The sequence below is a fragment of the Labeo rohita genome, chromosome 13, assembly GCF_022985175.1.
Source record: "Labeo rohita strain BAU-BD-2019 chromosome 13, IGBB_LRoh.1.0, whole genome shotgun sequence".
NCBI lineage: Eukaryota > Metazoa > Chordata > Actinopteri > Cypriniformes > Cyprinidae > Labeo > Labeo rohita.
Genome location: NC_066881.1, coordinates 4,451,673 through 4,574,453, shown reverse-complemented (window position 1 = coordinate 4,574,453; position 122,781 = coordinate 4,451,673). Strand labels below are relative to the sequence as shown.

At 35.3% G+C, this 122,781-nt stretch overlaps 1 protein-coding gene and 1 long non-coding RNA gene across 6 annotated transcripts; one reads left to right on the top strand and one right to left on the bottom strand.

The window, feature by feature from the left end:
• Nucleotides 1-1,522: 1,522 nt before the first annotated feature.
• pde10a (phosphodiesterase 10A) lies at nt 1,523-116,391 on the bottom strand. 5 transcript variants are annotated; one of them, XR_007828896.1, is made up of 23 exons: nt 115,278-116,391; nt 49,964-50,095; nt 35,484-35,512; nt 30,809-30,932; nt 28,828-28,877; nt 27,846-27,986; nt 25,800-25,955; nt 24,429-24,479; nt 22,527-22,585; nt 22,064-22,115; nt 20,997-21,139; nt 19,531-19,623; nt 18,669-18,855; nt 17,225-17,367; nt 16,624-16,707; nt 16,123-16,273; nt 14,283-14,438; nt 12,630-12,802; nt 11,430-11,541; nt 11,198-11,278; nt 10,913-11,001; nt 4,477-4,893; nt 1,523-2,264 (listed from the first exon to the last, which is right to left on the bottom strand). XR_007828896.1 is itself a non-coding variant. In XM_051125223.1 (22 exons), exons 1-22 carry the CDS (start codon nt 115,513-115,515, stop codon nt 4,773-4,775), a joined length of 2,565 nt encoding a protein of 854 aa, XP_050981180.1. In that variant the 5' UTR covers nt 115,516-116,391; the 3' UTR covers nt 3,292-4,772. The 5 variants fall into 5 exon arrangements, 4 of the variants coding, with proteins under 4 accessions (XP_050981180.1, XP_050981182.1, XP_050981183.1 ...); XM_051125223.1 differs by lacking the exon at nt 1,523-2,264 and having other exon boundaries at nt 3,292-4,893; XM_051125225.1 differs by lacking the exon at nt 1,523-2,264 and having other exon boundaries at nt 3,292-4,893; nt 30,809-30,929; nt 115,278-116,389.
• On the top strand, nt 37,567-38,688 carry LOC127174706 (uncharacterized). The gene is made up of 2 exons (XR_007828897.1): nt 37,567-37,651; nt 37,911-38,688. It is a non-coding gene; the product is annotated as an uncharacterized LOC127174706 (long non-coding RNA).
• Nucleotides 116,392-122,781: the final 6,390 nt, after the last annotated feature.

Below are 122,781 nucleotides of genomic sequence, written 5' to 3'. Positions count from 1 at the left end.
GAGATCCTTTCAAGGCCTACAAAATCAGGAGAGCCTCCATTTACAATTTACTAAGTTTTCGCACTCTGATGTGTTGTAGAATGTGTGAATTATGAGGTGTGTGAAAAAATGAAAGGCAGATGCACAGAACCAAAAAATATTGTTTTGATGTTTTGTTCTGTCAGTTTCTAAATTTCCCTCTTAGGGTTTCTGCATGTGCATTTATGCATTTGACAGATGCCTTTATTTGCAGAAGTTGATTGCATGCAGTTTTTGATGCACAATTTGAATGGGAATCTAAGCCATGATCATGGTTTTGCAAGCGCCATAGTCTTACTGTTTGAGCTATGAGAAAGCACACAGAATAAATGCTTCTTCAAACTACTTCTGTTTAAAATGCTAAAAAATTTCTACTGTTTTTTTTTTTAATTATATATTTTACTGTTTTGTTACTATTAATGTTAAAGGTTTACTGTTTACTGGTACTGTTTATGTTATTTTTTGTTTTGTTTTTTTAACGGAAGGCCTATTTCGGAATAAAGAATTGCAAATTTTTAATCTTACAGTTCCACTTTTTCTTCATTTTCTGCAATTCTTAAAAAAAAACCATTAGATCAGAATTCTAACATTTTTTTCTGTCAAAGGTTTCCATATCAAAATTTTGCTTTTTTGATCTGTCAAAGGGGAAAAAAAGTGACTTCTCACAATTTTTTTTTTAATCTTAACTGACCTTTTTTTCCCCAACTGCAAGTTCAAAACTGGCAATTCCCACTTTTCTTCTCAAAGTTTCCTATTTGTATCTCGCAATTCTGAGTTAAAATTTAAATATAGAGCTATAGTTTCTTCCCTCAATAGATGGCGCTAGAGGCAAAGGATTCAGAATGAACTTGTCCCACAACTTCAACACTCCAGCAATGATTAATGGTTTATCTTACAGCTGGATTCCACAGTTTGTTTACGCAAGCAGTTCAAACCCTCCCCTTTTAGGAAAATCTGATTCACTCTTGTGTCCCATAGCAAAATACCAGTCACAAAACTGTTGCATAACCGTCACATTTTTTTTTTTTAGTCATTTTACATGGCTTTGTCATTTAACTTACCATGTTTCCCAATCTCACCCTTGCTGTTCTATTGTGGTATGACACACACCTTGGTGTAAAGAAACCCTTTTGTTTCACCTTGAATATAGTTAATGTTGATTACAATAAAGACAATTAAGCTGAAATGTCTCACTTTACTTGTATTCATTCCAGATATATGTTCAAAATTAAGATGAGCTATTTGGACACTTATGGAATATGTTCAGGTAAAAGCTTTATTTGTGTTACTGTTAGGATACTGCCACCTGTTGCTTAAAAGGCATTGCAGCAATAACTTTGCAACTATATATTTTTGTGTACTACTACATACATTGGCTATTATAATTGCACAGTATTGTATCCATTTCATGTCAAATATGAATAAACAAGGCAAATAGATTGACTCTTGTAAATCTTTCCATGTACATAAATAAACAAACATTCACAGAATAAACATCACACAATTTGAATTTGTCAGAAATATTTAATAAAAGTAATTACTGCTCATACATTTAGAGTTGAGACATTTATCTCGGGCAACAGTATGCAGTTTCTCTAAATGACCATTCGCATTATTCCATAATGTACAATTTGTTCTGTACAAAACAAAAATGCTAAACTTTGTATAAAAAATATAAGTTAATTTAAAATTTAACTCTAATTAACAAAATAACAATGGTAATAATCAATAATTGTGGCAATAATATAATAGGAGCAATAATATTAATAACAATAATAATAGTCTCTAAACATAGTGCATATGAGGGGAAAGACAACTGGTTGTGGATGATCTTGGTGACTGAGGTGAGCGGTGCTAGATCCTCTCAACTCTGACTCCGTAGTAGATGGGGTTGGTAGCATTACTCCAGAGCAAACACACACACACACGCACACACCCACACACACACACTTGCACACGCACGGGATCAGAAAGTGCATGACTGCCTAAGATAGCACCATTAGAATGTAGCTTACATCTCCAAACTCAATCTCTCTACACACAGTGCGCATGTCGCATGCCGACACAACCGTTGGAAGCCATGTTTAACATTCCCATATCCGATTAAGTGTACACCTTTGGTACACTTAAAAACTAACAGGCATCTTGAAGCAGTTTGTGACAGTATTGATTACATTCACTCATCAGTCCTGCAGTATTTACAGAAGGCCATCAGTCAGTCAGAGCTCCATCACTGTCTGCAGGGACTGCAGGTGCCTCATACAGATAAAAAAAGAAAAAAAGAAACAAAAAATTTCAGCCATTTGAAACAAAGGCATTACATTGAGTATGGGAAACAGTTTTGTTGGTTCGCATCTAGAAATTCACCGTAGCCTGCATCTGACAACTTCTAATGTAGATGAAATAGATCTCACTCTCCAGAAAGTGCAATTGTCATTGTCAGCTGCATTTTCAATTGCCCTTGCACTAAGCTCCGTCCCGTCGGCTAATGTGGCTTTCTCAGACAAGCTTTACAGAATATCCTGTAGAAACTGAAGATTTCTGTGAACCGCATGATTTTCAGCAGAATAGTTAAAGCGGTAAAGAAGTGTGACATTGCAAAGCATTATTCACATGCTGAAATTACAAACGCTGTTCAAACGCTGAAATTACACAGGAGCAATAATCTTTGAAGACTGTGAATTATATTAATTTGGGAATGAGTTATAGGTTCAAAAGTAATGTTTTGAATGTTTTGAGTTTATCTTTTTGTTGTCATTATTGGATATTTTTAAGTGCTGTGGAAATATTTTTGGAAGATTTCTATCCAATTCCTTTTAAAGAATCCAAACATGCAGGATTCTCATAGATTTACATTAGTAAAGAGGAATCGTTTGTCTGGTTTTATGGTGGATGCACCAGTTGCTAAAGTAGGATTGTTTTTATTCATTTTGAAGGGGGTTTATCCACATGGTTAAAGGGATAGATCACCCACAAATAAAAATTCAGTTAAATGAATAAACCTAATGGCCAAAGTCAGAAAGCTGACTAAAATTATGATTTAGATTTTGTTTATTTTTCACCAATTACTATTGTGTGCCCTAAGAACACCTCACATCTTTCTCTTCAGTGCTTGAAGCTGGTTGCTATTCACTGCCATTATATAGATATGTGAAGGCAGGACTTTTTGTGTGTGTGTGTGTGGTCTGAAAATAAAGTTCATCATACAGCATTAGAACAACAGAATTTTCATTTTTGGTGAACTATCCTTTTAAGCAACTTTTAGTTTAAGGGTTTTTTTTGAATATGTTTATATATGTCTCTAATGCATGTATTGTGTCTTTTGATTTACCTATATGTTAAGTCACTTATCTTTTATTTATTTATTATTTTGTATCAGTTTACAGATTAGGTAAGGTTGTAATACCTAAAATATAAAAAAAGACTGAGGAAAATAATTAAAATAGAATCAGAAATAGTTCCATATTAAATATTTGCATAATCAAGCAACCAATCCAGTTGTATACATTTTCTCTTTAAACCGATTCTGGGTACTTTGGGTACCTAACTCGAACAAAAAATAATGACAAAATATCTGCTGTCTGTTTAGTCATCATTTCTGTCTTTCAGTCTTCAGTAATTACTTTGTACACACACAAATATACTTTTATAGTGAAGATGTAATAAGAGTTCAGAAGTCATAATTTAGTATTTCATGACCGTTTGTCCACCCAATTCAAATCATATAATTAAAAGGGTTGTTTTTGGTTTGTTTCTTCTGTTTTTGAACATAAAGAGGTGTGCTGAAGTTGATGTCTAAGTGCAAGCAGTCTGACTTCAGAAAGTTGTACTGAATGAGGCATTTTTGAAGTTTAGCTTCAATAAACTCTAGGAAGATGGTATGTTTTCATGGTACAACAGAAACTGTAACATTTGATTCCTTACTTGACCACTTTAAATGTCAATAACGCTATGAGGGTTAAACTTCATATCAAGTTGGAAGATGCTGCAGATCTCAGTGAGGAACACCGTGACTTGTGTGTGACTTCAGTAAGGTTCAGAGTGAAACTTATGCCAGCACAAAGGCGCTTTGGAAGGACGCGCTGCAGGGGATTTTTTTTTTCAGCTCCTCTCAGAATAGGCTATATTTCTTCATTCAAGTACTGCAAAACATTTTTGCTCAGAATATTATATAAAACATCCATCAGACCACCAGAGCGATGGGTTTATCGTGCCTCATGCACCTTAACTGCAACTAAACATTCTTTCTGTCTATCTTAAAAAATAAATCCGCTCAAGTAGCTTTGCGTACAACACTTGACCACAGCAGGATTAAAAAAAAGTACCATTTCAAACTAGACAATCCATTTTCTAGTTATGAGTCACCCAACCAGATCGTAACTCGGGTTCGTTTTTAAGGCCTCTTCAAATGTAAGACCACGAAAGAAACTGACAAAAAAAGAAAAGAACAATAATCACCTAAACGAAAAGATGCAGAAGCAACCTCCTAAGGAAAAGCACTTCCATTCTGCTGAAGTGATCCCACACAGAGTGGACTTGAGTCCCAGCCATCAACGAGGGAGCCCTGATGTCATTAGAGTGTACGCCTCCGTCACCCACTGAGGTAACATTATGTTTTGTTTATTTTTCTGAATGTATCCTTCCCCGCCTGCCCTCTGCGCTTCCTCCTGTCTCTGCAGGAAGTGGGACTGTCCACAGGAAGTCCAGTGTCTCTGGCAGGGTGTAGGTGGTGCTGTGGGACAGGTGCCACAGATTCAGTTGTCCACTTTTACTGGTCCACTGTCTGATGTCTCGCTCAGTTCAGCCTCTTCAGTGGAAGGCCACGCAGAGGTGTCCTCTCCTCGCACGATCTGTTCCCAGTGGGCCAGGTTTTCCCTGCAAACACAGATAGCTCTTCATATTATTACAGCAAAAACACAACAGTTGGTCCGTAGTTAAAGGCAACCTACAGCATTATGCAAAAATCACTTTTATAAGGTGTGTTAAAACAACCAGTCTATAATGTAACATTACAATGGTAAAAACTCATTTGTGACCCTGGACCACCTGGTCTTAAGTCGCTGGGGTATATTTGTAGCAACAGCCAAAAATACACTGTATGGGTCAAAATTATTGATTTTTCTTTTATATCAAAAATCATTAGAAAATTAAGTAAAGATCATGTTCCATGAAGATATTTTGTAAAATTCCTACTGTAAATATATGAAAACGTAATTTTTGATTAGTAATATACATTGTTAAGAACTTTATTTGGAAAGTTTAAAGGAAATTTTCTCAATATTTTGATTTTTTTGCACCCTCAGATTCCAGGTTTTCAAATATTACCCTATCATAACAAACCATACATCAATGGAAAGCTTATTTATTCAGCTTTCAGACGTATAAATCTCAATGTTGAAAAATTGACCCTTATGACTGGTTTTGTGGTCCATGGTCACATTTTACCATTATAATCATCTCAACAACTCATCTCAATAAAGCATAAACAGTTTCTGAGAACAAGCCATTCCAGATTCTCCCTAGGTACACGTTATTGTAGGGAAAAAGTCCCACCCATTTGTGACCCTATTAGCCCTATTAGCATAGACACAGCCCTGAGTGAGAAGCAGCAGTCTGCCATTGTTTTTTTGCTGTAGCTGTTGAAGATGTACAAAGTTAGCACCAAAGAGGCATTACAAGTGTTGTGTGTTGGGATGCCCCAACGAACATAGGAGTCTCCATAGACTCCCTCCATCTGAGCCACTGAGGACACGTTGGTTAAATTTCATTTTCGAAGAAATGTCCCAGAATAAAATTGGTAAAGTCCCCTATATGTTTAGGGATTACTACAAATGCTGCAAATAATACAAAACGTCAGCTCCAGACAAAGTAAGTATCACGCGTTTGTTTTCCAAATTGTCTTTCTGAAAGTGCTTCTTGGCACTCTGTAAGGCTAATGTTGCTAAAGCTACCATTGTCTCTGCCTGTTTTCACTGATGCTGCCAGAATGATCGTAAATCCGCTTGTTAAGTGATGTAATGCGTCCAACGAACGCACCAACGAATGCTTTTTCCGGGTCCAAGCCTCAATTTATTTCGCTTGAGAATACAATCTCAACAGCCGTTTATGGGCACTGTTTATTCATATTAAACATTCAAGCTAAAGAATAGCCATGTTTACATGTACACTTTTTTCCATTCCGATTGAAAGATTCAGTGGTCTAATCCGATATGGTGTTCATATGTGCTGGCACATTAAATTTTGGGATAATGACAACAAATACAAATCACCAGAGGAAAAAAACGTCAGTATTTCCATTAAGATTTTTTAATAGCTGCTTGCACTTGCTTAGAATAAACAGACTAACATTTGAATCCCTTGCATTCATTTGAGCGCTCAGTCATGTGGCCAGAACAGACACATACTCACTCACTGAAATCATATTGCCGTCTTCTACCGTACCACACACAGAGCCAAATTGATTTCTAAACAAAACATATCATTTTAGTCGCCCTAATTTCTTAATGTAAAGCAGTAAGGGATAAAATAACAGTATGACCCTCTTTAAAACAGCTCTGAAATTATTTGCAATACACAATTTCTTACCAAGAGAAACAATGAATCAAAGCGTGCAATCTGTGATCCCATGCACTTGTTGACGTTCGCGAAAACGTGCAGTCGCTTTCTTATGTGCGCTATTTTACCAGTTTTACTTTCGCTTTCAAAATCTATAACGTGTAGCAAGGGGGGAGAGGATGGGCAGGAGGGCACGGCCCGCAGAAATGCCCCCCACCTTGGCCTGACACCAGTCTTGCTTGAAATAGACGCAAAGTAATCGGTTTAACTCGTTTAAATGACACAATTTTAATTTTGTTCGGTTTAAAGAAAGGTTTATCCCACCCCTCTCAAACCAATTACAATTTCATTCGGTTTGAGCATTTTTATTCTGATTGAGGTGTTTATATGAAGCATTTTCATTCGGATCGGACTTTTAAACCGATTACAATATTCCATGTAAACACATATGATATACACTACAGTCTCCGTGCTCACAGCATCCCAAACACAAATAAGTTTTATTTATATATATATATATATATATATATATATATATATATATTCATTATCTGGCTATCTGGGATTTCGGTATGGAGATAATCACATTGTGAGTGTATATTAGCACCATTTGTTATTTTTTCGCGGGATCTGATAGAGCGTTTAGACATGAAAGCATTGATGTGTGATGTCTCACTTAACAAGCGAATAAGAATGTGGTAGTTAAAATCAGGTAGCGATTTCAACGAGAGGGGGTAATAATTTGGTGGGGGTTGGAAATGGGCACAACACCAGCACTGGTATGGTGGGCCATAAGCTCTTGAAGCTCCGCCCAGTTCTGAAAAGCGGCCGGGAGCACCAGCTCATTTGCATTTAAAGGGACAAGCACACAAAAAAACGTGTTTTGGCTCATACCCTAAAAGTGGAAAATTTTAACACGCTGTAAAGAATTCTCTGTCAGGGATTTTTAGCTAAAACTTCACATACACACTCTGGGGAGATCAAAGTTTTATTTTACATCTTGTAAAACAGGGGTTCTCAACTTTGGTCAGCGAGATCCATTTTCCTGCAGAGTTTAGCTCCGCCCTTTATCAAACTGACCTGCCTGTAACTTTCTAGTGATCCTAAAGACCTTGATTACCTTGTTTAGGTGTGTTTGATTAGGGGTGGAGGTGAACCCAGAGTTGAGAACCCCTGTTGTAAAAAGAGGCATAACAGATCACCTTTAATATGTGGCAAAAACAAACGAACACAAATTAAGTGTTAACCAAACACAAATTGAGTGTTAAGTAGCATGCTTTGCTGTCACATTTCTGCCTCTCAACACAAAAACTGTTCCTGTTTTTTTTTTTTTTTCAACATAGCACAGCATTTTAATCAGAAATGTTTCTTGAGCAGCAAATCACCATATTAGAATGATTTCTGAAGGATCATGTGAAACTGAAGACTAGAGGAATGATGAAAATTTAGCTTTGCATCAGAGGAATAAATAGCATTTTAAAATATATCAAAATGGAAAACAGTCATTTTAAATTGTTGGAATATTTTACAGTATTATTTATTTATTTGTTTGTTTTGTTCATTTATTTAGTCAGAATTACTGTTTCATTTCTCAGTTGTGCTCTGTTCGGTTATAAAGTATATGGTTAATGTTGATTTGATAAATGGTAACAGTTCCTGTTTTGAAACACTCCGTTTATAACAATTTATAATGCAACCTTTCGAAGTTTTAACAAAATGTACAATATTAAATAAAAAAAATTGTCCTAAATCTTAAAATCTTAAAAATGCATTTATGCTTAGATACTTCCAATTAAATATCAGACAAAATATAAATTGCATGTTATTTTATAATCAATCCAAGTAACTAATAATTACTATTTTCATTATAGATTTTTACATTTTATTGATTTGTTGTTACAACCCTAGAAATGCTACTTGAAGGCTGTCACTTGAATAACAGAAGCAATACTGTCAGGGCGATCTGACCCAGACAGGAAGAAAGAAAGTGGTCAAACTCAATTTGGCCATTTTAGGTCTGCCCTTTTTGTTCCATTTATGTAGCACGCAGGCCAAAACCGGAGGGTGAAAATTGTTGCCTATTAGACTCTCTCTTTCAATTAGTGAGGTTGATGTCATTTATTGGTCCCTCTCTGATCTCACAATGACCAGGGCTCCGGAGCGTCTGGGCCGGCTGCCCACACATTCCAGTTGGAAACCTGGTGCTGACGCAGTGGCATGGCTTTTCAAATTGCGCCGTCAACTGTGTTTGCATTCCCTACAGATCAAGGTCACAGCGGCTCACAAGCTTTCGACCAGTTTAGGGGCACAGGGGAAGGAGTTTAGACACATGGACCATCCTCACATCAGAACTAACACAATGGCTACATAATGAAAGTTAGTTAATGTGACCTGTGCAAAGCAATGCAATTAACTCCAGTTACAGAGCAGGAAAGAAAATGATGTATTGCATAAGGATTATGAGTATGTGCTAAACTTATTGAACCTACGGTAACAAAAAGGAATTATCCTGCTGCTTATTATTCTGGAACTCTTTGAACTGTGTTTGAAATGTAGCTTTTATACCACAGCATTACTTTAGCTTTAACCATATATACGCCATATATATTAAAACTATTAATAATCTATCTATCTATCTATCTATCTATCTATTTGCTAGCAACATGCTAACAATGTCTAAATTGCACACAAAAATGTGGCAGTGTGCACAGTGTATCACTCTATTATAAATAAAGTGCAAAAGAAACAAGCATGCAATTTCATAGTTATGTTATCAATTAGTAAGTCATGAAATTAGCAAAAAGCACCAATAAATTACATAACTGGAAGTTTGTGTGTTAGCTGGGAAGGATTGCATGCAGTTATAAATGTTTAATACTACTCATCAGGAGTAGTTTCCATATGCTAACAGTGATAACAGTTCATATTTGTATTGTGTATTTACTGTCCAATAGTAACTGTTGTTTCCATAACCCCAAAATGCCACTTTATTTTCACTTTGTGTTATTTTCGTTAATTTTTAAATGACTTAACTACCTTTACTGTATTAAGAAAAAGCTAGTTTGGCCCTGCTATTTAATAGCTATACTTTGTACTGTTTATTCATCAGCGTTAGTCATATTCTTACAATTTATGTGTATGTTAAGGAAACTGGAATGGTACTTATGTTTATTAAATAAATTTGCTTGCTTTTTAAAAACAGAATTAAGCTTAAAAACAGAATTAAGCTTATACAGCTTAAAGGAGAAGTCCACTTCCAAAACAAAGATTCACATAGAATGTACTCACCCCCTTGTCATCCAAGATGTTCATGTCTTTCTTTCTTTAGTTGTAAAGAAATTATGTTTTTTGAGGAGAACATTTCAGGATTTTTCTCCATATAATGGACTGATATGGTGCCCCGATTTTGAACTTCCAAAATGCAGTTTAAATGTGGCTTCAAACAATCCCAAATACGGTTGTAAACGATCCCAGCCAAGGAAGAAGGTTCTTATCTTGCGAAACGTTTTTTTTTTTTTTTCATTAAATTCATTAAATACTTTTTAATCTCAAACGCTCGTCTTGCTTTTCTCTCCATGAACTCTATGTATTCTGACTCAAGACATTTAGGGTATGTTGAAAAACTCAGATCGTATTTTCTCCCTCAACTTCAAAAATCATTTCAAAATCATCCTACATCACTGCAGAAGTACCAGCCCAGTCTTTGCAAAGTGAATATGCAAAGAAGATCAAACACCCTTAACAAAAAACTGTCATGAACCGGAACAAAAACAGTCCAGGCAGAGTAAGACAAGACATTAAAACATGTATAAATTGTATACATTTTATTAAAATCGTTTCGCTAGATAAGACCCTTCTTTCTCAGCTGGGATTGTTTACAGCCACATTTGGGATTGTTTGAAGCTGCATTTAAACTGCATTTTGGAAGTTCAAAATCGGGGCACCATATCAGTCCATTATATGGAGAAAAATGCTGAAATATTTTCCTCAAAAAACAAAATTTCTTTACGACTGAAGAAAGAAAGACCTGAACATCTTGGATGACAAGGGGGTGAGTACATTATTTGTAAATTGTTGTTCTGAAGTGGACTTCTCCTTTAATGACCATGGGAAAGTTTGATTCCCATGAGGAAACCAGTTGAGAACCACTGCACTAAGTAATGTAGCTCATTAGTCCATAAAGCAACAGTTGATGTCCGGTCACTGGTCTGCATATAGTGATTATAACGGTTTTGCCAAACAAATTTCAAAGTATTATTTTACTGTTTTAATTTGCTTAATAAAAGTATTTACGAAGACAGATGGTTATACCACACATTGTGTTGAGTGCGTGACTGACCTGCAGGCTGTAAGTAGAGGACCGGAAGGAGGAAACAGCTCTGACAGTGTGGTGTAACAGGGAATAGCCACAGCATTGTAAAACCCCACCTGAGAACGTAGGAAAAACTGGACTTAGATACTACTGAACATGGAAAGGGCTTTTCAACTCAAATGTAACATTTACCCTACATATAAACATAACAGCTGTAACATTTTAGGCACACTCCCGACATGTTCTAAAGCATGGGAAAGGAAAAGTGACGTTCTTCTAGAAGTTTGATAATGACAGAAAGTTCTGATTTACCTGTCCCTGGGGAACTTCATCCTTTTTATCCCTGTCCATCATAGGGATGGGCTGCATTCCAATCTTCTTCATTTCATCCCCCTATCATTACAAACAAGATGTACAATTTTACAGACTGTCCTTCAGATGACTGGCCTGCAACAATACAGGGATCTGCACAATGATTTACTTTTTTACACCATATTGTTACAGCAGAAAGATTCATGCTTGGTTAATAATGATTAAAGCTTACCTCAGCCCAGAACTCAGCATAGATGTCGTTGGCCGTGAGTCGTGTGACGGGCCACAGTTTGGTCACAGAGCAGAGATCACAGGCTGTCATCATCAGACCGATCACACGGTCCCTGCGGTGGATAAATAATCAACCAGTGATTCATCAGCAGGAGCAATTCATCAGATCAGGGTGAGAGTTACACATACTAGGAACTCTCTACAGTAAGGTATCTACAAATGTATTGCTTTGGTTGAATTAATTTTCAAAACTTTTAAAATAGGGCATATAGTATAGACAAAGCCTGAGCGAACACCAACACAATAAATGCTGGGACAAAACATTAGGTACAGTAAGTCTCTTTTTCATTGACTGTTTGGTCCAACTTATCCAAAAAATGCTTAAAAACACCTAAAATTTCAGTTTTGAAGAAATTTATATATACACGTTACATGTATTTATTTAACTATAGTAATAACAGAAAATTATGCATACAAGTGCCAATATCTAGGGTTTTGCCCTCCTATGTCCTTATTTGGTCTTTCCTGTTCTGTTTCTAGTTATGATGTCATTGGTTAATTGCTTACACCTGTCTTTGTCTCATCAGTGTTGCTATATAAGTTTGATTCAGTTCCTTGTTCATGGTCCGTTCTTGATGTTGGTTAATGTTACTTTATGTTGCTTAATGTTAGTATCGTCGTGTTTGCGTGTGATTTTCCCTCCTGTTCCTGTGCCCGTTTTGGATTATACTATTAAAAGTACGTTTATTATATCTCCTCGTCTCTGCGACTCCTTCCCGCACACAACCCGTGACACTTATTAGCCTATTACTAACATATCAGCTGCTTATTAGTCCTCATAAAGGATCTATTCTGCATGACCATACAACTTAACAACTACCTTACTAACTATTAATAAGCAACAAATTAGGAGTTTATTGAGGCAAAAGCCATAGTTAATAGGTTGTTAATAGTGAGAACGGGACCTTAAAATAAAGTGTGACCATTAATTAATATTACTTGTGCAATTACAGTAAGACAATCTCAACTTAAAAAAAAGTGTACCAGTTTTTGTGAGATTCACTCAAGCAGTATGTAGTTTCAGTATTTCAGCTGAAGTACAACAGTGACTTTTTCAGTGGCTCCCTGAAAATATCTCTGAAGCTGAGGTAAGATTTATAAGCGATATCTGTGATAATGTAGGTGAACTATGACCTCTGACCTGTGAGCACGGTTGTTCAGATCCAGCGCCCCTGTGGCCAGCAGTTCAGCCAATTGCTTGCGGTTGCCGAAGTACAAAGCGAGGTCTGTGGCAATGATGGCCTTCCTGATGATCTCCAGCACCTGCTCATACTCACTGGAAGTCAGGTTGGAGAAAATATTGTGCCCTTCCAGCTATGGGAAAAAAAGAGATCAATAAAAAAGCAAAAGCTCCACTTATGGGGCATCTGGCTCTGCTGGAGAGTTGCAGCAAAGCCGAAAGAGCATCCAAGAGATGGCTAGAAACCAACTGACTCTGTGGTTAAGATGGGAAATTTCTTAAATATGGGAATTAGAAAAAAAACTAACATAAAGAGTCTTTTTGGTGGATGACCTCATGCAAATACAGATTATGGGGCAAATTGTGCTCTATTCAGAAAAGTCAACACTACATATCTAGTGCAATTAACGCTGAGCTATTACCACCCATGGAAAGCAGGCAGTAAACAGGATTTCATTTAAAAGACATGTTTGCATACATTTTGTAGTGATAATTGCAGCAGTCAAAATTGGGAATATATACATGCACGCAGTGCATTTAAGTGCACTTGTGGCATTAAAAAAATTCAGGTGGCTGAGGTGGCTTGGAGTGACGATCTACAATCCTCTACAACTAGCCTATGACATGATGATCTGAAATGTTTTGCACAAATACCTAATTTGTAAATAAACAACAATACCACATGAATAAGTCCTTTTATCTCAGATTCTGTCAATATGGCATTTAAGGACACTTTGATGGTTTCTGTATGCAAAAATGCCCTGGTCAGTTTTAAGATTTTGGGCAGTTTGGCTTTTGTTTCAGACTAGTGGAAAAACATCAAAAGTACAGTTTTTTATTTTATCCATGTTATCCATTTGCGTCTGTAGATTTTAACTACAATACTTATCTTTAAAGAACATTTCCTTAAAATTCACTTTACAGCATTACAGCGTTTGGTATATGTACAGTATTTACTATCTATTCCTATCTATATCTTTATTCTTATCTATATTTTAATATTCTGAATAGTCTTAAAGGTTTGGTCATACATCATTCTCCTGATTTTATTCCAAAAAACACTGTGATTTTTTTTTTCCTGGCTGTTGATAATATATCCGTATTTAGGGACTGATACAAATTTTAAGATTGTTTTTGTTAATTTTGAATCTGTCTTTATCCAGTGTTCCGATTTCTGTTCTTGTATGCAAATTAGTTCACATATGCCTCATTTATATTTAAACAACATTTTAGAAATCCTGCAATTCTTAACATAATCAATCAGCTGGAGAAGTATAGTAACATCTATTAGTGTTTTTTTTCTTTCTTTTAATTCATATGGGGTGTCTTGTCTTAAAAACAATTTTTTTGTTCCTGCAAGTTCTGCTCTGATACATCAATATTTAGTAAGGACTGTAGCTTTAGACCACGGGCTCTGAAATCATATACAAGGCGAGTGTCCACAAGCCAATTTTATACCGTAAGTTTAACTGATAAAGTCATTGGAGAGTCTAAGGGAGTCTGTGCACGTCCGTGCCCCCGTAACGGATGGGTGTAACCACCCGGTGGCCCCCGGCCACATTTAGCGTGTTTGAAACTATCATACTGAGCTGGCACAGTGTGTAGGAGCTTTACCTGCAGGATGGACACTGTCTGTGAAAAATGATGCTGCTCCATGGTAGATGTGGAATACAATGCAGCCAGCGGATGGTCAAACTTCTGCAGATAACTGTTACTGTATCCACGGTGGTCCAGGTCATGGCATAAGCAGGCAATCAGCAAGCCTTTTCTCTGTGTGAGAAGACATAAGCGGGGCAAGGGAGTAAGTCACACTATGCAGCTACTAATTTTTGCTAACTACATTTTTCAGTTACGTAAAGGACCAAGAATGAGAACTACAAAGATAACTACGATGTTAACTACATCGTAGTTAACATCGTGGGGGGAAGGGGGAAGGAAAAAAAACATTCTGAAAGTAATTTTAACAATTCTGTTTCTCCGTTGTGTCATCGCTGCTGTGGTGTGGACTTCACTATTCTCACAAAATTAATACGATTATAAAAACTTTAGAGTGGAAACACTTTAGATTAGGGAACATATATTCACTATTAACTAAGAGTTTTCCCTCAATAAACTCATAATTTGCTGCTTTTTAATAGTTAGTAAGGTAGTTGTTAAGTTTAGGTATTGGGTCGGGATAAGGGATCAAAAACACTATTAAAAGCCTTTTAATAGTGAGAAATTGTCCTTAAAATAAAGTGGGTAACACTTTACAAGCAGATATCGAGTTGTATATGTCCAATACAAATTTCTTTCTGGACTATAAAGTTTATCTTATCTTATCTTATCTTATCTTTAACATGAACTAATTTATTATATATTTTTCCTAGTAAATATATTCATATTCATGTTTAATGCCCTTTAATGTATAGCCCTTGTGTTTCCCTTGTTGCTTTATCAGTTGTTGAATGTACTGGTTGTCTGTTTGCCTGTGTTTCTGTTTCTTTGCTCCTTGTGGTTCTGGTTATTTCTTTATTATGTTACTTTGATTTTAAACTCCTGCAGTAAGATTTTCGTCTGTGTCTGTCTTCTCTTGGAGATACACTTATATGAGATACCATGCATGCTTAAAAAATATAATTTCCATAAACCTTGGGGTCATACATTGCTGCTACTGAGATGGAATACAGGTATTGTTAGGACAGTGGACTGACGGATATGATTTGATGAACCTTTTATAAAATCTCGCTCATAATTACAGATGAATTGCATTCAATTATGAGCATGATTTTGCGTAGCTTGTCAGTGATTTACGGCTCTGTGTATTAATTGCCGCTCCAACTGAACACACGTGATGGAGATTTACTACTAAGCAAAGTAACCGGCTTTACTGACTAAACGCGCCTGACAATTTCTGTGATTTATCGTGCAGCCCTAATATAAATACATATAAATACAAGTAGACCACTTAACTTAGTGATTGCTATCAGGGTGTGAAATGACTTTCAACCAGCATAACAAAAATGTTTTTGAACCAAATCACCCACCCTGCCTTTAAATGGTTAATTTATATGTTAGTACATAGTAGTTAAAGAAATGTAATATAAAGTGGGACCAACATAAGTCACAATTGCATTATTGTCATAAAAAGAATAATTTTGTTGGTTTTTTTCTTTGTTGGTTCATGAATATAAAATACATCACATGATGTTTGCCATACTGTTTCTTTTACCACTACACATGGTCAGCCAAAAAAAAAGAAAAAAAACCTCTCTTAAATGTAGTGACTACCCCTCAAAAATAGAACAATCAATTTAGCAATACAGAATTAATTTAGTAAGTGTATAATAGTTGCTGCACCCCTTCAGTTACTGTAGTTAACTACATACTTTATCATTTCAAAACAGCTTTCTCAACTTTCTCAGCTTTTTCTCAACGCTGCATCTTTTGTAAGTTCACTGAGAATGATACTGACCTCGAGCTCAGTAAAGATCCCTGTGGTTTTTTGCAGGATGGCATACATGCAGTGTGCCACCGTCACAGCATGTTTCCAGTTGTGGTATGGAACTCGTCTGTAATTTTTCCTCACTGACATAGTGAAGCGACACAGTTTCTCCAGCTCAAAGCTTTAATTACACAAGAAAGTGTGATTATTTCATCTACAGGCACTTTTATGTCCAAAGGACTGAATTTTAAGACAAAAGATACACAAACAGTTACACAAATTAGTTAAATATATTTTGTATGCTAACAATTTTGTCCCGATAAAGATTTTAGTTAGTTTAAAAGGTAGCTTACCAACAAATTATGCAAAATCTAATTTAACTTATCTCGATTTACACTGTCTATGAAGTTAGCCTTAGCCAGATATTTTATTACAAACAAATATCAAGTAATTCACTGCTATTTCTACTGCATATGCATTCATTTCTCTTCCTGGTTTTAGGATGCGTTGTGATAAAAAACACGTTCTTACCTGCTTTTTCCACATGAATTGTGAACCATGTATACAAATATTGCAGGCCACAGTTCCTCAAAAGGAGCAATGTCAAAGTGAAACCTTAGACAGAAATATGACAGTCTGTTTGCAATTCAAATTTGCATGGGGGAAATATGAGCCAAAAAAGTGTTCAATACATCCTGACCGTAAATGCACTCGTTAGTCCACTTGTCTACACATGAAAATAACACCAAACCAATATGCACACTTAGTTTTTGTGGATCGTGAAAAAAATGCAATGAAAATACATATACATTTCTACATGTACAAAATACATATATATTTCTAATAATATAATAAAAAAGTCATGCTAGTTAATAGTGAGAACTGTTCATTAAAATAAAGTGTTACTGAAAAAGTAATTAGTTAATTAATAGTGACAATCATCTAAACAAGTATTGCATTCAACTAATTGTAATAAAGAGGACAAATGATGTACAGTCACATGCTTTTTAGAACCTATTTTAATGATTTTTATCAGATTTTAGAGTTACAAAACTAAATAACTACTAAGTAACAGTATTACTGAAAGCCATAATGTACCAGCGATCTTTGATGTATTAGAGTGTAAACTCACAGTTCGATCTCTTTATATATGGCTGAAGGGAGGGAGAGTTGTGTGAGGGTCTTCCATTCTTCAGATGTGCAGATACTGTGGTACGAAAGCTTCTCCATCGTCACCCGGTAAATGCACTCTGAATGTCTTATCCGGTGATACATCTATACAAAAAAACATACATACACCCCATGTGTCTACGCAGATGCAAAATACACATGCAAATAGCCTAACACTTTGAAAATGTTGTGGTTGTACTTATCTAAGTGGATATCTCTACAACTATATAATAGCTATGGTTATTTAATGTTTTTAACCATTCATATGAGCAGATCATTTCAGGTACCATAAAATGGTAGCATCATAATTTAGGTTTATTCTTGCTTCACTCTACCTTATATAAATCAGTAAAAAAGTAAATAAATCACTGGGAAAATGTGAGGTTTAAATTCTGTCTAAATATAAATCCCATCAGTGGATGGCAGCAGAGCACTCAGGGTCTTTTAAATATTAACATTCTTCAATCATTTTAAAAGCTGCTATATGAAGACACTCGTGTGTGATCAGTGTTGCCAGATTGGATTGACATCTTCACGCCCAAAAACGCCAAATCTGCCCACTCCAACAAAAACACACCCAAAACATTTAGTGCCAAAAGAATGCGAAACAATTCTATTTCCATGTCAACCAAGATTGATAAGGAGTGTCAATGCATTCTTAAAACTAAAGGTCCACAAAATAAAATGCTAAAAAAAAAATCAATTTCTCAGACCAGAGAACAATAAAACAGGAAAATGGATCAAATGGCAAACACAGTAACAGAAATTCTACAAATATGACAAAAAAAATAATTAAATATTGCAATAAATACAACTTTAAAAAGTATCACACTCACATACACACCATACCAGCCAAAAAATTGTCATTTGTGTTCAAAAAATGAACGTTGGGTCAATCTCCCACTCTTTATTATAGCTATAACTTATATTTATGCAATTTTGGCATAGCAATAACATCAAATAAAATTTGATCCCTTATCACACTAAATGCCCTGTCACTTATGAACACACATGCTTGTTATCACTCTTGATTGGCTACAATTGTAGACTTGTCAGCATCAACACCAACATAAGATGACTGTGCAGTAGGCATGTGTGTTTAATCATGATGACTGATTGAATGATTGAATTTTGTTTGTTAAGCAATTAGGGGGAAAAGGCTTAACTGATCCCAAACCAGCCTCAATTTTGTCCACCCTCCCAAACTAATTTTGACCCACAAAATCAAATTTAAAACCGCCCGATTAGGCAGAAATCCTCCCAATCTGGCAACACTGCATGCAATCTCTTGTAGATACTCTTTAGCATGTTTCTTTCAAACACTGCCATTCTCTTGAAGGTGTGTTATTATGACTGACAGATGTTTTTTTTAAACCTTAGGTGGTGATACACGTCTGCACACTTACATTTGCACAGTGTAAGGCCAAAGCACAGAAGACGGCGAACATCTTAAAGTTGTTCTCATCAGTTTTAGTGAAGGCACTTCCTCCCAGCTTGTTCACCATTTGTACAACACCAATCACAGTCCCGCGGCTGACTATAGGCATGCACAGGATATTCCGCGTCGTGTAGCCAGTGTAGAGATCTACTTCTCTGTGAAAAGCGGAACAGATGACAGAGAAATGCACACAGACACACACACACACACACAGCTGAACACCCATAGTGTTTGTATATGACTGAGTAAGGGACTGAGTTAAACACACAACGGTTTCTAGCGCTGGCTCATCTGGGCTTAACATAATCACCTTGTTGCAGATTTACACAAATCCAGACGCTCCTTTCATCTGACATGTCCACTTAAACATCTACAACCACAGACCACTGTGTGTCCATATGTCCAACTCAACAATACACGTATATCATGCTGCTGCTGAGTCAATCTCAGCAAAAAATTAAAAATCCTTTCTTAATTTTCCTCAATTAAAAAAAAAAAAAGAAATCAACCAATAATATCATGATTTTAAATAATATTTTATTACTGTAACATTAGTGTAATGAGAGATTTTTTAATTATGCTAATAAAAATGTATACTTCATGTGTTTCTTTGTTTTTTTTTCTGTCTTTTAATGTTGGATTGAAATATGACAGGGTTTGTGCCATGGCATTTACACTTCTAAAAGTTGTCTAATAGCTCCACGTCACAGTGCAAAATTTTGTATTACTGGATGTTACTTCAATCAGTCATCCAGCCTTGACTGCTTAATGTGTTGGTTCTTAACGAAGTTGCTTAAACAAGTCTCATTAGTTTTTTTTAACTTTCTTACCTGTTGAAACGGGGGTCTGCATAGGCATCCGGAATATTCAAAACTTCTCCTGTTCTCGCCACCTGACCTGCGATTCCTTTCTCTATAGAAAACCTGGGGGTGAGTGTTTAAGATCAGTTACTGATATGAAGTATGCTTAGATTAAGATATTTAGGGATGAAAACATGTCAGGTCACACTTTACCTCAAAATAAAAGAATATTAAAAACAAACTGTTTGTTTTTCATAATTACAGTAAATACAATTCTTTATAACAAATTGTTTATAACATATAATCTGCATAAAATAATACGACCATGAAGTATAAATACTTTTTTTTTTTAAATAAAAAGATTAAAGATCAAATAAATCGATTTTTTCTTGCATTACAGGTACAGTTGAAGTCAAAAGTTTACATTGCACCTTGCAGAACTTGCAAAATGTTAATTATTTTACCAAAATAATAAGAGGGATCATACAAAATGCATGTTATTTTTTATTTAGCACTGACCTGAATAAAATATTTCACATAAAAGATGTTTACATATAGTCCACAAGAGAAAATAATAGCTGAGTTTATAAAAATTACCCCGTTCAAAAGTTTACATACACTTGATTTTTAATACTGTGCTGTTGCAGTGATACAGTTAAACTGCCTGCTGTTCTTCAGAAAAATCCTTCAGGTCCCACAAATTCTATGTTTTTTCAGCATTTATGTCTATTTGAACCCTTTTCAGCAGTGACTGTATGATTTTGAGATCCATCTTTTCACACTGAGGACAACTGAGGGACTCATGTGCAACTATTGCAGAAGGTTCAAACACTCACTGATGCTCCAGAAGGAAACACGATGCAGATGTGAAAACGTTTTGAATTTGAAGATCAGGGTAAACTTATTTTGTCTTCTGGGAAACATGTAACTTCTGTAGCTTCTGAAGGGAAGTACTAAATGACAAAAATATGACATACACATCTTCATTCTCTTCAGAAGTTTACATCCCTGGCTCTTAATGCATTATTTTTCCTTCTGGAACATCAGTGAGCATTTGTAGCTTCTGTAATAGTTGCATATGAGTCCCTTAGTTGACTTCAGTGTGAAAAGAAGGATTTCAAAACCATACAGTCATTACTGTGGAACACAGTAATAAGAATGTAAACACAGAGTGTCTGTAAATGTCTGCGTCTGTTTTGAACAGGGTCGTTTTTATAAATTCACCTATCATTTTCTCTTGTGGACTATATGTATATATTGACAGCTTTTACAATGTCTCCATATGGATTTGATGTAACAATAAACTATCTCTAATAAACACAGCACTGTACTACATTTGCTCTAGTCAGAGATTCAATTCTAAATTTTGTGACTGTGTAAATTATTATTTTTTTTATATGTAAGAATCTAAAAAATATAAATAAATAAACAAAAACAAATGCATTCAGCTGGTAGTTCATGAGGATGTAAAGACTTCTGGATTTCTGGGTGCTCACCTAATTTCTTTGGTTTTCCTAAAGACAGGCTTCCCTTCATTCTCCTCCCCGATATCAAACAGGTCAGAGTACAGCTCTTTGTTATTGTGATCTACCTGGAAGAGCGCACATCTGTCCGCGTTAACCAGGTTTTTTGCATATATCTGAAACACAAATAACAAACAAGCATTTCCTTAATGACATTTCCCCATGACAGAATGCAACACATATACATGTGTTTAAGAATTCATTTTAACAACTTCACTCATAATGCATTACATAATGCAGTTTGTCTGCATTGATAACCAGAAGTATTGATGTACAGTATATTAATTAAGCCTTGTTAATAGATAATAGTTTTTAAATTTATAGCACATTTTGAGTAAATACTCTGCGAAATCTCAAGTGTACAGTACATTGCATTTATATATATAGTCACTGAAAAAGCCCTAATGGTTGACCTCTATGTGTCTATGTGAGACTAGCAACTGAGGAACTTCTCCTTCCCTCTGGATTTCACAACTTGGTGGCACATTGTGTCTTCTCCCCTCCAAGATAAACTTCTGCTTTCTGAAACTGCTGACGAGCAAGAAATCTCTTCAAACTAAGAAAGACATTTTATACATTTAACTTCTTAATTACTACCTCCGTTTTGAAGATATGTGTTTGGAAAAATCTGAATGAATCCCTGAGAGGGACATCAAGTACTCAGAGAGATTCTGGAGCAGTGTCAGACTGACTTTCTGTCCTCTCCCTGAACTACTTGCATCACTTCCTGTGGTGCTTTGCTCAACAGGAAGGAGGGGACAGAGACATGAGGGGGCCAGAGATCTGATACTTGAGAGTGTATGAATATTTGTGTTTGTGTGAGTGACATCTAGAGAACACAAACATGTGCCTAAATGAGAATAGGAATATTTAACAACAAGCCCAAGGCTGGGTGAGCAGAGAACATAGCAAACAAATGAGAGAAGGTCTTTCATAGCACAAATTTTGTTGATGGTGACACAGATGAGCGACAGAAGAACAGCATGTTTGTCCTCATGACTGAGCATGTGACATTCATGAGAGAAGAAGAACCTACTCACCATGATATGTTCAAGTAGAGAATCTATTGCCACTATGTTGTCAAAGTACGTTCTGTTTGAAATCGAAAAAGAGGCAAAGACCTGTCATAACCATATGATACAAAGACACAGCATAACACAAATTCATATATATTCTTCATACATAACACTGGCTACTTATTCTAATATTATTTGCAAATAAACAATGAAAAATTTCAGTATTATGGAGAAGGTCTTGTTTATACAGATGAATCTCAATACAACATATCTAGTGCATAATTTACCCAAAAATCAAAAGGAACAATGTAGATATTTTTGCACTGTGACATTCTTTTCTTAATGATTAAGCATATTTCCTACTGTAATTATTGTAATGTGAAAAAAAGTGCTTAACTTTCATGAAATTAATGTTAGGCTTAACATGCTTACTTTTCTTTACATTTCATGAGATTCATGAGACTTTTTCATGCATAGACTCGCTTACTTTGACACGTCTAGGAGAAAGTCATTGAGTTCCGTCTGTTTGGCAAGACCTCTGCAGACCTGTGAGTGAAAAATGAACAGGAAGTTTCAAGATGGCAATCACCACAAATCATTTTTTTTGGTCTTTTTTCTAGGAAATGTGTGAATTCTATGTGCGTAAATTATCACAAGCCATCAACTGCCATCATGTTTTATGGAAAAAAAAATTAGTTTGGATATTTCACTAGATAACATCTTTGGTGCTATGCAGAAATACAATTTCTTAAGTAATTCAAACAGCAAGAGGGTTAAGAAAATGAATTGCCATTTTTGGATAAAATATTCCTAAATTATTCAACTAAAATGAAACTTCTGTTAGTATTTACAAAATAAGGTTGATTAAATATAATTTTTGATTGATCCATTCCATAAAGGAAAGACAGAGGTGAACAGAGTAAAAAATAAATAAATAAATAAATAAGTAAATAAATAAATGCATACATAAATAGACAGATATCACTATATTCCCCAGTTAATAGATTACATTAAGAACTGCAAATATTTTTGTATTACAAGTTTTAAAATGTTATGTTTAAAAATGCAAACAATCTCATTAAATATGCACTAATTTGCATACTTTTCGAGAACAAAAATCTGACCATTGGATGAAGCTAGGTTGATTTTGTTGACATATGTGACCCTGAACCACAAAACCAGTCATAAGTAGCACAGATATATTTGTAGCAATAGCTACAAAACATTGTATGGGTCAAAATGATCGATTTTTCTTTTATGCCAAAAATTATTAGGATATTAAGTAAAGATTATGTTCCATGAAGATATTTTGTAAATTTCCTATCATAAATATATCAACTTAATTTTTGATTAGTAATATGCATTGCTAAGAACTCCATTTGGACAACTTTAAAGGCGAATTTCTCAATATTTGGAATTTTTTTGCACCCTTAGATGTATTAGTTGTATCTTGGCTAAATATTGTTCTATCCTAACAAACCATACTTCAGTGGAAAGCTTTCAGGTGACGTATTAATATCAGTTTTAAAAGAAACTGACCCTTATGACTGGATTTGTGGTGCAGGGCCACATATTAGATTTTACAGAGGGAATTTTAGATATCTCTAGACTAAGACTATCAACAGCCAGAATAAATAAATAAATAAATAAAATGCACCATTTTTTTAGGAATAAAAAGTTCTATAAAATCAGGCAAAATATATATACATGAACAAACCCCTCTGTAAAAACCTTCAGAATACAGAAAGGAATAAAACTGTTGGTGTAAGAGTTTGGTGTAAGTAATTGTGGCTAAAGTGGAGATTTATGCTCAGTGCAGAAGAAAAATCACATTTTGAGAAAGGTTTAACAGATATGTATTGTAACTGAACTCTGTAGACACAAATAGATAAAGTGCTATAAAAGAAACACTTAAAATGTGTTTTGAATGAAATCCCAAAATTTCAAAATTGACAGATGCATGACAAAACAGTGCTTTTGCCTCTAGTGTCTTGCTTTAGAGCCCTAAAATGTGTTACATATAGTCCACCTTGTCTGCTCATCACAGCCATGTTCTGATGGCTCCCTAACTTCTGAGAATGTTCGTGTCCCAGAGAGAGTTACTTCCAAAGAGCCCCGTGATGCACAGGGACATTAAAACCCAGAGTGGTGTCATTCACAGTGAACAACCATTTACGCACAAACATTAATTGCACCTCCTGAGACAAGGGTGTGTTTAACATGTGGTCTGGTTGCTTACACTGGGCCCACCAGCAGCCTGGTCCATGTACACAGTGGATTACAGAAATCAAAACACATGTACAGCCGAATCAAACAGCTTATGCAACAGGAATCCTAACTGTCAAGTTGCAACAACAAGCAATGCATTGTTTTTCTTAAATGTACTTACCTGGACTTGGTGTATGGCTACAGATGCCCAGGCCAAATTTGCTGTTGCAACCTAAAAAACATAATACGTGAATCCCTGCACTGCATGAACAACTTGAACTTCATAGTTCTGTATACATCACCTGACAGTTGAATATCTTGTTAGCAAGTTTGAATACAATTTCACATTCTTTATTAATACTATTTTCTTCATTTTACAGCAGGGATGGGAAACTCTTGTCCTGGAGGAGCACTGCCCTGCAAAGTTGGGACATTACTGCATGAAAATAGTCCAATGAATTGATTTGGCATGATGCGTATAGTGTATGCGTATTATGTAGTGCCTAGCCGCTGAGTGTGTATCAGTTGTTCACTTGTTATAGAGATGCATTATGAATGAGTGCACTTGATAATGTCCACTGTGGTTTTGGACACCACTAGAAATAGCTGTCCCCTGCACTATATAAGGGTATAGGGCGTGAAGTCTTCATGACTACTTGAATATAACAAGGAGGTGTGTTTGATTATGGATGGTGCTAAACTCTGCAGGACAGTGTGGGGAGTCACCCATCCTTGTTTTACAATAATAGTAAAGTCATCAAAACTAGGAAATAACATAAACAGAATTATTCACAGGAACAAAATGTTTATAATGTACTGTGAATTGCTAAATGGCATAAGATCTGTGCAATATGGCAACTTGTACTGATTAAGAGAGGACCAGACATTTACAGTGCAGTCACATTAGTGGAAATTCAGTGGAATTTCGTAGGTAAAAAAGGTTCATTGTCTATTGCTAATAATGTAGTGATGCATGAAGCACAGCTCATACAGAAGTCACTTTCAAAACAAATAGATTTCTGTTAGTTAATATTGTGCATTAAAAACCTGCTGTGTGGGGAAATCTTTTGCCCATCATGTGAAATTCCAGATTGTATAAATTCTTACTGAAATGACTAGAAATAATAATAATTATAATTCAACAACAGTAAATGTGACCACACCTTTAGACAGGAAGAGACTGTCTGACCAATATGTGAAGTGACCAATTACATTACATATTGTTTTTTTTGTTTGTTTGTTTGTTTGTTTGTTTTTTTGGCCAGTTAAGTGGTGGTTTTATCTGAATGGATGGACTAAAATCAGACTCAGTTTCAGTCAATTTTTCATTCACACTATTGTGAAGATAAAATTAAGTGTATATTTACATGAGAAATTCTCATCGGTCAAAACATTAAATGTGGCAACTGAGGCATCCCACAGATGAACAGAATATTCCTAGAATATTCCTTTACTAGTCCTGAGGACAAAGTGCAGCCTGGCTAAATAAACCGAGAGCAGAGGCACATGGGTAGACGTGTAACAAATACCAGCACTTTCTCCCTTAGAGTACCTCCTGGTGGCTGAGGTTGAAGGGCTCTCTGCCCAAGTGCCGGTGCAGCTCCAGGATAGCGATGAGGTCTCCGATGGCGGTGAGGATGGGTAGACACAAAACAGAATGTACACGAATCCCTGAGTCCTGCCCTGTGCCATGAGGGAACCGCTCATCCTGCAAGAAAAACAGAGCACACTGGGATTCACGCCAGTCCAGGGGGAGGAGTTTATATATACATACATTCACTGAATGTGCTGTTCTTCAAACACTCCTAATCTTGAAAGTCTATAAATAAAGTTTTAATAATAAAATAATAAAATGTATGGTTTCTGGCCTTCTAATTGAAATCATCTTTTTTTTTAATCCATGCATGTATGCATGTGAGCAATGTGTGTAAAATTTCTTTAACCAGCGTTCGTACAGATACTGTAAAATGAAATTCCAGGACTTTCAAGGACTTTTCAAGCACTACTTTTTTGATTTTCAAGGACTTCAGAGAGCTCACTTATCAAACAACATTGTATCTTTCAAATTCTTAAAAAAGATAAATAGATAAAATCATACTAATAAAATGATATGCGAAGTTCCGATCTAAATCAAATGATTCACGCTCCGTGCTCCGAAGTTCCGTTCTAAACAAAAGATTCACAAACCCGCTCCGAAGTTCCGATGTAAATCAAATGATTCGCGATCCACGCTCCGAAGTTCCGATCCGAAGCAAAAGATACACGACCCTGTTCCGAAGTTCCAGTCTAAATCAAATGATTCACGATTCATGCTCCGAAGTTCCGATCTAAAGCAAAAGATTCACAAACCCGCTCCTAAGTTCTGATGTAACTCAAATGATTTGTGATCCACGCTCTGAAGTTCCGATTTGAAGCAAAAGATTCATGAACCTGCGCCGAAGCTCCGATCTAAATCAAACGATTCACAATCCATGCTTCGAAGTTCCAATCTGAAGCAAAAGATTCACAAACCCTCTCAGAAGTTCCGATCTAAATCAAGTGATTCGCGATTGACGCTCTGAAGTTCAGATCTAAATCAAATGACAAATCATCATTTCACATCAGGACTCGGAGTGTGGACTGCGAATCATTTATTCAGGGTTTGATTTACAAACCTGCTCCAAAGTCCTAATCTGAATCAAAAGATTCATGATACGCAATCCGGTCGGAGCCCTTTGAAAAAGTGAATCATTTTGCAACACAATGGTTTAACTGATTCTGAGTTTCAAAAAGCTCCTTGAAAATCATTAAAAGCAATGCTGAAGTTCGAAAAGAAATGGCTTCTTCAATTTGATCTGGTTTTTGCTAGTAAATCGCTTAAAATGAATGATCAAAGTCATGAGTTTGAATTAACTGAAGCGGTTCTGGCGTAAATGACCTACTTAATTGCTTCGATTCTGTTCGATCTGTTCCTCTTTTCATGTTTACATGACAATGTCAGTACTACTACTGGTTTAGCTCACTAGTTTTATGACATTAACTGAAATATGCAAAAATAAAAGTATGCTGTTTTTTTTAATTTTGCATGAAAGATATGTGCTTATTGAAAAGAATGAAACACTTATTTCATGGATAGATTGCGTTTCAATAATTCAATAATTGCTATTTTGCAATAGAAGATCTTTTGAAAATAAAGTATAAAGGATTTTTTACAACATATTTTACTGTCATTTAACTGTTGCTGAAGTATAGCTTCAAGCTTACAGCTGAATGGTGTGTGATAGTGAACATTCAAAATGACGTGCAGCTTAATTGCTCCCTGTGTCTGACAAACTGGATGTGGCATGACACATTATTGGTCTCTTCCAGTGTAGACATGATGTAAGTGCAGTGGCACATCTCACATACAGTCTCAGTAATTTCATAAACTATGCAACATTTAAGCATTTGCTAAAAATAACATAATTTACTTTTGTAAAATTTTATGAATTATTAATTCAGTGAAATTATTTAGTTTTTAAATAAAATTATTTATTAGTTTTTTTTATTTTTTATTATTATTTATTTCATTTATTATTTTTTCAAAATAGTGAACATAGCAAAACAGCATGCTGCTCACCCCCATGATGTCCTCTACAAGTAGTGTCTTGCGTGTCTTTGCAACGTGAGCCGCGATGGTGGTCCCAAATGTGATGGGACCAGAGGGGATGAGCCCAGGAAGCCCCTCTTTTGCCCCCGTCGGAGTGAACAAACATAAACTCTGTGACAGAGAAAGCAACATTAACAAAACAGCATGACGTTAAGGAAAACGTCCTGATTGGTCACTGTAACTATAATATTTGTCTATTTAGGGTACATTACAGTTCTTATTATATGTTCCTACCATTGCTAACATACAATACTTGCATGAAAAAAAGCCAAATACTGTCAAATAAGATATAAAATATTTACAGTTAAACTTAGACAAGCAGTACCCAATAAAATTGCCAGTTATATAAAATGAAAATAACAAAAATAATAAATAAATAAAAACACCATAGGTGGTTGTATCCATTCATTACTTTCCACATACTTCTAAATCAGGCAAAACTGTGTTATCTGATTGGTCACAATTCTAGCCATCCGAGTAAAACCACTGAAGTGGATAAAAGAGAGGAAATGAGCATAGCAGGGGTCTCAAGTGTTTTAATGCTATAGAAATTCCAGGCCATTTTGAGACAAACAGAACATGTAGATGACCAATCAAAGGTTTGCACTCACTTGGCTGAGTTTACGTTTCTCATGATCTTAAGAACCTTTTGATCTAAAGACCTCTAATGCTTCAGTGCTTAGAAATTACTTTTGTAGACAAATTATAGATTGTTCCTAGTTTTAGCATCTGAGCAAAAACTGGATTCTTTGAGGAATCTAAAATATAAAATAGCTTTTTTTTATTTATCTATTAATTTTAATGGTCACTAAATTATTTACTTCTTTCATTCTTCCCTAAATCAATGTTGTAGTTACTATACTATTATTTTAAAATGTGTTGTGTCAAAAGTTTTGACTGTTTTGTGTGTGTGTGTGTGTGTGTGTTTTAGTGTATTTCTGAAAATACTTACATTGTTGCATTCTCCAAGGAAGTAAAGTGCAAATCCATCAGCTTTTGTGGCTGTGAAAAAATAAATAAACAAATAAAATACATTAAAACTCATAAAAAGTGTCACAAACTGATGTATCATGTGTTAGACAGAGATATTCAGAATGGTACAGTCCCAAAACATTTAATTGGACAAAAATGCACTCAGACTCAGATTAATTCAGAAATAGATTCTGAATCTTTTTATGGCATTTTAGGAAAAAAAGTAATAGCAAATCGTTAATACATAGCTAATGCTTTTAACAGATACAATGGTACTTGATTTGAAGAAGACCCAAGAATTCCAAAGGAGCAATGCAAAGAAAAAACAACAACAAAAAATCTGTGGTGTTTGCACCAGGACTTGGAGCTAAATTACAGATAAAACCCTGATAGCACGTATACATCACGGAAACGTCTATTTGACGTCTGTATTTACATCTGGAAGAGTTTTTTTTTTTTTTTTTTTTTTTTTTTTACAGTATTTGCTCATCTGCAATACGTCTATAGGACGTTTCCTATCAGATGTCAAACAGATGTCTATTAGATGTCTTTAAGATGTTTATGATTTAGAATGTATGTAAAACTGACATCTTACAGACGTCTGTCAGATGTTTGTATGCAGTAGATGCTTTCCAGATCAAGTGATCTTTAACAGACATCTTGCAGACGTACATGTGCTATCTGGGAAATGACAAAATTGCCCTAGAACCTGATGGCACAGGTACATCTCGGAGACGTCTATTTGACGTCTGCATTTACATCTGCAAGACATACTTTTTAGATTGTTTGCTCATCTGCAATACGTCTGTAGGACGTTTCCTATCAGATGTCAAACAGATGTCTATTAGATGTCTTTAAGATGTTCATGATTTAGAATGTATGTACAATTGAAAAGTGTTATTAGTTTTTTATTTTAGATTTTTTGTAAGTTTAAGTAATTTTGTTGTGTTTTGTCATTTGCATTAGTTTTTTAAAACATGTTCATACAGCGGGTAAAATAAGTATTGCACCATTTTTCCCGGGAAATATATTTGTTGTTGTATATTTGTTTTGCTGTTGACTTGAAATTTTTTACCAGATGTCAGTAACAACCCAAGTAATCCATACATAAGAAAAATACAACTAAAAAATTTAGTTTCCAGAATTTAATACATTTTTATTTTCATTTTACTTATTTTATCACACTATAATCTAAACAATAAAAATGAGAAATGTTACCTTGGCAACTAGCTGAATTTTTTTTATATTTTGTTTTATTTAAATTAAAATTTTCAATTAATGTTTTATTTAAAGTAACTTTTTTTAATGATTTAGTGAACTATAATAACCCATAGTTTGAAAACAAACCAGGTACAAAAATGCCCTTGAAAATTCATATCCAAATATTACTTCTTAATAACAAAACTGAGTTTTTGAAAGTGAAGCGCACATGTTTGAGTTAGGTGTGCAGTGGCGAGTGCTGGTGTGTGTGAGGCATGCAGGGGGCCGGACTGAATCCCAGCGCTCTGCAGTGCTGCAGCATGCAGATGAAGCGTGGGTGGATGGGAAGTGACAGGCTGAGCGCTGCTCCATCAGCGTGTGTGCGGGGGAGAAAGATGGGGAACACCCGTACTTAGACCTTTTAACCTGGATTCACTACACCTCCATCTGGAAGTCTCGTTACAGGCTTTCTTTTATGTTTCAGCTGCGCAGCACTGCGCTATTTATGCAGACAGTGTGAGCACTTGTTATTATAGCTGCCTAATATACTAATACATTATGTTTATTGCAAGTTTGGAAATACTGTACACTGTCTGCCATTTGATAAAATTCTCAGTAACATTTTACACATAAGGTTTGATGATATTAATTAAAACAGTTACTTAAGAGTTATTAAGTGTTATGAATGGCTGGACTACCGTTCACCTGGGTAATCTGGGTAACATGCTGAGTTTGTGTGAATGAGACAGAAAGACTCTGACCTGTTTTGATGATGTTGCACAACTCATAGAGCAGTAGTTTGTTGTCTCCTCCAGTGTCCAGCCGCTGCTCCATGTAGCTGTTGAGCTCATATACGACGCTCTGCATATTCGTGTCCTGGTACTGCTGGACACAAGAAAGACACACACATGCACATGCACTGTATACTACACAATTAGACAGAAGTACATGGAGATCTTCTAATTAGATACTATTAAGTTTGCTATTCACTAATATTATGAAAAACAGAAAAAATAGCAATTAGAAGGTGGTGTCCATATTGTAGGTCAGAGGTTTTCCTGTGAGCACCCTCAACACTGCACATTTTCTGTGTCTCCCTCATCTATCACACCTGATTCATTAGTAGAGTCAGCAAGACCTGAAATGGGTGTGTCAGATATGAGAGACCTACGAAATGTGCAGTGTTGGGGGTGCTCGCAGGACTGGTTTAAAAACCACTCTTGTAGGCCATAGAATGGACATACACTATACTGTTCAAAAGTCTCTTATGCTAACTAATGCTGCATTTATTTGATAAAAAATACTTTACAAACAGTAATGTAAAATGTTTTTATAATTAAACATTTCATAATAATGTACAATAATTTTATATTTAATATATGAAGAGTTCATTTGCAAAAACAGATAACTCAATTTTTAAACTTTCTTTTTTTTTCATTGTGCTTTCCAATTAATCTCAATAAAACTGCAGTTGGGTTATTTTTATTTAAGTAAAATAACTTTAAAAAAACAAAGTAAAAAAAAAAAAAAAAAAAAAAAAAGAAAAGAAAAACAGCACATACAAATTTTTGTATCAAAGTGATAAAATGTTGCAACATGTTAGAACTGAATGTTACTAAATAAAACTAAAACTAAAAAAAAAAAAAAAAAAAAAAAACAAAAAAAAAAAAAAAGACAGTATAGGTTAAAAGTGTTTTAATGTTTTATGGCGTACTAAATCATACTCTGACTTAATGCTGTCAACAATGAAACCACTTAAAAGTGTTTGCCAGGTGACTTTTTAAGCATATAATACCAAATTATTGTTTTAAGTGTAAAAATATAGCAGAAGTAGCAGCGACATTCAAAAAAAAAAATAAAAAAAATGTGACAAGGTTCCTGAAATAATCAGGTTTTCACTTTGTTTCCATTAAATGATGAGTGAATTTTTGCTAGAAAAAGCTGGAAAAATACCATGCAAGTGTCTCAGAGCTGGCAAAAGCTATAAAAAAAAGAGTGACTGTTTATCTCACAGAGTACAACACAGCCTGCGGAAGTGGCATGCATGGTTGTTGTCACCACTAGAATTACCTACTGTTGCCAAAGCACAATAAACTCATTTAACCTCTTCCAAGGTCCATATTTACAAAATATAGACTTCTGGGAATACTCTGGTCTCATAAGACCAAGTCAATCATTTCGGATCCAAAAGCATCCAAAATGTTCTGGTGTTGCTAGAGGAGGAGTACAGTGAGAAGTGCCTGCTTCTCACAGTGACATTCAGTTGTAGTAAAGCTCTTATATAGGGATGTATGAGTGCTAAAGGTGTGAGGGAGTTGTGCTTTATCAGTGCTGTCATGAATTCACACACCACTGTGTGATGGAATACAAAAAAATGAAACAGAAGATTCTACCCTCTCCTCATTTTGTGCATTATTGGGCATTTTTTCAGCATGACAATGAAGATATTCATTCTCCCAAGGTAAAAAAAAATCCTTCAGTGGACATGTATTTCACTCAATCTTAACACTCTTGAGTGGCTGTGGGGGATTCTGTGAAGACGAGCTAGGCAAAACTCCCCATTAAAGACCAGGGCATTTAAAGAAGTCATCCTCCAGGAGTTACACAGGACAGATGTGACACTTTGTTATGAACTTGTACGCTCAGTGCCAAGAAGGGTCAGAGCAGTATACTTAAATTCTTGAGGACATGCTAAGTGCTAGAATATTATACATTTTCTGAATTAAATCTAGGGTGTACTAATTTCTGCAATCCTTCATTTAAACAAAATTGGCTCATTTACTTATTTTACAAAAAATATTGGCATATATTTTGTGGTTTTTATTAAGTATGTTTAATATATTTAAATGTTCCCATCTTTCCATGAAATATATTAGTGATCATTAAGAAAATACATCTTTTATATTTATTCAGAGGGGGTGTTCTCATTTATGCTGTTTTTGGCTATTTTTGGATGATCCACTTAAATTAAAGTTTCTGTACTTCATCTTTATGAGGTATATTTATCCGTCCATACAAAAGACTCAATTTTAGTTTAGTGACCAATTCTCACTATTAACTAGTTACTTATTAGCGTACATATTACTAACATATTGGCTGTTTATTAGTACTTATAAAGCACACATTAGTGCCTTATTCTGCATGGCCATATATCCCTTAATTCCATACCTAAACCTAACTTCATTATTAACTATTAATAATAAGCAGTCAACTAGGAGTTTAACAAGGCAAAAGTCGTACTTAATAGTCATTTATTAGTAACAATTGGATCTTAAAATTAAGTGTGACCAAATTTTGCCAAAAGAAGAACGCAGTGTTCTTCACAGAATTCTGTAGCTTTTCCTCTCACAATATGCACTTAAAATGCGTGGTCCGTGTATAATAGAGAAATCCATTCTAAATCAAACTTTTACATATTTTAAATGGAGAGTGTCAAGCGAGGCCGAAGCAAGGATGTCTATTTCTGTCCCTGTGTGAAAGGTCAGAGTAGGCCGGTGGATGAGGGGTGTGTGAGGTGCTCCCCCACGGGAACGGCTCCCTACACATCCTGTTTATGCAGACGAACATGTGACGCACTGAGGACAGGCAAAGTCCCTGCTGTCCTTCTCCAAAAAGTCCTTGTTTCCACAGCCCGCCCTCCCTGTCCTCTCGGACCCCGACCCTGTCTCCATTGTGTTCTGCTGTATGTCCCTCTCTGCTGGCCCTGTTTAACTTCTTCATCTCTGTCCCCTAAATCAGCAGGCCTTAGTGCGGAGCAGAGTGTGTGTTGGTGCTATATCAGCCCATTAAAGTGGCAATGATCTCATTAAGAGGTCACTGCCTCTGCTCATATAAATCTGTCACAGGGTTTGCGTTCTCTATGTCATTTGTCATTTAACAGACACTTTCATATTTAGCAGCTGTAATCATGTATGTGTGCTGCTGAGAGATTATTAGCAGAAACTTTTCAATGAGGTGTTCCATGAGCGCTTCTCCCCTGATAACTGTCCCCACTTGGGACACACTGCCTGTTGGCATGAACGTTCAGACTTTGATAAAGGGGTCACATATTATTTAAAAATAAAAAATAAATCCCTCCCCTCTGAGATCCACTTTATTTGTAACATTGATTTCTCATAATTTGAATGCTTTAAGGTTAAACCTATAAAGCCTGCTGTATCATATTTGAAATGCACATTTTCAAATAATCAACATGTTTAAAAAACTTTGCTGAAAAACCTGTTGTACACAATTTGCCACATGAAAGTGAAAAGGCCATTTAATATAATTTCCCTTCAAGCTGTGTTTAAACTAATAACTTTTATATTGTTAATATTTCAAGATGAACATTGCTAGGTAGAAGCAGCTCATCTTGATCTGCTTGATTATCCACACACCAATTTATTTTTATTTTTTTTTATAAACCATTAAGAAATTTCAAAAGTTCAAATGTGAGTATCAAATATGACACATCAGGCTTTTGGCTCTCTCAATTATAATTGTATTGCATTGTATTATACAGTTGAGGTCAAAAGTTCACATACACCACGCAGAATCTGCAAAATGTTAATTATTTTACCAAAAGAAGATGGATCATACAAAATGCATGTTAGTACTGACCTGAATAAGATATTTCAGATAAAAGACATTTACATATAGTCGACAAGAGACAATATTAGTTGAATTTATAAAAAGTTTACATACACCTGATTCCTAATACTGTGTTGTTACCTGAATTATCCACAGCTGTTTTTCTGTTGTTTTTTTTAGTTAAACGATGCATTAAGAGCCAGGGGTGTAAACTTTTGAACAGAATAAAGATGTGCACATTTTTCTTATTTTGCCTATTTTTTTTTTTTTTCCATTTAGTCCTGCCCTTCAGAAGCTACAGAAGATACTTACATGTTTCCCAGAAGACAAAATAAGTTAAATTTACCCTGACCTTCAAATTTAAAAAGTATTATTTTCTCTTGTTGACTATATGTAAACATATTTTATGTGAAATATCTTGTTCAGGTCAGTACTGAAAAAAAAAAAACATGCATTTTGTATGATCCCTCTTATTTTGGTAAAATAATTAACATTTTGCAGATTCTTTTGACCTCAGCTGTGTATAATAAAACTGAGCATCTTACATATCTAAGACATATTACTGGGAGATATGGAGTGACAACTGATATTTACATGCATTTTATGTAAGTCTGTTATACTGTTATAAAAATCTCACTGATTTACATTACAAGCCATCAAAATTTAATCTCACTTTGTTTTTATCACTATATCATGGGCCATAAATCTTGATGCATCAAATATATTATTTTTCTCAAATGTAATATTTTTATCAAAAATATATTTTGTCTAAAGGTTCAATAACCTGATCCATTTAAAACAATGATTTTATTTTTTAGGCTTTAAAGAAACACACATAAACACACACAAAAGCGATGCCTCACTTACCCTGCTAACTTCTTTAGCTGAAGACTCATCTGTTAAAATACAAAAGAAACCCATGTTAAAACTGATGAAGGCAAACGTACTGTAACAGTGTCACTTTCATGGATGATTGGACAGAATGCCTTTTCATTTGAAGAAAGCATGCCTTATTTTGACTTATTATATGTCCCATATTTGCCTTAGTCTTGTGCATCTTACTTATTTATTTATTTATTTATTTATTTAATGTTTAGGTTGTGTATTTAATTAGATGAACCAAATTAGTTAAAGGAATAGAAAAGAAAAATAGTAATCAAACCTGCCCAAATGAGCAACGCCTCCTACACAAACACACAAACACAAATTTTGGGCTAATGAGACCCGAACAGAACATAATAAGAAACCAAGCAACTAACAAAATGTTCTGTCACTTTCCAATTGTCACATTTGCAGCTGATTAAGACAAAAACAGTTTTTTCCCCTGCCTGGTTGGAACACAGTGTTAAGGGAACATTCAATGAGTAACTCATGCAGCCAAACTGACAATTTTCCACTTCAGTGATGAGCGTTCTTTCTAAGCTATGCAAGCTTCAAAGTAAAAATCTGAGTTTTTATAAACGGAAACCCAAGCCCTGGCATGTACTTTAAATGCAAGGCTGCAAAAGATAGAATGACTTGCAAAAGCTCCACGTACAAACAAATGACATACAGACACAGTTATGAACACATGCAGACGAATAGGGATAAAATAAGAGAACTTGTGAATTTGCCATCTCCCCTTGTTCTCCTGAGAGAACACCTGTATCTGAGGTCAGCATGTTTGCAAAAACCAGACGATGTTCAGCAAACTCTTTCTCAGCGGCTTCCCCCATTCAGAAAGAAGTTCAGGCAGTGTGTGGAACACAGGAAGTGATGCACATAAACACAGCCCTGTAGGACCTCTCAGAGGAGACTGTGCAAACATTACAGCTCATTCGCAGCAGAAGCAATGTCACAAATGTCAGACTGCTCACAGGTACAGTTGTGCACATAAAATTGCATTCAGTTTTTTGTGATCCTTTTACGACACATTTTGGTATGCTTAGAATATACAAAACTTGGAAGTACAGACTGATCGACTGATCAGCCCTCGACTGATCAAAACTGCATAGCAGGTACTTGTCGTGAGCACCTTTCTGAAATGTAAAATGATGACTGGGTCACTCTATATAACAGTAGATCACAAACAGGGGACCAAGACCGGCTAAAACTATGAAAGATATAAAAACTATTATTTCACTAGAGTTTTGTCACCCTTGTCATATCAGTTCAGTAATATTACTAACTACACAGACACTATTGGGTGAGAACAAAAATTGAAGTGTACTGAGCTGATAATGACACTAACTTTGTAAAATCGCAGTGAATAAATACTGAACTGACCTGAGCTGATTAATGACACTATGGCCTTTTGTAGAGCTGCTTATAGCTGAAATTGAATCAGTTTTATTGACAAATCTGACAACATTAAAAGGATAGTTCACCCAAAAATAAAAATGTCACCATAATGTAAGCTGTCAAGCTATCCTAGTTGTATATGACTTTCTTCTTTCAGACGATTGCAATCAAAGTTATATTAAACAAATGTCCTGGCTCTTTCACACTTCATAATGACAGTGAATGGCTGTTGTTTTTTTTAAAGTCCAATAAATTGCATCCATCCATCCTAAAAAGTACTCCACATGGCTCTAGGGGGATATTAAAGGCCTTCTGAAATGATTCAATGTCTTTGTGTATGAAAAATATCCATATTTAAAACTTTCTAAACTGTAATCTTTAGTTTCCGCTAACTGCTGTTTGCACGTTCACAAGAGAGTGGCATTCCAGCGGATGACGTAGGTGTAGCATAAACTCCGGTGAAAATATGCTAGTATGACACACTCTTAACCCGGATTTTGTCTAAACCAAAAAATGTAAGCAGTCATTACGTATTCTTTATTGTTTTTTTAAAAAAAGTTGTCACTGCTAAAAAATAGTAGTTGTTTGCACTATTTAGACAAATAATTGACTACACTGATCAAGTTAAGAAGACATCACTCAGTATGTTACGTTTTTGAAAAGGGGGGAGGGGCTTTTTGAAGCAGGTCGCGTGAACAGAGCTGCTTCACTGAAGAGACGCGCCAACGGTTAATCTTTGAAAACAACGTGAATCGGTGAGTTTATAAAGAGTATTGTAAAAACATTTTGCAATATTACTGTTTTTTTCTGTATTTTTGATCAAAGCATTACAAGTCTTACTGATCCCAAACTTTTGACCGTGTGAGTGATATTTATTTATTTATTTTTTTTTAAACTAACCCTTTTAATGAAGTGTTGAAAAAGCAGTCATAACCAATTCATACATTAGACTATTTGTTTAACATAATTAATAGTTATTTAATGACTAATGTCTTGAATGTGTTCTGTTGTTAGGACTCTGCTGATGATCATGTGTTCCAAGACCTTGACCTTGGAATCCTCCTTGTTGAGCGTGAAGGTGCTGTGTCTCCGTCCTCTCTGCATCTCAATCCAGCCTCATTTAAGATTGTCATCGAGGGAGAAGTTGTGATGAAAAGCATTAAAGACTTGCCAAAGGCTATGTGCCTTCTCTTTGGACTTACATATGCACTTCATCTAAGCTACCCCAAACCAATGAAGAACACATTTCAGTTCATCCAGCAGGTACTTCTAATGTTGGGCCACACTGACTTGAAGCCCAGGTTACATTAAAGAACCAGCTTGCAATTTAATTTTGACAGGAGTGGCTGTTTACTGTTCTTGATGTGCACAATTAATCTCTGAGGTGATTCTCTTGTTCCAAATATCCTGTCATTGCTGTAAGTTAAATTAAACCAGTTAAATTGAAAGAGGTTAAAAGAGAAAGAGGTTAAAAGAGAAAATAAAGAGTTAAATTGTACCAGTTTTCTGTGGTAAAAATGTTTAAAATTCACAGGAGTCATCTTTGTTTCAAAGAGTTGACTCAAGTTTTAATGCTTATCTAGTTTCAATGCATGTTTAGTCATTCAGAGGGATATGGCATATTGTTGAATACTATGTGTTCATGTTACTGTAAGCAATCTGTACAGTTGTTGACTAGCAAATAAGAATTGTATGTCAAAAAAATGTTACTTGTCTTTTGTATGACAAGTTCATACATGGAGGAATACACTGTACTGCTTGTTTTTATGAGCAATAAAAACATTGGAATGCGGTTAGTTTATTTCTTTAACTAGTATTATTTCTTAATTTTAAGGCATTATGTAATATATCATTTATCAATAGAATTAATATTCAATAAGATTTTTTAATATAAATTGTACACCAAAAAAAAAAAAATAGTGTGAACTAATGGTTTTCAGTAAAGACTACTAATGCAAACCTGATTTGTCTGTTGCACCCACTAACATTTTTATGTTTACAAAGCTTAACCCGTTTAGTTTTAGATTTGTAAAAACTAATCTTGTTTAGTGCAACGGGTTTCCACGCAATTTTCTAGTAAAGTCAACTAATTCGGGTTAAGAGTGCAGTTAGCAGAAGCTAGAGATTGTGTTTTTTTAAGTTTTAAATATGGATGTTTTTCTAACACAACCATATCGATTCACTTCAGAAAGCCTTTATCAACCCCTGAAGCTATATGGAGTACATTTTATAATGGATAGATGCACTTTATTGGGCTTCAAAATCTCAACAGCCATTCACTACCATTATAAAGCTTAGAAGAGCCAGGACATTTTTTTTTTTTAAATATAACTCTGCTTGTATTCATCTGAAAGAAGAAAGTCATATACAATGGCTTGAGGATGTGTTAATCATGGGTTTATTTTCATCTCTTTAACACTTTTATTTTCCTGTTTATTGTTGTGAAGCTCCCCAAGTCCTCAAGAAAGCAAGTAAACGTGAGATGTGCCATTTGGGACAGGGCCCAACTGTGTTTCATATTTCCTTGTCCTGTAGCTCTTAGTGTGAATGGACATTTAGACTAGAGGACAGATCAGCAGTTCTAACTCTCATAAGCAGAACCATGCTGGGTGATGCGATAGCACTTTCTGACTGATGACACAGACAAACAAGAAGAAAGATGGTGTGGGAGGCACTGTTCCCCACGTCAGATCACTTGTATCAGCTCGCCTAAATATGGTTGATATATTACAGTCCAGTATGGATCGATTTGCGGGTGGATAAAGGCAGCCGTACACAGGACAGCAGCGCAGTGCCATTATAAAGCATCTGATGGCGTCCTGCTGTGTCAAAACTGCTGATCTCCTTGATTCCCTCTTGACATTAGCAGGCACTGTGCCTAAACAGCCATTCATATCATCTTGTAAATCTGACACTGTGCACTTTCAACAAAATCCACGTCCTTTGCTGTTGGACTCAGGAGAACTGACTGCAGGCCTGCAAGAATGGCAGGGTCTCCTCCCACTGTTGCTTTTACACTACCAGATCTCCTCCTATATTAATCTGGTGCAAAAACATAAAATAACACTTAATTTCAACATTTATTCCCAGAGTATGAAGCGGCTTGACAAATTGGAATTGGAATTTATTTACTAGGGTTTTCTGAGTAACAAAGGCATAGTATAATACAAGTTACTAGATTTTTACAATTAAAATCAATTGTTGTACACAGTAAAGTCTAAACTGTGTTTGTTCAGATGTGTGTTGGTTCAGATGAACACTTCTGTTGCACTTCTCACAAGTGCAACTTGTCACAATACATTATGGGATTTTCTTATATAAATAAATAAATATAATAAAATGTATTTAAAATACATTAATGTCATGCTAAGTAAATACATTTACATATTTATACAAAATATTATTCATAAAATACCCTGCAATTGCACTTTTAGTATACTAAACTAGTATTTTTAAAGTCTGCTAAAGCTGTACTAAGTTTGTACTTAATGCACTTTAATTGTGCAGAAGTAGTGCTATAAAGGTATACTTAAGTATATTTGATTGTGCTAAATTGGAACTATTGCAAGCATACTCATCAATAATGACATTACAACATATTTTAGGCTTAATATTAAGAAATGTGCACTTTGCACAAGTAGTACTCCACATAAAGTTTAATTACAACTTTTATATCAGTACGTCTTGAGCAATATGTCAGTAAATATGTTAATTGACTTGAACTTATAAAATAAATGAATTTTAAATATATTACTTTTTTTTTTTTTTACTAGGGAAAGGTTTTGAAAGCAGACCTGTGACGTCTCCAAATGCTGTTAAACTTTATTTCGATAGTCCACTTCTGACATTGTAGTATCTGCAACTAAATGTCAGCTCTCATTAATTTTAACCAAACTGTATGTCAACCAGCTCTCATTAGAGTAGTAGTAAGACTGTTATGGTTAGGGTTAGACAAACAACTTGACATGTAGTTACAAAGTTATTAATAGTTGGCAGAATGTCTGTTGGGGGATCAAAAAAGTGTTAGCAGATATTAAGCAGACAGTCTACTAATATTTTAATGACTGCTAGTTTACATATAGTTGCAAAGTTACTTATAGTTAGTGGATTTTCTAAAGTGGCCTATAAAAATAAAGTACAACCTAAAATGCTGCATACAAAGGAAGATCTCTAGGTTTTAGAACAGAGCCTACAAGTGTCTCTGTGCCCAGGTTCTGCTGGGCAGCTAAGGGAGGGCTATATTCCACTTTGCGCCACAGGCTACCTATGCTCACGTCATACTCCTTCCATTTCTGGTATTCCCAGATGGAAATGTTTGGTAATCAATGCAGGGACTTGCAGATGTGTTTCTGTCCAGTTCTCTGTGGGCAAATATCAGCTCCAGATCCTTTGTGTAAACTGGAAAGAAAACTCTCAATCCAGCATGAAAACTATATCACATATGTATATTCATATATAGTATGAATATCAGCAGTTTGATCTTACGTCAATAAGTATCTTATTGTGGTGATCAAAAATCATGTTTACAGTAATGCACTTATAATAAGGCAAGGCATTACACCCAATTCCATATAAATTATTCTCAGTAGCTGCAGCATGCCACAGATGCTGTCAATAGAGCTTAACTTGTATTGAACACAGAACTTTCCTTTCAACCAATACTTACATTTTATCCTAGCAGACACAGCTATGTAAGCCATTCATACACAGATTTTCCTACTGTGACTTTATGGAGCTTTCAGAACATCTTTTTTGAGCCAACGAGGTCTGAATACCTGAAGAAAGCTGTTAGAGTTCCCATTTATCTCAATGAAAGCTGCTTGGCTGGTGCATTTAGCCCCTGAACTACACAACCTAGACAATGGGCACACCGTTACGGAAACAACAGATCAAAGCAAAGCAAAACAAAACAAAAAAGTGTTGTTTTATGTTGAATAATGGATTAATGGTTTAATAATGGCATGCTGGGAAATGCACCACACAGAACCAAATAAACTTACAAAATGGCAAATTCGATTATACCGTAACTAATTTGATTAATTAAGTGAATTTATTAATGAATTTTTAGAAATTCTTAGAAATGCATCCAGACGTTCCCTGTCTGGCACTGAGCTGAACACAACCTACACATTCAAGTAGTCTCCTCTTCTGTTATTGAATTACAGCACATTTCAGGATTTTCTAGCCGCACGTCATCGGCGGCTCTCCTGTATGACTGGGGTCATCAAGGCCACTAGGCTGAAGACAGACTGAATGAGTAGGTTGTGAATCAAGCTGTGCATGTGTGTGTGACAGTGGAGCACATGATCTGTCCAGATGTGGGATTTCTCTTGAGCCAGAGAAAGGTTTGGGATTTATCAATTACTCGATTGCATGTGTGTGAGAAGAAAACAGCGCCAGGGGAACACTAGGTGGGAATGAGGTGGAGGGAGCTGACGTCACTGGGGCCTTGGGGGTCCTTGTTAGTCTCAACCAAAGCACAGACACATCATTACACACTGCACACACACAATATCACACAAACAGTGATGCATCATTAGTAGAACTCGATAATATTTAGAGTTAGGGATTTGAACAAACCACTACGCCCAAGTATTAAAGGGGTCCTATTATGGTCTTTTACAAAGTCTTGATTTTGTGGTGGGGGTGTACTAGAACATGCTTTCATGCTTGGTGGTTCAAAAAACGCATGATTTTCAACATAATTTACATTATTACAACACATTTCTCCCAGCCTGGTACATAAGGTTCGATTAGTTCTGGGTTTAATGAAGGCCCGCCTTCCAAAAAAGGAAATGTGTTGTGATTGGTTAGCTGTCCCACTGTGTTGTGATTGGCGAACAGCTTAGACTGTATTTTAGTACTGCCACGCCCCTTGTCGAAGAAGCAAGTTCCGTGTACAACTGTTAGTGCAAGCTAGATTAAAATGATTCTTAAATTTTAAATATGGATATTTTTCTTACAAAAACGCATTGATTTGCTACAGGAGGCCTTTATTAACCCCCCCGGAGCCATGTGAGGCACTTTTTATTATGGATGGATGCATATCATTGGACTTGTTTTGGACTGATGAGGAGAAACACCCGTCTATGCCGTTCTAAAGCTTGGGAGTGCCAGGATAAATGTTAATATAACTCCAATTGCATTCGTCTAAAAGAAGGAAGTCATATACACCTAGGATGCATGGAGGGTAAGTAAATAATACGCTACAGTAGTGTCGGGTCCTATCATCAGCCTGCGAGGTCGCCAATACATAATATTATCGTGCTAATGTATTTAATTATTTACATGCATTGCCTGAAACCAGCTCCAGCATAAGGCTAAAAGCAGCCTAACATTATCAAAGAACATCATCGCTGATTAGCCTAGCCTATTCTACTGCAAGCTTATGCATTTTAAAAAACAAACGCTGTAGTCCAAAGGAGCCGTTCGTTGTAGTTCTTGAAAAGGGATTTTTTAAAAAACGAAATATTGTTTTGGAGTGGACTTTGAGATTTGTAAATTTGTAGATCTTTTTTATGACCAAAGATAAACACCACACACTGACTAAAGATCAAAAAGTGAAAAAGCATAATTGCACCCCTTTAAAGCAATAGCTGACCCCAAATTAGAATTCTGTCATCCTTTATTCACCCTCATGTCATTCCAATCCAATGTTACTTCTTTACTGGTCATTTTTTTTCCAACTATGAATGGGGAAAGGAGATTTCAGGGTTCACACAGGACACAAAACACCATAATGTCCTAAAAGAAGTATATATCACTTATTGGTTAAAAGGGATTTACAACAAAGTTACTGAAATAAAACGAAAGACTGAACTAAATAACAATGACACTGTTGTCTTTTATAGAGCTGCTTTCCAGTTAAAATTAAATTTGTTTAAAATTGAGCTTAATTTTACTAAATTAAAGTTGACATATCATGAAAATCTAACTTTTTCCATGCTTAAGTGCTATAATCAGATCCCTAGTGCATGTACCAACCTAGAAAACGTGAAAAAGGACAACCCAGCAACTTTGTTTTGGTAAGCCTTTTTCTGCAAGCATGTGAAAAAATTAGTGCATCAGATTTCACTCCCCCTGTGACGTGGTAAGGGGATCTTATTATAATACTAATGCCTCTTTTTTATTTTGCACATTGTCGTTATTTTTGAAAGCGACAACGGTGTACCAGTTCTAACACCATGACAAAAGTTTGCTAACTGTTCTGTCATTGGCTGCACAGACGATCACAAAACTATTTAGAGTCCCAGCCTCAGATGAGACAAGAGAGCAGTGGATTTATTGATTTATTTATTGTATATTATGCTGCTGCCACAAAGATCTAATATAAGCATGCAATTTATTTCCCAGCTGTTTACTTTCACAGACATAACCGACTGTTTTTGTAACTTCTTTTGTGTGTTTTTAACATAAACTTGCGTGTATTTGACTATTTAAGCAATAAGATATAAAAGAGAACTTAGTTTAGTGCTCACATGCAGTGTGACGGCTGCTTTCTGTGCGCGTGCTTCGGATGTGTGTGCTCAGAAAACCCTGTATCTGAAGTTTAAACTAATATTGTTTAAAACGCAGCACCATAGACATGATAATCAAAACCAAGCCGATGTTTTTCAGCAGAATATCTGAGGTGCGAGCTATAAAGGCACAGTCCCATTCTGGAAAAGGGGGCGGGAAGCAGCAGCTCATTTTCATTTAAAGGGGTCATCGGATGCCCATTTTCCACAAGTTGATATGATTCTTTAGGGTCTTAATGAAAAGTCTATAATATACTTTGGTTAAAAATTCTCAATGGTAGTGTTAAGCAACACCCTTTTTACCTTGCCAAAATCAGCTCTGCAAAAATCATCCCATTCTGGTCGAGGCTGCTTTAAATGCAAATGAGCTCTGCTCGCCCCGCCCCTCTCTTTTCTCTGCTGCTGCCACTTTTTACTTTAACCACATTTAGTGCGTTTAGCCACTAAACTTGCTAACACATTATTAGGAATGGCGATCGCAAAGATTCATAAAAACCCTTATATTCACTTCTGCTGTAAGTGAAGCTGGATCACGAATGATTCGCGTGAACATAGACGGATATATGTAGATCGGGAGGCGCATTCCCTTCACAAACAAACGTAATCCACTGCATCTTCAGCGGCTCAGATGTCGGGAGTGAATGACGACCACTACGTTCATTATCACATCCACCAACACAACATCTCAATCGCTCAGTTGGAGATACTCTTGTCTAACTTACATCTCTGCTCCGGCATCGAAACAAAGAGGGCGGACTGTTACAACTGATCTGAGGTAAGATGCTCACGTCAATCAACTATCATGGGAGCGGCCTCTGTCGGTGTGACGCCACAACAACAGGCATCTGAGAATGGCTCGATTTGAAAAAGGTATGAAAAATTATTTTTACAGATTAATACACTGCCAACACACATTAATGTTCAAACAACATGTAAAAGTGAACTTAGCATCCGATGACCCCTTTAAAGAGACAAGCACCAAAATAGTGTTTCTGCTTCTACTCAAAATGGGCATTTTCAAAACAATATAATAAATGATTGGATATTTTGAGCTGAAACTTCAGAGACACATTCTAGGGACACCCGAGACTTATATTACATATTGTAAAAAGGGGCATAATAGGTCTTCTTTAGCACTTTTTATTTTCCTGTTTATTAATGTATGGCCACTTTTAAACATTAAAATAGTTTAAAATTGTATGAAGTGTTATATAAATAAATGTGATTTGACTTGCACCATATTCCAAGACTTGTGAAGGCACATGATAGCTTTAAATGCAGAACACACTGAAATAAGTTGGCAGTTTCCCCCAAACCTGGAATCCTAGGGGAAACACTGCCAACATATCTTAGAATATAACTACACCTAAAGTACATACAAAATATCCATAGCTTATTTGTTTAAAACAGCTATTACGATACTAGTTTGAATAATTTCAAAGTCAACAAAGAGATAAAGGCTAGTGTGTTGGGAATGTGTGCTTCCAGGGTAAAAACCGTCACAAGACATAAAACATGACCTATCCTGTGTCACCTTCAACAATAAGCACTTTTCATCCTAAATTTCAAACCTTAGAATATAAATAAAACAGGATCTACTCAACAGTGTCTTATTGAACAGATGTTGACCTCTGAATTGTAAGTCTAGTCATTCTCCGTCACCAGCAACAAGATCTATCCTTGAAAATCCTTGAAGGAGTCAGAATTAGAAAATAGCTAGATGTCACTAGTAGGTCTTGTCCTTTAGCCTATTGATTTAAGAAATCATTCAGTGTCACATTGCCAGAGCAGGATGTCTTCAGTGCTTGGGACACCTTGTTTTTAATGCTTCAACTTCAAACGCCAAGACTACCACATTCAAGATCAGAGACAGAGAATATACACACATTATACACATATTTATACATACAGTATATATATATATATATATACATATATATATGGTGGGAGAAACAATGCTCAAATGCTAAAAAAAGACTGATGGTAGAATCTTCATGAATTGCCTGGCATGCTAGAGGTATTACAGGTCACGGTATTTGCAAAAGTTGGAACAGAAACAGATATGAAGAGCATCACATGGACTAAAGCCACTGGCCCTGCTGTCAGGCCTGTAATGAGGCTCTTACATTCACTAAAACAGTGTGATCATATGATGTCCGGGTATCTCCACAGCTCAAGATACACAGCAGATTAGGACAACCTATTATTAACCTAATCAGCAATCTCACAAGTACACTTGTGACCTATCAAATAAAAGATGTTCAGATTTTACTTGGAATTCTGTAAAAGCTTTCCTTTTGTTTTTCTCAGTTTGGGCCTTGTGAGTAACCTGCACCGACTGTCTATTATTCTCTGAATCTCCTTAACGTGGTCATTTCAATATTATGCCATCATTTCACCACACTGTCATTCCAACAGTGTAAAAAATATATATAATTTTTAAATGTCTAAAAAAGTTGTTTTATATATGTATGTATGTCCATACAATTGAAGTCAATGGTAACCAACACAGTTTTTTTTTCATGTTCTGCAGAAAAAAGTCATACAGGTTTGAAACAACCCATGGAAATGAGAGTTCTAAGGCAGATATGTTTTACTACCATCTCAGATATGTATAACATCTTGTTTTAGTATAACTAACTTATGTCTTTTGCAGTGCATTAACATATTCAATTTATATATGAAATGTAAATTTTTACTTTTGTTAATTTAGTGAACAATTTCACTAAAAATTTCACAAAATTCTAAATCTGATACTGTAAATTCTTACATAATTGATAATTAGAAAACAGCCAATATAGAAGAGATCTTTAGTCAATTATTTACCACACTATCAACTATTGAGTGTTATCATTTTTTTAATTATTGCAATTGAAAAAAAGATAATAATAATAATAATAATTAATTAAAAAATACCTTATGTACCTTATGCTCAACATAATCCTGACCAACATCAGATGCTATATCTGTACTGTTTAAAGGGCTGTAGCTGCTCAAAGACTCAAAGGCCTTATTTAGATCTGCCCCTTTTGCCTTCCAGTTTGTATTTCCACAGTGTGATGGTTAGATGTCTACTGACATTTATGACATCCACTTCAATCATTAACTCTACAATAAGTAAATCCACTTAACCAGCCAATTACCTTTCAATAGTTATTCTATCAAAAAGACACAAAGTTCATATTCAAAGTTTAAAGTTGAAAAAAATTCTACAGATGGCTGTGTGCTTGTTTTTTCTTTTGGTGCACGAGGTCTTTAACAACCAAAAGGAATTAAGCCTGAACCTCATTGGTCCTTAGTATGATGTGGTCACGCATTTACTGAGCACTGTGTATACACAGTCAAATATATAACAGAAGACAGCAGAGGTTTTCATCCCTCACAGGAAGGGCTTGAAGTTCATTGTTATTGTGGAAGTCGTGCAGAGAGTTTATTGTGTAATGACCAGGCCCACACAGAATCTACACCCTGCTAAAATACTACACCAAGCTGAAAATACTTAATAAGAGTGACACGATAGTAATAAGAGTAATAAAAGTAATAAGAGAGTTGTAGAGCACGATTTTTTTTTTTTTGCTTTAAAACAATGTCCACTGTAAAATAAAAACAAATGTGTTATACAAATAAACTTAATTAAAAAAAAAGTCTTTCAGAAGATGATCAGTTGATTCCAGATTCTGAACCATATAACCACATTTAATCGATGGTCAGTGAAAAAAAAAGAAAAAGAAAAAAAAAACAAAAACATTTGAGCAGTGACGTGCACAAAGAATTTGAAAGCTAACATGCATGCTAATTCGTAGCACTGCTTGATATGCATCACAGCCCAAGACAGAATCTGGCACACATGGTTTGTAGAGAGACTGATGTTGAAATGGTGCCTGAGAAAAATCCTGCTGTCCAGCCTGCAGAGCAGAGCCGAGGTTAACCATCAGCCGGCAGCCTGTGAGAGAGCGCTGCTGCACTCATGCAGAAAACATTCCCAAAATGCGACACATTCACCCTCCTCCAGTCCCCCTCCCGACCGACTGCATGCCCCTGGAGGTTGGCTCTGACGTCAGTAGCTAAGCTGGGCCGGCCGCCAACCCTGTGGGCCCTTGATGGATGTGATGGGTCGAGTGGAGCGGGCCGCGGCATGAAGCATGCTGTGCACAGAGCAGCCAGTCCCGCTTAAACAGCCCTAATGACCCGTAAGGACCCAGCAGGCCCCCTCTCCCATACTTTCACCAGTGCACTAACCCTTTAGCCTTCTGCAATCTTTGCTGCTCAGGTTACATACACACAGACGCATGCAAAGGAGAGGTGTGCACATCAAATGTACTGATGTAGTTTTGTTGACTACCCAATGACATGTTATTATGAATGTTACAGCAACCAATAATAAAAATGGAATAAATGGAAAATTAATTATTGTAGGGTACTGAAAAAAAAAAAAAAAAAAAAAAAAAAAAAAAACCTTTAGTGTGCCAAACAGATTACTGTCAAACTGTCAATATGGAAAAGATATATGATTAAGGTATTAAAATTGAATTTAATTAGACATGTTTTGCCTCAGATATGTAAAGAACACGCAAACCAAATAAACATTTTTTTTTAAATGTCCAACCAGTATCCAAACAGAAATCTGCAGTATGAATGTTGCATGTTACTATTAAGAGTAAAATTAATATAATTGTAATTATATATTAAGCAAATTTTAATGTTCTCAACTGCTTATATTACATGTTCTTGCTTTAATCACTGATATACTTGTATTGTTATTATTACTATTTTAAATTAGTTTTTATTTTTATATTTTCTAAATTAATGGTATAATAATTATAGTATAGTTATAGCATATTTTATTATAGTATTGTTTTTGTAAAATGTCTATTCTGGTTCTCTGTGGCACTACAGAGCCACAAATACCAGCACAGCCAGACATAAGAACAGTTTCTTCCCTCAGGCAATCTACCTTATGAACAGTTAAATGTCAGTACTTTAGTGTAAACTAAAATTAAACAAGTGTTAACACAAAACAATAGAAAAAGTTAATTTTATGAAAGTATTTTGAATTGTATTAAAATTAGCATAAATTGCTGAGGCCCAGCCTAGTACACAAGTATACAATAGAGCAAACACAGGGCCAGATATTATAATAGTACTAGCCGTATTACCAAGGGACAGAATTTATGCCAAAATACCACAACACACTTTGGACACACAACCTTTGACATCAGCAAAAAAAAAAAAAAAAAAAAAAAAAGATATGGGAAGTGCTTTTTTCTCCTCTGAGTAACCAATTTAAAGCATATTATTTTAAACCAACTGTTGAATTTTTAGATTTTTTTTAGGACCAAACCAGCTGAGAACCACTGTTTTATATTTTTCCAGAAACACAATATGTTTACCAGCAAATAAGCATAGAAACAAAATACATTCAAAATATTAGTATGTCCAAAAATCATTATCAAAATCAAAGACATTGTCACAGCAAGTAAACACAGCACTATTTTTAGAGCACAGGGCTCTTATTAAAGAATACTGGAGCACACAGCCATGAGTCCATACCTGCAGGCTGGCTGCTGTTCTTCCGTTTCAGCCATCTGTCTACGGTCTCCGCACTCACGCTCTCCAGCACAAACTCATCCAGCATCTGCGGGTGGAGGGAGAGATAAGCCTTCACTTTCTCATCCGTCAGACCTGCAACAGAGTGATCAAGATTAGTTTCTTCCCCTCAAATTCATTCACAAAAAAAAAAAAAGAAACATCTGTGAATATATCAGGATCTTGTCAATTCATGTCCACTTAAAGCATTATAACAGGTCAGTCCATGTCATGATTCTACATGGTTACATGTGGTTGTCCATTGTTCCTAGTTCAAAAGAGAACACAGCTCTACTGGCAAAATATTTTGTATGGGTACATTCCATCTTAGATTTAGCTAGGTTATATTGTACAAAAGCTACCATTAAAAGAGGGGTATAATAAAACAAATTGCATTTGCAAAAAAACAAAACAAAACAAAATAATTCCAGGCTTGATCACTGCATGTATTTTCCTTGTAAACATCAACAAACAGGGCATTTGGGTATTTTAAGTGAGATTCTACTTCACAGAGAGTGTATATGGTCTGCCAGGAGGATATTGCAAATGGCACAGGGAACAAGTTTGCAAAATATCACTTCATTTGAAGCGGACATGGAAATGCACAGATGGGCTTGGCATTTGTATTCTGCTTCATTCATGTCGGTTACAAGTTACAAGCCTATTGTACTTGACTATAAAGGACAACACTTACACATACAAATTATACTGGACTGTACTGTATACTGACTCATGTTGATGCAGATGCATAAGTTTTTGTTTTGTTTAATCAGCCTTTGCTTGTCTTTTGTTTTATTAATGACACAAAGTAATAGTATGACTTCAGACATACATTTATGCCTTTTTTTGTGGACATTCACCTTAATATTTCCTCTAGTGCTTAACAGACGAAAGAAGATAATATGAGAATATGGGGAATGGCATGAAAGTTCATGATGACAAAATCTGCATTTTGGGTGAATCATGAGATTTAAGTAAATTTCAATACCATTCTAATCATGAACAAAAGCAAGGAGCTATGTACACTGAAAAAATTGCTTGTAGGATTTACTTAAAAAAATATTCATAACAATTTGCACTAACACATTTTACGTAAATGTTACTGCTACTGCTCTGTACAATCTACTTACTATTAAACTTAACATTCATAAGAGAAATTAAGTAAATATTACATAATGATATATAATTTCACTTACAGAATAAAGTAAAATCTACTTACCCAAATTAAGTAAATTTAACAAAGAAAATATGTTATTTAGCTTGGCCAGTAAACGTTTGAGTAATTTTTACTAGCAATACTTTGATTTTACTTAATTAAAGCACCTAATTAAACAATGCGTTTAAAGTGTATGCTGCTTAGAAACATCTAAGTAAATTATACAATAGATATCATGAGCATATCTACATAATCTGTACAACAGCGCTCATCCAATCATGGAGAATTCAATACTTCGTATACAATACACACCACAGAATCATTTTTATCAGGAGGTTTAGAGGATTCAGGCTAGACTGGAAACTGAAAGGCTTGAATTAATTGAATGACTGTTATACATTATTGGTCATGTGAGAGATGCTGGCAAAACAACTTGTACCTGCCCACATCACAACTTTTAATCAGCACTAAAGTACAGGGGCGCTGCAAGGCTCTGTGCTGGGACCACTCCCATTATGCAGCTCAGTGTGTTTGTAGTACTGGAGTCGTCTCAAGCAAGCAAGAAGGCCCTTATGGAGACACAAGAAGAAGATGGACAAGCTGACTGTGCTTAATAGGCAATTAAGTGTTTGAGAGCTCTCTAAGTGCTGTTGTTTATTGTCTTTGTTGTCGGGGCAAACATCCATTTACTGGGCCATTGCTGAAGCCAAGCACATTTCGGTTAGCTAAAAAAAACACCCGCTCTTTTGTGGGTAGTTCTAGTAGAACTCCTTTTATTTTTTATGGTTGTTGTTATATTTACGCCTGCTTTGCTTGTCCTGTTCTTAACCCTTACAGGAGATCCATAAGTAATATCTAAATGTGTGCCAACTTTCTACTACATACCAATCGCAATTATTTATAAGCTACAGAAAAAGGTACTAATCACCTGGAAACTTATGAACCAAGTTTGGCTACAACATCCAGCAAAAACTATATTCCGTATGTGTAGTCTTCTACAGTGGTCACCAATTAGTGGACAGTGATCCAGATCTTGTAGAAAAATGTATTACAGTGCCAGCTTAAACATTTTTCAAAATAATTCTGAGAAATTAAATGTGAAGTTCTTACATCACAAAAACAGTGTATGGTACGACTGACTTTGCGTCAATGGAAATTTAGAGACTGGACCTCCAGGAACTTTAATTAAATACCCGTGTTCTACTCATTTATGTTTTTCTTTTCTTTTTTTTTCTTTTTTTGTAAAATGCCACGATGGACTCAACTAAAACCAAACACTTTGAGCATATGTGTGGCTTGACTTAATGTACAAACTTGAGGGAAACACAGCTGGGAGGCATGTGTTCCACACTATACAAATACACACACGTTAGCAGAAAGATATTGAGACCCAGACTAGCCCACAAGAGCTCCCACAAGTGCTCCCACAAGTAGACAAAAGGTAGTGAGAGGCTACAGACTGTTTTGGTGCACAACAACAAAAGACAAAACAGATGAGAATGGCAGAGCCTCCACTCTTTGAACATTAAAAGAAAACCAGATGTGTGAAAGATATTCATATCCATACTCAACCACACACACAAACAGCCGTGCAACCCTACCTACCTCACCTAATTCCACTGTGGTGTATCCCAGTCATAAAATGGAAGAAGCTGAATGCAAAATTTTAAATAATATCAGTCCACAAAGTCTGAATGTGATGCTGCCTGGAATCATAAATGTCAGTGTTTCTTCCTTTAGGACAGAGAAAAAAGGGTTTTTTACTACTGCTGCCAACTGATGGATGGACTGGGTTGTAAATTTTCTGTTAGTTATGTGTTAGTTTTATTTTATCTATATTACAATTACATGAAAAAATAGAATGAACTATAGCTGCAACTACAGCTATGGGTCAAGCGCAACAGAGGCAGAATGAAGAGCTAAGACTGGGAGCATAAGACCAACTGCAACAATGAGTGGTTAAAGACATTTTTACATTATTATAGTCAAAATGGCGAAAAAAATCACTAGTAATACAATTTAATTGCTAATCACAAAAAAGTAGGTTTTCAAAGAATTTCACAACTGCCACAAAGTTTTACCACAAGGTGGCGCTAGTTTTTGAGTACCTTCAGGGCATGTTGCCGATGGCACATACTGAGTTCTGTGATGACATACTGATGCATTCATGAAATCTAGCATTTTATATCATAGTACCGTACTGTAATTAGTGCCAATTTCATATTTTGTTCAATTATAGCACCACCAGTGACACAATCGTGCTTCCATGCATAACTGTGTCAAATTTGGTGAAAGCATCTCATTTTGTTTTAATGACCAATATCCAACTTTGATTTGGTCATTAGTGTAAAGGCAACAACCTATGTTTTCAATTTTCCTATTATTGTTTAGTCTCGATCAGACTAACAGTTTTGAAGATGTTTGCAGAAGTCGTTCAGACGCTAAATCACAGTGTTGCACAAACCATGAGGTGAAACATGGAATGTTTGGCATCGTTGGACTTGGCAAGGATTTAGAGTTCAATGTAAGGATGAACTTCCATCAAAATAAGTCAACCACATCTAAAGTTATAAGCACGTAAATATTAGAAATATTAGAATTCTGACTCGAAACTTTGCAGGTTCCTTCAGGGCATTGTGCTGAAGATCTGTACCAAATTTCATTACAATAGGCTAATGTATTAATAAAATACAGCATTTTACTACAAAATTCAAAATGGCTGATGCCAAAAATGGCCAATATGGGAAAACTGCACATCATTTGACTTGGCATGCTTCCTCTAATCTAACAAGACCATTTTTATGATCTAAGCAAACAGTTCAGACGTTTCAAGGAAAAATTGCCATCTTCTGACTACTAGATGGCACTGCACCAAAAATGTGATGGTAGCCTCGGATCAAGGTTGATAACACACCAAGGCCTGGTTTCACAGACAGTCCTTAGACTAAACCCAGATCAGGCCATAGTTCATTTAGGACATTTAAATAATTTTTATAAATGTGCCTTAGGAAAAAAACATCACTGCTGGGCATCTCGAGACAAAACAAAGGCACTGACATGTTTTAAGATTAATCAGTGCAAGTTTCTTTCATTTGAAACAGCTCAGACTTACATTTTAGTCTGGGACTAGGCTTAAACCTTGTCTGTGAAACCAGGGGCAAGTTTGGTTTGAATATGCTGAAGCGTTGTGGAAATTAAGCCTCACATCCATTTTGGCATGCTCTTCGTAAAATCCGTACACGCATTATTTGAGAATGGTAGCGTTTTTCAAAAAGCTTCTAATAAGCTTTGCCAGCATTGTCTGAAGATGATCTGAGACAATTTCGGTAAAAATCTGACAAACCGTCTAGGACAAATTAGAAAAAGTAGGTTTTACAAATAATTCAAAATTGCAAAATTTTTTTTTGTCATGTGCCTGAGAATAAAATGCATCTAAACTTTATGGTTTAAAAGTTATTAGCATAATCATGAATGCACTAGAGAGATAGGGAACTCATACTTGGTATAGATAATGTTAAGACTGTGCCAAATTTCATAACTTTCCCTCAAGCAGTTCTATAAGCTGCCATAAGGTGCGTTTCCATTACCCTTCAAGATGCGCAAATTGAAATTGCGAATTGAAAATACGCCTAATGGAAACGCGTCAATTTCGCAAAAACTCTCATATATTGCAAAAAAGTTTTTATGCTCGCATGAGGTGGTTTTTCAGTCAATTCAAAAAAGGAATAGTTCACAAAACTGCAATAGAAACGGCTTTTTCGCATTTACAGGTCACATGGCGTATGTAAAAAGTCATATGATCATTCTTCAATGTACTATAACCTCCAAGAAAAGCTTCATATGTAGTCGTTCTCAAGTATAAGGGGCTTTCCTTGATATTAATGCTTAGACTATGTACGCTGCATGCATCTGCGGTGCATAACGGCTCTGACACGGTCACCGGAGCTGTTGTTATGTTTATACCAGCAGCGTCGCACACGTTTCTGAAGCGGCTTTCCGCGCTGCTTCTGTAAAGACACATGCATACGCCTCTTTCGATTAAATAAAGCCAAAATCCATCCAAATCCCACCCAAATCCGTTGCCATGACTTATCGCGAGAGGAACAAATTAAGTTTTAGTTGCATAACATCGGTTAATGGAAATGTTGTCATTTCGCAATGCTTTTTTTATCGACATTTATAAAATCTTTGCCCAAATCTGTAATGGAAACGTGCCTATAGACTTCCAGAGCAGAAGAAGTAGAACAAGAGTAACAGATTCAAGAGGTGCCTTCGCACCTCTGATTAAATAGTTGTCTATCTACTTTGATGCTATTTTTGCCATGGCTCCTCTAACTTCTAATATAAAAGCTGCCAATATATTAAACAAATAATCACAATAATTGTTTACATTTGTAATAATTGTATAGCTTTGTTTGGTGTTCCCAGTTTCACATTCCATCCCTTTTTCCTGTGCTTTATAATGTCTGTATGTAAGTTCTAAATTTTAATATGCAGGAAGTGGCCATTTTTGGTCAGAAAACAGCATAAACATCAGTAACTATTAGCAATGTTTTTGATTATGTGATGTGTTGGTTGGTTTGTTTCACTCTAAAACACTCCATCCTGTTCGAGAAAATTACAGAAATGATATAATCAAAATTTCAAAAGATGTTTAAAATTTAAGAATTGAACTTCAGTTGACCTACATCAGCTAATTCTCCATTTTTTCCTGATCTTTTAGTAAACCCTTTTATAGAAATACTTTCTTAAATTATAACACAAGCATATTAATATTTTAAACATTACAGAGATCAAAGGGTACTGTTGAACAGGAATGGTCCATCCTATGAATTATTCCACTGGACTACACTCGGTTCTATTAAACTCTCACTCACATATCTTTTCTGGTCTATTTTTGCAGAGGCACTTTAAAATGTTATTTTTTAAACTTCACTTCTAATTCCTATTAAAATCCTCTTACTGATGCTATCTGTGTGTATATATATACACACATATAAATGATGGAAAACATTTTGAATTATATGTAAATATTCATTTAAAAATCTGTAAATTAAGGAAAATATTCGGTTAAAGCAACCTCTAATAGATGGTTTTAGCTTGGGGGTGGGGGGGGGAGCATGGTGATGTATGGAGGCACAGGTCTGTACACGCGGTGAGAGAGACAGCGAAAGAAAAAAAACCAGGAGGGGGCCGGGGGCTGTTGCCGACTGACGCTGTCCAGACACGAGACACAGCTCTTCAGGAGCGCAACGCCTCACGAGACTCCCAGAGCCAGTGCTGACGCACATGGGCAGAGAACACTGCTTCATAAATCAGACACTGGAGGGGACGCAGACACACAGGCTGAGTGCAAGAAGAGAGAAATTACACTCTCTGGCCTTCTGTGAGGTTTTTTGCAGCATAAACTCACATTACATACTTAGACAATAACACCAGATAACTGCTGTTTGTGTCTCTCTTCATATTAAAAAATATACCTGTCTATCAGATCCGAAATATATTGTATTGTATTGTATTGTAAAGGTGGTTACAATTGTGAAAACTGTTTAATTTTGCACCACCAGCAACATAAAATGAATTTGTGCAAAAATAATAAAACCCCTTGCTATTGGTTGGCAAACTCAATGGCTACCAGCAAGTGCTTAGTTACCAACATTCTTTAAAATATCATATCTTACGTTCAGCAGAAGAAAGAAAGTCATACAGGTTTAAAACAACTTGAGGGTGAGTAAATGATGACAGAACTTTCATTTCTTAGGTAAAGAGAAATAGAGCACAGTCACAGCACCTTAAGTACACCTAAAATCTTGATGTTAAAACCCCCATATGAGTCACCAGTACTTATAATACTTCCTCTCATTATCCTAGTCCTTTTTTAAGGCAGAAAAAGTAGGGCACATATCAGCAGCCCTTTGGCACCCCATTACAAAGTCCACCTTGCAGTATCACTGTACCATTTTTTTTTATTGTTTGTTGTGTTACGGGAAAAAGAGCTGTAAAAAAACATTAGTGGTCTAATCACATGCAACATCATCAAAGCTTCTGCATGCATCACATGATGCCAGAGATCACAACAGCAAACCAAAGCCATAGCCCAAAACCACAAAGCACTCAAGACTCACCACCCTTTCTATCCCTGCATAACACTTTAAACGGCCAATAGCGATCACTGGACTGCTGTGCCCCATGGGGTTTTTTCTCCACAAAGACAAAAACAACCTTTTTCACTTCCCCAAACTAGACTAAACTTTAACGAATGTTATCGTAGCATCCTGGAATGGAAGTCAGCTTTAGTTTTTTTATTCCACGTGTGAAGGTGAAGCCACATTCAAAGAAATATTAAGTGATATTTAATGCACGGTGGTGTTTAATTATAATTTTTTTGTTATTAGTGGTGTTTGCTAAGTCAAGCTTTACTACTACTGCTCAGTCTGAGCGTTTGGATTTTAATACACTCCAAGTATTAAACTTCAGCATGGGCCCACAGAATTTGCACGACAGACATGAACGGAAAATTAAAACCTGGCTTGCTTAGAAGAAGTGTGCTAGACTAGAATCTTTTCTAAGTGTGCTAGACTAGACTTTCACCTGGCACATCATGAAACTAGGCAAAAATCCATTTACTTACATTAAAGGAGGGACCTGACATGTTTGTTCAATTTAGAGGTGGGTTCTTCAGACTTGGGCCAACAAGAACCATGGATTTTTGCACTATTTAGACTGAACTACAAATAGCTTTTTAAGTCAAATTTGACTTCTGGATTTGAACTGAATTTCAGGCGGCAAAAAAGATGTACACTTTTATAACGCAAATACAGTTTACAGTATCTGATAATAATGTTACAATTTGAGAAAAACCTAGATATCAGGAATATTATTAGATCGATGGATGGATGGATAAATAGACAATAATAAAAAGGCATAATAATAATAATAGGAATGTTTTGTCACAATACTTGTGTTAAATGAAAGCTAACTATTGTGTGAATTATTTACAGTAATGTTATGTGCTGTGAAAAGCAATATACAAGTAAACTTGAATAAAATAGAAAATAACAGGCATAATAATAACAATATAAAAGGAATAATTCATGATTGAGTTGATTTGGCACAATCCTTGCATTAAATAAAATGTCCCTATTGTGTGGAGAATTCCAAATTAAATTCCAATTCAACTTCTTGTGGGGCAATTCAGTTCAAATCTAGTGTATAAACTGAAAGGAAGCCAATTCTTAAACTGAATTTTGTCCAACCACCCACAGCACTGTCACAGTAAGTTTTTGCAATGCCATCTAAAATATTCTTCATAAAATCTAAAGATCTTTATTTTACTGCACTAGTTTCTGCCAATATGAAGCCACGTCACACAGCCCTTCGGAAATGTTCCTGTTATTTATTCATTTGCTAAGCAGATGCACTTATCCAGGGAGGGTGACACTTTTCACGCTCTCTCTCGTGTGGCATCTTCCAGACATGGGGAAGCGATCATGGCATAACTTGGACAAAAGAAAGGTTCAAACAAAACAGCGGCATTTGTTGCGTCCCCTGCCAGTGGTTCTTGGAAAGAGCTGGATGCACATCAGTCCAAAACATTACTCTTGGGTTGCAAAATCACTTACTCCACACAGCTGAAGCACAAGCAAAGCTCTGGGTCTTTATTTTCTTCACAGTGGGCAAAGAACACAAAAACAAGGAGAACTATGATCAAATGATGAGAGTTGTGATATGTAGACGTAGGCGCTGATAATGTCTCTTAAACAGCCCACGCTGTCCTTGAACACAAAGAGCATTTGTTCCTAATGAACATTTGAAACTCAAGCTAGCAACTACAAACTGTAGAAAAGTGACACGGTGATGTTATGATACAGAGTTAAGACATCAGAGCAGTGGGATCATACAGACACTCCCCTTTCAGTTTGTTCTTTAACAACGCAATCAGAAGTGAGTTTTTAATATCAACAAAGACTACATTTTGACAGCAGTATTTCCAAATACCAGTTAATTTGTAGCCTATGTAAAGTTCCGATTTGAAATTTGAATTTCCTGATGCACTAAATGAATAGTGTTACAGTACATTTATGCTTCAGATTTTGCTTCTATTATAAATGAAATGCTGTAGCTGTAGCACAAAGACTGGCAAATGGTGACAAGAACACCAAGAACTAGTGTTGTCACGATACCAAAATTTTGACTTCAATACGATACCTGACTAAAATATCGAGATACTACTACTGAACCGATACTACAAAAAAAAATTATCCAAATGGAGATCACAGTTATTTTATCTATTAAAACAAAGCATTTCATAGCCCCTTTTTTTAAAAAAAATAAAAATAAGAATAATAATCGCATGACGGTGCCACTACACAGGATTATGGTGAACAACTACCAAGCCTACAAGTGTGTAGAGATCTTCGCTATATTGATAAGTTAGCTTAAAGGATAAAGCCAAATCTTATTTCAAGATTTAGTTTTTTTTTTTTTTTTCATAACATAGTCATTTTTTATTTTATCTTTTTTTTAATAATAAGAACTGAGATGCAAGTAACAAACTAAAGGACAACTACAATAAAACAAATACACAAATGAAATAAAGAGGGCCCTATGAAATCTGTTTTATTTTCAAAATGATTTCAAATCATTTTAATTTTTCTAGACTCTATTTTAATGGTTACATTAAAAAAAATACATATTTATCAAAAAGCATGTCTAATTAATTTAAATCATAAAACATGCAGAATTTAACAGCAATTTATTAAAAGTTTAGCAAAAATTAAATGCTTTTAAGGCCCTATGAAATATATTTTATTATTTTTCTCAGATTCAAAAATGCTCTTCTATAGCATCATATTGAAACATTTAATAATTTGCCAACTGTTTGAGATTTGAGATATTTTTTTTCTTAAATATGGATGTTTTAAATAACAAATAGTACATTTTACATGATTCATGTAAATCCTAACTGAATTTGATGAAACAAGAATTGTTTTGCATTGACATATTAGGTATACAAATAAAAGTGCATGTGTGCACATTTTAAAATATTATTTGCAAATTACTATAGAATTATTACTCTGAATAGACCCAAACTGCATCACAAATGACGCACTATGCACTCAACCATGTAGTGTATGAATTATATAAGGTTATTTTGTCATAAATGGAGTGTGATAGCCCCTCCCCCTACGTAATTAAAGCTGTGACAGTTGAGTGCACGAAGTGTTCAACATTCCACGCTTCCTTTTTTGTTTATGTACATCATCCGGGAACTTAAAGTGCACTTTTTATTTTTGGAATTTTCAGTGTGAACTCACTACGCGCACTATTTATACTACAAACCGTTAAAGAATAGTGCTTACAGTAAGTACGCAATTGGGACACACCTCAAAAATTTCCTTCACTGATGTATTTCTTTTCATATATATCTATATATTGTCACGCTTTATTTTAAGGTCCAATTCTCGCTAACAAACCATTAACTATGACTTTTGCCTCAATAAACTACTAATTTGCTGCTTATTAGTAGTTAGTAAGTTAGTTGTTAAGCTTAGGTATTGGGTAGGATTAGGGATGTAGACGTGACGTCACAGACGGGCACCCGGAAGTATAAGAAGGCCTCTTGGGAAACCATGGTTACATGCGTTATTAACCTCATCTCACGGTGAAAACGCACCTGTGGGAATTTTTTGCGAGATGCGGAACACATATCACTACAGAAATGAAGACTAGAGGCAGTAAAACAGCGAGCACTTGCAATTGTTTTTGTACACAGTTATCATTACAGCTCCATATGTTTCGCTTTCCAGTGTTCCGACAAATATTGCTACCTATAAGATACCAACACTGTATTTTTAATACTGTAAGGGTAGGTTTAGGGTTGTGGTAGGTGTACATGACAGTGTAGCACAAATTCTCAGAACACCAGATATAACAACTTGCTCGTAGCATGAAATTGGACTTGTGATCAGAATCCTTGGGTATGCCTCACGATGAAAGAGCTAAAAGATAAGAGGTCAAAAAAACAAGCTAAAGCAGCATGCTTGCGATTGCGTTTTTAAATCACATTTGCTTTTAGGTGTACTGCAGATGGTACGTCATTTTAAAACCTCATGGAGCATTAGAGTTATAGTACCACTCAAAGGACATTTCAGAAGTCAGAACTGCAGTGACAAGTACTGTACAAAACCAACATCAAATAAAATGAGTTTGATGCAGTTGCGGCTCGAAATTAGAAGTAAATAAAATTTATATTAGATTGCGTTTTATTAACGTCTACGCCTACCCCAACCAAAAAACAGCAATTATTGCACAGTACATCTGTATACCTTCTAGCCTTTACCATAAAACGTACCACATGTATGTTCATCTGTTCCGGGGAAAAAACAAGCAAACACTCTTTTAGCACTATTCATTGGACATTTCTGTGGGGAAACTGCAGTGATATGTACTTACTGGTACGTATTTTGCATCTAGTGAAAAAGTTCCCACAGGCAGGTTTTTGCCATGAGACCAGGTTGTGCGTTATCTATATTTAGCTATTTATAGAAAAATGTTTAAGACATGGTTACAGCCTTGCATTATTTTGTGTAAAGATTAAATATATATATATATATATATATATATATATATTTTTCTAAACACTTATTTTAAAACATAAAAAACTAAACAACTAGGGCAAAAATAAGTCTGAAAACAAATTGGGTCAGACTGAATTGCAGAAGTTAACTGCATATGTACAGTTTGATGCTACAAATAATATTTAGAACCTACTGTAAGCTTAATATTTAAGATGATTCATACTGTGCTGTTTTGCAAACAATGGAATGAAAAAAATGTAATCTTTTTTGAACTTTAGATCCGGCTTGTGGGAAATCATTTCAAAGGGATCTGGTTTCATCTGCTGCCTTAGTGACATTTGCTGTTTATTTCATCGACCCGAGATTCCTCCAAGTAGCTCTTCATCTCTTTGCACATGCAATAAGAGTACATGTGACGTGACTGAACATCGGACCTCTGGGACCAGTGCTATCTCACGGGCTTAAAACAGATGCCTCTCGGCCCATGTGCTCCCAGCTGATGTGGCCCCCGCTGCTCGGATCAGAGATGGTACACATGCAGTTGGCCATGAATTAAGAGACAGAGCCCTGCCTTTAACGCAGTGAGGTTTAAAGTTCAACTTTTGTATTTGCTCAAAAATCGCTCAGTCAAAAGCATTTCCTCATGGTATAATTATATGCCTAAATGACGTCACCCTTACTCATTGTAATTCTGATGAATCAACTCATCGTCAACACTAAGTCATCTAATTATACTGTGGTTGTGATCTAAGAGAGCTGGAACAAGTTACCATGTTTGGAGTGTGCAGTAGAGTTTAGACACTGGATATTCACAACCCCTGTCTCATTCCCTCAAATACAAACGTAATTTGTTTATTTAATGGAAATGACCGCATGCTTTAATAGCTGGGAATATAAATATTTAGTTTCATATTACATTGGCTGATACAGGAAGAACGTGACATATATTGAAAATCTATATTAATAGTGACAGATGGTGCTCTTTATTTATACAGGTCAAAATAATGTACATATTATGGTAATTTGAGAACTGGAGGGTGTATATGACCATAGGTTTGTCGACACCCAAACACCGCACCCATTTGTGCCTGTTGTGCATTTCATTTTAAAGCCGTTGGCAGTAAGGTGCTGGTCCTCCCTAACAGCTTCCACTCTTCTTGGAAGACATTCGACTAGATCAGGGGTTCCCAAAACTTTTCTGCAGCAGAACCCCTTAGATGTAAAATATTTACTTGGAAGTACCCCCTGAGATTTATATATTTCAACTATTTTAATGACACAAACTTGGTCTAAAAATATGGTCATGCAGAGTAATTAGGCATGTAACTATGGTCCCCAAGCCGGCTGAAAATTGATAAAATGATTCAATTTTTGATGAAACAATTTATGAAAAGTCGGTTGAGATGTTAAAGGAGAAGTACACTTCCAGAAAAAGAATTTACATATATTGTACTCACCCCCTTGTCATCCAAGATGTTCATGTCTTTCTTTCTTCAGTTGTTAAAGAAATTATGTTTTTTTGAGGAAAACATTTCAGGATTTTTGTCCATATAATGGACTTATAATGTTCCCCCGAATTTGAACTTCCAAAATGTAGTTTAAATGCGGCTTCAAACGCAAATGCAGTTGTAAACAATCCCAGCCGAGGAAGAAGGGTCTTATTTAGGAAAACGATCTGTTATTTTCATGAGAAAAAATACAATTTAAATACTTTTTAATCTCACGCTCGTTTTGTCTTGCTCTGCCTGAACTCTGTGTATTCTGACTCAAGACAGTTAGGGTATGTATTTTCTCCCTCAACTTCAAAAATCATTTCAAAATCATCCTACATCGCTGCAGAAGTACCAACCCAGTCTTTGCAAAGTGAACATGCATAGAAGATCAAACACCCTCAACAAAAAAGGCAAAACAGCGATATAGGGTTGGATTTCGAAGTTGAGGGAGAACATGAGATGGGAGTTTTTCGACATACCCTAACTGTCAGGAACCGAAAAAAAACAGAGGTCAGGAAGAGCAAGACAAGACGAGCGTTTGATATTAAAAACTACATAAATTGTATTATTTTTATGAAAATAACTGATCGTTTCATTCGAAAAGACTCTTCTTCCTCGGCTGGGATCATTTGAAGTTGGATTTAAACTGCATTTTGGAAGTTCAAACTCGGGGCACCATAGTAGTCCATTATATGGAGAAAAATCCTGAAATGAATCAAAAAACATAATTTCTTTATGACTGGGTACATTTTCTGTAAATTGTTGTTCTGGAAGTGGAATTCTTCTTTAATACAATTGGGGATCGCAGTACAATTGGGGGTGGGGTTATATGAATGTATCTCCGAGGAGAACTGACTGTCTTCAGAAAAGTTTAGATAATTTTCTTAGTTTTCTCTGCCTGGTTTACAGCGGTAACCAAGGAAATGCTGTATTGCAACTGTTCCATACATAGATTTGCATATGCATAGAAATATCTATAGTTCCATTAGCACCACCTGCTGTCAGAGAGTGAATCTGCACTCTCATTCAGCCTGTCTGCTGAATGAGACTATCTTTTGTTTTGTGCAGGTATGTTTTATGTAGTTTAGTTTCACAAAGCTAATATCAGACCATTCTGTTTTTGCTTCAGATTTAATTCAAAAACTACTCATGCTGCATGTAGGCTATGCAGTGTCTTTGTTTGGATTGTGATTAAAACGCAGTGGTTGCCTCTTATCTTACATGGAAAAAGCACAGGCAAGGCCTCAGTTTGTTTATATGAAAGGATTTATTTTATTTATTTATTTGATTTGGGATTTATTTTAAAATTTCTGTTTGGTTTTGTTATTTGACAGTTTAAATTCACAAAGGAATGTGCAGCATTTTGTCTGACACATGATAAAAAGAATCCCACATAATTTGTGTCAAGTCCTAAGAATAAGGCATGCATATGTGCTTTATAAGTACTGATAAATAGGCAATATGCATGATAATAAGCAACTAGTTAATAGTGAGAATTGGTCCTTATATTAATGTTACCAAAAGGTTTTTTTTTTTTCCACATATACAGCTGACTATACCATTAAATGTCTTTAGCCACCGAATTTGAATATTTGCAGGTGCAAATGAGATTTGAGGAGAGTAACAGTTTGCTCTGTTCTTTATACAAAGCTATTGTACTGTATGCATTTGGAAGGCGGCATACTTCACTATTTTTATGTTTTGTTTTTTTTTGCATCTGTCTACTTTTTCATTGTATGGAAAAGTTGTTTGTTAAACATCTCCTTGGTTCATGAAAGAGGAAGTCTTACAGGTTTGGAACATGCTGCTTTACTACTGCTTTACAACACACCTTTATCATAGATTTTAGGGCACTTTTTGGCCCCAGAGGCCCTCAGTGGGCCAAACTATTGTCTCAGACAGCACCGCCTACTAGCTGCCCAATATCAATTCACCGACCATCTGATGCATACTGGACAGAAGCTTTTGGAAAAACAACTAATCGCTGAATTTGCCAAAGTTTGCCAAGTTAGTGGCTTCAAGTATATGAATGATACTCAGAGTTTTGTCTAAGGCAGACTGTTTCAAGTAAACAAAAAGATATCAATAAGCAGAATTGTTTTAACTTTATAAAACAATCAGTTCTGATCACAAAGTCACATACATTTTCCACATTCCCTTTTCTGGCAAACCACCCATTTGTATTCATTAATTTAGTTATTAATCATCTATTATTGTTGTATCATCTATTTAAGTTCCATGTATCCTTGCATGCAGTGCAACAACAAAAACAAGTGTGTTTAGACATTTTACTTTAAAAAGCTGCATGGAAAACCATATTTATATTACAATCTGGCAATGTAAGATTAGTCAGTCTACAACTTTCAGGGCTAGTGGTGTTTCACATATTCATATTGCATATTATAGTAATATTCAAGGATATTAAAGCACTCAAGAAATATACATGCATGAATATAGTAAAAATACTTTGCTCATACTACACTCATCTGTAGAAGACAGCCATAAGAGTGTCTTAAGTACACCAAACATGATGACATTATATATATACGTATATATATATATATATATATATATATATATATAAATGGCAAAGTGTGGTTTTGGACGATATCAGCATAAATCCTTATCATTTTTTGGTGCAAATACATTCAAGTAAGTTGACATTATCATTGAAGACCAGCAATAATAATTTTCATTTTGATTACATATTAATGGCAATATATACATGTCAAAGTCAGATATGCCCCTTCGCCAGCTGTGATGCCTGGTTCCTGGTTTAAACTTGGCCCAGGTTTTTAAACGATTTTTGGGTCAGCACACCTTAATAGCTTCAACAATTGATTGCCAATTAAGTTTAGAATACAATGAATTTAGGCCCAGATTATGCAAAGCTGTAATAGTTGCTAATGGTGGATATTTTGATGAATCGAAAATGTAAGTTTTTTTCTATGTATAAACTGTTTATGTAATAAAATTTGTTTTCATAGTTTGTGTTGTCCCTTATCAGTGCAAAATTATCACAAATTAAAAAGGATTCATGCCAGTATTGTCCAAAACCCCACTTTTCTAGGGCGTTTCCAAACTTTTGGAGGGCAGTGTGTATATATATATATATATATATATATATACAGTCACACAGTGCACAGTATATAAATTTAGTTTCACATTTTTTGAACCCTTTGACAATTTCTGGATTGATTACTCAGAAAATAACTGATAACACTTTGTGCTTGTTGCCTCAGGGTCTGGACACTTTGCAGTCATTGAAGAAACACTGAAATCAAGTTTATCAAAACATTTTACAGGAGAATGTCAATGAGTGATACAAGCCAAAAGCATACAAGTAAATCAACTAAAAATGGTTTAAAATGAAGAAAATGTGTTCTTAAGTTAACTGAGATGCTGTGGGATAACTCCAAGGTGGACTATGCTATAAAAACAACACAGCAACACTGATACAATGAAACAGATTTGTGGGGAAGAATGGTCCAAAACTGCCCAAAAGTCTTACAAGCAGCTACAGGAGATGTGTGGTAGAGGATTCGCTGCTAATGGAGGAATTACAAATGACTAAATGCAAGGCTTCACTTATTTTGTTCACCCTGCACTGTAAATGATCATTTATTGTACATGTGAAACGTACAACTGTATGTTATTAATTTACACAAACTGACCACATTTTATGAGTAATCTGAATATTTTCACAAACTTTTTCTTGCCACTGAATAAGAATGAAAACAAACTGCGTTTATGCCAAATATATACTGACAGCACACGTCAAGAGATCTGGGAGAGAATCCAGGAGAACTGTTAGTCCCTATGACCGGCTTCACATGCCTGTGGATCACACTGTATTCTATCTTGAGGAGCCCTCATTTTCTTTCTGCGTATGTCCTTATTCTATAACGCTGCTCCTTTTTCTTTTTTAGATTAGTTCTGCACAGTCTCAGATCCCCCCAGACATTTTAATTGCGTCATCCAAGTTTTTTTTCTCCTTTTTTAGTTCTGCTTTGAGTGAAAGAGTAATGCTTCTTTAGAGAAGGGCCATAGACGTCAGCTACTCACTATGACATCTGATCTTACTTTACAATGTCATAATGTTTCATTTTCAAAATTCGGGTCTGAAATCAAGGCTTATATTTGAGTATGGACAGTAGGGACATGGCCCTATTATTAAGAGTTAACCTTTCTAGTATAGCTGGGACTGGAGTATAGTGTGCATTTTTATCTTCTGTACAGTTTTTAAGTTTTAATTTCCTTTTTAACAATGATCTCTGATTTGAGACTGTGCATGAGTTATTTAGTTTCTATCTTAGAAACAACAGCAAGATTTGCAGAAGTGAGAATTAGTTTGTAGAACTTACCTAGTTTGTTTACTAGTAGTCAGGGGCGTAAATTTCATGTAACAGCAGGGAATTTACATAACAGCAGGGACAATAAACAAAATTTCTCAACAGCAATTTTGAAGGGGACACAAATAATACAGCTAAAATTGTATTTGTAGGGATAGATATGTGATTAATAGATATGGATATGTGTAAATATGAGTTCGGTTCATAGGTTCACCACGCGGTCATATTATAATTATTGAATTATTTTGCGTCCTCCAAATAGTTAAGGTTTCGTCGGGGACTAAGGAGGACGTGTCTTCTTTTTTTTTTAAACCATAGCAAGCCCAATGATCTGCCACTTAACATCATATTGAGCAAACCACAACACATCAGTAATATTGTATTAGGCTTATCGCCGTGTTAGTTGTAGTGGGTGACAAGCTACAGTATTAAAAAAGCTAAGCTTGGTAACAAATTATAATCACTCATAAAAACATACATCGAATATCACCATTTTTTGTCATGACTAATTTATTAATTATCCAGCATCATCTGTATTAAAGAGAAATAATCACTTCACCCGATGTTTAAAGCGAATAAAATAGCCTTGACAGCCTAAGTTACTTACACATAACCACTGAAAAGCTTTGCTCTCTCCCACCGGACTCGTGTGTGTGTATCGGCGAAGGGGGAAAGCAGGCAGTGGACCAAACCACTGTGAGGCAAGGGAGGGGAGACTCAAAACATTTCTGTACTTAAAATGCGTTTTTGTTATCCTTTTTTTTCATTTATATTGTTTTACTGCTTACACAATTATTTTAAGTACATTTCCGTTGTGTTATGTACAATATAATAATGACATTTTTAGGAGGGACTATCTGAGGGTTGTTAAGAAGAAGGTGAATACAAAACAAAACAAAAGCAAAACAAAACAAAACATGACAGAATTATTAAACTTGACTTGTTTAAGTTTACATTTTAGAGTTTCTAATGAAATTAAATATCATTTTACATTAAAAAGGCACTTCTTTTTAGGTTTAATGTATATTATGTTTTAAAAAGCTGTGTTTTATTTATTTATTTTTTAAATAAAATCAATACACTCATGGTGGAAAAGTTAAGTGTACGAACGTTAGTTTTTAATTACAAAATTTTTAAACATACTATAAATAACTACTCAGAAACAACTTCAAAATAAACATACTTATTCATGCCACTTAACCATATGTAATTTCTGTATTAAGAAATTATTCTCAAAACAAAATTTGATGAATTTTTTTTTTTTGATGAACTGCATGTTTTGTGTACCTTCCCTCCATCTGCCTCAGACAGACTGACAAACAATTTTAAATGGATTGCGATGGACTATAGGTCACTGATAGTAATAGGCTCAATAATCCATGATACAGATACAAACAATATATTTCTAAAGCCATTTTTTGTCTATTCGGTGATTTATTCATTCATCTCAATATGCTAGAATTATCTTTATTTGGGGCTTTTTTTAAATGAGTGAGTGAGCGAGTGAGTAAGTGATTAATTAAATTAACTAATCAGCATTTCATGTCATTTTTTCAATTACAAAAGTCAATTCACAACACTAATCAAAACAAAACACCCCCTGATCTGAAAAATACCACTAAAGGGCAGAAGCATATTCTGTAGGGTGTCCTGCATGGGTAATTGAGAACAGAGAAGGGAACTGGTATTTTTCCTGAATTTAGGTGGCTGCTGAGGGTTAATGTTTAACCAAAGATCACAGCGCATTCAGACTCTACTGGAGGACTTACAGAAAAAGCACATGACTTCATACACACGTTATAAAGAAACGCTCTTATCGCTAAAGAATCCAGATGTTTGCTTACAGCATGACAACATGTGTGCCAAACAATAAATAAATGCATAAAACCATAAAATATTACGGATGAAATGACAGATAGTCTAATCCTTTAGCGCTGTGCGACTGCTGGCCGTCTGAGTGTCTCGATTCCCCCCACACGACTTGAGAGATGTAAAAATAAAACACTTGGTACAGTAAATCCTGCCAGAAAAAGCATCTTTCTCCATCCGTTCCCCCACATAATTCAAACTAAGCTGACAGACCTGTTTACAAAGCTTTGTCTCCATTATTTGGGGAATGATGTGTGGAAAAACAGGAGTGAAAAGAAGGAACTACTTCATTGGAGTCATAATATCTTCCTTTTTACAGGGTTAGAGTGGGCTGATCAGACGTCCTGATTAAATCCTATGAGCCATGTCCTACGTCCAGACAAAGTTACAGTTGGCATCTGATTTGTCCTGAACATTAGTTTTCTCTTTGGACTGACATTTTAAAGTGAAAACCAAACCATTTTCTCCTTTCTATTCTTACAGGCTGTTATGAAACAAAACAAATCATAACTTAAACCACACCGGGCTGGATTCAAACTCTGGTTGCCCGCACGTCTAAGACCTGTTCCAGAGAGGCCTATAAATGCGTGGGGTCAGCCTCTCACCACTGGTGTCCAAAGAGTTGGAGCTTTCAAAACCGAACAGTTACCAAAAACAGCAGAGAGCAAAACCGAAGGAACGTCAAACAGAAGAGCTGGTTTATTGTGAGCTGCTCTCTTCCTGGAGTGGTGTCAAGGGCAGACTGCCAAGGTACTACTTTTCACTTGCCTGACATGAGTGAGACGGGTGGGTATGTGACGAGATGGGGAGGGGGGGCTATTGCCTGCGTCAGCGGCCTGCCTGGGACTCCCCTGCCAGAAGTGGGAAGAGCATATGTTTCTTATCTAAGAAAGAGTTTCGGTGTGGCTGGGACAGTGATAGACAAAGGTAGTCGTAAGGAATACACAGATAGATAAATTGATAATAATAATAATTTTACAGACTTTCAAAAGACTTGTACTGTTATACCAAATGGATGTTTTGAAAGGTTTTTGTCAGATTTAGCTCACTTTAAGGTTTAAATGTGTGCCCAAAGTATGGTTAAGTAGGTACACGAACAGACAAACAGATGCAGGCCACTCCAGGAAACAAATGCATATAGTAGATTTACAGTAACACAACACACAAACACACACAGTGACTTTCATGGAAAGGTAATTTGCATTATTTCCACTCTACTGGCTTTGGTCATTAGGAGGAAAGGGTACAGGCTATAAATGGACAGCTGAGATTGAGATAAGCCACCTCTGTAACTGTGCTCCCCTAACTGGTAGTCCTTCTACCGCGTTCACAAAGCCTTGCCCTTCATAAATTCACAGACAGGTTATTCAGAATGATATACAGTCACTGTAAATATCTAAATTCTGATGATTTAGTACTGTGTCGTAAAGTTTCAAAATGTGATCAAAATCGAATATGATCAGACTGAGAATTTAGCTTGTTGCTCACAGGCAACAGTGGCAGTGAATGCGTTTTTTTTTTTTTTCTTTTTTTTTACCAATTTAAATATTTAAAATTATTACCACAAATAGTAGTAATCAGAGTAATCAAATGCACAAATAATTCTGATGGATGTGAGTCTCAAAAAAAAAGTGAACTGAGCTTTGCATTCATATTTCCCTGTAGGTGAACTCTTACCTGATTTGTTTTTTTTTGTTTTGTTTTTTTTTTAATTTTACTGCGGTTTCATGTCCACTGTAGTTTAAGTTAGACACTAAAGTTGTTGAGTTAGCTTTCCTGTACTAAGCGTTTTGAAAGAAAAAAAAAAAACACCCCACTCCCAAGTGTCAAAAACATGACCTTTAAACGTCTGTCATCACAGTTCAATAGAGGTCAATATTTTAGCTTCATTCTGATTGGTGTGTAGATAAAACTAGAAGGCAAATTGACAAATTATGATGGCAAAAACAGATCATATCAAGCGTTTTGCAACTTCAAGTGATTTATGTAGGGCCCTATGATTTCTGTGATGTGGAAAATGCAGATGGAATTGCGGAATTCTTTCATAAAAACTGAATTTAGAGTATCATAGAATGTCACAGAAATTGGCAAAATCTGGATTAAAAAAAGCAGAGCTGTACACTAAAATAAGGCTGAGCTTACATTTGGCATTAACATGCGACCTGTATCCGGACGTTGTCCACATACACGTTGAAAAGATAAGTGTAAACACGATTCTGGAACGTTAACCTGGTCTAATGAACACATTGTGATTGGATCTCAGTGTAACTTAAATGCAATCCAGTCATCATGTCAACGCCATGCAAACCCATTCTCCCGTGAACTGTCAGAAGAAAGATGGAGGAAAGTACCCGAAAGTTGCAGAACCACCTATTTTCTATATAGAACACACATAGACAGATCTGATCAGTTATCCAGAAATCAGTTGCAAAGTGTAAACGCGCCATGTCCAGATTGTCTGATAATCCGATCTGCTTCATTGGATCACGGTTATCACATGTTAATGCCAAGTGTAAACGAAGCCTAAATGTAAATTCATGTCATGTCTTGTTTTTCCAAAGTATTAACACCTTTACAGTGTCACTTGACTTTTTTTTGACATTTCGCCATTTCATTTAATAAAACTATCATCAGATACACAGAAACTCAAAAGTGATTAAAAAAATGGCAGAATAAAAGTTTGGTTTAACTTGAATAAATTATGTCTTGAAGACATATATAGTAGTATGTACTTCTTAAAATTAAAATCTGAAAAAAAAATAAAATAAAATAATAATAATAATAATAATAAAACATTTTTAAAGAATATCACTTTTCATTCATTTGTTCATTTGAAGTGTAAACCTCTGTTTGTGGACCATTTTATTTCCAACAAACTTAAAAAGAATTTATTTGATTACATTATAAAAAATAATAATTTAATTGTTAAAGCTTTGTGTATTCATTTTATTAGCACCATTTTTTGGAGATTAATTAGTATAAAGAAAAACCAACAAACAAACAAACAAACAAAAAAAACAACAACAACAACAACAAAACACAATTTGAAAAAAAAAAAAAAAAAAAAAACAAAAAAAAAACACAAATGGAATCTGGTGGGAAAACAGTAAACAGATTTGATGGGGCCCTACTTTTGCACAACTACCAGATCCAATTCATGTACGTCAATAGGTTTCTAAGATTTTTTGAGTGTTTTTTTGCTGTGGTTGCTACAGCAGGGTGTCAAAAGAGCCTGCCCACAAGTATGATATTTTGGACTCTAGATATGGCTTAGGTCCTTTGTTTAATGTGAACCTACAGGATCATTTCACCATAAGAAAGGCAAAAAAAAAAAAAAAAAAAGTAGCACAAACCGTGAAGGATGAGTTATGTGCCACATGTTACTACTTAAGGTTAGGGGTTTATTTAAGTCCCCAATCTAGTAATAATGAAACAGTAATAGAAACAGAAATAGTGACGTAGCAAACACCGCTAATAAAAGGCAAAATTTAGATATGCACGTATTGGCCAAACAATAAATAAATAATACAATTGTATAATAAGACATGCAAGTCTTGAAGGTCATAAAGGCAGTATTATCTGAGTAGAAATGTATTCTTTATAAGGTTGGGAAACAAGAATCAGAATTCACAACTGGTTTCACTTTCACCATGCCAAAAGAAATTGTGTTTTGATGATAGTTGATGATAGAACTGTTAAAGCAAAAGAATCCTTAAGTGGAATCGGAACAAGAATCGTTAAATTCCTCACGATCCCCATCCGTACTTCCTACACGCCTCTGTTGAAGCGATGGGGGAGGAGTGTTTGATCTGACAGCCCTGCTCTCGCATGAGGCCAAAGATGCTGATTTTCACCCCCCACATCTGGAGAACTCCTGTTTCCAGCAGAGCAATGGGACCAAAGGAAAGCTCTGATGAGAACAGCAGACTTGCTCATCTGTTTTTGGAGATTCCTAACACAAGGTCATAAAGGAGCACTGGAGTTCAGTGTCAGCTGACATCATCAGAAGAACAGGGTGCTGAGTAACAGAAAGAGCGTGCTCATCCCATGGAAATTTTATATGATGACCCATGAGTTTATCAAATGAGATTCCTGCATAAGTTTTCCACATTTCAAATGTTCTACTGTCATCACAAAGTAGCTGAAATATATTTGAGGTTTCTACAGTAAGGATGGCCCTGGGCCGATGTGAGAAGGCTTCAGGAATAGAACAGAATGCAGGGGTCCTGAGACACTTTTTTTTTTAACTTGACTCACAGTCTTAAAAATGGAAAATGTTGACAGTTTGATGAACTTTTAATAACTTGCTCAACAAGATTCTCTTCAAACTTTTGCTCTGCCATGACTGTTACTGACCTGAAACAGAGAACTAACCATAGAAGAAGCATGTTAAGGCTAATGTCCATTAGTGGCCCAGACTGAAACATTTTGGAACACAAGTACATCTTTATATCTAATTTCACAATTACTTCTATTGTTTTTGAAATATGATTAAACTGTACTGATGATTGTACTGACAAGCATTTAACTTGTAAACTAAACTATACTTGCATGCAATTTCTATTAAAACTTGTTTATTTGAATAACTTCTTTGAATATATTTGCTGACCTGAAACAGAGAACTAACCATAGAAAAAGAATTTTAACGCTAATGTTCATTAGTGGCCCTTGCGGCACTTGCATTGCATTATGAGTTGCAGACTGAAACATTTTGGAACACAACAACTTACAAAACTGACCTTACAAAGCTTTTGTTTATCTACTTGCATACCACTGTGAAAAATACGTACACTTTAGCATAAAAGAGTACAAAAATTAAATACTGCAAATTGAATGTAATTTTACTGGAGACACTTAATTGCAATTTATTTACAAGTAAAAGAAAATGTATAGTTAGTGCTGTGCAACGATTAATTGCGATCGCATCCAAAATAAAAGTTTTTTGTTTACATAATATGTGTGTGTCTGCTGTGTATATTTATTATGTATATATAAATACACACACACACACATGCATATAAGAAAAACATGTTATGTTTGTATATTAAATATATTTATATATAATATTAATTATATCAATATATATATATATATATATATATATATATATATATACTACCGTTCAAAAGTTTGGGGTCAGTAAGACTTGTAATAGTCTTTAAAGAAGTTTCTTATGCTTATCAAGGCTGCATTTATTTGATTAAAAATATAGAAAAAAAAAACAATAATATTGCAAAATGTTTTTACAATATAAAATAATGTTTTTTATTTTAACATACTTTAAAATAGAATTTATTCCTGTGATGAAATGCTGAATTTTTATCAGCTGTTACTCCAGTCTTAAGTGTCACATGATCCTTCAGAAATCATTCTAATTTATTATTAGAATGATCAATGTTGGATAATATCAACAGTTGTGCTGCCAAATATTTTTTGGAACCTGTGATTTTTTTTTTTTTTCAGGATTCTTTCATGAATAACAAGTTTAAAAAGTACAGTGTTTATTCAAAATATAAATATTTTATAACAATGTAAATTATTTATTATTAACTTTTAATAAACTTTTAATTATTAACTTAATACATCCTTGGTGAATAAAAGTATTAATTTCTTAAAAAAAAAAAAAAGAAAAAAAAAAAAAAAAAAGAAACAATAAAAATGTACTGACCCCAAACTTTTGAACGGTAGTGTATATATATATAATGTAAATACATGTAAATATTTTAAAAATATATACTGTATGTGTGTATTTATATATACATAATAAACATACACAGTACATTTTTTATGCGATTAACCATGATTAATCATTGCACAGCACTAATTACAGTTAAACTGCATATTAAACGCAATTTGTCGAACTTGAGTGCTTCTTCATCTACTTAAGTAGGACTTAAGTACATCTTTATATCTAATTTCACAATTACTTCTATTGTCTTTGAAATATAATTAAACTGTACTGATGAATGTACTGACAAGCATTTCACTTGTAAACTAAACTATACTTTCATGCAATTTCTATTAAAACTTGTTTATTTGAATAACTTCTGTGAATATACTTGTAACATTTGTAATGATGAAGTTGCAACAGTATACATAAAATATATTAGTTTTAAATACATCAAATAAAACACTACAGTTAAAGTTACAATTGAGAACTTTTGTTATGCTTTGATATGTTAGTCAACACATCAAAATAAGTATACTTCTTTATAAAATGACAAAAGATAATTAAACATAATGATATAAAATTTACCTTAATGTAAAACCTTTAATTTGACATTATTATGAGCAATTTTTTACTTAAGAGTGCAGAAACATTGTCAGGAAAGTGTATTCTATTTATATACCCTTAAGTGGCCTTTTATGTCATTAATGTTATATAATCTGCAAATACCTTTTGTAAAAATATACATTCAAGATTTAAAGTATTCTATAAGTGCAGAATCGATAAAGTTGAGCACACTTCTGTTTCAGTGTTTCAGACTTTAAAATCAACATGTATGGGATTTGCAACACATTATACTTCTAATCTGATATTCTAATGTGAATATTAAAGGAGAAAAAAATACATGACAAAAATTGTAGTTCGTAACATAATCCATTACATTACACATTTTAGGTAATATAATCAGACTACTTTTAGATCACTTTTTAAGATTTTGAACCATCTCATTTATCACATTGATTTAAACAAGATAATCTTGTACCATATTGACTACGGATGTAATAGTATTATCAATATTGTGATATTGCAATAGCAAGTCTGTTTTGACATCACCATGGTCGCATGACAACATGACACAATAGATCTTACGGGCAAAAAGTGTAGTTTTTAAAATATATTTAAACTCCTTATTCTAACATAAAAGGTCTTTAAAGTTGTGTTTTGGGCCATTATGCGTTGGCACAGTATCTGTGTAATGAACTAAAACCGAAAGCACCATATGGCTTAATCCCTTCATCAAGTCTGTTTTCGCCACGTGTTTCAAAGCATAGCACGCACTTCGTTCACACGATCAGCTCATGATCCAGTGTTTTCCATGCCTCAGAACGGCTCCATTCACAGTGAATGCTGAGAACTCATTTATTGCATGTGCTGAGTTTAGCGCACATTTGGGAACGCAACAGCCACCAGTTATGCTTTATTTTCGCGGGCAGATAATTGCAGCATTTCACTATATTTGTAGTGAAACGCATTTTTTGTAAGCCTGTTTTCACTGAAGCTGGAGTTTTCCATCAAAATAAAAGCTCTACTGCCGTTTCCTTCAAAATAAAAGCTTGAAAGTGCAGTATGAATTGCTGACAACTAGCGGTTTAAATGGGTAATGTCACTGCAGTCCAAATTTAAAATCTCTTTCAAGTGTAAAAATTAGGAAATAAGTATTGTAATTTTCCTACTGTAGTGTAAAGCAAAAATAATATACCAATGAAATAGTCATTATTATTTATTGTACAGTGCAATTGTTTTACATTATATGGCTACAACTGTCATAGAAATAACAATAATACAAAATTGTTGTTATTATTATTATTATTATATTTTAATTTGTTTGGCTTCCTAAAACACCAGTGTAAATGTAATTTAATAAGATTAAGACAGTATAACACAAATAAAAATAGGGTTGAGTCCCCTTTAAAGTTCAGGTACAAGTCAATTCACTGACTTTTTTTTTAACTTATTTTTTCTTAGTTATAAACATGGGTTGGAGCTCTTAAAGTGCATTAGATAGAATAAATTAACTTTAAAATGTACAAAATTAAATTTTTTCCCCAAGTCTTCATTTGCCTATTTTTTTTAAATATTGCAATAAATATAATTTATTGTTTTTTCGAAATATTATCATATCGTGAGATTTTGAAATTGTTACATCCCTAATATTGACATATAAAAATACAAAGATTAAGAAAATATATTCCATTCATTATTATTAACAACATGAAGTGCATTAAACATTATATTAAGTCAAGGTTTTTAAGTCATTAGAAAATGACATTACAAAATAAACAATTACTAAAAACAATATATATAATATAAAAAATTTAATATTTTATTTGTTTACCCGCATGTCATGTGAACATGCAAATGCAGAACTTAATTATTCAAATATTTATTTTAAAACCTCAGGGGTACTTCAAGTAAATATATTAGGTGAAAGAAGATCAGATGAGAAAAAAAAGTTTGTGAATTTTAAAGACAAAAGCCTTCTAAAGAAATTAAAATTGGTATTATTATTATTATTGTTGTTGGTGGTGTTAATATGATTATTTTTATTTATTTTTTAATGTGCTGAATAAATGAAAGGATTGGGATCAGGACACAACGCAGGCCAAACATGCATTTGCATCGCCTGTATGAGCTTCTACATGCCAGTGTACGGCATGACTCTGAATGAGCTTTTGGTTGCGCAAGAACTTCCATACCATGTCTAATGATCTAATATGTTGTTTTAATGATAAACCCACTCAAGTGCTAAACATAACCAAACAAATATGTAATGATTGCAATGCAGTAGAAATAGAAGTTGAAAAAAAAAAAAAAGTACAAAATGTAAGGAAATATAATGCAATCAACAGACCAGATAAAGACACCTTAATAGATAGGATATTACGCAAACATTGGATTCAGACATGCCCTAATGTCTTGCTAACTCCATAAATTAAGAAAGAAAAGATATACTTGAAAACGTGTCAAATAGTCCAACTGTCCACTGGCCGATGCTGGACTTTCTAATGAGAATATTAAAAGTGCGTCTCGACATTCTGTACATCTGGCAGACTGCTGAATGTATATCACGAGAAGCAGTTTCATTGACTCGTGTTCAGTGAAAGGCTGTTTGAGAAGGGAATTCACTGGGATGATTAAATGACATCCAGCTGGGGGAGGAAGTGTCTTCGATGAGCGTTTCCTGCATGACAATGCAGCGTTCTTCATTGAGTTAAGCACTCTGTAGATGGCCTGTCAGATCACATTAGTGTTGACCTGGAGTAGCCTCAAAAACGGCCTCTGTGGAGAGGTCCATCACACACACTATAGGGCAGGGCTGATATAAAACAACACCACACCACCGGTAGCATGACTCGTCCCAGGCATTAGATAAAACGCCGTCATAAGACAAAATAATTTTTTCAGATCTAATCTGTTGCACGGGTGAGATAGCATCTTACTACATACTGTCAAATTAAATTTGGGTCCAAATTTAATAACATGTCTTGTGTTTGTTTGGGTCCCATCGCTTTATTCAGCACGTTTATTTTTACTTTTCCTATACAGTGCACTTAGCAATACAGTGTTTATGAATATAATGCAGGGATCCTACTTAAAAAATAAAATAAACAATAACATAAAATAATATAATAATAAAATTCTAATCCCCACAGTCACCCTTAGAGGGAATCATAAGGAGTTTATGAATTAAATGATGCACTCAGGACTGATTGGTAAAACTTACTAACTACTTCACTAAAAAGAACTGGCTCATAAGTCATTGGTAAGACTTTACAATAAGGTTGGGTTTGTTAACATTAGTTAACATGAACTAACAATGAAAAACGTTTCTAAAGAATGTATTGATCTTACTTAATGTTAATTTCAACATTTACAATATTAAAATCAAAGTTTGTATCTGTTAATATTATTTAATGGACCTCAATGAGCAATTGTATTTTTATTAACTAATTTTATTAACAAAGATAAATACTGTAACAAATGTATTGCTCCTTGCTAGTTAATTTTAGTTAATCAATTAACTAACATTCACAAATGGGACCTTATTGTAAAGTGTTACTGAGTCATTCAGTTGTGAACTGGACAACTAGAGTGACTACAGTAGTTGTGATCAACTTGCATATGAGTGACTGATTTCACAAGATTTCCATAAAAATCCAAATGTAAAATTTAAAATAAAAAAAGACACTTGCCAAAAAAATGTTAAGTAGAAAACATTTTCATTGTTTGCGTGTGGTGATCTGCTGATATCAGCAGTCTTACAGACAGCAGCAGGAAGCCCAGACTCAGCACTGCCTCTGAGAGATGCAATGACACACCAGCCGCAAGCTCCCTTCAACACGCCAAACATCTTCACCAACACACTGCTCCACTCCAGCACGCTTACCACAGAGCACTGCAGTAAGACTAATGTAAAATAATACATATATTTTTCTTTCCTCCAGAATGATTCTGAGTCTTTTTATTCCATTATTCCTGCCTAATATTGATTTGGAAGGTTTTGCTGGAATTCTCTATTAATATTTAGTTAAGGAGCTAAATCATACGGCCTGTGTCATGTCCCAGTCTCTTTCCATCTTTCTCTCCCTCCACATTCTTGCTATTCTAGACTATTTTGTCTAAAAAAAAAAAAAAAAAAATACCCTTACAAATATATAGCGCAACGTTTTAGTAGGTTGTGAATCAAAGTTTCTGTCGTGCAAGAGTAAAAAATAATATATTACAACACAAAACGGGCTGTAGGTATTTTTTTTCGTGGGCCGCAGGAATAACACACTGCTAACTGTAAAAGACAAAATGCAACTACATACAATTGTCTATACAGTTAGCACAGCTAAATAAACAGGCTTCACATATCTGTGCTGCTGATGTTGAAGGCCACAAATCTAAACAAAATCTACAATTTGTTTTCAAACAAATGAATCTGTCACCTGGTAGAAACAGGTTGCATGACATGCTTAAAATCATGAGTAAAACTACACAAAGTAAGGAAAAATACAACCCAGACTACAATAAATACTGCTTGACTTGCAACGTGGATAAACATGGATTGTGCAGACCACAGTGTGTTCAGTGCTGCAAATTATCAGCTGTCGACAGCAAGAAACCATCACAATTCAGGAGACATTTGGAAACCAAACACTCATACTATAACAACAAAGTAAATTTAAACTATCAGTGTTTTATTAAGCCTACTTAACTTTTGCCTATTGATGTGCCTGTGCATTAACAGTAGTGTCAATAAAGTTGAATGTGTGGATTTTTTTTTTTTTTTTTTTTTTTTTTTTTTTTTTTACTTCCACACCACTTGATTTAGAAAGAAGAAACCTAGATTTTAGAATTATAATGTGTACTATGAAGTCTTTCTTCAGCATCTGATCTTTCTGGAAAATATGCTGATAAAGCCGCTAAATTAACACTTTGCATTTATCTCTTGTTAGATGAAGTATATATACAATACTGTAGTTGCATAGTAAATGCAGTACAGCTTGAATTTTATATGTATCCACTGAGACTGCAATGAATTACACCATGCCTATGAGAAATCATTATCACAAGCAGACATTTCAAGGTACTGTAACCTCAGTAAAGCTTGTGACATTCTTGCTTACCTATCAGTGCCACGGCACGCAGCTTATGCGGTGCTCTCATGTCAGTACATTCAATGCTAATTCTGTCATGATAGCCATCAGAAGGAGGTCACCGCAACAACATCTCAACACTTATCCTACACGCACACCAGTATGGTTCTCTATTTTTTCTCACTTTTTTTTTTTTTTTTTTTAGTGACTGACATAGTTATATTTTCAATGCACTAGGTTAGTTACTAAAGCCTTAACTATAAGCTTTAGATAAGTTTACTGCTTACCCTTATGAACATTATGCATGCAAATGTTCTACTTGGCTACTAAATATGGCTGCTTTCCAAATAATTTAACCATTGTCATTTGCGTATACTTGCATTGAGAGGAACACTCAATCAAGCTTTGCACGGTAACCAAAAATATGTAAGTTTTTTCTTCCTCAAGCAAGCAGGCAAAATGCCACATGAAGTTTTGATATCATATGTAAAATAAGCAATTAATGCACTTGTAGTGCATTTATGAGTGCAGTTAGGAGCAACAAATCTTTTAAATAAAAGTGATTAATTTCAGCATTGTGAATACATTATTATCACAGCTCATATATCTCAAAAAGTGTATTTCTAGACAATAGACAATGAGACTAAAACCACATGTAACATCCAACAAGTCTTGCTTCATCTATAAGAATTGTTTTTAAATGCATGCGATTTCTACGACATACTCAGCTACTATTCAGAAATAATATGCTTACTATGTGATGTAATAATACTATTAGTAAATGTAGAAGTACAATAACTGGGTAAATACTGTTACTCTGAATGGTAGCCTAATCAATGACTAAATTAATTACCACGGCTAATTATTTTTATTTATTTATTTATTTATTTATTTTTATTTTTTTTTTTTTTACAAACAGGACCACAGTTTAAACTCTGCATTTCTTGGCTTGGTCCTGCATTAGATTACTCTGAGAAAAACACACACACACACACACACACACACACAGGCTAATTTACATTCCAGTTGCCAACAGTTGACTTGTGTCTCCTCTCTCAGCATTTTAAATGAAAGAGGAAATTACAAAATCAAGTTTATTTCAACACTTAATTCAAATGATGAGACATCGCCCCCTCTCACATGTATGTCCCCACCCAGCTACTGCACTAAAAACTTAATCTAAACACACATAACAGGTGATGACAGGCAATTATATAAACAGCGTAAATGTAATGGGTATAATCAGTCACACTATCTTGTAGGCGTTGCGCAAATATTGCCAGCCAAACTTCACGTTGGAAAATAAATTCAAAAGTTTGCCAGCATGCAGCCGCAACGCAGCGCAAGTACGCAACAAAAACGTTACATTTTGCAACACCCTTACTTACTAGTGCGCAAGGGAAATAATAAGTATACCTACTTGAGCCAAGGAAACAGTCCGTAAACCTTCGGAAACAGCTTGTGGAAGGCGGACCATCTTCCATGTCTGACCGCAAGCGAGTAATGATAACTCTTGATATGATATGCGTCTAGTTTAATGTCGACCCGCTGTTATAAATGAAACGATCCGACCCTGAGCCGCCGGATGACATCAAAGCGCGTCAAGTCTGTAAGACGCGAGAGAACGCCGTGTTTTACGCGCCCCGTGTGCGCACTGTAGTATCGACGTCCAGAACGCAGACGCGCCCCGTCCTCTCCTCCTAGTGTAACGTTAAAAAATGAAGCCAAGAGGCGAAGAGGCTTGTCTCGGCTGGAGCCGGAGAACGGCACTGAGAGCGGCGGCGTTCGCGTATCTCCTCCCCGGCTGCGCCGCACTCTGGCGCAGCTGCTCTGCTCCGGACTGCTGTAGTGTGTTTTCCCACTGCTAAGGGGGGGAATGGGGGCGTCATTTCTCAGGGTTGGACATCCTCTTATGTTATAGTGTCGAGGCAGGACGTTAGGGAATTAATATGAAAGCAGCGTGTAAGGACAGATGGGTGTTTATAAGTGCTTCCACTAGAGGCCATTCTCCGCTATAAAGACATGTTGGTGCATTTCGCGTACATACAGTTCGGATTTGTTTCTTTGGCTTCTTGATCTCACAGTCACAGAGAGTATTTTGACACAGGCAATACCGTTTGTGCGTAAAAATCACGCTGTCATGAGCCATAAACGACCGCATATATTGTGATGAGGCAGGCAGCAGAACTGGAGAAATCAACTGTTTGCTGCTGCGGACTGACGCGCTCTGACGTCAGCACGCGTCAATGACTTGAGTGTGTGTGTGAGTGAGTGAGTGTGAGAGAGAGCGCACTTGTGTGTGTTTGTGTTCTGTGGGCTGAGGACAAACCTCAGTTTTTCGTTTTGGCACAGCTTACTAATGACAAACTACTCCTGCAGAAACATTTTTCCCCCCAAAAAATGCACATCTATATAAATACATAAATAAACCACTGTACCATCAGATATTGCATTAATTCTGTGCAGACCCTCGGTTGCAATTTTTCTGCAAAACTTAAAAATTGCATTACAAATACGAATCCCATATAATAATAATAATAATAATAATCTTATAAATCTACATAACGTCCAGTCATCATTTTTATGTTTTCTCAAATGCATTATATGCTGTCGGCATATTGCTCCTAATCTTAACATAAAACATTGTAATTAGCTTGCACTGTGGATCTAAAAAAAAAAAAAAAAAAAAAAGAAGGAAAAAAAGAGCAAAAACCTTTTAAAATTCTAAAATGCAGGATACATAGATTTAATCACTGTAAATATAAAAAATATTCTTCCATTATAAAAATCATATTCAAGATGACCCAGTGTTAAGTTATTTTTATTTTTTCTTTTATTTATGTATTAATTAATTAATTTATTTATTTTTAAATATAGTGTACATGCTATTTCTGTTTGTATGTTGACTGTTTAACTATAATATTAGTTTACAGAGCATACATTTCTAAATCTAATAAAGGGGAGCAAAGACAGGAAAATATAAAACATAGTCCAGGATAGCTTATGTGATTTCTGTATTTGTTTGTACATTTTTGTTAGAAAGCTTGGTGCTTTAAGTATCACATTACCTGTGTTGTTGTCCAAATTGCTTATAACCACAGCATCAGTTACAGCACAGAGAATATTTAAACTCCATCAAGAGTAATAAATAGCCTTTGGAATGTATACCCTATATAAGTAAAGAATCTGTACGTTTCTTGAAATGTATAGCTTGAAATGCTTTAGGTGCTTCAGGCTATAGAAGGACAGCGTTTAAGACAGAATAAAACTGGTTTCCATTTGCCAAAATCATGCATTAAAATAAATAATAATGCTAAATCTCTGTTTTTTTTACTGGTATTGTTTATATAATTTTGAGACAATAATGTACCTTCACCTTTGAGATGTTTCAGTTCATTGCTCCAGTATGCCATGCATAAGTTTGCAGCACAGTTCTTTGTAATTATTACAGGAGTTGGGTTTCTTTTCCAGAATCCTTTTTTACCCTGAGGTTTATTCAAAGGATTTCCTGTATCATTTTGACGTCCCATTGACGTCTGTTGGACCCCACACTTTCCAAAACTTAGAAATATTTCTTCATCTGGTGACTGAGCATTCAGATTCTTGAGTCAGTGGAGAAAAAAGAGCTTGCATATTGTTTCTTCATCTGGTAAGAACTGTGCATGTTCAGACATGGTTAATCTTGTAGTTAATTTGTTAAAAAAAGGTTAGAGCAACTAGTTTGAGAACACATTAATGTCTTTGTAATGTGAGTCTTGTTTAAACAGTTAACAAAATAATAGCTTTTAGGGTGCTTTCTGGATTGACTGTCAGTGTGAACATCACTAGAGAAGTTCCTCATGGAGTTTTTACACAGGACAAGTTCATAGCAAGTCTGCAAGAATTGACATTTTTTTATGCTGATTTGTGATGTTTGATCTGTGATGGACTGGCCATCTTTCCAGAGGTGTGTTTCCCAAAAACATAAGTAGCCAACTATGATCTTACCAACATTCGGTGTTTCCTGAATTTCTGGATTTTGGAAACCATAGTTCTAACAAACAATGCATGGCAAAAAAAGCATTGCAAACTGTAGTTAAAACTGCAGCTCTCAACATGTGATTAGAAGCGTAATCTCTTGTTAGTACAATATGTGGACTTACACAGTTTGGGCATAATAAGTAAAAGAACATGCAGTAGATCCTATACAATGCATTCAATTTAATTGTATATACAGTTAATGCTATACTATAATTTAGTGTATTAACAATCAGTGGGGTTTTTGAAGAATGCACATAATAAGGAAATCAAGGAAAATGTGAAGGAATTGCGATGAATCAAAAACATTAAATAAAGCAAAACGACTGCGAACAAAAATAGTGAATTAGTCCTCAGATTCCTTGTTTTGTAGACCAGCATCTCAGAAAAATGACATTGTGAAGAAAGTTGCTGAATAAATGAAGCGCATGTATACATAGATGTACTGCATGTTAGTATTGTTAAAAAATAGTGCTGGGCAACGATTAATCGTGATTAATCGCATCCAAAATAAAAGTTTTTGTTTATATAGTATGTGTACTGTGTATATTTATAGTTATGTATATATAAAGACACACACATACAGTATATATTTAGAAATATTTACATGCATATATTTATATTCATATAATTTATGTTATATATAAATATATTTTATATATATACATATTTTTCTTAAATATATACATGCACAGTACACACACATATATTATGTACACAAATCTTTTCTTTTAAATGCAATTAATTGTGATTAATCGTTAACCAGCACTAAAAAAGAAAATAACAGCTTTTTATAAAATAATCTGATTAGCATTTACAGTATTGAGGAAAGATATGTTTAAAGGTAATGCATTACAATATTGTGTTAATCCATAAAAATGTAACTAATTACATTATTAACTTTTTATAGGAAGTAATGAATTACATTACTGTTGAAATACTTTCTGTCACCTAGGCTGGGCTTGTTTATTCATTTTTAATAACATAAAACCCAAAGGTTATATTTTTGGCAGCTGTAAATGCCCTTTCACGCCAAAATTAAAATTAATAAACAGTCTCAGTTACTTTCTCGAGGACAGGAGAGGTGTCAGTGAATAAATTGGAAAATAAAGTAACTGGTAATACTTATTTGAAAAAGTAACTTGTAACTTGAAAAAAGTAATCTGATTACTTGTGTTACTTGTAATACTTTACCCCTAGCACTGGTTATTACTCCACCACCTCTGTGTGACATGATTAGCAGCAGTCCTGTTTTGTTGAACCAACATGGTACAAATGACAGCAGTTTTGACCAGCTAGTTAGGCTAATTTCTCCACCGATGCATCGTACTGCACTGGTTGAGTATTAGTGAGTTATGGCACTGTACACACCCCAGGGTTTCCTCAGACATCACCATAAGATGTTATACTGCATGGAGAATAAGTCCACATCAAGTCAAATCTTCATACAATCCTGACATTCGATCAAATCTTCATTTGACAATTAGTACAATCCTACTACATTTCCTCTGTGGCATTATGAGGGAACACAGTCAATTTAAACTTACATAAACTAGGTCTTTCAATCCAGAGATCCTGTGTCTGTTTGATTTGACATACGGCAGCTCTCTAGTTCACCACTTCATCGCTTTTACCACGCAACCACACTGTAAAAGCTGTGTATACCCTGGCAGAGCGAATTACAGGGTAATAACCATATGAAGGAACCTGCCCTGTAACACAGTAAGAGGCCACATCAGAGGAGACCAACAGTGACGTGGGTGGGGAGCTCAGGGCTGATGAATGCTGATCCATTAAGAAAATGTAAAGCAGAAATGTCAGTCGGGACTTTGTGGACAAGACATAAAAAGAGTCATTTTACAGCTACCTCTTTTTCCTATTCTAACCACCCAGTGTTTAGAGCCTGGAGGCAGAGGAAATATTCACAGACCAGACTGCGGTTATTATGTCATGCGGCTTTTAGGGATTTCCTAAGCTCTGTTCAAGTGGTATTACTCTTAACATCAGCGAGCTTAGAGGTGCTGGAAATGAAGATTTGTATGTCACATAGTTTTTTTGGGATCCTGTAACAAAATCATTTTTGTCTCAAATGTAAAATTTGAGGAAGAAAAAAATTTTTTTTTGACCAGTTTCCTGCTAAAGTATTAAAGGGATAGTTCACCCAAAAATGAAAATTTGATGTTTATCTGCTTACCCCAAGGGCATCAAAGATATAGGTGACTTTGTTTGTTCAGTAGAACACAAACAAAGATTTTTAACTCGAACCGTTGCAGTCTGTCAGTCATATAATGGCAGTCAATGGCTCCCAAATCTTTCGGAGTAAAAAAAAACCTACACAAACAAAACCAAATTAAATCCTGCGACTCGTGACGATACACTGATGTCCTGAGACACGAAATGATTGGTTTGTGCAAGAAACTGAACAGAATTTATATCATTTTTTACCTCTGATTCTCCGCTGATGTCCTACTGTCCTGAGCGCATGCACAGCATCTGGCGCGTGACATGTGTACGTGCTCTGGCGTAGTATACACAAGTGCCGGAAACGATCTGCGCTTATACGTCACTCATTGTTTACACAGCGCACAGAGACTGTGGGTATGACGGCTATTCAAAATGGTATTTACTTGCGCTTATCCTGATTGTTCAAAACGATTTAAAGCTAAAAGATTTTTCTTGCACTAACTCATGCGGGATTGTTGACTTTTCTTCAACAACTTCTGAGCCTGATCGCTTGAAATTATGGTTGCTTGCTCTTCAGCTGGATATCAACACACCCATAAACTTACTAAAACTGGAAGGACTGCTGCGATCATTTTTCCCCTTTAGATTTTAGAGACCCAGGAGGGGATCACATACGACTGATATCATCAGCTGTGCCTATGGTTTTTTCACATCGAACAGAAGTATGTGAACAAGATCATTGTATGTGTCCTTTTTATTTGTAAAGGTGCCCTTACGAAAATTAACTAATAAAATAAAGTTTTGATGTAGTAAAAGCATGTATTTTAGTGGTTGACTTCCATCTCTGTGCACTGTGTAAACAATGAGTGATGTATAAGCGCAGATCGCTACCGGCGCTTGCTTATACTAAGCCAGAGCGCGTACACGTCACATGCCAGATGCTGTGAATGCGCTCAGGATAGTAGGACGTAGCGGTGAATCAGAGATAAAAAATGATATAAATACTGTTCAGTTTCTCGCACAAACCGATCGTTACGTGTCTCAGGACATCAGTGTATCGTCACGAGTTGCAGGGTTTAATTTGGTTTTGTTTGTGTATGTGTTTTTTACTCTCAAAGATTTGGGGGCCATTGACTGCCATTAAATGACTGACAGACTGCAACAGTTTGAGTTAAAAATCTTTGTTTGTGTTCTACTGAACAAACAAAGTCACCTACATCTTGGATGCCCTGGGGGTAAGCAGATAAACATTAAGTTTTCATTTTTGGGTGAACTATCCCTTTAAATGTTACTATATTCAAAAGTATTCTGTCTCTGAAATACAGTGTTGTGCTGTGATTCTGATAACCGGCCAAAGGATTATTATTTTTAATTAATTTTGTATTAAATTAGACAAACACAATACAGGTGCATTTTTGGCAAAACTTCACAAAAAGATTCATTAGTTAACATTAGTTAACTACATTAGCTAACATGAACTAACAATAAACAAACTACTACTACATCTTTGTTGATATTAATTTCAGCATTTACCAATGCATTAAAGGAGAACTCCACTTCTAGAACAACAATTCACAAATAATTTAGTCATCCCTTGTCATTCAAGATGTTCATGTCTTTCTGTCTTCAGTTGTGAAGAAATTATGTTTTTTAAAGAAAAAATGGACTTCATTGGTGCCCCGATTTTAAACTTCCAAAATATAGTTAAAATGCAGTTGCAAACGGCTCTAAACGATCCCAGCCAAGGAAGAAGGGTCTTACCTAGCGAAAAGATCTGTCATTGTTTTTGGAAAATAAAAATTTGTATACCTTTTAAGCACAAAAGTTCATGTAGCACAGGCTCATGTAGTCTATGATTAGCTCACCTCACTACTTATCTGACAAGTTTTCGGGTTTGAGTCGTTCGTTCATCACGTGACAGCCCCATAAGATGAACGAACAACTCGGAAAACCCGAAGACTCAAAACAGGTGAACTAATTCCAGTACAGAACTTAATAGGATGTTGCACATGCGCGACTGAACGAATCACTCCCCGAGTTCTTCCCGAGTCACATTAAAGATTGGTTCAAAATGAACAAATCGTTCAAGAACGACCCATCACTAACTCATAGCATCGTGGACGCACATCCCAGAGCCTGTGCTACACGAGCTTTTGTGCTTAAAAAGTACACAAGTACACAAAAATTTTATTTTTCAAAAAAAAATGACTGATCGTTTCGCTAGGTAAGACCCGTCTTCCTCGGCTGTAATTATTTAGAGCCCTTTGAAGCTGCATTTAAACTGCATTTTGGAAGTTCAAAATCGGGGCACCAATGAAGTCCATTATATGGAGAAAAATCCTCAAAAACCATCATTTCTTTACGACTAAAGACAGAAAGATATGAACATCTTGGATGACAATGGGGGTGAGTAAATTATTTGTAAATTGTTGTTCTGGAAGTGGACTTCTCCTTTAATAAAATCACAAGTTGTGTTTGTTAACATTAGTTTATGCGCTGTGAACTAACATTGAACTAACAATGAACAACTGTAATTGTATTAACCATACGATTATTATTAATAATAGTGTAATGTATTGTTCATTGTTAATTCATGTTAGTTAATACATTAATGGTAACAAATGACACCTGTTACATTTAAAGTGTTACATTTTTTGTTATATTTTGTAAATATGAAAGTTTTGGTAATGCGCCAAGAGGATTATTAGAAATGGATGCTAATTATCTATATTGTAGGTCATCTGGTTGTATGCAATACTGATAAATTTTAACCCAAAAACTTAAACCCAGAAATGGCCCTTCTAAGTTATAATGTGTTGCATGACTTTTCATATTGTTGTATTTATGACATAGATGTCCTAGACTAAATTTCATTCTAATACTCACTATATCATTCTAAAAAGGGGCATTACAGTTGGGTAACTTGGGTTACAAATTAAGAAATTCTACAATTCATGCTTATTTTCAGCTAGACTTTTCACTCAAATTGCTGCTGATAATTTTAATTTGTAATTATTTTAGTTAAATTAGAAAAATTAGACTTTTCTCCAGATTTTTACTGAGAATAGGCCATATCTTGGCAGCCTAAAAGCATGATAATTAACTGAAATATAATAATAAATTGGTAACACTTTAAAATAAGGTGTCATTTGTTAACATTAGTTAATGTACTAACTAACATGAACAAGCAATGGGCAATACATCTATTACACTATTTATTGATCTTTGTTAATGTTAGTTAATAAAAATACAGTAGTTCATTTTTTGTTCATGTTAGTTCACAATGCATTAACTAATGTTATCAAACACAACGTGTTTAGTAAATGCTGAAATTAACAGTAATAAATGCTGTAGAAGTATTGTTCATTCTTAGTTTGTGTTAACTAATGTAGTTAACTAATACTAATGAACCTTATTCTAAATTGTTAACCCTTTTTTTTTTGTTGCATTGTAACAAATGAAGCTTCTCAGGTGTCTCAGTTTGAATTCAAACCCAATAACAAGAAACAAAAGTAATGGAAACATTTCTGATGCTTTAGATCAGGGGTGCCCAACCCTACCTGCAGACTTTAGTTCCAGCCCTGCTCCAGCTGTCTGTAATTATTAAGTGCTACCTAAGAGATTAATTAGCTTGGCTCAGGTGTGTTTGATCAGGGTTGGAGCTAAACTATGTAGGATGGTAGATCTCCAGGAACAGGGTTGAGCACCCCTGCTTTAGATCTTTAAAACGTAACAAACAATCCATTTAGACAGTAGAATTTACTGAGTAATATACTATTATGCAAAGACTTATTTAGTTTGTTTTGAATTATAAACATAGAACTCCAGCACTTTTAAGTTTTAGAATCATGGTTAGTGTTGCTGTATTTGATTCTATCAGACTGCAGAGAAACGTTACCGCTTGCTTGTAATTCATTTGAAGAATGGCATCATGAAACACTGTGAAGGGCTTTTGGAAAAGGAGAGTGTAATTAATTTGGTTAAAACATTTCTATGGTGTTTTTAAACTGTATTTTTCCATTGTCACCCTACCAAGTACTTTACAGCCGAGTTATGCACCAGTTTGTGAATTTGAACTGAGGTAGCAAACAGGATGTAGAATTGTCATTTAAAATAGTGTTTAAGAAAATAGAATTAAAATTCAAAGAAACTAAATTATAAAGTATGCATTATGCATTGCACCATGTTGTGTTTAAGAATTAAAGGCAATGTCTGTAAATCAACCAATAAATAATCAGTACTTTTTTTTGTTTTTCTACATATTTTTTTTTCTTACAGTGTATATTTAATTTATTCATTTATTTTATTGTATTTCAATGATATATTCTAAACTACCCAATTTTGCCTTATCTAATTTTAAGATATTTGAACCTTAATTATGTAATGACAAAACATAAACATAACATACACAAAAGATACAAACATATTGCTCAATAATAAATAATAAATAATTAATTATGTAATACTTGAGAAAATATTTTTTATTAAATAAATTAGAATTGCATTTCTTTAAATTGCAGTAGAGTTATTTTCTTATCCTACCATTGTAATTAAGATTCCAATTAAACATCTAATATATTACTGTCTATTAGGTATTAGGTTACCTTTTTTTTTTTTTCTTCAGGGTGTGGAAAATTTAGTTCAAATGCCTTCTTTACAGCTACACCCACATGCACATGTACTTAAAACCCACAGATACAATATATATGATTTTGAACTCCTCCTCTACGTATTGCCTTGCAAGGTTATAGGCTTCTACTGCAATCTTCAAACACACACACACAGCACACACACATATTCTCTCTTTCTTTAAACGTCTGCTGTGACAATCCACAGGACAGCCAGGGCATTGACGTCAGAGACAGGCCTATGAAAAAAATGGTGTCCCTGGAGGCTTGAGGGAACTTATACTCATCTTCACAGCTAGTAACTATTTCAACCACGATGATAAGAGGCAAGCATTTAGCCCCTATTTACACAGCGCCTGAAAAGAAAACTCCAGATTGCATCCAGACTACAATGACATGCATAACGGTGCTTTCATACACACACTGTTTGTGGTTTTCATTTTATTTATGTTCCAGTTTCATCTGATCGTGACTGTAATTTTTCCCTGGACAGTTTTGTCTTTGTAAATAAGCTTCACATTGCTGCCTGCATCGTCGAGTTATCCTCCAAAAGAACAGCAATAACTAGCAAATGCAGATAAAATCCCTGTTTTTTGAAATGTGTATAGCTGGTACTGTATGTAATTCTGAAGCCGTTCAATCTCAGAGATCATTGGTTAAATGAGATTCACTGACGTACGGTGATGCATATTGAGATTAGAGTGACGTTAGGGCAGCGTTATAGTGTTGCGTGAGCAGTGCCATAAAGAGAACATGAGCGGAAGATGCCACTGTAGCAGAGCGCGGGGGGAGACGCCACATTAATCTCTTTCGGCCCACTGTCATTAAACCGATCTAGGACAGGACCATCCTCAGCATCTGCATACTATGAAATCTTCCATTTCTGAACAAAAGAATTGTTATATTTTAAATATTTGTCACAATAAATATGATTCATTTTTCTTGGGGTTGGGCTCTTTTGACTTGGGCCAGTAAGCATCCGCCTAGCAACCACCAAGAACACCCTAGCATGTGCAGTGAGTTTTGGAAACAGTGACACGGTGAAACTTTGCAACATTGACACTGTTTCTGAACTAAATTATTTCAGCATTGAACTCAATTGAGATGAATAAGGCCACTATTGTTCTCCGTAGAACTTTTGTACAGCTGAAATTTAATATGATTCATGACTGATGAATTTTTCAATATTATTTTCCTGTTTATTATGGTTTTGAGGTAACCTGTATTGTATAAAGTGCTACATAAATAAATGTTACTTAAATTGGCTTGAATGAACAAGCACCACTCATATTTTCAGTAACACTTTTTTTAGCATGAGATACTGTAGTTATACATTATATGTAAATTATGCATAACTACAAGCAACCATAACCCTATAAATACATTCATTAATTTTACTCAGTACTTATTTGTGTAATTACGCTACCAGTCAAAAGTTTTTCATGTTTTTTAAAGCCTCACCAAGCCTGCATTTATTTGATCCAAAGTATAGCAAAAACAGTAACATTTTGAAACATTTTCTATTTGAATAGGTTTTAAAATGTAATTAATTCCTGTGATTTCAAAGCTGATTTTTTGCATCATTACTTAAGTCACATGATCCTTCAGAAATCATTCTAATATTCTGATTTGATGCTCAGAAATATTTTTATTATTATTATTATTATTATTATGTTGAAAACAGCTGAGTAGAATTTTTTCAGGTTTCTTTGATGAAAATAAAGTTCAGAAGAACAGCATTAATTGTATACAGAAATCTTTCATAACATTATAAATGTCTTTATCATCACTTTTGATCAATTTAACCCCTTAGCTGTCACCATCCCCTCAGTGGGACACCTAAGTTTACTTCAACATATTACAAATAAATCCTAATCTAATCATGACATATACATCGTTGGAAAGGTCTAAGACTCCTAAATAGATATTTTACTATATTTCTGTGTTACAAATTATGTAAGAAAAGTAATAGATTAATATATGTCAAGAGTGCAACTTAAAAAAATCTGCATCATAACATGAGTTCTGACTTTTGTCACAAAAGACTTTCTTCATTGGCTTTTTCACTATCACGGTTTAGAAATTGTAAGATATTATATATCTGTTCAAAACTTAAAATCTCAAAATTCATCCTTTGAAAGGCATTTTAAAATCAGACATTGCATTACCATGGAAAATGTACATCAAAATCATTTTACAAAATGTTTTCATTCATGAATTATAAAAATCTGAATAGTGCATTTTTATATCTGTGTTCAAAAATGGGAGTGACAATTTAGGGGTTAAAGCACCTTTGGTAAATACAAGTAGTAATTTCTATAATTTCTAAAATCTAAAATTTTACAGTATTACTGCCTTTGCTGTATTTTGAATCAAAAACTTTTGACTGGTAGTGTACACTGTAATGATGTCACCTTAAAATATAGACAACCATATTTTCTTTTTAAAAAATAATCATAGTAACTAATCAAATTTTTGCATTTAATCATGCAATAATAACAGCTAAGGCAGACAACAGTCTGAAAGTGCTGTTAGATTGAGCTGAAGGCTGCAGTGAGGGGAACTGCAGAAAGCACATGAATCAAAACACCATCTAAACAAGTTAAAAAAAGATGGAAGGGAGGGTCTCTATCTGTATCAGAGCTCTATCCAATACAGCGAGAGATACAGCAGCCAGCTCTAGCACCAGACACTGTTTCTGCCACACCACCTATCCTGTCCCTCAACGTCACTGACCTGCCAGGAATTATTTGCCGCAATATCTGGTAGAACACACACATACAGTACACACTTGTAGTCAACATGTGCATAGCAATAGAATGGAACAATGGCGTTCCAAAAGTACAAATTTAAAAAAAAATATTGTGGAATCTTCATGAAAGACCAACAAAAAGCTGAAAAAAGAGCTTTTGTTGAAAAACAAAGACATCAGCTTCTGTAGAAGCTGTACACCAGTGTGATTTCTACTTTATTCTTTAAAAAATCTTGTTTAATTGACAAATTCACAGTGAACTACACCACCCATAATCCTGAAAAGAGATCCACCAATCAGAAGTCACTGTTGTCATGGAAACAGAAGTCAGGGAAAAAAGCTGAGCAGCAACTGACCACTCCTATGACACATTGGGAATGACGCAAGTTGGGAGTGAGCGCAACTTGAAGGAGCAATGAAATATACTATTTTTGTAATTATAGCTGACTTATTAATAGTTTTGGTATATGACAGAATTGTTGTTGATTCGATTACACATTTGCAATGCTGTATTGCATGTGATGAGAAGTTCATTCGTAAAATTAAAGTCTTTCATTCCAATTTTAAAACACTTTAATGTTGTGATTCATCTCTAACCTGGTTGGTTTCCATTATGACTCTTTTACTGAAGAATTTATTAAAATCCCTAAGAAGAAAACTAATGAGAAAGAAAGAAAGAAAAAAAAAAAAAACTTCTGGAACCAAATGTCTGTTGTGATCTCTTAAGCTCAAACACTGGTTAGAAAAAAAAAAAAAAAAAAAAAAAAAAAAATGAAATATCAATGTCAAAACCATTATGAGTACTTGCTTTTACAAAGTTTACACTAGAGGTGCCCAAACAAAGACCTTGGATTTTCCCTTCTGTGTATATAACAAGATGAGAATGTTTTGTTTGAACTTAAAACTTAACTTTAATACTTAACTACATAAAGTGCAAAAAGATGGATAAAAGACTGATATAAAAACTGTAATTAAACCTGGAGAACTACTTGTGCACAATGCACATTTCATAATATTAAGCCTAAAATGTGATTTAATGTTAATATTGATGAGGATTGTATGACCTTTGAATAATATTGGTCTTTAAATGCAAGATATTTAAAGTGTACCTAAAGTATATTTGCAATAGTTCCACTTTAGCACTATCAGATATACTTAAGTATATCTTTAGTTTGACGTCAGCACTACTTCTGCACAATTAAAGTGCATTAAGTACAAAATGAGTTGTTCCAATTTAGCGACCTTTAAATATACCAGTTTAGTATACTAAAAGTACAACTGCAGGGTATTTTTATTAAGTACATAATATGTAAATGTATTTGTTGTATACTTTGCATGGGATAAATGTATTTGAAATACATTTCAGTATAATTATTTTTCACTAGGGCAGTTACAGCTTGTACCTTTTTTCTGAGAGTGTAGAGAATATAAGTGAATTTGGTTTTGAAAAATTAAATGCATACTTCAAGAGGCACATACAGTGGCAGTACTGGCACTCATGAAGATGCAGTAATGAAGAGATCAAGGAAATGGCACACAGGCAAGCATAAATTTACAACGTTTTGGCAAGACGACATTTTATTTCATAAGTCAATTATGAAATTATGAAAAGGCAGTTCATCTCTGCAAACAGTCAGTTGCTGTTCTGAAGGAGTACAATGTCTGTTGTCATTAAAAAATAAAACATCAGCTTTCTCAAAGTACACTAAACTAGCACTAACTGTCAAAACTGGAAGTGTTTGCTGCTGGGGAGCTTTGCAGTTGCTGCAGAAGCAATGTGCCTCTCTGATACAAATGTTGTTCATATTAGACATGATATATAGACATAAATGTTGTGTATTAAAAACAATGTGCATTTATCTAACTAATCATTTGTGTAAATCATTCAATAACCCATTCATAAAGAAAGCTGCTTGCTTTAATGCTGAATGAATCTTCCATTTTGAATGAATCATTTAAATTAATGATATAATGACTCACTCATTAAGACAGGAACTTGTTGTCATTTCATATTTCAGTATTCACAGTTTCTTAAAAACAAGATTGTTTTTATTAATTTTCTTCTTATAAATTATTAATGCAATTATAATTTTAGTGTAAATGCATTCATGCCATCTCTGAGTGTAAAAACACAAGGTTTCATTTACAATACATGGTTCAACTGAATTAATTCTAATTTTCTCCTACCATGAGGCACATATCGGATTTGACCCATGGTTCACAAACATGCAGGAAGAAAGCGTGTGAATTTCCACATATGAATGAGATTTCAGGCATCATTCGTATGTGAAAAAAAATCATATGAATCAGATACATGCATTTGCCTCTGCCATGTACATGGACAGATGTTCCTTTGTCAATGTAAATCGTACATCATTGAAAAAGTGGCAGTGGTGAATGACTTCAACTCAGGTGGATGCTTTTCCAGGTCAGTATAGTGTTGCCAGCTCTATGGTTTTCCTGCAGAATTAGGCTTATTTTGCATAGAAATACGTACCTTTGGGTACTTTTCTGCAGCACCGTTTTTACATAGCTTACTGCACGTTTCGCGGCACTTTCAATGAGAAATGTCCACAGAGTGGCACTAAAACACAGCTTCAATATGTGAGCCCTGGCCTGTTTTTATTACGTTGATATACATTGCTGTGTTTTTGTTCGTATTGCGGCGGTTTAAAGTACAAATATCCAGGGAAGTTAATGCTCTATCGTGCTGGAAATATGCCCTACACCAAACCCAACCCTAAACCTACCTGATAGTGTTGACAAACGCAAAACTGATATAAAAATGCATTTGTTGACACAAGCGTGCCATCTGAATCTTCCGTCAGTGGCAGTGCAGATTTGAACTGTTTTGTCGAGCTGTAGTTACACGGGATTCGTACCGGAGCTGTTCACCTCTCATGAGATATGAAGCTGGATATGTGATGCTGACATTCAAAAACATCAGTTTTCAAATCTGCAAGCATATTAGAATTGTTTTGAAGTCATAACATAATATTCCTCAAGTAATTGTGTAAAAATTATGCTTTATTAATCGAAACTCTGTCAATCATACTTTGCGTGAAAAGGAGTAAACGGTTTCGGAGTTTGACTGCCTCTAGTGTTCATTTCTTATCACAGAATGAGGCAGACAATAAATTCTATACTTATATTCTATGTATGTCGATTAGCAATGGCTTATGAAAATACACAAGATGGCTTGAAGAACACAGATAAACCATATATTATTGCAGACGAGTGTTTATTGTCCTTACATTTCATTGTTCGAAACGTTTAACGTTATATCTTGTTTTTATTTGGTTACAGCAATAGTGATGCCTTTATCCATACAGATGCTTTTTCCTGAATGCGGAAGTCAGCCTGACTTTTAACCCGAAGAATGCTTTGCATTCCGGTGTCCAGTGTTTCTAGTCAAATTAGCATATATTCCGAGTTGATAATCTAATGTTAAACCTATTAAAATGTTTTTAAAAGCACCTGGTTCAGTAGCGCCATCACTTTGCAATTTCGCAATGACCGTCATTTGTCAGTGCCTCATTCCTCAAAGTTTAATGAGTGTGTAGATGACACAAAGCAGCTGACGTTATCTACATTAAAAAAGATGGGCGCTATTTGAATGGGTTCCTATGGAGACCGGAACAGAAGAGCATCCAGTTGGAAGTTAGAATTCATAATGGCGATGTTCATCGTTTACTCGGGGGAAAAAGGTCTATTAGAGAAGCTGGAACGGAACATAATCAGTAATACTTCTTTGACGCATATGTGGATTTTCTGCATGAGGGCGCCCTCTGGCACCCAGTATGAATGAGACCCATTCTATTTTGTGTAAAAATCGAAAAAATAATACCTCTCTCAAAAGAAAAATTAAGCAGACATATACTAAACCACGCTTTTTTCAGTGTACAGAGGTTTACAGGAGTATTTTGTTAATTTGTTGCAAAAAAAAAAAAAAAAAACAACACACTGAAGTGGCAAGATATCGGAACCGAACCGAACCAAAAACGTGGTTAAAAACCAAGGTACGTATTGAACCATGGACTAACTGTATTGTTGCATCCCTATTAGGCACAATGCACATTTCCTAATACTAAGCCTTAAATGTGTTTCAGTCTCACTATTGATGAGGACTGTATGATCTTTCACTAATATAAATGCAAGATATTTAAAGTGTAGTTTCATTCCCCATGTGCTCTGTGTGACCCAATTTTTCTCTGATGTTTGATGTGTCATTTGGTTCAGGTGTGTGTCATTAATTATATTCATTTGCTTTAGTACTTTTAGTGTAGTCTGTCCTGTGATCCTCGTCCGGTATTGTATGTGATGTGCTACGTGTCTCCTGCCTGTCTGCCTTGTAATACTCTCTGTCTGTATTATTAAAGATTATTAAACTCTATCTTCTTTGTGGTATGTGTTTGTAGACCACATCTCGTGACAGAATACTGAACCGACAAAAAGAAGGCGACGTCTTCCCTCGGTTTTGTTTGTCCGTTTTTTTTTTTCAAGTGTATTCTTTTGCCCCTGTTATGGACTGTCCTGAATTCCTCCTCCTCCTGCTGCTGGAGCAGGGGGAGCGATCTCTCGAGGACCACACAATTACACCAGGTACCTGGATGACGTGCTCTGTTCGTTCTACAATGCGAGCCTCAACGCCACCTGCAGAGTGCCACTGCTCGAAGATGGTCCTCAGGAGAGTTTCGCAGCCTTTGTGGAGTGGGTACTGGCGAGAAACGGATATCCGTTCACCGTCTGACTTGAAAATGCTCTTGCCAGTCCCACTCCAGACTTAGAGCCCAGCCCACCATCACCCCGCTGTGCAGAGCCAAAGCCCAAACCCACTGTGAATGGAGAGCCCATGCCTGCCATGATCAATGAGCTATCGCAGAGGAGAGTGACAGAGCTTGAGATCGTCCCGGAACCCGAGCCTCTCGGAGCGTCTGATCAGGTATGTATGTCGCCACAAGGGAGAAGAGAGTGTGGAGGGAAGCTCTGCCCACTGCACCATGGCTGAGGAGGAGCCGAGCTCAGCGGACTCTAACTTGAATTTATATGCGGACTTGTCTTCTCCCGCCTGTCTGTCTGCCTTGAACTACCTGCCTGTGTGATAATGACCACAGAGGTCGTTCCTCTGTCAGTGGTGCTCCTGGTGTTGGGAGTGGCCTTATGGTGGGTGTGTGCAGCACACACTGTTCCTAAGCCCCTCTAAACATCCTGAACTCCCGCCCAACCTCACTCTCCCACCACCTCTGCACCAGTCCTCGCTATAGCTGTCTTCTAGCAGCCCCACTGCTCACCTTCAGCCCACCATCTGTGCGGTGGGATCGCCGCTGGTCTGCCAGTCTCCATCAGCATCATGGCTGGAGGATCACTTGTCTACGTCTCCAGCCTCTAAGTCCCGGACTCCGCCTTGGCGTGTCGACCCAGCTGCTCCACCATGGCTCCTAGTTCCCTCCTCTCCACCGTGGCCCATCAGTCCACCTGCTCCGCCTGGCTCCCTCGTCCCTCCGGCTCCACCTTGGTCAGTCGTTGACCATCTGCCGCCTCAGGACTCCACTTCTCCTGCTATACCTCGTCCCTCCGGCTCTGTCAGGCTCCTCCTTCCCTCCAGCTGCTCCTTGGTCCTCTGTCGTTCCGACTCAACCACGGCCTTCCGGATCCCTATCTCTGCCTCAGTTGCTGGAGCCATTTGCTCCGCCTTGGCTCTCCGGATCCTCAGCGTCACCCTGGCTCTTCAGCTCGGGCTCCACCACCACCTGCCCCGCCACCGTCGGTCAGCCCCCTGGAGTCGTCAGCCCTTCCTCCACCATGGCTCCTCCCTCCACCGGCTCCACTGTGGGTCGCCATCATGGCTGTGGCCTGGGTCCTGCCTGGCTCCGTTGTCTCCACCCTGGACTCTGTTCTTCGTCCTTCTTCCAGGTATCTGTCCTCCACTTGTATTGTTGGCCTGCCTTCCTGCCAGCTCTTTGCCATCCCATGTCACCATCCCATATCCACTCCTTTTGTCCTCGTCCTAAGTCTTCCTCCGTCCCGCCCTCTGTTGTTCCTGTGGCGCGAGGTTACGCCTTCCGGGAGGGGGGGCAAACTGTCACACCCATGGACGTTTTCTTGTTTTCATTCCCCATGTGCTCTGTGTGACCCAGTTTTTCTTTCATGTTTGATTGTGTCATTTGGTTCAGGTGTGTGTCATTAATTATCTTCATTTGCTTTAGTACTTATAGTGTAGTCTGTCTTCTGAAACTTTTCCAGTATTTTATGTGATGTGCTACTTGTGTCTTTTGCCTGTCTGCCTCTGTCTGGATTATTAATTATTATTGAACTATATCTTCTTCATCTTCATTGTGTGTGTTTGTAGTTCCCCTTTTTTAACGCAATCAAATATACTTAAGTATATCTTTAGTTGTACTTCAGCACAATTAAAGTGCATCAAGTACAAAATTAGTTGTTCCAGTTTAGCAGACTTTAAGTATAGCAGTTTAGTACAGTAAAAGTACAATTGCAAGGTATTTTTATTAAATACGTAAATATGTAAATGTATTTGTAGTATACTTATAGTGTGAAATTAATGCATTTCAAATAAATTTTAGTATATGTATTTTTCCACTAGGGCATTTTTAAAAGAAGATTAAGCTAGTCATGAGAAGAAAAACAAATTAAATGCCTCCTCAGATACTGTACCACTTCTGCAGTGCAAAGATGGCTTTCGTTGATGCTGGTTTAGTTTGATTGGTAACAGCTCTGTAGCAGTGTCTTATTATTCTAAATAAATTTATGGATTAAATGTAAGATTTTAACATAAAATATGGCACATACATTTAATTATTTTAGAACAAATTGCCAATTCAATTTAAGTTCAACTGAAATCAATTTAAGGCCCCTTAAAAAAAAAAAAAACAATTTATATCACTGCTGACAAAATATCAAGCATATACAGTGGGTATTTCAGTTTTTCTTTTTTAATAAATCTGTAAAAATGTCAACAATTCTGTGTTTTTCTGTCAATATGGGGTGCTGTGTGTACATTAATGAGGAAAAAAAATGAACTTAAATGATTTTAGCAAATGGCTGCAATATAACAAAGAGTGAAAAATTTAAGGGGGTCTGAATACTTTCCGTACCCACTGTGTGTATATATATATATATATATATATATATATATATAACTCAGCTGAGAAAAGAGTCAGCTGTCCATGACTGGCCTAAACCAACCAAGGTACCAGCATGAAAACACACTCAGCAAAATATTATCTAATTATTGTTAGCAACAACATCTAAAAAATGTTGAGATATCATTTATTGCAAATTTCATACAAGCTAGTTTTTCATTCTTTACAGTTAATTCCAATGGTACCACACAAAGCATATGTTAGTTAGCTTGACAAAAGATTTTTACAGTGTATGCACAGCTAACATTTGTCATCACTGTCTCAAACTCTCCCACTCTCTGTTTTTGCTTTTAGTCTTTGGCCATTTTCTCACCATGCTTCTGTCTTTTTGTGTTTTTTTTTTCTTTTTTTTTCTTTTTTTTGTTTCCATGCTGTTGGAAAGCGCAAATCCTAAGTGATCTTGCTAACTTGGCCAAAGCCAATAAAATTTAAGAAAGGGCTTTATGGCACATTGGCTTCATTAGGCAAGTCGAGTCTGAGCATCAGAGACAAAGGACGGAGGAGGAGGGGGGGCGTTGCCTCTCCCATTTTAAAGAGCTTCTGTGCTTTTCCATACAGACTCCAGGAATATCGTATCAGTAGTCTGGAGAACAAAACGCAGAAGCTGTTTTCTTGGAATTCACCCCAGTAACGAGAATTTTGTCACCATTGAGTTCAGCCGGGACCTGAACCCACACATGATGGCTGAATGTCAGACGATTCTCATAATCAATCAGCCCCGAACACCTGACACCGTTTTCCCTAAACAGTCTCTTTCTACGTCACCGTGACACACTCTGAGGACAATATGGAGGACGACACACACATTTACACTCTCACATGTGACATCCATTGAGACCAGTGACCTGGAATTTCAGAGAGGCCGTTCTGAACCTGAATCATTGCCCTCATTAACTCCAAGAGCTGATTACAGTGATAAATATGACACACATCACCATCTCCTGGGCTCTCGTGAAGAGGAAAAAAACACAAATGATGAAGAAAAAAAACAAGCACCGAATTTGGGCACTATATATTCCACACTGTGGTCTGTTGACGTCAGTGAGGGACGACTAAAAGGGCTCACTGTGCTGTAACATCAAAGCTCACACAATTATGGCTCCACACATTCTCTTTCTTCACACTTCTTCCTAAGCGTGTGACATTAAACCAGACGCACATAACACACCCCTGTTCGCTGAAACACACGCATGAGGCGTCTTACATGTCTTCCTTTCAACCCTCTTTAGAATTCATTAATAGCACATACAATAGTTTTGGACCACACAACACAAAACCATACAATCAGATCATTTAATTTGTTGTTCTTTTTTGATAATTCTTTAATATAATGAATAAAAAAAAAAAAATCAACAACAACAACAACAACAAAAAAAACACAGCTACAGCTGGTGATATGAAAGCATTATATATAAAGAGCAGTCTAAATCTTTTAGTAATTCCTTCATGTAAAATGCTTTTATTTTGCATTTTTATTATGTAATTCATTTAATTACAAATTATGTTATCAGTATATACACCCCCACACAATAAACTTCTATTTATGCCTTTAATTATTTACTTAAAATACTCAATTACTTACTTTTTTTTTAATTCCCTACACACTAAACGTTGTTCTTGGGGCACACTCAATGAAATCATTCACTCACATACTGAATCTATATACTGAACTGCATGCACATAATCTACTTTGCACTCAGTTTGCAATTGTATAACAAACTTTTTCCAAAATATTAAACCCAGTTCTCTACATTAGACACATCATTCAAAACATTCAAAGCTCTTGTGTTTAATTTGGGAAACACTGCCTTTTAAATGCCATGCTTATTTACTGATTACCTACACCCAGTGATCATGTATGAAAACATTTATACATTTGAAGATTTGTTCATTTAGAAGGAAAAAAAACTTTTTTTTGTTTAGAGTAAAAACAAAAAAAGATAAAATGACCACTTTGCATTTCGTTTTATAGTGTAAATATATTTGATCACTCAGAAATCAAAATTGTTTTGAGAAACAAATACATTTTTCTCCTTTGCATTTGTTTTTGTAAATATATACTAATATATATTCACATAATATATAATATATACTGAATATGCATGTTAAGTAGTGCGAGTAAATAATCACGATTAATCACATCCAAAATAAAAGCTTTCTGTTTACATAATATTAGAGCTGTCAGTTTAACGCATTAACTTAATTATTTAGTTATAAAAAATAACGCAATTAAAATATTTCAACGCAGTTAACGCGCTGGCCCCGCCCCCTGTACTTTATCTTGATTGTTGACAAATATGATGCAGGGCAACAACTCCATAATTGCAGTTATGCCCTACAGTTCAAGATATTGGTGCAAAAAATGCTCCTGTATGTGATTTTGTCTCATATTTATATCATATGATAAGCAATATCGCACCAGCAGCAAGAGCAATAGGGAAGTGCGGGGCACAACCTAACACTTTTTGAATCTCAGTTTGTGTAAATCCACGTGGGGTGCAAAGTATAATTTTTCATCCACATTAATTTCACACCTGTCTAGTACAAATATGTAGCTTTGTTTCATAATTACAGTGTGTACGTTTTTTGTTATTTACCTCAAAAAAATGGAAGTGAAAAGTGACAACATGCCCTGTAGGTGGGCTACATTGTAACATGTGAGGGGCGCGTTGTAACGTGACCTTATGACAGTTTAAAATGACACAAGTGCTCAATTTTGCAGAGAACATATTGCCTTTAAAGCCATAGCAGAATTGTTGTGCGTCTACGAGCAACCCAGCAGTGTTTAGTTTCTGAATGAATCCGCATTGACCCATTCATAAAGAGAGCTGTTTACTTAATTCAGGGGAGGGGAACCTTAATCTTAGAGGGCCGGTGTCCCTGCAGAGTTTAGCTCCCACCCTGAAAAAAAAAATACCAACATATATCCTGAAGACCTTGATTAGCTTTTTCAGGTGTGTTTCATTAGGGTTGAAGCTAAACCCTGCACGGACACCGGCCCTCGAGGATCAACGGTCCCCACCCCTGACCTGGATGAATCAGCCATTTGAATGAATCATAAAGGCATTTATCGCCACCTGCTAGCAAATTTAGTTTTAGAGTATAATTTCATTATTATTATTTTTTTTTTTTTTAAATAACAAATAATAAGAAAAATTAAAACATTAAAAGAATAGTTCACTCAAAAAATGAAAATTCCGTTATCATTTACTTACCCTCATGTCGTTTGAAAACGTTCTTTTGTGAAACATAAAAGAATTTTGAAGACTGTTGGTAACAAAGCTGTTTTGCTTACCAATGACTTTCATTGTTTGAACAAAAAATACTTAGATGTTTCTCAAATTATCTTTTTTTGTGTTTCATAGTTCACATAAGGTTGTTGCAGCCTAAATGTTAATGTGTAATAAATTTTATGCTGAATGCTGAAGTACACACATCCTTCACTCAAGTAGAAGTACAGATAGTCATGTTTAAATATAATCTGGTAAAAGTACTTATGGGTACTAAGTAAAAAGTACCCATTAGTACAGCCTGTTTTAGTATCGCGCCATTAACTGGACCTCAAGTCATATTGACACATTAATACAAAATAATATACATTTAAAATGTTGATTGCTAAGAATGTATCAAGGTTAAACAACCACCATGTAGAACAGGGCAGGAAAATTAACCATGTTTTTGGTGGACTGATTACAATATGTTTTAATTCACAACCATAGTTTTACTATGGTTAGTGTAGCAAAACCATGGCTAATTTGTGGTTACCATGGTTTAACTATAGTAACCATGGTTTTTGGTTTTAATTTTCGTAAGGGTCACTCCCTCTAACGTATTATGAAACAATCTCTTAGAAAATTAGTTTGTTCCACCAAATGCAGATTAAAACTAAAGTAACGAGCCTGGTTTGAAAATGTAAAAAGTAGAAAGTACAGATATTTATGTAAAAATGTAAGGAGTAAAAGTAAAAAGTAGTCAGAAAAATTAATAGTGAAGTGAAGTACTGATACCAGAAAAATCTACTTAAGTACAGTAATGAAGTATTTGTACTTAGTTACTTCCCATCTCTGTTGATACTTTCTCATTTAATACAAAAATAGCTTTAAATAATCTTTTGTGGGTATTAATCGAAACATCATGTAATTACACTGACCAAAATTATAAACGCAACACTTTTGTTTTTGCCCCCATTTTTCATGAGCTGAACTCAAAGATCTAAGACTTTTTCTATGTACACAAAAGGCCTATTTCTCTCAAATATTGCTCACAAATCTGTCTAAATCTATGTTAGTGAGCACTTCTCCTTTGCCAAGATAATCCACCTCACAGGTGTGGCATATCAAGATGCTGATTAGACAGCATGACTATAGCACAGGTGTGCCTTAGGCTGGCCACAATAAAAGGCCACTCTAAAATGTGCAGTTTTATCACACAGCACAATGCAACAGATGTCGCAAGTTTTGAGGGAGTGTGTTTTCACTGTACAGGGCAGATGGCAGACAGCGTGTATGGCATCGTGTGGGTGAGCGGTTTGCTGATGTCAACGTTGTGGATCGAGTGGCCCATGGTGGCGGTGGGGTTATGGTATGGGCAGGCGTATGTTATGGACAACGAACACAGGTGCATTTTATTGATGCCATTTTGAATGCACAGAGATACCGTGACAAGATCCTGAGGCCCATTGTTGTGCCATTCATCCATGACCATCACCTCATGTTGCAGCATGATAATGCACGGCCCCATGTTGCGAGGATCTGTACACAATTCCTGGAAGCTGAAGACACCCCAGTTCTTGGCCAGCATACTCACCGGACATGTCACCCATTGAGCATGTTTGGGATGCTCTGGATCGGCGAATATGACAGCGTGTTCCAGTTCCTGCCAATATCCAGCAACTTTGCATGATAAGCCACACCTGTGAGGTGGATGGATTATTTTGGCAAAGGAGAAGTGCTCACTAACACAGATTTAGACAGATTTGTGAACAATATTTTAGAGAAATAGGCCTTTTGTGTACATAGAAAAAGTCTTAGATCTTTGAGTTCAGCTCATGAAAAATGGGGGCAAAAACAAAAGTGTTGTGTTTATAATTTTGGTCAGTGTAATTTTACATTTTTTTTTTTTTTTTTTACTGCTTACACACAAAATCAAACACCAGAACCACACACCAAATGTGGAAAACCATATGCTAATTCTCTGCATTTGACTCAGTTTTCAATTTCATAAAACTTTTTTTGCAAAATACAACAAACAATTCTCTATGTAACACACAAATATCTAACAGAAATTATCTTAATTTCCTTTTTCAAACACAACCAATCAAAATGCTACACTAATTTATTAGTGCCTCACACTAACACCTAACTTGTGCAAACACTAATTACTTAACACCAACCAGTCATGGCTTTAGAATAGGCCTTGGAATATGCTTTGAAATAATCACCTTTTTCAAAATTATGTTTGGTTTCCGTCCAACTACACATGGTTGATATACACTACCAGTCAAAAGTTTTGAACAGTAGGATATTTTTTTTTTTTTTTTTTTTTTTGTAATTCTCTTCTGCTCACCAAGCCTGCATTTATGTGATCCAAAATACACCAAAAGCAGTAATATTGTAAAATATTTTTACTATTTAAAATAACTGCTTTATAGTTGAATATATTTTAAAAGTAATATATTGTAATATATACAAAAAGCTAAATTTACAGCATCATTACTCCAGTCTTCAGTGTCACATGATGCTTCAGAAATCATTATAATATGCTGTTCAAGAAACATTTATTATTATTATAAATATTTAAAACAGTTGAGTACTTTTTTCAGGATTATTTGATGAATCAAAAGATATAAAGTTCAGCATTGGTCTGAAAAAAAAAAGCTTTTGTAACATTATACACTATACCATTCAATAGCTTGGAGTCAGTATTTTTATTTTTATTTTCTGGGGAAAGAAATTATAGAAATTAATAACTTTATTTAAAGACGCTTTAAACTGATCAAAAGTAAGGATAAAGACATTTACAACGTTACAAAAGATTTCTATGTCAGATAAATGCTGTTCATCTGAACTTTCTATTCATCAAAGAAACCTGAAAAAAATTCTACTGAGCTGTTTTCAACATACTACTACTACTAATACTACTACTAATAATAACAATAATAAATGTTTTTTGAGCAGCAAATCAAAATATCTGAATGATTTGTGACCGGAGTAATGATGCTAAAAATTCAGCTTTGAAATCACAGGAATAAATTACATTTTAAAATATATTCAAATATAAAACAATTATTTTAAATAGTAAAAATAATAATTAAAAAAAAAAAAAATTCTGTATTTACTCTACTTTGGATCAAATAAATGCAGATTTGGTGAGCAGAAGAGAATTCTTTAAAAAACAATATCTTACTGTTCAAAAACTTTTGACTGGGAGTGTATTTCTTTTCTTTCATATTGTGTAATACTTTATTCACAACCACAAATGCTTACAGTAAAAAAAAAAAAAAAATCTTGGTTTCAATCTTGCTTTCTTGTTTACTGTACATTTTTCAACATCTCTCTGCCAATTACTTTCAGTCTTGTACAGAAATGTACAAAGGAGCTCATGAAAGAAGATGTTTAGGTTTTGAATAACTGTGTTTATATGATATATCCAAAAAAATAATATTAAGGCAAAGGTGTTAGCAACGTAAGACAAATGTTTGCTTTTGAGATGTGTTTGTGATATTTTGAATGCAGTGCTTCATTTTGCAAGATATGTAAGGCATTTTGCATTTTGTGTGTGCAATTCTTGGATTTGTGTGTAAAGTTTTGAAAAATAGAGGCAAAGTTTTGAAAATGTGTGTAAGCAGTTGAAAAAAAAACTGTAATTGACTGACAGCCCTAAATAATATAGTGTGTGTACTGTGTATATTTATTATGTATATATAAATACACACACATGCGTGGATATATGTAAGAAAAATATGTTATGTTTATATATTCAATATATTTATATATAATATTAATTATATCAGTAAAAATATATACATGTAAATACATGTGAATATTTTCAAAATATATATATTTTGTGTGTGTGTATTTATATGTACATATATTAGCTAAGCAAACACGTTTATTTTAGATGCAATTAATTGCGATTAATCGTTGCACAACACTAATGTCAACTCACCTTTATACAATTGATTTCAAAGCAACTGTAACAAATTATAGCACAAGCTCTAACAAGCCAATAGTGTTATTATACATCATTGAATCAGTGTTGATTCATTTCAATTTGGTAATTGTAAAGTTCATCAGTTATGCATACACACTGTATATACAGTGTATTTTTGCACATACATATCCGTGTGAGTGCTATGACAACCTGCAGTGCACTCCACTGAACTCACTGAACAAGCAAAATACACAAGCTAGCAGTGTTTTAAAGTAGTCGTATCTGTAATTTTAAGTATTTGTAAATGTACAATAATATTTAAATTATCATAAACTTTTAATGTAAGCCTTATTCTTATAAAGTTTGCTTCTTCTTTTAATGAGTGAGAAACAGTTCTCTTCAGTGATCAAGTTGAAACATTTTGTTCATTTACTTAAAGTTGTACTAAACTTGGAACATTGTTTTAATTTGAAATTACTGAAATCAGCTTGGTATGTTAGTTTACACCTGTTACACTAAAATGCGAAAGTATGGGGTCAGTAAAAACACAGAAAAAAAAAGTATAAGTATAAACAGTATATTGTAAAAACATTTTTAAAAACAGTTCCTGTGATGCAAAGCTGAATTTTCAGCATGATTACTCCAGTCTTCAGTATCATATGATCCTCTAGAAATCAAATATGCAAATATTCTAATTCTAATATCATTCTAATCCTTCTAAGATTTCAATTGCTATCATGTTAACAATATGAAATGTTACGAAATGTGAAAACTGCTGTTTATGTTAAAACATTTTTCAGGATTGCATGATTAATTGAAAATTTAAAAGAACAGCATTTATCTGAAATGCATTTTTCTTTGTGATAAAGTCTTTACAGCTACGTTTAATCAATTTATACAGAATTTCTGTGAAATGAAAGTATTAATGTGCCAATACTGATTATACTGTTGATTCTTATTTCAGTGTATTGTGTGGTACAAGTATGTCCACGTGTGTTTCATGTGCTCAGAGATTTCATTACATAATATGAGGCTTCAAATGATAAATACTAGCATAGTATTAGCTCTTTTCTCTTAATCATTTTATCAACTTTTTTCTCAAACAAACAAACAAACAAACAAACAAAAAACAGTTACGCTCTCCCTACAAATTTTCAAGAGGAAGAGTTTGAGGCTGTCAGTACTCAGCACTGTACGTCCTGCACAAAAGCATCCGTTTCAACCCCCACCTACGTCTGCAGCACTGCTTTACACACGAGTGAAGTCATACTGCCTGTCGAGGGCCTTTCTGTCTGCTACAGAATATTCTGTGTATGCATAAGGGCTCTGAACAGAGACGTCGTACGGCCTCCTGTATCTTTCTAAAGCTGGCTCACAAACCCCTGGAAAGTACATGCCATTCTTGTGGAAGGCTGCCGTGTTCTCTGCTTAACACAAACTTGGGTTGCAGGACGATCTCAGAATAATGCATTTATTCTGCAGTAGTGAATGGTCTTTGTCTAATTTGAATTCCTCATGAAATTACACCAGCATAATAATTGCAATGAAAATACACACAGATAATGACTGTGCTGTTAATGCCATTAGGTGTTTCCTCAAATGTGGGCACTTTTATGTTCCATGGGATCATCTTGGAAACTTTTCACTATGCCTTCAGCATTTATTTTTGAAACTTTTAAAATGTTCTTTTTATACAGAGATTTTATTATTTTACCACAGACCCAGACATTAAATCTTTAAATATGAAGATCTATCATTAAAAAAAAAGAAAAGAAAAGAAAAGGAAAAGAAAGAAATTACATTGTCAAAGCTATGATATCTAAGCACAATATGAAATCTTCTAGGACATTATAGGATTTCAATGTTTAGTGGGTACAAATGATTTACTCCAACTTTTAAGGCAAGACAGGTTCTTTCTTTCTTTTTTTAATGCATTGGTAAAGTCTGAGATTTTGGGCTCGTTGCTTTTCAATATATACATTGTTTCAAATTAGCAGATAGAAAACATCCAAATACAAAAATTGTATTCCTAAAACATGTGTGACATATGCTGATTTAAGTAGTTATAAAAATACAGACATATTCCCTATCTAAAAACCTTTGACTGTAATATGTCAACAAAATGAAAGGAGTTTTTTTTTCCCCTCCAAATATATGCAAATTAGTGCACATTTAATGAGATAATTCCTCACTTGTGTATTTAAACAACATTTCAGAAAACTGCTGGGGAAGTATGGTGATATCCCATGAACACATTGTGTTTGTACTATATGGTTTACTCTTGAATTTCAATACTGTGCATTAGTGCTAACTAATTTCAAAATGATTAATTTTTCAAATGTAGAGTATAAAATACGTAGATTCACTAATTAATAGTAAAACACAAATCATCATTTAGATTACTCTCCAAACATGTGTTGGATTTGAAAGATAAGAGACTTGTTTTTAAAGCAGTTAAAATAAATTGAAAATCTAAAATACAAGGTGCAAAAAGCTTTAAATGATCAATCTAATTACAGTACAACTGTATAGGCCTGTAAGTAAAAAATGGGTTTCTCCACCTACAGGATGGAAATTGGTATCAGAGGGCAAAAGATTATATTCTTCATTAAGAATATGTGATGAGTCAGATATTATTTTTAGGCTTTCCTTTGTGCAGCCCATATATTGTCATACATTGTTATAACATGTACATATTACTAAGATATCAATATTACTCATTTTTAAAATAGAAAATAATGGAAGAAATTTATATTAACATAAGGAAAGACTGTTTAGACCAATGTTTCCTAACCTTGTTTGGTTGTTTGTACCACTACAAACCCATCAGTAAAGCTCAAATACTCTTGACACCAAATGTGGCCAAATATGTAGCATTTAACTGATATTATATATCATTTAGTATTATTAATATTATTTATTTTACTAATCAACTAAATTTAGTAATATTTTCCTCTTCCTTTAATCAGACACCTAAGCTTGACTTTCTGTTTGACAGTTCTGTGAGCAAATGTATCTGCCATTGTATTGCTGTAAAGAAAACAAAAGTTTAAGAGATTATGCAAGACTCATTATTTTAATTTCTTTTTAAAAAGATACTAACATAACAAAATATAATTATTTTCAAGTGTCCCTGTAACATATACCTAGTTCACCAGGATCACTGATTTAGAATGTCTAGTTATAATAGAAAATATTAAAAGAGAAAATTTAAATTCAAATAGAAATATTACAACTAGTAGTAAATATTTTTGGTAACTAAATGTATTTGATCAAAACTAAGTGTTCACCATACCCCACCACTCTTTTCAATGTATGCATTCTATTTCAAAATGGCAAACATACAGGAAACAGTTTAATTGAAACTGTAACAAATATAGAAATATATGAAAAACATGTTTCCAAATCAAATAATAAAGCAGAAACATAAAGCATGGGGGTTGGATAAAAATGACTGGTAAAACTGTGAGTACTACAGCTCACTTTATGTAACAGCCATCATTGTCTCTACACACACACATACCACATTTCTATATCTATTTCTAATATTTTCAGGCCTGTATAATGACATATTAATTCTAGTATGATTTTATTTTTTTTTTTCATTCATAATGTGTAGCCTATATAACAGATCATCCTATAACATGGAAATGTTTTTACATTTACTATTCTCTCTCTCTCTCTCTCTCTCTCTCTCTCTTTCATTGTTTGTTTTATAATAGTTACATTATTTTATTTAATATTTTATCTCCTAATAAAAATCTAGTCTTCTATAGTCAATTTGTGCGTGATAAGTGTGGTGATGTCTGGAAGGCATCGCAGCTACAGAGCCTAACTGAGATGAGACGCACACTTTTAATGCCATCTAGTGGTTATAATTTTCTACGCCTTTTTTCTTTGTAACACTGTATTAGATGTATTGCTTCTATTAATAATAATAATAATAATTAAAAATAAAACATTTATTCATAAAACATTATTGCCTTATGCTATAAATGACTAATTTCTCATTTAACTAGCCTACTTTTCATTCTTTTCCATATCCCCGGTTTAATGCACCACTGTAAGTGTCTGACAGAGAGAGATAACATTTGTTTAATGATGATTTTATGCACTGAAGAATCAACAAATACTTAACTCACAATTTTAAACAATACATTAAAATTAAAATCATTTCAAAATAAATTTCATATATAAAGAAAAAAAATCTGTTTATCTGTTCAAACACCCCCAGTGGTACCTTCAAAGAAATGCAATTTTTTATGTTGTGAAAACTGTAAAAATTGTACTAATGTGGTTTTATATGTTTTTATGACTCTTGAAAGGGCAGCGTAAGCATATACCCATATTCTGATCTACTTTTTTACAGTGTCAACAATTTGTCTTTTTTTTTCAGACTAATATGTTCACAAGGCCAATTATCTAGTCAATATTTGGCTATTTTGACGTCATCTCCACTGGGCACATTAAAGGTGGCCATGTTCTCAAATCTACCGACAGCTTTTGTATGATTATATTTACATATATCAGCATTATATCAGCCACCCTGCCCAGTGTTATTGGCCATGTAAAAACACACCCAGTTCAACACTTTGAAACTATACATCACACTTAAATGTAAATTTTTCATTTTTTTCAGATAATATATCGAGGACAAACCAGGAATTACTTAGATTTTTATGTATTTGCAAGTGGTGTTTTTATTTTCACAATCATGCTGAAACACATACATGCCCGTCAAAGTCTGGGACAATAACGATTTTTGAATGAATTTTCTTAATGCTCAACAAGACTGCTTTTAATTGATCACTGCATTAATCTGATCAAAATGGGGATTGTTTCTTATTTTTATATAGTTAAAAATGTAATTTATTCCTGTGAAGGCAAATCTGAATTACCCTTATAAATAAGTATATATGGTTTTTTAAACTTTTTAGGCATGTGAAGTTATGTAGTCTTTGTTAATTGTTTGTTTGTGAGTTCATGATGGACATGGAGCACTGTGTACAAGCCTGCACAGTTACGCAGATGCCACGCTCCACAGGCTAAAGGAAGTGCCCGCTTCCCCGTTCCTGCTAGCCAAGGGAAACTCGCGTTCTGGCTCACACTCACAGAATGCGGCCAACAAACCTGCTGCTGGGTCACACAATGTGTGTAAACAACATGACAGTGCTCTCCCAGTCACCCAGAGAGAGGCCTGACCTTCACATGGATTTGACATAGCAACACACAGTCATGCTAGCAGCAAAGCTGAGCTTGTGTGTTTGTTTATTTGATGTAGGATTAACATCAAAGATGCTTATGGTGAATTTGGTGAGATGCATGCAGCAAACAACATGAATTGGGATAGTAAATTTCCATGTAAATACCTTCTGAGAGGCTTACATTCTTAAAAGGCTCATATCAGCACATGTTGTGCAGTGACGCATGGACTGCTATGCTAATATGATGCATTATAAATGCAATTTGTTGTGATGCCATGATACTATGAAAGAATCCAGTGTTTATAATTTATTCTAGCAATGCTCGATATTTCGAACGCTTGAATTCATGCTGTAGGAGCCAAAGGAGGCTCCTATGTCCAAGTCCTTCTCTTTCTCATGCCATGTGGGCTTAAAATACAGTGGTTTACTCAAAAGTGTTAGTATTCTGACAGAATAATGTAGCTGAATAAAACAATTCAGCACATAATCCAAAGAGACTTAAAATGTATCTGAAAAAAACTATCCACATTTTTGCCGATTTTTTTTTTCCCAAATTGTCTATATTAATTACCAGTAGATTTACTGTACTTACAATGTATTTTTGCTGTTACTATATTGGACAACTATATGAGAAACATGTTTTTTAAAAGTCAAAGGGTTTGTGTGATTGGAAATATGAGATGTGTGATTTTGCATGCAGCAAGGAGCAGGCTTTCGGAAGTATTTTCTCTCACTCCTTCATCACTCTGAGTGGGTTTCTCTCAATAGTGAGTAAACGGAAAATATGGAGTGGAGCTTGAACTGAGTGATCACAGAACACTATGCCACTCCACTCCTGTATGCTGCTCCAATCCAGCTTTCAGTCAGTGAACTGCTTGATGACACACAAAGATGCTGATCATCACAATCGTGCCGGTATTCAGTACAACAACCCTCTTGCCAAAAATGTGAATAGAAGCTGTAAAATACAGTTTTCAAAAAACCATCATACAATGCTTGGCTTGTAACATTATTATTAAAAAGTCCTGTCAACCAGAGTTACCAGTGATTTACCTTTATCTATCTATCTCTCTATCTGTCTATCTATCTATCTATCTATCTATCTATCTATCTTCTTTCAATCCATTTGTTTGTTAAGTTAAAAGTGTCCTTATTATACAAAAGGGGGGAGGTATTGTATCAATCATTTCTGCCTATTGGATTCAGAGGAACATATTCAGAGAATCTGAAGGAAAATAAGTGGTTAATTTTTAAATACTATAATGTTTTGGCATGTACATTCTTGGGGTCTCTTAGACCCCAATCATGACACTAAGTCAGTCTCAACAATGGCTTTGAAACACTGCGTAAGCTCCATGTTAATGTATGTAAATGACCCCACCATGAGAAGCCAGTCTAAGGATGGAGGAATTAGCTCATACCTTGTTGAAGGGAATCCTCGGTGCCCGCAAGCTCCCCACCGCCACCACCACCACCGTCGTCTGGAGTTTTGCGTTTCTTCGACATTGGCGGTCTAATATGACGCGTTCTCTGCTGTCTGTTTGTTCTTGGCTCAAAACGGATATAGGAATAAGGACGATAAACACTCACTTGTCTGGACAAGCACATAAAATTGGCAGGATGTTGACAGTTGAAACCTTCACAAAGCACGATCCCCATTCATTCAGGCATCCACAGTTTCCAGTTCTCTCCACTACGAGACAAACGCAACGGGAGCAAAAGTTGGCATGGTGCGCGAGTGATGATGTGTGTGAATTTAAAAAAAAAAAAAAGAAAGGAAGAAAGAAAGAAAAGAAAATGAAAACCCTGAAATGTGTTAAGCTTCAGGCTTCAAGCATAAAAACACGCACGGATTTTTCTCTGACAAATGAGAGATGTTGCTACAAAAGTGATTTGCGCATCACGTGTGCCCGGGATTATACTGAAGCAGAAAAATGCGCATCCACGACAGTTTGCAACTCAAATCGCGCTCGTCTCTTCGCAGAAGCACGAACACCCAGGGTGTTGTTGACCATGTTTTTGTGATACACACCAGTACAAACATTTTAAGATATGTTAGAGATCTCAGTAACCACTGTGTCCAGCTGCCAGTCAGTCGAGATCGCCTTACAGCCGGTGAACTTCTTGTGAAGGAGCTGCAAAGAGTCACCGTTTAAAAAGTCACCGTTGTCTGCCACTCAGGTCAACGCAAAAGAAGTGTTATCTAGGGAGACTTCTGCTTTTTTTGTCTTGGTCCAGTATATAGCGCTGATGGAGTATCAACTCGTCAAATACTGGACGGACAGAACAAAACACTGTACCTTTGCTCTTACACAGAGATCTTCTGTCCAGCGATGCATTAGCAGTGTTCGCCTTATGTTGAGCACGCTCTTCTCAAAACTTCTTAGTCCGGTTGCTAGGAAACCACGGAGTGACCAAACGTTCGTGATTTTAGCGCTCTCTTGGTTTTAAGTGACTTAAACTTTGCGCAGAGGTAGTTTTCGTAGTTTTTCGAGCGTAAACGTTCTGTGTGTTTTGGTGGCACGAGTTTAAGACAGTTCTGTATAAATAAAGCCTCCATCATCAGCTGCATCATCAGGACTCCAGCTTTTCCATTCAAGAGACAGATGACGTCAGTAGCCTCCTCCGCAAATGGCGCCAAGGCTACAGCTTAGATTGACTCAAATGATGAACTCGTGAATTTTACGCAAGCGACATTCACTTTAACATTCGAAATGACTCTGTGTGCTGGCTCTAAAAGCCAGAATTTGGTAGAAAGCAGCCCAAGAAAAGTAAAGCAGAGAAAGTTACAACCAGTTAATTACTTTGTTTGCAATACTTACACTGGAGCTAATTTAAACATGTTTTAACTCTCGTGTACAGTAAATAGTTGCATTGAAACGACTTATCAGTTTTTAGGTAACAGTTCACAGTCGTCTTCTTTCCCTGACATATGATTTGCATGGCCAGTATCATTGCACACCACCGCTCCAGCTTGCATGTTTTACTTGCTTGATCTGGCAACACTGGTCTCAGGATTTTAGTGACGTAAAATGACAGCTGTCACTTGTCCGCTGAGTTGTTGCCAAGTCAAAAATTGTCTTAAATTGTCTTAAACATGTTTTCAATATTGCACTCTTCACCATAACAATTTAGACAAGTTCACAAGTTCAGTCAGTGTGAACACCTGTTGAGGCGCTATGCAGCATGTTTATAATAAAGTTGTTTTTCAAAATAATTCATATACGAAACGGCACGTTTTATTAGGTGTGACTAATGGTATGCGACTGTTGGGCAAATAACTTCTGATCTTTAGCAAAAATCTAGCAGTTTAGTCAAATAGGCTACACACGTTCTTTAATTAAAAACAAAAAAACAAAAACAAAACAAAAACAAACAAACAAACCAAAACCAATAAAAGGCACTGCTGTGTAGTGTAACGTTGGTTCGTTCGTAATCCTGGACATAATACAGATTCGTAAATCTAAATTTTGTATTTAACAGGTTGCATTGTCATTTGCTGTGAGAGGACTATCGTAGATCACTCGAGCACTGCGAGTGACGTTCGCCTTCAGTGTTTTCTGTGGGCAAACAGGCTGCAAGCGCTCCCCCCATTCACTGCAGCTCTATTGACGTCAGAGCTGCTTGCGTCAATGCTCTCTTTGACAGAAAGAGTTTTTTCCCTTGGATCCTAATAGGATTATTATAGAAAAATGCCCACAGGCCTTTTCAATGCTAGTAAAAACGCATTTTCAGCCTCGCGTTTGATGCATTATATTAAAATGTGAAATATAACTAGCCTATAATTAATAGTCTATATGGAATATTCTCTCCAGACCCACGTGTAAATAAGAAATCTACTATTCACAATATATAGAATCAAAACTAAGGCAAATAAAAAAGCCTTATGAGTATGAATGTCTTATGTGTTTTCTAGGGGGTCAGCATATTTCTCCCACCTCCCACTGAGAACACATCAGAAAGCAGAATTAATCCTTCCCGTGTTAGTACACAAAGCCATGACGTCAACTGGTTTTTGAGGCTTGAGTACTCTCCAGTTCAGCACCATACTCTTGTATGATATACTGACCAGTTCATAAGTGATTTGCAGACCTATCTCTTGTTCACAGTGCTTAGAAGTAACTTAATTAATTTCATATTCCGATTTTAAATACTACACCACTGACTAAAGTTATTTAGTTCATTTCACTGATTTTCCAGACAGGTCTGGAAAATCAGTCTGTTCATTAAGCCCAAAGAAAAATTAAGTTTTACACAAGACGCTTACAGCTAAACGCATGTCAGTGTACGGTAGACTATCTGATTAAATTTCACCTTTGCTATTGTCTGTGCTATTTCTCTCCAGAAATTAAATGTGATAAAAATGTCCGTGTACTTGTTTAAACAAGACTTTTCTAATAACATAAACAGTTCCACTGTGAAACAATGGCTCGGATACAATATTCAAGCTGAGCTTACAGAAATGTGTGCAAAAACCAGCAATACTTGGTATTAGTAAGGAATTTAATAACCATTGCACCTGAAGGTGTCTTTATGAGTGACATGTTTCAGCCTCACTCTGACCATCACTAATGGTCTGAATGAAAAGAATGATAACCTTCTGCCTCAAGAAGTCATGCCCATAACCTTGGAGGCGGAACCTCTGCACATATAAAAGCGTGTTTAACTTCCGGCTTGTTCTCTTACCTTTCTCATCTTAGAGACATTCTACAGGTAATGTAGGTGACCTTTCAAAATGAGCTCTGCAAAAATGATCCCATTCTAAAGGATTGTTCCTTTCAATGCAAATGAGCTCTGCTTGCCCTGTCCCTCTCTTCTCTCTGTGGGGTGACCAGTTTCTCCGAGAAATTGTTTACTTTAGCCACATTTAGCGTGTTTAGCCCGAAACTTGCTAACTAGCACATTATTAGGAAGAAGATTGCAGAGATTCATAAAAAAAATCCTTATACTCACTTCTGCTGTAGGTGAAGCTGGATCACGAATGATTTGCGAGAACATAAAGGCATTTACGTAGATCGGGAGGCGCATTCCCTTCACAAACAAACGTAATCCACTGCATCTTCAGTGGCTCAGATGTTGGGAGTAAATGACGACCACTATGTTCATTAGCACATCCAGCAACACAACACCTCAATCGCTCAATCAGAGATATTCTTGTCTAACTTAACATCCCTGCTCCGGCACTGAAACAATGGAGGTCGGACTATGACAGCTGATCTAAGGTAAGTCAATCAACTTTCGTGAGAGCGGCCTCTGTTGGTGTGACGCCAAGAATGGCTCGATTTGAAAAAGGAGATATTATTTTTACAGATGAATTAAAAACCACTGCATGAATTTTTATCATTATAGGGTAGATTTGTACATACACTGCCAACACACATTAATGTTCAAACAACATGAAAAAGTGAACTTTGCATCCGATGACCCCTTTAAAGGTACATTTTAGTACTTTGGAAAGTACGTATTTGTATTTTTCACTTTTGTACCTTAGGGTACTTTTTTCTGACAGTGCAGGGGCGGTGCTTCCATATGGCCACTCGCCATACCCTAGCCTAGTCAGGTGTACCGTGGAAAATTATCCAAACTTCATATCTCTATTATATTTCATTATTATTATTTTAAATTAGTGCTGTTGGTCTTCTTTATGTCTGTTTTAGGGTTTTACAAATATTTAACCAATGAAAACCATTCAAAACCTCATAATGCCATTGGATCCTCAAACTGTCAGCAAAACCTCTTAACTTCACCTCGCCTCCATTCAGAATGAAGGGCCACACACAGACTAGATACAGATCTCCGCTTGTTAGCAATGCAAGGGTAAATAAATAACTGATGTTTGCTTACAGTGTTTTACTTAGTCAAACACTATGTCTGTAAAGGCTAATGCTTTTTGCATTTGAAGAACGGAGAAGTTTCGTGACTTGTGTGTATACTTTTGGTACGTTTTCAGATATCCTGTACATATAGTGCTTCGTCTTTTATATATCATGAGATTTTGGCCAAGTGTATCAAACGACAAGAAAAACTAAGCGGCCATATAGCTACAATACAAGTTATAAACTGTAAGTTGATGAAAGTGTATAATACTAGCTGTTTAATATTTGGGGTTATTTCTGTTTCCTTTTGAAGTGTCCATCATTAGGTTATTGAATACACTTCATTACAAAATTTTCGTGAGTATTGTAATTGTTTTTTGTACCATGTATCACTATTCACAGTTGTTCGGGTTTAATATAGGTCTGCTAAGAACATTCACATACTGGTGCAGGTTTTTTGCTTTGTGGGCTTTACTGCTGTTCGCAGTCAGTGTAGTGTGTGTGGCTTTACCTGGTATGCCAAAAGTATTATGGCTTCTCAGTGCTGCAGTTTTTGTCAGTCAGCAATGGACCCTCGTGATGGGCATAGGGAATGTAGGGAATGCCCTTTGTGCTTGGCAGTTGCTCATTTGAGGGAGGATGTGGATAATCCCTACACTGCAACTTGTGACCTGTCTAGGAATAAATGTCTTTACCACACTAATAGGACATGTAGTTCTGTGCCTTAGCATGGTAGGGAGAGGAAATGTTCATTGGACTGGCGTAGTCATAAGTACTCACGTGACCGTCACGACTCCTTACTGTAGTGAATTTCGCTTTTGCCAACCTAGGGAGGCAAAATAGTGTAGTGATGTGTACTCACATCACAGATGACATTATGATCCTTAGATCACATGTCAATTAATGTGTGGTTATGAGTACATAGTCACAAAAAAGGAGCAGCGCCAAATGTCCAAAATCCGAAACACAAGTTGGTGCGGTGCGTCGATCCAAAAAAACAGATAGCGATCAAACAATCAAGATCCGCACACGACTGTACATCAAGCTAATACTTAATAACTAATACTTAATAACTAAATTCTTTATTAAATGCTGCATCAGAGGTCATAAAAATTCTTCATACCCCTCCATATAGAAAAAATCTCAATATCCAAAAATACAATATATACTGTATATATATAAATCCATCCAATCGTACACTTCGATATAGTCCATATTAAAATGTTTATATAATTTTTACAAGTAACAATTCAAAATCAGTTCTTCATTCATACCGAGAGGACATAAAGACCAAATCAAATCAAAATCCATTTGCACTCTTTTTGTAAAAGACGGCGTTCCAAGTCACCACCCCTTTGAGACTGTGGTATATGTTTTATTACCGTAAAATCTAAGTCTCCTATAGAATGTGACACTTCGTTAAAGTGACGAGCAACCGGAGACTTTGTATCCTTTCTCCTAATGGAGCTCATATGTTCAATAATACGCGTTCTGACTGATCTACTCGTTTTTCCCACATACTTGTTGTTACACCCACAAGTTAGTGGATGAACAGGTGGTAAACTGTCTAATGCGGTACTCACGATCTGTCACACAACTCCTAAAAGAGTCTTCTCCGTATGTATTTACAAGCTGCACATTTATGATAAGAATAAAAGCCTACTTCATTCTCTCTGGCGGAATACAGTAGGTTTGTTTGAGGTGCAGAGCAAATTTAAATAGTTAATCGGTGAAAATATCAACCAAATTATTATCCTGATCCACTCCGTGAAGAAGGCGCCCGCGAATCTTTCAAACACTTCTCACCAGAAACACGGCATGTCGTAATCTGTGACGAATGCAGGAGAGAGCCAATGAGCGTTCGATTTTCCTGCCGTAAAACCTGTAGTTTCTTGATGCGGCAGTATTTGAATTTGTAAAATGCTCTTCAGCGCGGGTTTATTTGCTGTTGCTACAGGACTCACTGCTCGGGTGGAGATGTAGATCGCCGGATAAAGTCTTGATTTTGGGTCTGTTCCTCGCAGTCGTATGGATTCTGAAGATCTGGATTATAGCGCACAGATAAAATAGTTTAATTTTGTAATTATGATGCGTGTTCGGTGTATTTTATGGTTCTATTTTTAGTCACAGCATGTCGGAGAAAACGTCGTTTGTGTCCCACCACAGCAAACTAAGTAAATATTACATGGATGGTTAAAGGATTGCAGAAATGTTATTTATTTTAAGGGTTTAAAAGTGTAGTCCTGTTTTTACATTATGTATACCTATCCTTGGAAACGTACTGGCAGCAGAAATCACACAGAACAGAATGAAATGTTATAATTTCATATTAAATAAACTATTAAACTATTTAAAGTGCAACTGAAAACATAAGGTTATTGGTATGACAGCCAAAAACAATAATAATGAAATTAATGCAACGATTTCAATATTCATATGGATTCGTTTTAGGTGTCCTCAATACGTCAGTTTTGTACGTTTAAAATACGTAAGTATTTGTACGTTTAGATGCTGAAAATATAAGTATTGTACGTTTTACCGCCTGCAAAAACGTAAGTAAATGTACGTTTTGTGGAACCACATTTTACGTAAAATACATACGAATTATCATGAGATCACGTTGCAATAGAACATATACCACAGTCTCGAAGGGGTGGTGACTTGGAACGCCGTCTTTTACAAAAAGAGTGCAAATGGATTTTTGATTTGAGGTCTTTATATCCTCTCGGTATGAATGAAGAATTGGTTTTGAATTGTTTCTTGTAAAAATTATATAAACATTTTTATATGGACTATATCTAAGTGTACGATTGGATGGATATATATATATATATATATATATATATATATATATATATATATATATATATTGTATTTTTCGATATTGTGATTTTTTCTATATGGAGGTATTAATTTTTACTATTAATATATGTATAAGAAAATTATTTTATGATATTGGATGTACATGTTTTGTGCCTGCGTGTATATTATGATGTCCATGTTAATGCTGATTTAATGTGGTGCAGGTGTGCGCCAATTCATGGGGCACTGAGGAAGAGCTTTGTCTCGAAAACGTTTTGCACCTTTGCACATTTATTGCACTTTTTGC

What these genes read in the sequence shown, in the direction of transcription:
- pde10a (XM_051125223.1), bottom strand. Translation starts at nt 115,515, where the DNA reads ATGGGGATCGTGCTTTGTGAAGGTTTCAACTGTCAACATCCTGCCAAT. An exon ending in GTGCAACATCATCAAAACAG is followed by an intron (nt 28,878 to 30,808) that starts GTCAGAGTCTTT and finishes ATTTTTTCACAG; the next exon opens with CCACAAAAGCTGATGGATTT. An exon ending in TCCTTGGAGAATGCAACAAT is followed by an intron (nt 27,987 to 28,827) that starts GTAAGTATTTTC and finishes TCTCTGTCACAG; the next exon opens with AGTTTATGTTTGTTCACTCC.